The 143175-nt window shown below is 51.6% G+C and overlaps 1 protein-coding gene across 1 annotated transcript; it reads left to right on the top strand.

Moving 5' to 3' along the window:
• The first annotated feature begins 26779 nt into the window (after positions 1–26779).
• Ajap1 (adherens junctions associated protein 1) lies at positions 26780–141921 on the top strand. Its single transcript, XM_028883063.2, has 6 exons — positions 26780–27431; positions 78092–78891; positions 128205–128292; positions 130353–130595; positions 132396–132526; positions 140841–141921. Exons 1-5 carry the CDS (start codon positions 27403–27405, stop codon positions 132466–132468), a joined length of 1233 nt encoding a protein of 410 aa, XP_028738896.1. The 5' UTR covers positions 26780–27402; the 3' UTR covers positions 132469–132526; positions 140841–141921.
• The last annotated feature ends 1254 nt before the right edge of the window (positions 141922–143175 follow it).

Raw genomic sequence — 143175 nt, 5'->3', positions numbered from 1 at the left:
CCTGGTGTAGAGCAGGTAGAGGAGTAAAGTTGTTCACCTCATGGGGGGAACCTCATACCTCTTTCAATGATGACCTATTTCTTCTCACAAGAAACCACCTTAAGAAGGTTCTAGACCCTCTTTCCCAATAGTGCCACAGGTTGGCAATGGAGTCTTCAGACACAAGCCTTTTAGGGCACATTCCTCACCCAGCTATAGTCCCCATCTTGTTCAGATCCTTATCTCAGCCTCATCTTATGGTGGAGAACTTGCCATTTATATAATCAGGGGTCCAGTACACACATGGTCTATTTTTGAAACACTCTGTATTGCAAGGCTCTTAAAAAAGCTTTGTTTCCAATGTGTCCTTGCCTCCTTGTTCTTGCCAAGAGCACTGCCTCTCCAACAAGCTGGTCAAAACCATCCACACAAGCAGCATGACATTTGAGGTGGCTTTTCTGCTTTCTGTGGGAATATTCTCAATATAGAAAGATAAGACTCTGGTGTGGAAGGAAAGGCATATGCCTTTCAGGGAAGGCTGGTAGCTCTTTGCTAGATCAAGGATAAAGGTCCAGCTTGTAGGCTTCACACCCAAAGCACCTGGAGAGAAATCAGGAGGTGCTCTCCTGACACAAACCCAGTTCAGGTCCTCTTTTTCCCATCCTCAGAGTGGCTTCACTGGCTGTCTACTCCCTGTCTCTATATGTGGCCAATATCCGTATGCCTCTCACTGACCTCTCAGTTAACCCCCAGGGAAGACAGGCGATGGCTGCCCTGCCATCAGCTCCCTGTTGCTCTTGACTTTCCCCTGACAGATGTTCCCAGTGAGGGACTCAGGGTGACCCCTTTTCAATCAGATATCCCTTTATTCCCACTTCCTTTTCTATGATAGACCAGCCAGGGTATGCAAGGATTATAAGGACTACAGACACCATAGACCAGTTCTCCATAGAGTAGGAAGGACCAGAACCCAGTATCCCCAGTCCATGCCCACTTAAATCCCTTTTGTACCTCAAAATTGGGACAAAATGAAGCACACTTCATTTTTCTTGCTAGAAAAGCAAAATGCAAATAACTGCTCTGGGATGGCTTCTAAGAGTTAGGTCATTGTGTTCGATGTTCCTGGATGTGTTTGCTAGTTTTTTGTCAACTTGTCACCTGGGAAGGGAGAAACATCAATTGAGGAGTTGCCTCTGTAAGACTGGCCTGTAGGGAAGTCTGTGGAGCATTTTCTTGATTGATGATTGATTTAGAATGGCCTGGCCCATCAGAGGTGTTGCCATCCCTGGGCAGCTGGTCTTGGGTTAAGAAAGCAGGCTAAGCAAGCCATGAAGAACAAACTAGTACACAGAACTCCTCCATGGCCTCTGCTTCAGTTCCTGCTTCCAGGTTCCTGTCTTCAGGTCTTATTCTGGCTTTTCTCAGTGATGACTATGGTTGTAAGAAGAAATAAACCATTTTCTCCCCAACTTGCTTCCGGTCATGTGGTTTATCACAGCAAGAGAAACTTCACTAGGATGCTAGAACACTTCAGACCCTTAGGAGAGCAGGGATGTTCATGGCCAGCTAGGATTGTCTGAGAGTCTGTGGATTTCCCTTTGGTTCTTCCCCTGGCCATCTCTGTGGCCTCAGGCCAGGCCAAGTCATGAAGGCTCCTTCCCTCTAAAACCTACAGAAATGAAGCTGGTAGGAAAAAATATCAAGCATAAGTTTTAGAATCAGACAGAATGGTGTCAAATACCACCAGTTGTATGGTTTAGGGAAACGTACTTAACTACACTAAATTGAGTTCCTGAGACGAACTAGACACATAAGCTGCTTCTTGTCAAGTTGTTAGAAAAATTGAATCAGAAAACACAGCCCATCATCTAGCACACCAACACCAAAAATCATGATCCCTTCTCTTTTCCTGACTGGAACCAAGAATTATGTGACTGGGTGGAGAGGCTGTCCTCACTCCCATCCTCACCTCCATCCACATCCCATCCTCAACTCCATCCTCAGCCGCGACCTCACCCCTGCCTTCACCTGCCCTCACCCCTGTCCTCACTCTGCCCTCACCCCTGTCTTCAGTCCTGTCCCATCCTCACCTCCATCCTCATCCCATCCTCACCTCCATCTTCATCCCATCCTCATCCCATCCTCATCCCATCCTCATCCCATCCTCACCTCCATCCTCAGCCCCGTCCTCACCCCTGCCCTCACCCCTGTCCTCACTCTGTCCTCACCCCTGTCTTTGGTGTTCCATCCTCACCTCCATCCTCACCCCCATCCTTAGTCCCATCCTCATGGCACCCCCTCCCAGTCCTCAGCCTGGTCCCTAGCCCCATCCTCAGAGACACATCCTGAGCATTTCCTGGCAAGAGATAAACACTTTTTTTGCTTGTCAATAGGAAGTTAACCACTCAATCAGTGATTGGTTAGTACATGACAATGCTTCCCAGACCTGGAGGAGTGAGGCAGTAAGAGGTCATGTTTAAAATGCTGCTTTCTAACCCTGATGATCAGGAGTCCAGCCAGGGTCCCACCATCCATTGATTCCTACAGGACTTTCACGTATTGGATAGTGTTGTAGGTATGAGACGTGTCTGTTTCTGTGTCTACATCGTAGGACTCAGAGTGGAAGGCTCTTATTTGGTCGTTTCAGTTGTGGGGGGGCCGAGGAAGGAGCTAGGGCACACTAGCTCACGTTGAGTGAGTGGCCATAGCACACGTTTCTTTGTGTAGGTTCCCGTGTTCCTTGTTCCTGCCCAGCAGGCTGTGTGTGTCTCTAACTTTCTTTGAGTAAAGGAGGAAAAGACACACACTCCCTATATATACATGTAACGCAACCAAATCACTAACGTGTATTGCAATAGCCTAATAACCATCCTTGCCCAAAAACCGTAGGACTAAGGAGGAATAGAGTGAGTTAAAGTTTTACTTAAGTGTGCTGAGTTCTGGAGGCTTGTTAGAGCCCTTTCCTCTTATCTTGGAAAAACAAAGAATTGCAAGAAACAGCCTTAAGGAATGATTACCATGGCTGTCTGGTCGACCACAGACCCTGATTGCTAAGGAGGGGTGTTTTATCTTTTACCTACAATGTTTGCTCCTGTAACCATGCTTAACTGGGGTGGAAAATTCCCTGGGTGGGCATGGGGCTCAGATCCCACCCCCAGATGGTCATGTAGACAGGATATCAGCACTGTTATCCAACCTACAAATGCTGTAAGAAACTGTGTGTCATTGCTGGTCTTTTGTAAGCACAAGTCTGTTTGGATAAGGCTGAGTGGTTTCCCCATTGCCCTATCACCTGCTTGGATTTCCACTGATCAGTATTTCCATAACATCTGCCTTTTCTGAATCACCAAGACTGACTCTGTTTCCTACTGGCTGAGGCAAAATCAAGTATTAAGGAATCCACCTCAGCACACCACACCCTGCAGTCTGCTTCTGGGATCCGGAAAACCAAGAGTAGCGGCCCAGATATAGACTGTCAAGTCCAAAAGAAACTTAGGACTTGGTACTTATTAGCATAGCACAGTGTCTGCTGGCCTGCAGGCTCACTCTGAACCTGTGGCTCCTCTCAGTTCTCACCCTGCCCTCTACCCTCAACTTCTCCAGCTCATGGGCCTCCCTTCCCCCAGTGTCTCATTCCTATATAACCCTGCCATTTGGGCCATGCACTCTCCTGGTCCCCTCTCTTGTTTGCCCCTCTCTTTGCTCTCTCTCTCTCTTTCCCTCCTCTCTTTCTCTTCCTATCCTTTCTCACTCCCCCACCCCCTTACTCATGGCTCAGTTCAGTCTGCTAGCCACATTTAGACTACTGCTTTCTGTCTCTGCTCTGGACTCTTCCAGATGCCTCTGTCTGCTCTCTCCTTCATAGCTACAATAAAAACCTCCCCCTCAACCATACCTTGGAGCAGTCATGTCCTCACTTTCTACATCTGGTGCCGAAACCCCCACTTTATACATAGATGAGATGAGCTTCTTCCACACTGTGGCAAAGCACCTCAAATCACATGGTCAAAAACAACAGGCATTGCTGTTCTTTGGCTCTGGAGAGCACAGGTCTGGACTCTAGGTGGCACGTGGGGTCACCAGCAGGGCATTGTTCCCTCTGAGAGATCCAGATAAGATGCCCCCGACTTAGCTGCTCCAGATGCTCCAGCCTTCTAGTTGTGGCTCCGCCTCTGCATAGCTTCTCTTATGTCTGCACGTATTCTCCACTCTCCGCAAGTCACAGTGAACTCCACCCCACTGTCGATGAGGCCTTGCCTTAGCTAGTTCTGTCTCCCATGGCCTCATATCCCAGGCTCTTGGTTGCACAAAGATGATGGGCACAACCCTGATATCTTCCAAGCTGGGTTTCACTGGAGGCTGGCTGCCCCTTCATCCTTTCTGATGACTGTCAGTCCACCATGCTGTACAGTGCTGGAAGCCTCGTGTGCCCAAACCACTCCAGGAAATGGTAGAACAAAGGGATGGCCCGGACCAAGAGCCCCAAAGGAATGAATGGATTGGGCTGGTTTTGGATTTTGCCGAACCTTTGATCTTCAGTTGGTTGGATCATGTCGCCAGGGCCGTGAGAACTGCTGGTGGTGGCCCAGGGTTCCTAGAGCCACCAGGAAGAGATAGGGCAGGGTGACTAAAGGAAATACATTTCCTTTTCCTATTTGCAGGTGGATGTGACTCCCTTGTAGAGATAGAGAAAGGCACCATCAGAGATAAAGAAGGTAGGGACATAAATCTGGCTTCCGCTGCCACCCAGGCAAAGCAAGGCCATCACAGCTCAACAAGAGCCCACATCAAAAGGTGCTCAAGCATGATAAATCATTCACAAGGTAATTCCAAGGAGCTGCAGTGAGATAATACAGTGTCCTCCAGGCCCACCCACGCCTTGCCTTCAGAGGCCACTGCTGCCTCTGCTGTATCTTTCAAGAGCTGGAGGTGGGATCATGATCTCAAATGCTCTCCTTGGTTTTCAAGATAAAATAAGAGGCAAGAGATCTGTCATTTTACCCGTCATTAGAAAGGACAAGGTGATGGAGGGAATGGGTGACTTTCTTGATGGCACCTAGCTAGGACAGGCAGTTAGTGAGAATGTGTCCCAACCCTCTGGAATGGGCCACGATTGTTTTCAGTGAGGACAGGGCAAGAGGCAGAGAGGTCCTCTCAGGGTGGGCTAAACAGAGACTTAATGAGAACTAATAGTAATAATAAGACTTGGGGTGTGGGCAGTCTAGGACCAAGGCCTGAAGTTCTGTGGCCTGAGCATTGGCAGGACACTGTCCTTCCCAGCCTTTCCTCTCTCCTTTTCTCCTTCCCTCCCTTCCAGCTCCTTCCTGCTAATCTGTTTGAAGGATCGGCACACCATGACAGCTGTCTTGACAGCCAAGGTCAGAATCTTCCCTCCACACAGCTGGTGTCCCTGGGCTCTCCTTGGCTACCAGTTGGGTGTGTTTGGCAGAAAGACCATCAGAAACACCCAGAAAGCTGTGTCTAGAAGCCCACTGCTGCGAGGTTTCCCTGAGAACAGGATGCTCCCAGACATTTGCCTTGGGATTTGCAACTCCGTTGATCCCATCTTTCTGCAGGATCAGAGGGATCTCCTTTTAGGAGAGTGCATCCTGGTCCGGGCCTCTCCCTGTTCTTATTCCACTCCAGCCCAGGATCAGGCAGACCCGGGGCTGGGCTGCTATACTCCTTCCCTGCACCGCGATGTCCTCCAAGGATAAATGGAAAGCTACGTTAACTGGACCCTCGGGTAAGTGGGGTTGGCACAGGGGCACTGAGTGGCTAAATGGAAGCTCACACATTGTCAGGCGTCCAAGTGGAGGTAGTCAATTAGCAGCTCCTCTGTAAATCAGGGTTATGGTTCACACTTTATATGTAATTGTTAAATTGCTAAAAATAAGTCACTGATTAAATGGATAATGATCCAGTTTGCCTCAGCCGGTTCGAGCCCGAGTTGACACAGCTCTGTCCAGCTCATGCTCACCGTTTGGCGGCAGCAGAGAAATGGACTTTATTTGGCAGAGTTTAGGATCCACTTAAACCAGAGTACCCCTGGACTGCACAGTCCGCTGGGACTCTGGTGCAGCCCAGTTCTGCTGGACTAACCACTCCCTGTTGCTCGCCCAGGCTTGCTCTGTTCACCCTAAACGGGAACCTGGTAGAGGCAGCAAGGTATCAGGGTAGCGGAGGAAACCCAGATCTAACAGCTCACTGAGCATTTTAAAGTACATGTCCCTCCAGCCCTCGAGGGGGCTTGCCTGCTGGACCCTGTTACCTCAGCCTCTGTTCGGTGTTTCCACCCTTAATGTCTTCACCATGGCTCCTGGGGGTGGAGCAGTGGCAGGTGTGGGTCCTGGAGCCATCAAGACAGCCTAGGCAAGGCCCAGCGCACACGAGGCCAGGTGCACCCAGTCACTAATGAGGCTACCACGAGAGCCAGACTTCCTGATTTTGACTTTCCAGGTCATCATCACGCTTCCTGTGTCACCCTAACTCCCAGCCTGCCTCGAGGGACTTAGGCACTTGATTACAGGTAGCTGATGAACACCTGGTCCCTGGCCTGTCTCTGTGAGTTCATAGACAGGTGGCCCCGGGAGAGAGCCGCAGCCAGTCAGAAAGTGCAAAGACAGGGCCCCGAATTCCATGTGCACATGGGGAGAATGGAGAGTACAGGTTGGCTGCCCCTGCACAGTAAAGCAGGAGAAAGGCAACCCTTGAGGAGCTGGTCTCAGAGTTGTAACCAAAGATGACCAGGATCTAGACAAGGCCCAGGCCTGGAGTGAGGACACTAGGGACAGACAGACTGACAGAGAAATGGAAGGTTATCCCATGTAATTTAAAAGGACCTAGGCTTCTATTGTCCAAACACTGGGAACCATGGAGAAGACAGACAGACAGAAACACACACACACACACACACACACACACACACACACACACACACACGAGAGAGAGAGAGAGAGAGAGAGAGAGAGAGAGAAAGAAGGATAAGGGGATAAGGGCAGGCAAGACTAGGTGAGCCCTGAACAGAGAAGAGGATAGTAACAATATGCAGGACTAGGTAAAGGATATACAAAGTGGGTCACTGGAAACCATAGGTGGGTGTTAGACCTACAATGCACCCCCAAGTCTCCTGTGTTGAAGAGTTGGACCACAGCGGACTGCATTATTAGGAAGTGGTGGCAGTGGCTGTTAGTGGTGTGTCTTTCCTGAAGGTCATGCCTTACACAGCATGCATTATCCCCAGGCCTTTCCCCCCACTTCACTTCCTGTCCTCACATAGTGGGCAGATCTGCTCCGCCATGCTTCCTTCATGATGCTTGTCCATCACTGTGGCTGAGAGACAGCAGAAGCAGTGACCATGAACTGAAGTCCTCTGGAACTGTGAGCCAAGGTGAATCCTTTTCTGCTTCAGGTTGACACACGCAGGGACTTGGTCACAACGAGGACAAATAGCACACCTGGGAAGAGGAGGTCATTGTAGAGAGCATGTGATAAACACACCATGCAATAATCTATCCTGCATGCAGGGAGCATCTGGAACCCAGTCCCGGGGACCTTTCTCCATGAGCACACACAGTTCGGGTACTCCAGAAGTGAAGGTATGTCCCTGGGACCCCATGTCCCCATTCCAGCAGACCCTATTCACAGAACACACACGACGTTCTGGTCTCAGCCCACATGGCTCTGTAGGCAGGTTTGCAAATAGGCTGACTGCCCAAGGGGACATTGTTTGAGACGAATCTAGGAGGAGTGGGCAGCAGGGCTAGACACGGAGATCTGGATGCTCCTGGCAGAGTGATGGACAGCGTGTGGGAACATTCTGTGAGATGGGGGCCAGATGGGCACAGTCTACATTATCTGGTCTGGGAAGTGGGTGCTGGGGTGTGCTGACGGAAGGATCCTGGAGGGCTGGCCTCAGGTGTCTGGCTAGGTGGTTACTACAGACACAGCTTAGCTCGTTTTAGAGGTGATGGTGCCCGCCCCTGCCCTGCTCTGCCCGCCGTACCCAGGCTCCCCAAACATGGTGTCCAGGGAACAGGACAGTGGAAGGGGCTGAGGATGAATCTGAAGAAGGGTCCATGTCACCAAATCTCATCTCAGAAACAAACCAGGAGCGGGCTGGGTGCTCCACTCTGCCGGAGCCACACCGCACACCTGTCTCCACAGGAAGCCATTAGCAGCTGCTTTGATTGGCTCATTTCAGTGGGGCTCATTATTTTTACAGGGAACAATTTCCAGCCACTTTCCTTGTCACTCAGGGCCATTGCTGTGAGCTGAGTTCTTCAGGCCATTATAAATACAGGAGCAGACACGTTCAACCAGGGCTTGCAGGTAAAAATAATCCCCGTGGTATTTGCATGGTGGAGCACAGGTGTGCGGCCTCATCATGTCCCTGGATTCCGGGCCCCCAAGAGGCCAAGGTCTGTGACAGAGCGAGAATTCAGCATTCTGTTCCTTCTGGAACCACCTTGAGTTCCCGATTCTCTCCCACTTCACCTGAGAGTTCTGAGTCAGAACTAAATGGATAGCTTTTTTTACTGTGTTCCCAGACAAACCACAGGTACACAAAGGCAGGTTTCTACCCCTCTTCAGAAGGCAGACCACCCAAAAGAGCTAATGTCTGAAACACTGTGTGGGCAAAGTTAATATTATGTACAATAACTTTCCAATCTGTCATGCAAATTGAGGAGAATCTTTAAATAAAGGAGCATATAAAATAAATATATACTTTTCATATATTATTATAAACAAAAATGAAAACCATTAGAATATATTTACACATTAAATATTTAATAGACAGAAATGCATAACTATATAATCATTTAAACATTTAAAATTTTATTTTTATTTTGTGTGCATGAGTGTTTGTCTGTCTATATGTATACATACCACCTGTATATAATGCCCTGTGAGGCCTCAAGAGGGCGCTGAATCCCCATGAACTGGAGGTGTAGATGTTTATAAGCTACCACTTGGGTGCTGGGAACTGAGCCTGGACCAACTGGGAGGGTGTTAGGTGCTTTTAACCACTGAGCCATCTCACCAGCCCCTATTCATTTGTTTATCATTTATTTATTTTGACTGTTTTTTAGTTTTAATACAATGAAGAATCCATTGGAATTTTTCTGGACAGTTTTTTTCCCCAACGGACTCTTAACATTATTTCTTCATAAAATTGCTGTGCTCTTCTGAAAAGTTGCATTTCTCCTCCCTTTTTTTTTTTTTTTTTTGGTTAATAAATTTGAAATGGCCAACACCTTCCAGGGACTCCTCTCTGTTAGACCGTGACATTTTTAATTGAGACAATTTTCTCTCCACGGGTGCTCAGGTACCTGGTAAGCTCAAAGTAAATTCTGCTCACTGCTGTTTTTTTTTTTTTTTTTTTTTTTTCCCCCATACTGAAGTATGTAGCTATTTCGGCCATAGCCACTACTGGCTTCCTGCTTCTACTCAGATACTTTTACAAGAATGCACAGCCTCGTAGGCTCCGTCACGGGAGGTCGTTCCCTGAGTAAGCTGCTTCTGCATGTTCTCTTGATGCTTCTCAGAGTTTAGATTCAGCAGACTTGTAGATCTTTTAATGTTGTTCCCTTCTGGTCCTGGAATAATTAAAAGCGGGGTTTCATTGCAGGATGCCTCCTGTGAAGTGTGGTTATATAATTCCACAATTAAGTCTTACGTGTGTGAGGACTCTTATTGTTGAAAGTGTCTCATACATACACTCTTGGCTTGAATCAAGACAGACCGGATGTCTTCCGGTTGGCAAGCTTTGTCACTAATAATTGTGTTTTTCTTTGAGCGTTAAAAGCTGTTTTTCCTTATTGCTGTTCTATTCATCGGGTTCATTGAATTATTTGATGTCACTCAAATTGAGACAATTTGTTTACAAGCAGGTTCTGGGGCAGTAGAGGACTCTCAGCCCGACTCCCACAGCAGCCCTCCAACAGATCCCACATTCATAGAATCTCGTTCTCTGAGCAGGTAGTCCCCCATGCTGGATGAAAGCTTTGTAGAGATTGGATCCAGCTTTGTTAGGAAACCTTGTCATCAGGTTGCTGGTAACTTCATCCCAGAAATACTCACAAACTTTGCAAAATATGGCTTGATTGTTGGGATGTCCCAACTGAGGCAAGGTTTTGGATGACACAGGCCTGGAGGCCCTTTCTTAGCTGACAGTCGCGACTCGTTTCTTCTGGAAGTCTGTCAGGGCGCACACAGCATGACATAGGAGGGCAGCTGTATCTTCGTGTGGGACCTGGTGACTTTGTAATGACCTTGGCAAGAGGCTCGAGACTGACCAAATCAGAAGCCCGAAGCTGTAGCCTTCGTTCACAGTCGGGCTGCAGGATGTGGGCCAGCCTTGAAATCCATGTTCCTATGTAACATAAAGAAGCTGCGGAGTCAGAGCTCTCTCCCTAGGGAGGTTCATCCAGGCCACATGCAACTTCCAGGTTGAGTTTTGAGCTGATGAAGATTCTCAGACCCCACCATGTTCTTACTCCAGGATAAAGGAGGAGGGGCAGGAGGAAGAAGGAAGGGGAAGAGAAAGGCACCAAGCCGAGCAGTGGGAAGTGGGCTCTCCTCAGCCTGTTACGTAACATCTGTCACCCAGCTGGAGCGGGAGCTGAGACCTCACCCTCTGTCTCGACAGGAAAGGTCCTCCTGTGCTCCTCTGATTTCCACACAGGCGCCTTCTGCCCGGCTTTCCATGTGGGACACATTTGCATTTTTAATCTTTGGGCTGCACGAACTGCTGTAATCACAGTCGGCCACCGCAATTGATTTCCCAAGTTCTCTTTGTTTGAAAAAACTCAAAGCCACAAGGACCCACAGCAGAGTGCCTTAAACACAGCACAGCTCTGAAGATGGGAGCTGAAGGTGGCAAGACAGTTGACCTGGGGCTGCAGTGCCTGATGGGCCTGTTGTTAAGGGGTCTCCCTCCGGGCAGGATGATACTTTTCCACACCGGGGGCTCCCAGTGCACTGCAAAGGTTCCTGGACTCTGGGCTCCATAGGACTGTTTACAGTTCTGTACCCAAACGCAAGTCCAGAACCCCAAACTCCCTCAGGTTTGGTCATTCTCTAGAAAGCCTCCTAGTGGGTGCTGGGGTCCGACACTATAGGTGATTACAGAACAGGACGCTGAGAACGGCAGGAGGAGGAAAGACTGCAGAGAACTCTACCCTCAGCTTTCTTCACTCTCTCTCTGAGGGTCAGGGTGCCTCATGCTTCATCTCTGTACTGACCATTCCTGGCCAGCCAGACATCCCAGGCCTCAGCTAGATTAAGGATCTATCCTAGGTATGTGACATATGGCTAGGTGGTTGGTGGCTGGTGGCTAGATGAATGGATGGATGATGGGTGGGAGGGTGGATGTATGTATGTAAGGTGGTTGGATTAATGGACTGATAAGTGAGTAGACAATGAAGTTTTCCTGTGTCCCGCCTGATCTGCGGTCAGGACAAATCTTTCTTACCTGTTGATTCTGCAGATGCTTAAACCCAAGTAAACACACAGAGGTTTATATTATTTACAAACTGTATGGCCATTAGCTGAAGCTTATTACTGACCAGCTCTTTCACTTAAATTAACCCATAATTCTTATTTATGTTTAGCCACATGGCTTGGTACCTTTTCTCAGTTCTGCCTTTACATCTTGCTTCCTCGGTGTCTGGCTGGTGACTCCTGACTCAGCCTTCCTCTTCCTAGAATTCTCCTTGTCTGCTTATCCTGCCTATACTTCCTGCCTGGCTACTGGCCAATCAGCATTTTATTTATCAACCAATCAGAGCAACACATATTCACAGCATACAGAGCAATATCACCCATAAATGGACAGATGGATGGATGGTGGGTGGGTGCCATGTTGCCATCTATCCACCCATCCCCACCCACTGGATGGATAGATGGCAACATGGGTTGGACAGTGTGTGGATGGATGGATGGGTGGAAAGATAGATATGATGTTGGTGGATGAATGGACTGATAAGTGAATAGATGATGGATGGATGGATGGATGAATGGGTGGATGGATGGATGGATGGATGGGTGGATGGATGGATAGATGACTGAACTTAGTCTGATCTTAGTCTGTTGGTAGCCCATAGTTTCAGTTTCTCTGGAACAGCCTACGTTCCCTTAGTATGACAAAGTTCTTCCCACAGGTGCTAGGGTGAGGACCAACTTCTCCTTGGGTAACAAGACCCAGGGTACTCCATTGTATCCAGTGTTGGGCAACTGTTCCACATTATGACAAATACCTGGCAAGCTATGAGGGAGAGAGAGAGAGAGAGAGAGAGAGAGAGAGAGAGAGAGAGAGAGAGAGAGAGAGTTGGCTCACAGATTTGCAGGTTCAAATCATTATCCAGCTCCATCATCTTAGGTCTGTGCTGAGAAAGCAGACCACAGTGAGGGTGCATAGCAGAACACAATTACTCACCTGATGGTCTGGGACCCACAGTTCCTCTCGATCGCCCTAATGACCTAAGACTTTTTTTTTTTTTATTAAGACAAACAGCTTAAAGGTTCCAATGGTGTCTCTCAATGGTGTCATAGGCTGGGACTAAACTCTATTTCATGAGTCTTTTACTCCAGTCATTCGTCCCTAAGACGAGATGAGATGACTAAGGCTCCCAGCCCAGGTGGATGAGCAGCAGAACCAAACGTGGATCTGCGTGGTACCCGGTGTGGCTGGGCTGGATGAGCAGCAGAACCAAACGTGGATCTGTGTGGTACCTGGTGTGGCTGGGCTGGATAAGCAGCAGAACCAAACGTGGATCTGCGTGGTACCCAGTGTGGCTGGGCTGGATGAGCAGCAGAACCAAACGTGGATCTGTGTGGTACCTGATGTGGCTGGGCTGGATGAGCAGCAGAACCAAACGTGGATCTGTGTGGTACCCGATGTGGGTCTTGGTGTCAGCAGCCAGAAGGACAAAAGCCCATGGACCAGTGCAGTGGGTAGAGATGGACACTTTGGTGGTGACCTGGAGCCTTACACCAGCTGCCTGTCCTCCTGGCTCCAGTTGCATCCCTTTGGGGGTCTCCTTTTGACTTCCATTGTACCAGGCCAGCTCCACCTCACCCGCCATCCTACTGGGTTAGAGTGGTGGGGGGGCAAAGGTGATTTGATTTTCTCATCCAAGCTGATGAGGAAGCACATAGATGACTCTGACTGGGAACGGGGTTCTTGAGCGGACTGGAGTCTGGTCAAGTGGATCCTGTCTCAGGAGGCCCTGCTACAGAGAGTGCAGGGCATCTCCCTGTTGCCATTGAACTGCTTGTCCAGGGTCTGTCCCTACTGAGCCATGCTTCACTCCAGATTTCCTCTCATCCTAACACCATTCTAATGCAATGTGACCCACAGAGAGCAACACAAAGATCAACAGGCCCCATGGGACCCAATAGCTGGGATTTGGGGTGCCCAGCCCACCTCAGGGCTACCTCACAGGAGGGAGGCCAAGCAGACATGGGTTTCCATACTCTTCCACTCAGTGGGCAGCCACATAATGATCTCAGCCCCATCTCAGTATGGGGGTGGGCGCTGCTTCTTGCTCATTGCACTCATGTGGCCTTGAGTAAGGATGACCAAGGACATTAGTAGGTGAGGTCTTGCCCAAGACAAATAGCTGTTTTACCCACCCTCCACAGTGGAGTGGATCTACTCCCAGATCTTCATCTCTGTCTCCCCATTCTCCCCATTCTTGGAACGTGGCTTCACTCTGCTGGGCATGAGTCAGACCTCCTGAACTGCTGAGCATTGCCTTTTATCTGTTTTCATGCATCTGCAGAGCCCCAGGTGGCACAGTCTCCCTTTGTATAATTCAGTGGCCCAAGATCTGTCACTGCAAGTCTGACTTCAGGAGAGGCAGAATGATGGGGGATACTATCTGCCAGCAAGGATCATTTCTCACCTGGTCAGACCTACAGCATGGCCACAGACATGGACCCCAGTGAACAAGACAGGAGAAAACTAAGTCCCAGGAGGCAGAACATCTCTGGTTTGCAGACCTCAAATGGCCAACGTGCTTGGTGGAACTAGATGAGATTTACTGAGTTCTTGGTCTGATTGCCCAGTGCTTGGCATGGCCATGGTCACCGTCCTGCTTAATGAGTGCTTTGGACTTGTTCACTGAGAAATGATCTGGATGCAGATTTGTAGGACTGGGTTATGGCCACTCAGTGGTCAGACTTAGATGCTCTGTGACCCATTTCTCTGTGCCTTGATGTCTCTACATAGGACTCTCTAACCTGTAAATAGACTGTGGAGTTAGGCAGTCTTTAGAGGGTCTGCCAGTCCTGGGCTGTGAATCTTCTAGAACACACACACACACACACACACACACACACACACACACATTTCTTCTGTTATTCTGTTTGTTTCTGTACAACTAGGCAGCACCCCCTCCCCAAGCTGATGTTCAATGATTTTTATTAAATGCATCAATTACCATTCCAGCTAGGAGCCTTGTAGCATGAAGAATAAGAACCCTTTACCTTTTGATTTTGGTGGCCTGCACCAGCACACAGCCTTGACCCAACCTGTTCCCAGCCTGGCTATCCCAAACGACCTGAGGCCTCTCGAAGTTTATGTGCAAAAGAGTTCCTGAATGAACTTGCCCTAGCTGCACTCAACAACACTGAAGGGAACTGTCCACTCACAGCAGATCAGCAAGGTCACCAGGTGTCCGTTCCTCTCTGTGCTTGGGGGATGCTTTGCAGCCCCTGTGGGAGCCAGGCTGTGGCTCCACTAACTCTCTCTGCTTTTCCTCGAAACACCCAGAAAAGGGAGTGTCTCCAAGGGACATGGTCATCGCTGTGTCCACAGACAACTGACTCTGGGATCTAGGGCTCTGCAGAGAAGGGCTTCTGGAGGAACTTGGGCATCAGCAGAGTGGCCAGGTCAAAGTTCTGCCCTGGAGAAGAAAGAGTGCTCTGTGAAGATCCAGAAGGGAGGAAGGAGGATATGACAGAGGAAACCCTGCCATGGACTGAGGACTGAGTGGCAAGGACACAGAGAATTCAAGCAGGATGTCTTTGTTTTTCCCAGGGGAGGTGACACTGGCCTGAGTCCCAAAGACCTTATCAAGATGGTCAAAGGACATGAGAATAAGGAAGTGAGCTTTCTGAAGTCCCTGGCTCATGGGAGTCTGGGCCAAGTGAAGATGAGGGCTAGATTGCGGCTAAGCCCTGGGAGAGTGCAGGGCCTGTGGCACGCACAGAGGTCACAGGAGGGCCTGGCCCCATGACCCTTGGGTGCTGCATCAGTCTATGCCCAGTTTTCAGCCAGGACATGACCTCAGCCTGGCCTTGTCCCAGTCTTCACAATTTACCAAGTGCTCATATGCGCCAAGCACAGTCCAGGCTGGACCTCCAAGAATTCATGTAATGAGACCCCAGAGGGCTAGAAACTGTTGTTGACCTCATTTTATGGAAGGGGCAATTACAGCCCAGAAGGGTTAAATGGCTTTTCTAGGGACACACAGCCAGAATTTCTAGGAATGTGGCAGGACCTGGCCTCTGCCATGTGGCTTGGTTACAACCAAGCTCCAGCTTCCTGGGGGCTGCAATGGACTCTGCTGTCCTGAGGTGGACATGGGAGGGGAGTATGCTGCAGCCACCTAAGGCCTTGCTCCCTGCAGTGTCAGGGGCAGGGGATGTGGTTCCCACTGCTGTGTCTCTCTCCCTTAACAGACAGTCTATCTTGAAGCCAGTCTTTTCCTGTTAGTCATGCTGGCAGAAAGGAATTGGAGAGCTCACTTTCAAAGGCTACTTCTTGGGCCTCAAGTGAGTTGCTGTCCCATTATAGCATGGCTGGCCTGCTTTGAAATCCAGATGAAAGGACCAGTGCTGGGTGACCAGCCCCATGGGAGTAATGGCCCAGTAATCAGGACCTCTCTCTAAGCAATGGCTTCATTCCAGAGTTAGGGGAGGCTAATTAGTGTACGCTGGCGGCACACTCACAGTGGAGCCCCATCTCCCTAGAAGCAGACACCACCAGGCCAGGACTGGGTCATGGGGAACAGACTGATTGTACTGTGTCTTTGCTTCCTACCCAGGGACGTCTTCAGGTCTGGCAAGAACTGCAGGTTTGCCCAGGGGTAGACCCCGGTTGGGCCTGGCCCCATGTCCATGAGCACCGTGGAGCCTAGTAACATTTCCTCTTCCCCAAGTACATAGTCTCTTCTTTAGGAACAGGCTAGCAAAAGACACTGAGACAACTTCCTAGTCTCCTCTGCCAATTTTCTTGGAGGCATAGGCTCTACTGACCCTACACAGCCCAGGGTAGACCCTATATCTAATTCTGGTCTTCCATAAATTCTTATGGGATGAGTTGCTGCTCCCAGGGATGTAACAGAGGGGCTTCTACCTTCCCGTGCTGTTATTTTGCTTATCTGCATCTAGTATTGAGATCCCAGAACTCCCAGTGATCTAGAGATGCATTTTGTGCCAGTGGGTGAGAAGGGCTAAGGGTTGTGCTGTGTGGATCTCCAGCTCCTGAGAACACAGGAGAACCTAGCGTGTGATGTGGGGCTGGATGGCATAAAAGAAAATTGGAAATGACCTTGGGGACAGTTATGTGGATGGTGGATTCTGATCAGTATTGCTAAAGTTCACCTGCACGTGGGGCCAGCCACCAGAGACCCTTGTGGCAAGAGACACACATTAGCAGATCAGTTGACATCCACAGATCTGCTTCTCTGCCACTGGCCTGTGCTAATAATGATAGTTGTCTGAGAGTGTCCCATATGACAAGAGAGGCCCACAGGGCACCTATGCTTGGCCCTTCATGTCTGAGAATTCCACGTGCTTGCATTCAGGCTGAAAATATTTGAGAAAATGTGAATATAAATGTGTGGACATTTGCCATTATTCCTTACATGATGTGGGATGACAATGGTCTGAATTGTAGTAAGAGTCTCAAGTCACCAGAGGAAAAAGGCACAGGAGAGGTCACGCTCCCAGCACATGCTAACTTCACACCACTTTATAAGAGGAGGTAGGGCACCTGTGGGTCCTGAAGGGCTCCTGGACTGGATCACCTGTTGGCACTGATGGACAACAACAGTTCAATCCCCTTCTCCTCCTGTTCTCTGAATGTTGAGAATGGCACTTAGCAGAGCCATGCAGCTGACTGGAGATCACACCTGGGAATCTGCTGCATAGGCCTTGAAGTTATTTGTTTTATCCTAAGCAGCAACAATAAGAGGAGAGCAGAGGAGATTTTTTGTGATCTGCTCTCCTGCTTGGTACCAGCAACCCTGCTGATACCCCCTCCCACCTCTGCTGCCCAGCAAAGGGGCATGGCAAGGGGAAGTGCCCTCCTGATGTTCCCCCTCCTCTGAGCATGTCCTGATTGTTCCTGTTGCTTTATATAGCTTGGAATAAAGAGACTCTGCAAGTTCATCCGGGAAACTGCGGCCTGATGCAGCTTTGAAACACCTGCGCGGTGCTCACAGCTCCCTGTGGCCTTCTCCAAAACGCCTGCCAGCCCTGTAACAAAGCAGCCTCCCCAGCTTCAGGCATCCACCTGGAGTCCTGTCACAGTCCCCAGGGACCTCGTATTTAATCTCTTTGCTTGATGAAATTTCCAGGAATTTGGGGACAAAGGAACAAGGAATTGGGGTGGGGGCTCTCTACCCCCATTATGATAAGGATCAAAGCCAGAAATGTGACAGGGAGATCTGAGGAAATGGCCTTGATCACACAGGAAGTAGATAACATGGGAAAATTCTTCTTGGGCCAGGCCAGGTGGCACATGGCTGCTGTCTCAGACACTCAGGAGGCTCAGACAGGAGGATTACAAGTTCAAAGTAAGGCTGGACAACTTACTGAGACTGAACCAAAATATAATAAGACAGTGGTACAATGCTTACTAAACATGTGCAAGGCCTGGGGCTCAATCCCCAGTAGTAAATGTATGTGTGTGTGACACAGCGCAGTGAGATCACATCATCCTCTTTATGATTCTAATACCACATTGTTCTCTATATTTATTTTTGGAGATGGCCAGTGGCTAAGGGCACTGGCTGCTTTTCCAGAGGACCTGGGTTTGATTACCAGCACCATGGGTCAGCTCACAAGCTTCTGTATGTAACTCTAGTCCCAGGGAATCCGGTGCCCTCTTCTGGCCTCCTTTCTTACCAGGCACACAAATGGTGCACAGACATACATGCAGATAAAATACCACACACACACACACACACACACACACACACACACACTGCCACATACATACACACTGTCACACACACTAGTTAAAATGAATAAATGAGTATACAGAGTATGTGACTGCAGAGGAATGATCCTCTTGTTCACTGTAAAGATTTGATACTCAAACTGATTTAATAAAACACTGATTGGCCAGCAGCCAGGCAGGAAGCATAGGCAGGATGACCAAACTAAGGATGATGGGAAGAAGGGCAGAGAGAGGAGTTGCCAGCCAAACACAGAGGGAGCAGGAGATGAACGTGCCTTGCTAATAATAGAGGTACCACCATGTGGCAAAGCTTAAATAGAAATATGGGTTAATTTAAACATAAGAGTTAGCTAATAACAAGCCTTAGCTATTGGCCAATCATTTATAATTCATATTCAGCCTCTGAGTCAGTTCTTTGGAACCTGGAGGTCATGGCAGAAAATGTCCATTTACAATGTGACTTTCCCACCAGGAAGGTTTGGAACCTTGAGGCATGAAAGTCTGTGTCTGTTCCTTAACAATTGCAGGGAAACACTGGCCAGCCCTAACACATTTGCACTGTATTAGGCCCAAAGCCATAGAAGACAGACTCAAGTGTAGCTTGAACTCAGAAAGCACTTATTTTCACAAGCTCTACCAGAGATTATGTCATGTAGCTTCTTACATTGCACCATGTTGTGGTATTGTGTTCCCCAAAATATTGTGTACTCTAATAAACTTATCTGGGGCCAGAGAACAGAACAGCCACAATATTAAACATAGAGGTCAGGCAGTGGTAGCACACGCCTTTAATCCTATCACTTGGGAGGCAGAGATCCATTAGGATCTCTGTGAGTTTAAAGCCACACTGGAAACAGCTAGGCATGGTGACTCACACCTTTAATCCCAAGAAGGGATGCAGAAAGCAGAAAGGTATATAAGGCATGAACTAGAGCTGGTTAAGCTTTTAGGATTTTGAGCAGCAGTTCACTTGAGAATCATTCTGGATGAGAACTCAGAAGATCCCAGTCTGAAGAAATAGGATCAGCTGAGAAACTGTCAAGGTGTTCTGTTTCTCTGATCTTCCAGCATTTACCCCAATACCTGGCCTCAGGTTTGTTTTTATTAATAACACCTTTTAAGATTCATAGTACAGCACCAGCCAGAATTTAGTACAAGGCAGACAAGGCGTAGGGAAGGCTTGAAAATAGAAACTTTCAGGTGGGCAGTTTATCTGTTTCCATTGGTCTACCATCACCATAGTTTTGCTACTAAAGAAGAAAAAGAGACTATGCCTGTGCCTGAATGATCAGATGACTGAATGATCAGCTTGTCCTATACTTACTCAAGATCCACAAACATGTGCCACCAAGGCACAAACAAACACATGGCTCTCATAGGAGCCCAGCACCATGAGTGAAGTATGGGCCCATGTCTCTGCAGGGACGGCAGTACTGCACATAAGAAAGCAATGCAACAGTCCTGGCAACGGCTGGGAGAGAGCCAAGCTCCTGTCGTGGCATGTGCTGCTGGCCTGGGTTTTTGCCTAATGGCACAGTCCGAGAGGGGAGTGGAGTAGGTCAGACCAGCCTCTCCTACTGTCCTCTACATGGGAATTTCAGAGCTCAGAACTGGATCACAGGGGCTGTTTCATTGACACGGATTCCAGAGAGACCCAAACCACATGTGCCTTTCATGCATCTGCATGTGGTCATCCAGCCATGTGCAACATTGGGGTACAGCCTTCAATCTTAGCCCATGCTGGCCATCCAGCCATGCTCAACACTGGGGTGCCTTCAGTCTTAGTCCATGCTTCCCAACACTGCCTCTGATTATAACAGCTCCTTGGCCAGATGTCTGCAGCTGTCAGTCTGAGAAGAAGTGGTAGACCTGATGATTCATGTTTGGACAATTAGGCTGGTCATCCCTTGGACTGTTGTGAGGTTGAGATTGTAAGTGTATAAGGCCTATCAAGAGAGTTGAGCTGACAGATTTAAGTGAACTTTAGGACCACTGGGATAAACTTCCTGGGTATACATCCTTTCTAGGGCTGCCTGCAAGTGATTGCTCTCCTTTCAAGCATGTTCCGGAAACTGCTCCGCATCAAAGAACAGAGGCTCTGAAAAGGCGGTGCTCAAGGAAGTGGCTTTTCTGCTGAATTACTTTCTAGATTGGCAGAGAACAGCCCAAATGCCACTTGAGGCACTGCGTGGGAAGACAGACTCCAGCAATTACTGGTCAAGAAAGGGGCTGCAGAAGGGTTAGCTGCTCTTGGATGTGCCGAGAGCAGTTCTTGGCATGGTCTGAGCACCCACCAAATAGCAAAAATTGATGATGATGATGGTGGTGGTGGTGGAGATGGTGATGATGGACACAATGATAATTATGGCAGAGATGATGGCAATGTTCATGTTGACATTAATGAAGATGAAGGTTATGATGTTGATGGAAATGATATTGATCCTGATGAGTGTGGTTATAGTGATGATGGTAATGATGGTTATGATGATTTAACAATAATACTGATGTCAGTGAGGATGATGATGATAAATGATGATCATGATAATGGTATTGAAGGTTGTGGTAGTGATGATGATGGTGGTGGTGGTGATGGCCATGATGGACTTAAAGATGATGATGATGATGATGGTGACAGTGAAGGTGTTGATTTCTATTGACTGATCACAATGTTCTCTTCCAGGTAGAGGCACAATTCCCAAAGATGCATCTTCTGGTCATCTTAGAGTCATATATGAACCACTCACCCCACAGATTAGCAGATGACTCTGTTTGCCAGTGGTATAGTTGGGGACTTGCACTTAGGGCAGGTGCTATGGTCAATCTGAATGGTTCTAGGGTTGAGATTCAAGGCTCTTTAGCCACAGCTGGAGAGGAAGAAGGTGAGCACACATACAAGAAACAGTTGTCTTCCTTCTCACACTCTGTCGAGTTCAGGGGCTGAGTTCAGGGGCTGAGAAGGTGCAAATTCTCTTCTTGAAGGGTTGACACTGAGGAGTGTGGGAGTATTGGGTGTCTGTCTGAAGAATTTCTGGCTCATCCTTTGTGAAGTTCATGTTTTCATGCCTCATTGGCATATCAGTGCCCTGGTGGCATCAGTCTGGCCATGTGATTTGCCTCAGCCAATGAAATGTGAACAGAAGTGATCTTATCCATTCCCAGAAGACACTGTAGGACTATGGTTTGCTGTGGGATGGTCTCTATGTCAAATTGCTCTGATTGGTCAATAAATAAAACACTGATTGCCCAGTGACCAGGCAGGAAGTAAGTGGGACAAGGAGAGAGGAGAATTCTGGGAAGCGAAAGGCTGAGGCAGAGAGACACTGCCAGCCGCCGCCATGACCAGCAGCATGTGAAGACGCCGGTAAGCCACCAGCCACGTGGCAAGGTATAGATTTATGAAAATGGATTAATTTAAGCTATAAGAACTTAGCAAGTTAGAAAGAAGCCTGCCACGGCCATACAGTTTGTATGCAATATAAGTCTCTGTGTTTACTTGGTTGGGTCTGAGCGGCTGTGGGACTGGTGGGTGACAGAGATTTGTCCTAACTGTGGGCAAGGCAGAAAAACTCTAGCTACAATGGTTGGGCTCTGTTGATGTCTCTCATCATTTTCTGTCTATCTGGAGATGTTCATCAAAGGTCAGCTCCCGGGTCAGATCTTAGATGAATATGGCATGGAGCAGGGCTGTGTTGAATATTGACACCTGTGACCACAAGCAGGAACTCAGACCTGGTTGGCGCCATTACTGAATTCTGGGGGTGTTTTTTGATATAAGGAAATCCAGTCTGAGCTGGCTGGTGTGGTTTATGAGCTGACTCAAGAGAGACATAGGCAGTACAAACTCAAAGCTGGGGTCACACTCTGCTGCCCCTGCCTGGAGCCAGAAGTCTTAGAGCCTCATGGGCTGCAACCAGATCTCATCCTCACCCCACACCTTGGTACTGGAGGAGCTTCTCTAACTGGGCCATGTTTGTTTCCAGAGAGCCTTACTCCACGGTCTTGTCTCCACACCTCAGGCTCCACAAACCCCTTGAGTACATGTTCCCTTCCCAGTTAGTGTGAATGCCACCGATGAGACACTGGCCACACAGAATCTCTCCTGCCAAGCCCTTTCTGCTCTGCTCAAGTGTAGTCAGGTGTCTTGTCCCTCACACCCTAGGTTGTCCATCCCTTCCTTCTTAATGGCTCAGTTAATGCCTGTCCTGAGAACCTGGTGAAGGGTGGCATCCATTCCAGGACCTTCTCTAAGGCTCAGAGCATTCTGGGAAACTGGGGAGGGAGGAGCTTTTCCTCTAGTTTCTACCTCAGGTGGTCTCTGTGTCCTAATTATTGTTTGTGGTTCTCTCCACTGTGGTTGTCTCCCTCCTGGCTGGTCTGTGGTAGAGACGCCTGTCTCCAATCCATACTGCTTTATACTGATGCTGAGACACCCGGAAGCCTGGTGGAACAGACAGAACTGCAACACAGGACAGAAACCTTAGATTTAGGGACTTGTGACAGTTGGGAAAAGCAAGAATTATCTGGGCACTGGAGCATCTCCCCAGGGGCTTCCTCGCTCCCCAGATGGGGCTCCCCAGCCTGTGTCTGCCCAAGCCTGCGTCTGCCCCACCCTTTGTCTGCCCACCTAGGAACCACCCACTTTCTCTTCTCTCCAGCATCAGGCTACTATCCCTCCCAACCTGGTAGTGCGAGGGAAATGCTTTCTGATTGTGCCGCTTTGCAAGGCAGATGGGCCCTCTTTTCTGTCATCCTTTCCCATCTAAATAGAAAAGACACAGCTGTTGCCCAGAGATGCCTGAAAGCTGTACAACCAGGGGCATGTTCCTGCTGGGACAGACTGGGCATCCCCCTTTCCTCCTGCAGCAGGACTCAGAGCGCTGGGGGCTCCATCTTCTGCTTAGCTCCCATCGAGGGCATCTTTTCCCATCTCTGCATGCAGCACATTGTGTCCGACAGGGCAGTAGAGCCCCTGCATTTCCTTTGCTGGCCCTGAGCTGCAAGCTGCCTGTCCTGTGAGCCATTTTGCTAGTGGAGATGTCTGTCATATTCACTCCCACCTCTGACAGGCTAGCCTGGCTCCTGCCTGAGCTCAGCAGCAGGCAGCCTCATTGGAGACAGCTGGGATGACAGGAGCGATTCCCAAAGCCCCCAGCACTGAACCTCTCTGAGAAGGCAAGGTGACTTTTGGCGCGGGGGGGGGGGGGTTGCAAGGCAGAGAAGGTGGGGAAGACACCTGTATGAACACTTTGCGGAAACTTATAATGATTTTAATCAGCATTTTCCCTTCCATTTGAAACCCCAAACTTAGCTACTTAATCAAATGTCATGCTTAAGACACATTTACCTCCTTGGGAGAAAAATGAACAACGGCAGCTCAATTTGGCTTTGGATGGGTTTTAAAAATAGTCAAGTCTGGGAAGGCCATTAGGTAAATGGCCTCAGAGAGCTTCAAGGAGGACCTCCTGTGGGGCTGTGGCTCCTTTGTTGAGAAACTGGGAAAGGGAGAGGTGAGGAGATGCTTAGCGGTTCCAGGCCCAGATGTCTGCCAGGCAGAAGGGAAACTGGCAGAAGCCACAGGAGGACCTGCACTTTGCACAGAGAGCCCCAGTAAGGGGTCCTGTCTGCTCACTGAGGCTGGCAAATGTGTGCCTATGTGTGGATGCGTGGATGCATGCATGTGTTTGCATTCATGTGCGTACATGTATATGTCTGTGCATTAGGTGGAGTGACAAACCCCGCCCCCTAGACAGCTCTTAAGGCAAGAAAAATAAACCAGCTAGCTACAAGACAGCCTTGAATTCTAGGGAACAGGTCACATGGTGAGATGGAAGTTTTAATGTTTTCCCATCTGTAAAATAATCAGGGATTTTTTTTAAATCAAGAGATAAAGAAAAACAAAGAAATAATGCACAAGGGTTTGTCTTGGGGAGGTTTGGATGTGCATTACCCTAGGGAAAGCTGAAGTTTTGTGGCCAGGTTCTGGGTTCTAAATGTTATATTAAGTCTTGATGGGGGCTGAGGGTCCCCTCCCTTGCCTAAATAGAGAGGCCCTGTTTTGTGTTGCTGTGGTCGGTCCTTTTTCTTTTCCTGGAGAATTGTGCCATTTAATGGGCCCATCCTTGCTTGCAGAAAACGCTTCTAGCCATCGTCTTTTTTAGTCCAGCCTCTCCCTGTCAGGATAGTACCCATCAGGTCTGGAAACATGGGCAAGGGAATGTGATCTTGGCTTCGTTAATGCTCATGGAAGTTGAGAATTTCCTTGAGTCATGACTGTAGGTGGCGGACTGAGGGCTGAGTGGTACCTGTGCCATCAAACAGAAGCTAAAGGCATTTTGTAGGTAACTGAGGTTGCAAGCATCTCAGAGTGCATCTGGCTGTCAGTTTTATTGGCAATTGGTAGTTGCTTATTTAATGTGTGAACAAGAACATGCATGTTTAAGTCACACGCTGGCTTCATTAATCTGTTTTTGTGCATGTGCTGGGGATTGAACCCAGGGTCTCACCCAGGCTAAGCTGTACAGGCTCTTCATCTAGCTGCATCCCAACCCTGATTCATTAACCACTGAAAATACACTTCACTAACACCATAAGCTTAATGGGGATGCACTTACCACATTCTCAGAGGGCAGTGAATCTTGTAAGGGTCTGTAAGAAGAAACCAGGTCAGAACCCCGCTCCACTCCCACCCCTCCCCCCAGCCACCTGGCTGTTAAGATGCCACCGGAAGGACTCCTCCGGCTGCTGGAAGGTCCTCCTTTGCAGCACTCCAGCTTTTCCCGCTAGGTGGCAGCAGTGCGGGCATCTCCTTCCTGGCTGGCAACTGGGTCCAGCTTGTTCTGCTAGGACCTCCCTGCCTCCTGGCTTTGTAACATCATCTCTCCACAACCCTTCAGGACCAGGATGGGAAGATGACCCCAAAGTGGCCAAACAATCCAAGTGCTGAGTCACCTGGGTATCTCTGGACTACAGACTGGCACACAGCTAGTAACAGTTGCAGGTGTGCCCGGCCAACTCATTTAGTTCTAATTAAAACCTCCAGAGGGAAGCGACAGGAAACGGGTCTTATAGATGAGAAGACCACGAGTCAGAGAGGCTGCATAATACCCCCAGGGCCCCAGGGCAGTGGCACCTGGCACCCATGTCCAGGCTCTTGCTACCATGTTGCTCTTTCCTTAGGTCCTGAGAGGGAAAACAGAACCACCCTGTCCTGTCCAGCCTGGGTGAGGGGAATCTCTGGCTGCCAAATATCTTGGGCTGGAGGCTGGGGGATGGGCCTGCCTGGGGCTCACTGTGAGTCCCAGCCAGACTCTGTTGGCTCCTCCTCCACCAGCAGCAGCAGCAGCAGCAGCAGCAGCAGCAGCAGCAGCAGCAGCAGCAACCCTCCTAGGGAGGCCTCACCCTCTCAGAGGGGGGCAACTTCTGGGCTGAAACCACTGCACACAGCACTCTGCCAAGTCCGGGCTAGCTTCTCTTTACCCTCCTGATTTGGGCTCTCCTGTCCATTCAGGAAGGCCGCTGGCTGCAGCTCATTTCTAAGGCTCTTGACTTTGCACTTCTCCGCCCCGGTGTGTGGAGTTCAAAGTTGGGTTTTGTCCCTACAATTCCTCAGGGACTCAGCAGCTCCGGCCTCCATGGGAGCCTCTGCCTCGGTGTCACGTCTGTCAGAGAAAGAGGACCTCAGAGTGCCTATCTTTCAATAACCGGCCATGCCGATACGACTAACCAGGTAAGGCACCGGGAAGTGCTGGATCGGGGAGTGGACAAGATTTCTGAGAGTCTGGGAGACCCAGGTTCCGAACTCTCTGGCTCTGAGAAGGCAGCAGTTGCCATAAAACTAGGAGGGAGAAGGACACTGGGCTGGAGACTAAATAACCGGGCGGGAACACGCTCCAACCGAACGCTAAAACTTCATCCGCCTGGACGGAGGCCAGGCCCAGGTAGTGGGGAGGACTCCCCAGAGGGGAGGACCCTCCCCAGCCTCCCACAGCTTCTCGCGTCACCAGCGGCTTGCAGCTCCGCGGGAGGAAACTTTTCGTACAGCCCTAGCTCCCTAAGCCCCACAAGAACGTCCCCTCCCCAAATCAGCCCTCCGCGTCCATTGGGCGTACTTAGAACCGGGTCCGAACCTCTTAACTGCTTCGCATGCCATCCGGTTACCGTGGCAACACCATCCGGCGGGGCCCGGCGGTCCAATCGGAGCCTGCGGCCTCTTTCGAGCCTTTCCCAAGGTGGAGACCGGGACGCCGCTAGGGATGGGGAAGGGGCGGGCCAGAATCCTGTCTCCGGCACCGCCCAGGCCACTCAAAGCCCAGGTCGCCAGTCCAGCTCCAGCGAGGTGGGCTGGCGAGCCTAGCCGGCCGGCGGGATTGGGAGCTCCGACTCCAGGTTGAGGGGCGGGGAAGGAGGGTGACGTGAGCCGGGCCGGGCGGGCGGAGTTGGGACCCGCTCGCGGAGGCGGGGGCAAGCGCCCGGAGGCAGCCGCGCAGAGGGAGGCGGCCAAGCGGCGCGGGCGGCTCTGCGGAGGGCGCGGTGGGCGCGGGCGGCGGGGCCCGGGATCCCAGCGCGCCTCCTCCGCGCGGCGCCGCCGCCGCGCGTCCCCACGCCCCGCGCTCCACGCGCCCTCGCCCCGCGCCTCCTCTGCCCGCCTCCTGCCAGCCTCCCGGCCTCAGCCGTCTGCAGAGCGAGCGCTCAGACGGAGCTCTCCGGCAACTTGATCGGTGCGGAACCCGCGACGGAGCCCCCACTAGGATCTGGCGGCGCGTGGAGGCCAGAGGGGTGATCCTCTAAAGCCTCTCGGCCACGCCGATCACAGCCTCGCAGGTCCTTGCACGGTGCGTCGCGCCACCGGCTACGCTGCCTGCCGCCCCGGAGGGCGAAGCCGCGCTCCTCGGACCCTCGAGGCCGGTGACATCTCCGGAGAGTGCCCGCATCGCCGCCGTTCGCGCCGTGTGACCTGCGGAGGGGGCCCTGAGACCCGGCGGGAGGATGTGCGCCCCCGCGGGCCGGCCCGCCTGAGCCATGCGCCCCCTCGGCGGCGGCGCGCCGGCCGGCATGGAGCCCCGCGCGGCCGCGCTCTGACTCGCTGTGCGCCCCGCGGCCGGCGGGCGGCGGGTGGCGGCGGCCCGAAGCCGGAGAGCGGCGCCACGGGACGGGAGCGAGCGGGCGCGGGCGCCGCGCAGATGGCCGGGGCAAGCAAGGTCTGAGTCTCGGCTCCCCGAAACGTGACCATGTGGATCCAACAGCTTTTAGGACTCAGGTGAGCGACCCGTCAGGAGGTAGGGTGCGTGGGGGTGCGTGGGTGCTGGGCTGGGCTGCTGCTCACTGTTGCAAACGAAGGCACCGCTTCTTGCCTCCCTGAGGCGGCTCGTGTGGTGCACCGGGAGCCGCGCAGCGCGGCCGCCTGCTGTTGGTTCCTGCGGCCGGGCAAGGAGCTCCGCGAGTCTGGGGTCGCTTGCCCCAGTGACCTGGAAGCCAGGTGCGCCCTCAGCTCGGGACGCCAGCAGCGCAGTGTCCTGGCCGGTGGCCCCGGCGCGCCTCCTCTCGGGAGCCCGGCGCGAGTTGCGGGCCGTTGGGCGCGGCGGACTCGGGGGCCGGGCTGACGCCGGAGCCGCTGGGGAAAGCCACCAGCCCTCCTAGTTCCCGAGAGCCAGCTTTGCTACGGAGTTGGAGGAGACCAGAACCCCACAGCTGCTCCGCCAGCCCTTCTATTTGTCTCTCGGGGCCCTGGGGGCCCTGAACAGGAGTGTAGTAGGAGCCCAGCTGCCGACCCAGCTGCTTTGGGGGTGACCTCCGGGCAGAAGGTCGCACGCAACTGAGGGACAGCTGGGTCTAGAGAGCTTGGATTCTGGGGAGCGATAACAGGCAACCACCCCCGAACCACCTTTCACAGACACACGGGCACACAGGGCTTGTCTGTGTCTGGGACGTTAGGGCCAGCAGGAACTCAAGCCCAGCTCGGTTAAGGGGCCGGCCAGAAAGACCCTTCTCTGCAAACTTTGCCCACCCACTGAGTCACTCTGTCCTCTGGATTCTGTCCTGGGCAGCCTAGAGGTCTCTAGGATGCAGTTGCCCCATTCGCAGGGCGGGGTGCCTACTACCCTTGCCCTCAAGTAAGGGGTCTTTGGCCAGAGCTGGTGCTCCTGGGTCGGGGGGTGGGACTTAGGCTGAAACGACGCAGATGGAAGCAGAGAAAGGCTACTTGCGCTTCTCGTGTTTGTCCACTGGGATGCACTGCGCTCCCGTGTTGAGTCTACAAGGGGTCGGTGGCTGCTGGAGCAGGCTGCCTCGGCAACCCCCACCAGCATGAAGCTGGGGAGAAAGTGGGGCCAAAGGAGGGAGGAACATGTGTGCGACCTGATTTTGAGAAGTCTGAAGGAGACTGGCATGCGAGTGTTTTCTAGCTGTCCTTGATTTTCGAGTGGATTTGGTGCCTAGGAATAGATGCTGGTCGGCATCTAGTGAAGATTGTCCCTCGTCATTACTGGCGTTCCTTTTCCTGAGGGCTGGGTTTGTTTGCGCTGTAGGTTTTAAGAGGTTAATCATCAGGCTGATCGGCTGAGTGTGGGGCGCTGGCTGGACCTCAGCCCATTAGTGGACTGTGGTGAGATAAGTCTTAGACTCCCGCAGTTCTGGGGTGTGGACCAAAGAAAACAAGAACCGCTCTTCTGGCATGACCCCGATCTAGATGCCCCATCTGTCTGTCTGTCTGTCTGTCTGTCTGCCCTCCCTTCTGGTCCGAACTGTTCCAGTGCTCAGCTAGATCCCAGGGCTTCGAGGGCAACCCAGCGGATTCCCTCCCTGCCCAGAGGCAGCTTGAGCTCCTAGCTGCTTTGGGAGCTGCAGTCTGTCGCTCGCTTGCTTCCTGGTGGCAACTTACCTGCACAAGTTGTTAGATCGAAAGGCTAGTACGTTTGATAAGGGGGAGAGAACAAACACCAGCAAAGAAACCTCCTTTGGGGCTCAAAATTCACTTAAACAGTTTCCATAGCACCCCAGTCACTGTGCCAGGTTTTCAGAAATGCTTCTGTTGGCGATTTTGAAGTTTGACCTTTTAGGGTCCCTCCCCACCAGATGTTAGCATGCAAGGTTTTCTACACATGCATCTCCCTTCCGCACCCCAGGAGAGGCTGCTACCTTTCAGCAATCCTGATAGAGCTAGCTGAGTGTTTGTGGCGGGGGTCTAGGTGATTTTGGTTCCCTCTGGGCAGCCACACCGAGCCTGAGCCAGGAGTTGCACTTGTGCTTTGCAGCCCTTCATCCTCTCTTGCTAACTACTTCCCATGGCTCTCTAGGTGAGCACTGGATGTCTTGCTGCCAAGCTGGGAGCCTGGTTGGGCCCAGGTGGCAGAGCAGCATTCATTCTTCCTGGGAAAAGGTGGTTCCCTGCAAGCCGAGGGAGGGGCTTCCTAGCTCCCACCCAGAGTCAGGGTTGGTTACTTCTGTGATGAAGCCAAGCTGTACATGGAGCCTTGATCCTTTAGGAGGCAGAAGCAGATGGAGTTGGATTTTTCTGCTTTTATGTCTATATGTATTTATTTGTTTGTGGGAGTTATGTCAGGGCTTTCTTGGGTCCAGAGAAAGGCAATCCTTGAAGGAGACTTGGGGTTTGCTGTCCAGTCCCTGAGCAGCTCAGAGGATATGCTTTCTCAGGAGGCAGCCCAAGTCCCCAGGTCTGGCGCTGGTGACTGGTTGCCTCTGAGGCTATGACTTGAGGAGACTTGGAGTAGCTGGGAGCAAGCACCCACAATGTTTGCTGGGTTGTGTTCAGGACCAGGCAGACAGTCATAGATTCCACCCTGTCCATGTTCCTCAGCATCATTCCTGTCTCCCAAGCCTGGACTTTCAGCATCCTTTCTGCTCGGAAGGCCCTGAGTACGCGTTCAGAACACAATTCACAGTTTTCTCAAGGCCTCCCAATGTGTGCTGTGTTGTGTCTGGGCTTCCCGGCAGGAATCCACAGGGCTGGCTGTCACAGCCCCAGCACGAAGTCCCCCAGCAGCTGGGACTGTGCAGCCAGGCTTTAGTGGATGGAGTCAATGCTTTGCCTGCAAACACTGGGCACAGGGTGAATGCTGGCTCACTCTCATTTCCAGCTGCTGCTACTGAATTGATTGCAACTGGAATCCATCTAGGGTCAGAGGCCATGACACTCATCTGGATAATAACACTGGAATAAATGGTAAATTTAGGAGATAGTGGAGAGCTTCCAGCAACATCAGCACACCCCGACCCCTCTCACTCATCCTTGGGCCAAGTGGAGGAGCTGGTAGTAGACATCCCTTCCGGGTCTGTCTCCATTTATTTCCCCCCCCCCCCCCCCATTCCTTCTCTTCTCTGCCTTGGGGAAAGGCGCAGGGCACACGGCCCATGAGCAGCTCTACACCTCCCTGCTTATCCCTCTGTGTGCCTGCATTCTCCTAGCTGGACCACTTTGGGGCTAGCTGCCTCCCACCCAGCCTCGAAGCCTCAGTGCCATCTCTGACCCTGACAAAAGCAGGGCGTTTGTCATGGCCCTGAGCATTCTTTGGGAAAAACAGGAATGCCCAGAGCATGTCGTGGAAGCCTGGGATCTTCCAGAGCCTATGGAGTTGCAACCCCAAGCTGTGGGTCTCCTGAACTTGGGGCTTTTCTCTAGGGGTTACGTGGGAGTCACGTGGTTTTAATACACCGTTGCTAGGTTTGCTTCAAAGGGTTACAAGTCAGTAGAGACCAAACTGATGTAAAGATTAGCTGAGAAAGCCAAATATATCCCTGATCTAGATTCCTGTGTTTGAAGTCTGGCTGGAGAGGGTTTTGCTTGCCTCCTTTCCGGCAGACTGAGGGGGAGACAGGCTGGGGGCTTGTGGGTCTAGAGCAGTCGAGTGGAAGTCAGGCTTTTCCTCCTCTGAGACCCCTTCCAGGAATTCAAAGGGGCTGGTGACTCATGAAGTGTTGGTGGGGAGCTGCGGTTACATAACTCAGATAAACTCAGCTAAGCTGCCTGGAATAGAGTCAGGCCGGAGTGTGCCCCTGTCAGAGCCCAAGCTGGTGGCCCCTAGGTCCCCTGACTGGCACCCATATCAGAGGGAGGGTCAGACTAGCTATAAGGATTGACCTAGTTACTGAGGACCCTCATAGGGTAGTAACTTGCACCCCAGCCATCATCACCCAGGAGTATGGAGTGCTTGCTTCTTCAGGGTAAGCCGTAAGGGCCTACGAGGACAGTCCCCTGCTTCCAGTAGGGCAGTGTGGTAGCTTCTGAGCTGTGGGCAGATGGCCTGGGTTAAGTGGGACAGGCAGGTGCAGGGAGGTGGCTAGAAGGCTATGCTGGTTCCTCACTCCTCTCCCTGCAAAAAGTTCCAAGGATGGAAGTAGCCGTAAATCCACCATGGGGCTATGGGACCCCCAAAATTCTTCACCAGAGTGAAGGAGAGTGTCCAAAATTGTAATTTGTAGGAGTTAGACCTCCTGTGCCCCCTCCCACCCTTTCCCCTCATCTCGCTTGTATCCTCCCTGGGAGAGAGGAGCATGCCTGCACCTTGCAGAAGTCCACTTCTTCCACTTCCATCCCTTTGGTTCCATGAAAAAGTTGGGGTGCAGAGCTGGGATTCATCTGCTTCAATAATTCCTGTCAGCATGACATTTATTCATGTCGCCTCCAACCTTCTTGGTTGTGCTCATTGTCACACTTTCCCTCCAGGACCGACCTGCACCCACTGGCTCCCCTCCCCCTTCCTGACCCCAGTCTTGCCTTCGGTTGCTTGGGCATGAGTCAGTCTTGGGGTGTCACCTCCGCTGTTTTGTCTTGCTTGCATTTGGCCGCAGGAGCCGCTGGAAGGGGGCAGCAGCAGTGGTGGGGACGTGTACCTTGCTGTGGGGACTGGGCACAGTGGGGAGGAATGCCATGTAAAGAGGCTCAGTGACATGCACATGAGCATCCTGGGTTGTGCCGGATGGGATGCCCAGGGTCCATGGGCTGACGGTGTGCCTCATTCCTCATCGCTTCCCAGGAAGATCGCCTGACAAGTGGTAGATGCACGGGAAATGCCTGTACAAGCTTAAATGTGTCAGCATGGCACAGTGCCCCTATTTTATCAAGTCCCACTTTTGTGCTTCTCGCTGGATCGCTGCTGAAATCCAGGAGAGAGTTTCCAGCCTTAGGCTTAGACGTCCTCCTGCTCCAAATAGATACCGCTTCTTCAACCTGGCTTATTGGGGGTGAATCACATTATTGGGTTTTTACCATTAGAGCTGCACTCTTTTGGCTGGAAGATTTTTTTCCACAATTAGAATACAGACATGCTTGACAAAACAATCCCTTCCAGCCCTTTCAGTCATTATCAGTTCAGTACGAGAGACAGTATCAGACTTTTAACTATTTGGGAGAAAGGGTGCTTGTGGGTGAGAAGAAGGCATGGAGGTGGTGTCTGTGGAGCTGGGGAGGAAGGAGGGGAGAGCCCTGAGGGGCAAGGTGGGCAAAAGTGCATCTGACTTTGCAGTTTGCTGGTGCCTCTTGTCTCTCCCTGTCTGCAGCTTAGGCCAGTTTTTTCCTGCCTTTTAGGATGGCAGATCCTTGTCTGCTCATTCTGAAGATGTGTGTGTGTGTGTGTGTGTGTGTGTGTGTGTGTGTGTGTGTGTGCAGGGGAGGCTACAGGAGGAGTCGGTTAATGAGTTGTGGCCAGTACACACCCAAGGAGGCGCCTGCTTGCTGGGCCAAGCATGTGTAGTAGGACCATATTGCCCACTGCTCTCAATGCCTTCCGTGGGAGAAATACCCAGCTCTGCCCTCATCTGCCCACCCCATTCATGGAGAGCATATTCCTGATGTGTGCAGTGAGACCAGATACTCACAGATGACTTCCCCAACCCACACACCAGCCCAGCCCTCAGAGGTGTAGCTGACCAATGAGGGGGTCAGGACACATGGAATATAGGCTGAACAGAGACTTTGAAATTTCCGCTCACCACATTAAAACAAGTGGAAGCCACTCAGAATCCATTTTGTCTTGTCTAGACAAATAGCAATGTGCCATTGCAAGTCAGCATAAAATCAAGTTGTGACTTGTACAAATTTCAAGTCAGGTGTCTCTGCCCTTCTTAGGATACAAGTGCTCAATTCCAATTGCCCAGTGGCCACCTGGGACCAGTGACCATTATGCTGAATGTTGGCTCACTGAGCATATTTCCTGCAGAAGCACAGGAGGGAAGTTGAGGCCTGTCCCCTCTGCCCTCAAGTCTGCCCCTAGGATAGCACTGACTGAACATAGGTTCCGTGGCCAGTCCTGGCTATGGCCCTCTTCAGCACTGAGGGGCCCTTGCTCTGTGAAGGCTGAACCTGTGTCTGAATGTCCTGCAGCCCAGAGAGTGGAGCCTCTGACCGAGCTGAGCTGGCTGGGCCCCTGGGCACCTCTGCACCATTTTAATCGGCTGTCTGACTCTGGGGACCTAAGGGCGGTCGGTCCCCTTGTCCACTCACTGTCACAGAGGCCCCCTGAAGTCAGGATGGGGAGGTGACTGCTGGGGGTAAGAGCAGCATATGAAGGGGATAGGTTACCCAGGAAAGACCAAATTGGCCTGTGTGGTTGACATCTCCAGCATCCTCCTCCTGTGAAGTGCCCAGACAGCACTGGGGTGGACCGTGTATCTGCGGAAGTGATTTACATGGCACGAGGCACAGGCACCCCAGCCTGCCCCTCAAGAGCTGTAAGAGAGAAACATGTCAGTAGAAGTGTGTGTGTGTGTGTGTGTGTGTGTGTGTGTGTGTGTGTGTGTGTGAGAGAGAGAGAGAGAGAGAGAGAGAGAGAGAGAGAGAGAGAGTTTGGAGATGAGTGTGTATCAGAGCGCTTGTCATTAGCGGCTCTCTTACTGAGAGAAGAACCAGCTTTCAGGCCCTTCCCACGGAAGAAGGAGACTTGAGTGGTCCCAGGATGAAGTCTGAATGAGATGCTGTGGTGTAAGCTATGGTTGCCCCCTGGCTGCTGCTGCTGCTGCTGACAGAGAGGCAAGGGTCTCCATGGGGATGACAAGCTTACTTCTGGTACTGGGCAGATAGCCAGGCCTAGCTTCTGGAAGATGGAGCTTAACTTGCATAATGAGATGAGCAGAGAAGAACATACCCAGGTGTCTGAATACTGAAGGGGTCACTAGTGGGCATCTCTCTTCAAGTATTCAAATAAAGAATTTAGGTTGCATGACAGTTTGAAGTTATGTCTAAACCAGACAGGAAACCAAGTTCTGATAAGTAACATTGGTGTGGCTTAAATTACTTTGCATTTATTGGCTTAGTTAGCAGGGCAGATTCTTTTGAAGACCCCTAAACTCAAACTTTGTGAAACTAAAACATCTCAGAGGAGCAGATCATGTGGCTTTGCTATGGCCGGATCCAAGGCTACTGGCTCTTTCCTCTGACATATGGACTTCCTCCGCGGTCCATGCTAGATTCTGTTAAAGAAAGCAGATGGCTCCCAGATGCCTCGGGCTGCAGGAGCAGAGTGTCACTGGAGGAGAAGGGACTTAGTATTGACTGGTGAGCCACAGTATAGTTGGACTGTGGAGGCCATTTTCATGCTATCTCCGGCAACGTCTGTTTTAGAAAAAGTGTGTGCTAAAAAAGCGCCCGCGGTCCTCACAGAGGCAGCCCAGCATCAGTTAAAGGATGCTCAGAAATGAATGTTTTTAATTCAACTTATGAATCATTTTTAGATTGAACAAAGCTTTCTCTCTCTCACACACACACATCCCTACAGACTAATAATATCCATGAAAATGCACAAAATATTCTTTTAAAAAACGTGTGTAGGAGTGTGCACCACATGCATGCAGTATCCAAGGAGGCCAGAGGGTGCATCAGATCCACTGGAACTGGAGTTATGGATGGTTGCAAGTTGCCATGTGGGTGCTGGGAACTGAATCCGGGTTCTCTGCAAGAGCAGCAAATACTATTAACTGCTGAGCCATTTCTTTCCACAAAAATATTCTTAGATAATAGTAAATATCAACAGTATGTTAAAAAATGTTCACAAAAGAAGTGAGGCATATTCTGTGACTACAAGGATGGTTGTCACCTAGTGTGATCTGCCATATTAAACAGCTAAAGGAAAAAGCCATACAATCATCTCAACAAATACAGAAAGTGAATCTGATAAAATTCAACCTATTCTCATGCCAGCTCTCAGAACAGGAACAGGTTTTTGCTGTTTTTTCCTTAGCTTGATAATGGACATCTGTATTGACCTGTGACTAACATCATTCTTAACACTGAAAAAACAACAACAACAACAAAAAAACTGGCTTCATTTCTTCTGAGACAGGGAACAAGTGAACAGTGTACGTGGTCATCACGCTTATTCCACAGCAGGAACGTAGCCACTTCAGTACAGGATGACAAAGAAATAAAAGGCAGACAGACAAGGGGAAAATGATCCTTTTTGTAATGTTCTGATTGTCCACATAGAACATAATACATAAATTATTGAAAAGCAGCTTCTTGGAACTTCTAAATGTGTTCCATAAGGTCTCAGAAAACAAGATAAACATACAAAGTAAATTGTTTTTCTATCTTTTGGTAATAAACATGTGGAGAACCAAGTAAGAAACATGATACTGTGTGTTTCAATTTGCTTTCTCTTGCTGTGATGAACTTGGCCAAAAGCAACTTTGAGGAATGGATTTATTTCATCTTGCAGGCTGCAGGTTACCATTGAGGGAAATTGGGGATTAGCAGGATCTGAGTCAGAAACCATGGCTGAAGACTGCTGACTGGCTTGCTCTCAGCTCATGTTCAGCTACATTCTTATACAGCTAAGACCCATCTGCCTGTGGATGGCACTGTGCATAGTGGGCTGTGTCACCCTACCTCAATTACCAATCAGGAAAATGCCCCACAGACACACCCACAGGCTACTCTGATGGAGGCAATTCTTCAAGTGAGGTTCGCACTTAGAATTCTGGGCTATGTCAAGTTGACAGCTGACACTAACTAGAAGAAGGTGGATCATCCTAAAAGAATGGAAGACTTATTTTAGTTCATAGTTTCATAACTTTCAAACCACATCACTCAGTTTTGTTGCTTTGAGTGCATGTGGCGGCAGGCGCTGCCCACCTCATGGTAGCTGGGAAGGCCTGGGCTCCTAATATCTGTTCTCTTCCAGTGCACACTCCCAGTGACCTAATGTCTTTCCACTGCTCCCACCCTCAAGGGCCCACCACTTAACCAATAGCATCCTGGAATGACAGCCACACCTTTGACACATCTTGGGGATACATTCCAGTGGCTCAGAATGAAACAATTGTGGACATGTCTAAGAAAGAAATAAACTTGACTCTGTGTGCTGAAAACTATACAGTACCGATAAAAGATGTCAGAGAAACCATAAGTGGATGGAGAGACATACCATGTTCATGAATCAGACATTAGTTCTCTTCAGCTTGATAAACCTTCCTGAACACTACTCTCATCCAAAGAGCAACAAATAACGTGTGTTGTGAAGTTTTTATGCGAAGCCAGAGGAACTAGTCTACCTGATGGTAAGATCCACTGTGTGACACCAGTGGTGTCTGTGAACATGGAGACATTTGGTCAGGGACAGAACGTGCTCAGGAGTGGCGCCCAGGCCCACACAGTGGCAGGAAGATTGCTTTTTCCCAATTGGGGCTGGTGCGACCACATACCAGTGCCACAAAAGAAAAATGAACCCCAATTCTCGTGCCCCAGTAACAGATATGCTCAGAATGGTTCACAGAATTAGGTGTCAAATGCAGAACTGTAAACTTTTAGGAAACAAATTCTTCTGGAAATGTCTTTAGACTTGGCATTGAAAACATGACTCCTACAAGGAAAAAAAATATGATACATTGGACTTTATCAGAATTCTAAAGTTTGGGAGCTGAGGAAGTGGTCCAGGAGGTAAAGTCCTCCCTGCTTGGCATGAGGACCTGAATTTGGATCCCCAGAATCCATGTAAAAATTGCAGGGTAGGAGTGTGACCCTGTATACCTTGTCCATTGAGAAGCAAAGGCAGATGGATTCCTGGAGTTCCCTGGAGAGCAAGCCCAGCCGACCAGCAAACTCCAGGTCCAGTGAGAGACTCTGTTTCAGAAGCTAAGACAGGGAAGGATTGAAGAAGACACTGATGTAGACTTCCGGTTTCCATGTGTATTCACACATGTGTATGTGCACTCACACCTGTATGCATGTGCGTCCACACATGAAAACACAAGACACAAAGTGGGAGGTGGTATTTGTCCAGGGTCACTCTTCTTAACACAGAAAGTGCCCTTAGTAGAACTGTGCTAGCAAAACCAGGCAGAGGGCCCGCTCATGGGCAAAAATGTTTACATGACCGCCCCCCAAACCCAAGATAATCCACACGAGAAGCTGTGAGGAAAATATTCATGGAACACCAGCAAGACACACTGCTTGCCTGCCCATCAGAATGGCTGGGATAAAAAACAAAGTTGGTTCCACCAAACACCAGCAGGGATATGGAGAAACTGGGCCACTCCTTCAGCATGGGTGGGAGGGGAAATGTCACGGCTGTGCTGAGAGGATCTTGGCAGGGTCTTCTGAGTGAGACACCGGCACCTGTCATGCACTGAGCCTCGCTTTTCTTCTCATGGGTGAGAGAAATCTGCATGCGAGGGTTTGTAGCTTGTCTGTGTGCGGTTGGAGCAGGGCTTTCCAGTGGATGACCAGCCGTACAAGCAGGCCAGCCCCGCGCAGAACGGAGGCAGACATAGGGTTACATCAGCAGCCTGCAGGGACCTCCAGTGAATGACCCCGGGGAACCACTTCCAGAGGGATGCACACAGTGAGAGTCCCAGGCCAGCCTGGCAAAGCTCTAGATGGCTGGAGTCCTGGTTTCTGGGGGCAGAAGAGAGTGAAGAGGGGGCAAAGAGGTTGTCATGAAGGGCAGAAGGAGGGGTTTTGGAGGTGATGGTGGGCATGATTTACCTCTGCCAGTGCCAATAACCCGATTGCATTATTTATTCAATTGTAGTTTCTCAAGATGTCACCATGAGGGAGAACTGAGTGAGTAAAGAGTGCAGAGGAGGTCACCATACTTCGTGTGACCATGGATGTGAATGTACGATGAACTTAGAAGCAAGCATTTAATTAAGGAAAGCAAGCTGACGTCGTTTACTCATGTGTGGGAGACTTGCACCTGGTGATGGCGTGCGCCTGCGTGCTGGGCTCCTCGAGGACACAGATCTGGATGCTGTGGCAGGGGTGACTTGGAGGTGGGGGATGCTCCTTTACAAAGCTGGCTGTGGATGTGAGCCCTGGAGTGGGCCCTGTGTGTGGCTGCTTAGGGCCTCTGAGTGTAAGCGTGTGAGCCTTGCTGGCTTTGAGATCCACTGTCAGTGGAGGTAACAAGTGACCTGCTGCATAATTACAGGATCAGACGAGCTGTCCAGATCCTTACATAAACCAGGTCAGCTCCGGAAATAGAGCAGCCATTTTGGGGTCAGTCCTGCCATCCTACATTGGCTCCAGTGTTCTGAGACCAGACTCGGGGATTTGAAGTTAGATGGGAAAACAATCAGTGTCTTGCTTCTGGTTCAGTAGGTAGGCTGAGGTGGAGGCCAGGTGGTCCTGGTCCTCACACTCTGGTTCTGATAAGAAAGAACTGGGTCAGGGCAGGGAGCCCCTCAGCACGAGCTGATTGAAGGCAGAAGCATGGAGGAAGCTCCACCTTAGACTTGGCCGCAGGCTCCGGTGACCTCATCTGCACCTCATTAAGGTGCTCAGACTCTGGCTTTCCGCATGGCTTCCCTCCACCCTGGTGTTGCGCCCAGCCTCAGTGAGCCAGACACTTGATCTGCCCCATCTTAGCCCTTCCTCCTGGCGCCCAAGTGAAAACAGGAATGGCTGCCCTCATTCCTCTCCTGGACGAAAATGAAGCAGAAAGGAACAGATCCACTCACCTAACACCACACAGCTGCAAAGTGGAGGAGCTTGGGTTTGAACCCAGGTTTCAAGAACTCCAGGGTTCACCGTTCCGCATTGCACAACTCCCTGTAGCTTTTGTGTTTCATGTAAAATGTTTCTCCTTCCCTTTCTTAAGTTACTTATTGGCTTTTAGGAAAAAAAGAAAACAAAAACAAACAAACAAACAAACAAATAAATAAAATCCAGAGGTTCCAGCTGTGGTGACAAATTCAACACTGTGATTTAGACCCACGTGCAGTTGACTCTAAAATCACATCTCTCTGGCACCCACAGTCTTCAGGAAAATGTTCTCAGATTATTTTGAATCCTCTGTGTTGTGCATGCATGTGTATGTCTGGCGTGTCATGTGTGTATGTGTGTGTGTGTGTGTGTGTGTGTGTGTGTGTGTGCATGTTGATGTGTGTCTATGTGTACATTTCTATGACACAGACATTGATGTCCAATATTTATTTGGTAAATAGAAATAATTATCAGCACATCCTGGAGGTCTGGCTGGAGGGTACTCACTCACGACATGGTGTATGTGATATAGAGAGTGTTCAGGAGAGCACTAAGCTGTGAGCTTTGCACTCCCTGCATGGGTGGGAAGGCTGGCAATTCCAGGTGTCTGTGAGTTTGAAGAACAATGTACACAGTGTGAAACCCCAAGCCAACAGTTCAAAGATCTGTCAGCTCTCTCCTGTCTCCACAGCCTAGTGTAGCAAAGTTCGAGCCCTGGTGAGCTCCCTCTCTCTGTGCCTGGTGAATCTGGGTTTTGGATATTCCCTGACATCCTCTGACCTAGCTCTGTCTCTCTGGATTCTGCTGTCCTGAGATATCCTGCAGGTGGAATCCTCCACATGTGGTTTTTATGTTCAGCTTGCTTTGTTCAGCCTCCAGGTCTCAGGGTTTGCACACATGAAAGTGCGCTGCCTTCACTCTTTTTCATTGTTGAGTAGTATTCCACTTTTCTAGACATGCCACAGTGTGTGTTTATTGCATGGTCATATGCATGCCTGTGTGACCATTGCCCTCACTGCCTTTGCCTCCATTGTTCTTCTCTTTTAATTTGTATGTGGATGCACACACATGGACACACGCACATGAACGTGTGCATGCCCGCACGCGTGCGCACACACACACACACACACACACACACACACACACACACACACACACACACACATTTGCGCCATGGTTGCCTGCACAGGTCAGAGAATAATCTCCGGTGTTGGTTTGTATCTGTCTTGTTTACCACTGTGTACCAGGCTGCCTGGCTGCAAGCTTGTGGGGATTCTGTCTCCACCCCTACCCCCACCCCTGCATTGGTATGTGAGGTTGACAGTAATTCGCAGCCGTGTCCACTTCTGTGTGAGGTCCGGGAACCTGAACTCCAGTCCTCATGCTTGTGTGGTTAGTGCCCTAACCACTGAGCTGTTTCCCGGGCCATTCCATTTTGTAACAGCAGGTGTGGATACCACAGCATCCCAGGAAGCTCTCCGTGTGCTCAGACTGATGGGAAATGCATGGCCAGCCTTCTGGTGTTCACTCCTGGCTGGAATCTGCTCCTTCCTGGTCTCTGAGGAGACATGTTCCCTGCAGAGACTATTGTTCAGTTGTTCATTTCTCCTTCCAGAAGCATTTGTTATGTGTCCTCGGTGTGCCTCCACAGTGCTGTGTGTCGGTGTGCTTAGTCAAGAACAGAATTTTCCATTCTCCTCGGTAAAGAGAGGCTGTGGACCAGGATATTTTAGCTCTTTAGAGGATGGGATCTTGGCCAGTGCAATGCATAGAGTTGGAGAGGACATGCCATCAGGGTCCCATAAGGGGTCCAATATGCTCCTCCCTGTGAATGAGGGTGGCATGGCTCATGGGAATGGAGAAATAATGTTGTAGATCATGTGCCTCCTTCGAGAGCCTCTGCGGCCATCTGTCTTATGGAGCATTCTGTGGCCAGGGTCATTATTTAGGTACACAGAGCCCGAAAAGCACAGACAAGCTCCAGGCAAGTCCTGGGGGGAAGCACAGGCCTCTGCTCTGCCCTGTGTCTCTCTACAGAAGGACATGGAATCCCAGACAGGATTGTCCCTGTGGGAGCCAGGAGCTGAGGGGACAGTCACTTTCCTGGCAGGACAGACCAGTCCCCTGGGCACCGTTCACTCCTTCTGGGGCTGTGGGATGCCAAGAGCACAGGCCGCAGTGGCCTTCCCAGACTTAGTCCTCTGTGCAAACCTGGGCCAGCCCCACTGGCCAGCACAGTCTCTTAGACTCCGTCCTCCTCTGAGTTCTGTGGCTCAGAGGGGAAGGTGCTGTTGACCGTTGTCACTCTGCGGGAGGGCACGGGGTGTAAGTATGATGACCTGAGCAGTTTTGTCTCCCTGGAAGGATGGTGCAGTGTCCATTGCAGTCCTGAGCCAATGCCCTTAGTGACATCTGTAGGTCCTGCTGGTGAGTGTGGGCTGTGAGGTAAGCGGCCACATTCTCAGTCCTCATCTTCAACACCTGACACTCTGCCTGCTGCATTGCATGCCTGCAGCACTTGAATTACTTCCTTTTTCAGGGAAAACCAGCGACGTTCCAGGATGGGACTCAGTGACAGGCAGTGCGTTCTGGTCCCTGTACTCTGCTGTGGCATCTTGTCTGTCCACACTAACAGACTCTCTGTTGAATATTAATGCATTTATAGAACACGGTGTTCAGCGGATGGAGGCAGGCAGACCAGGATCCAGAGATAACATTTTGTAAGTTCTGTGCTAAACACACATGGACCTCCGGGATGTGGAGGTGAAGGGAAGGGTCTCTTGAGCCTGGTAGGGAAGATAGTTGGTAGTGGAGAACTCTTGCGGTCAGTCACAAAGGTGGTCCATGTCCCCAGCCAGGCCTGATGTGGGGACCAGCTCCTGTGTACGCCAGCAGGAAGGGAGGCCCCATCAGCTCTCCCGTATGCTTGGCCGCACCTTCCTTGGGACTGCTGTGGGGTGGGTTTGGAATGAATGCCCTCCCTGTCCAGGTCAGAATAGCCCAGAGGTAGAATGGGTGATTCTGTAGATGGACAGAGTCAGCTAGGCCTGCCTCAGTTTCCCAGGTCCCACTCTTTGGTGACTTTCCTCTTGGCTCCCAGTTGTTACCACTGCAGTATTGGGATGGTTCCACTCACCTTGTGTAGCAGTGAATGCCCCATTTCATGCTCACCATGACAGCTGCCACCATGAACCAGCATGAGGACTGCCGGGAGCCTCCAGGATTTTATTTATTATTGTTTTGGATAGGGTAGTCTCTCATCTGATGTGTAACTGAGTATGGTCTTGACCTTCTGATTCTTCTGCCTTATGTCTGAGTGCCAGGACTGCAGGCGTATGGCACCACACCTAGTTTACATGGTGCTGGGGATGGAGTCCTGGGTGTTCCTGCATGCTAGGCAAACACTTTACCAACTGATTACATTAAAGCCCAACTACTCCATATTTTAAACAGCCTTTTCGTGCGTATGGATGTTTTGCCTGCCTGTCTGTCTGTGCACCATGTGTGTGCAGTACCCACAGAGGCCAGAAGAGGGCATTTGCTCCCTTAGAATGGGAGTTACAGAGGGTTGTGAGCTGACATGGGTGCTGGGGATCAAATGTGAGTCCTCTGCCAGAGCACCCAGTACTCTTAACCACTGAGACATCTCTCCAACTCTACAACCGGATATTTATTTAACTTAAATTTTTAAAAGAGATTTGTTTATTTTTTATGTGTATGAGTGTCTTGCCTGTATGTATGTATGTATGTATGTACACAACCACATGCATGCCTGGTACCTGTGGAAATCAGAAGAGGGTGGTTGGATTCACTGGAACTGGGGTTACTGACAGTTGTGAGCCACCATGTGGATGATGAGAATTGAACTCAGGTCCTCTGCAAGAGCTCCTGTGCTCATAACTACTGAGCTATCCCACCAGCTTTACAACTAGCTATTTTCAAATGGATATTTTAGAGAATTTCCAGGCCGGTCTCTGCATCTGTGTATGCAAAGGACTTCCCCAAATTTGGAGGTAATCTTTGAGAGGCCTCTGTTTCAGGATAGGCAAGGGCCAAGCTCTCTCACAGGATTGTTACCTGGATGGCAAATGCCCTGTCTCCGGCCAGTGTTCAGTCCCTGCCCCCTCTCCCCACCTCACCCCCTCTTCTGTAAAGAGAAAGTTCTAGGCTGTGCTTCCTGCTGTGGGATGCGGTGGATCCTTTAGGGAGCCAATTACACAAGAAGAGAGCAAGCATGTTTATTTTTACGACACTGTTTCAAACCCCCAGAAATTGATGATGGAATGGCCCTGTTAGGTCCCCGAAGCTGTGGCATTATGCCCACAGGCTTCCTGGGCCTTTGCCTGGCTCCCAGTGCCGGGCCTGGGCTGGTGGGCTGATTAGCTCAGATCCCACCCATGAGGTCACTTCAAGCCCCTGCTAAGGGCTCTGCTCCCCGCATTCAGTACTTTCCAGCTCTGTCTGTTTCTCTCCGTGGAGGCCAAAAGTCACACAGATGGGGAGGCAGACCAGAGCTGAGTCTGTACTAGGGTGGGCTAGCCTCAGGCCGGGCAGCCCATGGCTCCAGCTAGGTAGAGTTGGGGAGCTGTCTTGTGTGTGCTGAAGGGCACATGAGCACAGGAGGAGGCAATCCAGACCCATTCCCAGACATTCAGGAGATTGGAAGGCTGGAGTGGGGTCAGGTGGGACATGACGAAGCAGGACCCTGCCTTGGAACAGTGAGGAGAAGAAATGTCAAATGGAGTCTTGTGAGCCCATGAGGGCTGAGAGAGGAGGAGAGCAAGAGAAGAGACAGATGAGGGGGAAGGGGTTTCAGGCAGAGGGGGCAGGGAGAGGGGGGGTTTGATTCTTATTCCTGCTTACTTGGGAAGGTGTATCAGGGACTCACTGATCCTGGCCTTCCCTGGTTCCCCCAAGGTGAAATATGGGTTCTGGGAAGGGAAATAGGTCCATCTGTCCCCTAGGGGCTTGTAGGAGGGGCTGCCGAGACAGTGTGGCCCTCCAGCTTGGAGCAGTGGAATATTCTGGACAAACACTTTTGACTTACATGTTCATGGAGGAGGAGAGATAGACCACAGGAAGGACACCCCATGGCAGCTATATGTAGAGTCCAGTGTCTTGGGGAAGTCTGCTCAAACCCAGAGAGACACAGGGAGAATCTTGGAGGAGGCCCTGGAATCCAGAGGACAACAGCCTGGCCAGGCCCTTGCAGTCCTCCCCTCATCCACATTCTCAGGATGTTAGCCAAGCCCCAGCTCAGCCAGCTCTGCTGCCTCCCACTCTGGTCCCCAACTGCGCCTCCCACCCTTAGATGACACCTGGGTATTGGTGAAATTATTATGGCCACTCCACATAGTTAAAAGGGAGGTTTAATACTCTGGTTTCTCTTCAGATCGTATAAAAGGGAGGTTTATTTTGTGGGGTAACTTACAAGTGAAGGGATAGTTTACAGGGTCCGGGAAAGGTGTAGTGTAGTCCGGCGGTGTTCTCTGGAGAACTCTGCTTAGTCTACCTCCAGCGTCCAGGGTCCAGGAACCAAGAGAGCCCACACATCTGGATTTCGAGTCTTCAGCATCCTCTCTCAGCCCTTGTAGGCGTGACCATTACCGAAGCCTCAATGGGGGTTGGAACTTCCAGGTCAAAGCTGGAATGGCTGCCCACTACACAGGGCCCTGAGCTCTCGTCCATCACCCATCCCTCTCAGGGCCATCACCAAGCCACTACCATGAACTCGGGCGATCGTAGTGCCAACGCTTGTGCATGTGAAATGCGGCTGAGCTCCTGAGGTGTGAGGTGGTGACCCACCAGTGGGAGTCAGTGGGAGTTCCCCGTGGAGCTGGGCTTGCAGCTTCCACTGTCTCTTTGTGGGGCTGACCCCATGCAGTGGTGAGTGGCTCTCAAGGCAAGTGGGACGAACAGCATGGGAGAGTGTTTCTGTGCCTAGGAGTGTGTTAGGTGCCTGAGTTCATGTGCGTGCATGTGTGCCTCTGTGTGTGTGTGTGTGTGTGTGCCTGTGTGTGTGTGGTGTGTGCAAATGTGTGTGTGTCTTGATGTGCATGTGTGTGTATATGTGGTTTGTGTTGGTGTGTGTGGTGTGTATATCTTGTTGTGTGTGCATGCATGTCTTGTTGTGTGTGCATGTCTTGGTGTGTGTGTGTGTTGATATGTGTGTATATGTGGTGTGTGTTTTTATGTGTGTGGTGTGCATATGTGTGTGTGTCTTGGTATGTGTGAGTGGTGTGTGTGTGTGTGTGTGTGTGTGTGTGTTTTGGGGTGGTGTGTGTCTGATGAGTGTGTCTCTGTGTGGGGCTGTAAAGGGTGTAGGTTGTGAAGCACCAGTGAATGTGAAAACCACTAGTTCCTCTGCGTCTGCCCTCTCTGTCTACAGCCAACCAGAAGTTCAAATACTTTAATTAACAGACCTCTCAGCAGTCTGCTGAGGTCAGGGAATATCATTAGCCTTACTTCACAGATGGGTAAACTGAGGCGGAGCAGGGCTAAGCAATTCTCTGAGGTCTTGCAGAGTCAGCAGAGCAGTGCCCGAGGATACCAGCTGAATTCACCTAACATCTAACCCGAGTCCATCCACCACAGCCTATGGGGGACCAAGGCTGCTCTGTGCTTCTGCAGGCCCAAGGGCCGAGCCTGCCCTGGCTGGGTGCTGTTGTTACTCTCATTTATGTGGTGAGAGAGTGGTGTTCATGCAGTCTCCAGGGTTATGGGAAATGGGGGCTCATGCCTGCCTCCTCCATCATCCCATTGTCCCTTCTACTGTTCCAAGCCATCCTGGGTCGGAACGCCAGGCAACATTTATGTCCATGGTAACAGGCATGTTTGGGTTTCCAGAAAGGACTCAGAATCATAAAGAGGGACTTGGACTCAGCCAAAAGGAATGGGAACTCAGCTCAACTAATAGGAAGGACCTAAACTCGACCAACCGCCCGTCTATGGCCATATTTACAGTGCATACCCCGGGGACGTTCAGCTGACCCCAGTCACCACGACACTCCAGTTCTAAACCTTCCTTCGCCATCCCATGGGCAGCTTTGCACCATTGCGCATCCACAGCTCATCCTGCTGGTGACAGTCCAGCTTAGCTGCTTTCTGTGGATCGGTTAGTTCTAGACGTTTTATATAAATCCTGGGCGACATTTTCAGCCTGGTTTCTTTCATTCGGCATGGTGCTTCTGAGGGTCACTCACACTAGTAGCAGGAACCAGGGACTGAATGGGGGTCGTGCCTGCCTCTGTGGCAGTCTGTGACCCCCCCCCCAGTGTTGTTTCATAGGCTCCATTGTTGGTGGGCGTCCAGCGATGCTGTCTCCGGCTGTTTTGAGTGGTGCTACAGTGGACATGTGTATGCAAATGCGATTCTCTGTTCGCAGTTCTTCGAGGTACACACTGCTTTTCTTGTTGCTCTGACCAACTACTTGACAGAAACATCTTAAGGGAGACGTTCACTTTGTTTATGGTTTGGGAGAGTGTCATCCACTGAGGAGGGGACCCTGGAGGAGCAGGCAGAAAATGGGGTACATGGAACCAGGACACTATAAACTGCCTCTAGAGGCCTTTTGCCAGCCAGGCCACACTTCCTAAAGGCCCTACAGCCTTCAGAATAGTGCCATAGGCTGGAGGCTGAATTCAGAACATGAGCCTTTGGGGGCATTTCAGAGCCACAGCAGGGCAGGGTCACACTTGACTTTTGTCTTAGATGGGGATTGGATCTTGCAGGCCAGGCCACTGCCTGGGTTACTACTTGATCCTTGTGTGTTTCCAGGGTCCCTCTGAGCTCTGCAAATGAAGCTTCCATCACTCACTGGAAAAGATGGAAGGGACTGGAGTTTTTGAAGTATATGGTTCTGATCAGTGACAGTTCTAGCCAGGCCAGGTCCCTGGACTATCCCACTGCAGACAAGCCCTAACTCCTGAGCATCTGCGTTGGTGCACAGGCTCAGAGTGGCCTTCCTCTCCATTTTCTTACCTAACCAGTCCCCTGGGAGGGAAAAGGCATTTTATAAGCTCTCTGCTAAGCAGGGATTAGGAGCCATTTGGGGAGTGGATTAGTACAATTGCCCCTGGGATGAGTCCTACTCTTCATGACTTTTGCTTTTTCCTCATCCTGGACTTTAGCGCTGAGCCACGTGGTCTATTGAAAGCGTGTAAGCTGACACTGATCCTTTTGCTCAACACCAGCCTGGACCCAGGGTAACAGGGAACCTGTGACCCAGCCTCCATGGCGAGCCCGCTGCCTCCCTGGGGATACACTGGCTTGGGAGCCTGCCTGTCACTTTCTGTTTAAAGCAGCTCTCTAACTGACCGCTCTGCACCGCTCGGTTCTCTGTGGGCTCTCCACAAACGGCCGGCCACGGCATCTGCATCTGAGTCTATCCCAGGTCTGGGACAGGGGTCTTCACTCCCAGCCTTGAACATCTGTAGGTTCTGACTCCAAGAACCTGCTGGAAGATCTCCTCAGGAAAAGCACATGAAAGAAAGAACAAGCCCCAGTTAACTAGAACAGGCTTTCACAGTGTGTTCTGGGGTGTTCCAAAATGTTCTGGATGTTTTGTCTTTTCCCTTCCAGAGAAGCAGGGAAGAGAATGAGAAAAAAAAAAAGTAGATGTTTTGGGCTGAAGTTTTCCCAAAATGTTTCTCAGGGAGTCCCAGCATGCAAAGTATTCCAGCCAGTGTCTTGAAGCCCTTTCCTCTGCCTGAGGGGTACTCATGGTCCCTTGGCTGGAGCTCACGCCTTCCCGAGACAGTTCCGTTGTTCTTCACAGTGGATAGAGCTGAGTCGGGCTGTGCCTCCTACAGAAGAAGCAGAACGGAGGCACAAAGAACGGCAGCAGCACCCGCATCACATGATGACGTTAACAACTCGGCAGCGGCAGCGCTGGGGCTCAGTGGGGGGTCAGATCTCACGTCTCACCACACGCACATCCTCTCGCGGGGTCCTCACCCCCTTCCCAGGCCTTCGGTGCCTTCAGAACCCAGCTCTTCCCCAATGCTGAACCCACCTTGGTCCCTCAGTTCTTCCCCAGCATGCTTCCTAATTCTGAGTCCGTGGCATCCCTGTCCATCCAAGAATGTTGGTGTGGAGACCAGGAAGTCAGGACACCCCTGAGCTCTAATTCTGAAAGCTGTTAGCCTACCACTTGTCGTCGATTTTGCAAGTCGAAGCAAACATGGAATTCCTGGGTATTCAGGAGGGTGATTAATGGGAATGTAGTATTTGGGGGGAAAGTTGATGAGGCCCGATTGTACGGTAGTGGTCCTATCCACAGGCTGCAGACTGCTCCATCCTGCTCTCCCAGGAGCTGCTGAGAACAGACTTGGAAGCCAGTGCTCTATCACCACAGTGTCAAGGCTCCTGTCACCTGGGTGCAGTCGCTTCTGAGACTCAGAACTGCTGGGAACCCTGTAACCACGTGTGTACTGAGTGGCCTGAGTGGCCTGCCGTTGCAGTCTGTGTTGTGTGTGGTGATAGGGGGCCCTCAAACTGGCTTGGAGTAGACTGAGCACTTCCAGTCACACTGGCCTCCACAGTGGACTTTATTTCAACTAGTTTCCTCTGGGACTGTTGGACCCTACCTAACTCATCCCAGCAAGAATGGGACTAAGGATTGCAGCAGCAAAGTCTACCAGCCACAGCTGCCTCAGCCCAAAGGCCACAGGCACACACAGTGAGTCTAGACGGAGCTGGTCTCCCAGCCTCAGTGCAGGGCAGTAGACGGACACCTTCTTCTCACAGAGGCCCACACAGAGGTGGATGGTTTGTTTTTCTGTATTTGTTTCAAGCGCATGCCCCTGACCTGGAGCCACAGGAGAGATTGCCAGATAGATACCTGAGAATCCAGGGCAGAGGCGCTTCCATGGAGGACACGGCCATCTGGGGCTGGGACAGGCATCTACAGGAGTGTGGCTGGCTCCCTGGTGTGTGCCCCTGTCATGGAGATGATGCAGGAGAACTTCAGGTCCCACTGAGACACTTCACCGCCTTGGAGCTGCAAGTCTAATCGGAAGCCAATACTTACTGTTTCCTCTCGCGTCATTGGGAGCCTGATGCCCAGAGTGAACCTGGGCAGCTTTGGCTCAGGTTCCCACCTGCAGGGCTCAGGGTCCTTCCCAGGCTCAGGGTCAAGGAGACACTGAAGTATCTATGCCAGGAGGATACAGGACATGGTGTGCAGGCCATGACTTCCTCTCTCTCCGCCCATGGTTTTGGATCTCTGGCAGAAAGTTTGGTGCAAAAGAAAGCCTTGCTTCGTCTCCGTCTCCACGGGCCTATTTCTGTCGCGCTGTCTGCCTCTGCTCTCCCTTTTTTGACATTCAGCATTTTCAAACACAGATTTTGCACAGATCCAGTGTGAGTCACAGGGCTGTGTGGCCACATGGAGAATTCTGGAGTGCAGGCTCTAGAGGTCTCTCTGCATGCAGACTGGAGAGCACCGCCCCTTTGATGGGGGACAGGGACAGGAGAGTCGTGGGACTGTTATCACTCTGTCCCTCCTCACTGTTCTGAGCCAGCACTGGGAGCACCCATGCTAATCCCCTCACTCTGACAGTCACTGCAGCTCCTGGGGTCTGGGACCCTCAGGCTTCATTACAGCAAGACAAGCGGGGGCCAATAATGTCACACTGAGAGCTATGGTGGTCACAGAAAAGGAACATGGACCCATGTCCACTGGAAGAAGAGTCTTGTGGGGCAGTGGCCAGGGTTCCAGAGAGTTTAGCGGCCCTGTTTGCGTAGTCGAGATGTACCACTTTCCTGCCATGTCCTGTGGGTGACAGCACGTGGGTCTATAAGGCTCGCAACATAGACAAGGCTGAATGCTGCATGGCCAACTTCTGTCTCAATCCTCTGGTGGTTGAGGGACTAGTGTGTGACAGAGACATTTACCTTGGGCAGGACAGCCCAGGGACTTGAGCCTCCCGGGAGCTGAGGGAAAAGACCTCTTTGGGCCAGTGTGCCTCGTGCCAGAGAGCAGATGCTTCAGAACCCCACAGTCCACAGTGGGCAGTGGAAGGCAGCTGTGTTGCCGGCAGACAACCTGGGGAGAAGCCACCAGGGCTGCATCATCGCAGTAGGACAGGCTGAAAACAGCGTCCTTTCGGGTCAGATGCCTGCATCCAGGGGAAAGCCTTGCCGTGTCCCTTACAGAGACAGCCAGCCCGAGGGTCACTCGCTGGCCATTTCACACCTCCTCCTTGGCTTCCCAGACACTGACACCCTGTACAGGGAGCTGCTTTCCTTTGACTTCTAATTGCCATGGAGACAGAGGCGGGCCTCATCTCCTTGTTTCATTTCCGGTGCCACGGTCTTAGTCACGCTCCTCCAACTTCCTCATCTCCCATACACTTGCTCGTTTGATTTATAAAAAAAAAAAAAAAAAAAAAAAAAAAAAAAAAAAAAAAGAGTTCCAAAAAAAGACGATTTGTGTGAAGGGAGTGAAAATTGAGTTTATTTATGACAAATCAGTAGAATCCAAACTTTGGCAAAGAACTCCAGAAGAGGTCTCTGACAGCCGAGGCATGCATGTTGTGTCATGGAGTGTGATGTTTCTGGTCCAGCTTGCTTGAGGAGGCTCTGACCTGGCCCTGGCCTCTTAGGGCTGGACGCCTACTTGGGCAGCATCTCTCCTCATAGATGTAAAGTTGCCACCATTGAAGGGACTCTGCAGAGCCACCCACCAGCTCCAGAGCAAGGACGGGAGGGAAGACCTAGTCCCCTGGGGCACTCAGAAAGTGCTGGGCTTGGGGATGTGGGAATGAGGGCCTCAGGGTGAATAGGTGGCCCACTCGCTTGTCCTCTGATTTGGGCACAGCACACCCTCAGACAGGTCGTCTCCAGGTCAGTCTGCTGGAGAAGCCAGGAATCAGGACACACAGGGAGCACTGTGAGCTGGAGCTCATAGGGGAAAGTGTTATTGAATTTGCCCTAAGTCGGGAGGACAGTTGCAATGGTTTTAGCTCCAGAAGTTAGAAAGAGAAGAACCAAAATCCGTGGTCAGAAGGGCCACTGATGCTCTGTGTCGCTTTCCCAAGGCGAGCAGGGAACAATCTGGCCACAAGGCTTTCCAGAGTACAACACTGGCTTGTGACTGGATTTCTGAGCTGAAGAGGACCTGGCCAGGCAGAGTCCTGGCTGCCTCGGCTGACCTTCACCCCGCGTCTACCCTCCCAGCCTCCAGGGCCAGGCGGCTCCATCTTTGCCCAGGGTAGAGCAGCCATGCCTCATGTCTTGCCCACATTTGTGAGGTACTGACTTTGCAGGACATCTCCTGGAGAAGATCCTGGAGTCCCTGACCCGTACCTCCTACACACCTTTCTGTTTCTTGGCAGAGGCAGCTAGACCAGCAAGTTATTCCAAAAATCATGGAGAAAACATTCTAGAAGCAAGAATAGCTCCCCGGAGGGCTGGCTGCCTGGCACTTTTCTTGGCTTGCTAGTTCCTGCCTTGCAGGTTCCAGTTCCAATGGGTTGTCTCTGGCTATCCTGCCCATGGGCCTGCCATGTTCTCAACTTACCCTCCTTGTCTGTGGGGTGCTTAGTTCACCTCTGGTGACTTACCCTGTTCCTCCCACAATGACAGGAACTCTGGAGTATGTATAGCTTTGTTGGTCTGCTTTTCTTGGTCCTGGTGCCAGGCTCATATGCCCTGCTTGACCCTAGTGATGCTCAAACATGGCATGCTGGTCACATGGGTGGAGAATGGAAGGCAGAGAAGAACCTGTGAACGTGTATTCATCCAAGATGGGAGGCAGCTTGGGAAAGTGGAGGGTGGGGAGGTCAAGGCCATGAAAGCTGGTGGGAGGGCTGGATGAATGTGTGTGCAGACCCCAGGCTAGCAAGGGAAGCATAAGCAGGGTCACACAGAAAGCTGGGGCAGTTCAGAGTCAACAGTGATGCCATTGTAGGATAGGTCTGTCGAGGAAATGAGATGCTCATGGTGAGGATGAATTCCTCAGAGGAGGTGAGTAAGTCCACGGCTGGCGTGTGGCAGGGACAATGTGCATGCTGTCTACCTGGGCTGTGACCTTGTGCAGGATTTTTCCTTTGTAGGAACCCAAAGGCAGAGGGTTCCAACCTCACACCCAGCTTCCACCATGCCCATTTGTAGTAAGGGGAGCCTTCATGTGAAAGAAGGGAGCCTCCATAATGCTTAGATGGTGGCCTCCTGTTCCCTTTCCTAGAAGGGATTCCACTCTGCCTTTACTTGCCCTGCTGGTTAAGCCAAGATGACAGTTGAAGGGGGGAGGGAAGGAGAAGGGGAACATTATAAATCTCTGAGGTCTGACACCAGAACTCACCATGCTGGGCATGCAAATGGCCTTAGCACGTGGGGTAGCTCATCTTCCTGGGATGGGCAGAAAGGTGATGGGGCAGTGAACAGGGAACAGCATGTAAGCATCCAGGCCATAAGCAGCCAAGACTGAGCTGGTACCCAAATTGATGATGGATAGTTCCTTCTGTAGCCACACTGCTCTAGTTGGGTCCAAGTCCACACATCTGAATACACAAGGCACATGGTGGGCAGTGCTCCTTGTTTGAGTGGGATGAAGGTTTTCCTGGTGGCTGCATGAGGTGACTTGGACTTAGCAGCCCCCAAGCAGCTGATTGACACTTAACCCCCATCCAGCAGGAAGAGCCTCCAGCAAAGTCTGCAAGGTGGTTCCCCTTTTCCAGTGAGGGGGGTCTGGTTGACTTGCTCACTGAGTTTGTGAGATTTCTTAGAGCAGATGAGGAAGGATGAAATCCTAGGGCAGTCTGTAGAATACGTTAGAGATAAGTACCCAGGCAGCTTGTACCATGAATCTCTGCCCTTCTGGACCAGGATTGTGCTCTATCAGCCCATCTGTTGCTACCTGGAGAACTACCACAACTGGGATGTCTTGATAGAACAGACATTAAACATGTGACATGTTATCCAGGTCAGGTGTCTGGGCGTGGCTCATCTGGGTGCTGTGTGGGGCTGAGGTCAATGTTTGGGGCCAGGGGCATAGCTCAGCTGAGTACTGTGGAAGGCTAAGGTCAATGGCTGGAGTCAGAACATTGGCAAGGCTCAGCTGGGCACTGTGTAGGGATCCATGATAAATGGGGCTGTGGTCTCAAGTGCAGTTTGGCAGATAAGGGTGGTAGCCAGGCTGATGGTGTTGGTAGTGAGTAGGATCTTGAAGGCTGGCTGGCTCTGTTTTATGAAAGCTATAAGCTCCTCTTATGGCCCCTGATACTGGGCTCTTCCACCAGCCACTGTTGCCTTACAGTCAACAGGGAATTCAGCTGCAGCAAGATGGACTCTGCCGTCACTGCCATGACCACAATTCTGCTGTAATCTATCTGTTCATTGTGAGCAAGGCATGGGTCCTGCCTCTTCCACAGGAGGCGGTCTGTGTAACATGTGAACCAGGAGGTAGAGACCCCTGGTGACTCCATGCATCCTCACCACCTCCAGCAGTTTGGGAGGGGTCAAGCTTATCCTCAGCGGTGACTGAATGTGCAGCCCCAGGTCGGGTGCACCAGCACAGGGATCCTTGTGTTTTCTGACTGGGCTAGCTGTTGCCCTTGCTCCGTTTCACAGCCTAGGGATCCGACTCACAGGCAGGCTTAGCAAATACCCAAACCCTGCACTTGGGTGTGCCTCGCCTCCTCGAGTCCTATAGAATTCCTCCTATGTCAACCACCTCCCTTGATATCCCGATTCTTGGCAGAGTCTTGGTCTTCAGGGTTGGCATGCTCTCGGGGCCTCAGCCCTCCTTTCTTACCTAGCTGCGTCTGCTGCCTCGTGCTCTCTGGGGTGGTGAGTTGTACTCCCAGCTCCCACCACAAAGACCCCTAAATGCCAGGCACTAAGTAAACAGATGACAGGAAAATGAGTGAACAGAGTAGCCGTATATCCTCAGCTTTGCCAGGGCGCCTGTCGCAGTTGCTTCTGTGGCTGTGATAAGACGCCATGACCAAAGCGACTTGTAAAAGAAAGAGCTTATTTGGGGCTTACAGTTTCAGAGGGCCAGAGTCCATGATCATGGGGAGGGGAGCATGGCAGCAGGTAGCAGGCATGGTGCCGGAGCAGTGGCTGAGAGCTCACGTCATCTTGATCCATAAGCATGAGGGTGAGAGGACTAACAGGAATGGGGAGAGTCTCTTGAAACCCCACAGCCCACCCCCAGGGACACATTCCACCACCAAGGCCACACCTACTAATCCTTCCCTAACAATTCCACCGTCTGGGGACCAAGTATTCAAGCCTGTGAGCCTATGAGGCCATTCTTATTCAAACCACTCCAGCCCCAGTGGTCCCAAACTGCTGGGGCTGCCATCAGGAAGAGCTGCTCACTGTCTGTCTGTTCCTCCTGCAGCTCTCTGGGCCAGATGCCAAAATCGAGCTGAGGCAGGCATTCCTTCTGAAGATGCTGGGGAAAATCTTCCTGCCTCCGCCATTCGTGGTGGACACTGGCATCCTGGGCACTCCCTGTCATGTGGCCTCATGTCTCAACCTCTGCTTGTCTTCAGAAGGCTTTCTCCTATTCTTGTGTATTCTGTTTTCTCTGTAAAGATGCACATTGTCTTAAAACCACAGTGTGTGTGTGTGTGTGTGTGTGTGTGTGTGTGTGTGTGTGTGTGTGTGTCCATGGAGAGTTTCTGACTAATAATGGCTCAGCTTACAGGTTTTTTTTTTCACTTTTTGATGGACTGAAAGTTGTCCACTTACAGTAGAAACTGTTTATTGGATTTTGAGTTTGACGCTTGGACTGGTGACAGGTCTTTCTGGAGACGCTCGGCGGTCGCAGCCACTCAACAGGGTGCTGTGTTATGTCACTCCACTGACAGAGTGTCTTCAAATGTATTAAAATTATATTTATTTATTGTGGGGGGCACTGCTGGTGTGTGTGTGTGTGTGTGTGTGTGTGTGTGTGTGTGTGTGTCTGTGTGTCTATGTACAGGGAATTGGGTAGGGAAGAGAGAGATGTATAAGGGCTCAGTTGTTTTAGGAGAGCAGAGGCTGAAAAGTCCCAAGATTTTCAACCCAGCAGCTGGAAAAAGACTGGAGCTGCCTGTGCGACTCCTGTCTGCTGGCAGGGAAGTCCGTCATCTTGGCTGGAAGCGAGCCCTCCATGCCACACCTTCTGTTCTTGCAGGTTCTGCATCAATTGGACAAGCCTACTCTGCCCTCACTGGAGAGGCATCAGCTTTACACATCTGTGAACTCAGAGATTCCTCACAGAACATCCAGAGTGATGTGTGACCAAAAGTCTAGGCACCTGCCTCCCAGTTGCAAGACACACCTTATCCTTGGCACCACTGGGCCCAGGGCCTCCTCGATAGGACGTGGCTTCATCTTCTCTTAGGCACGTTTTGGAAGATGCTGTTTCCAAACGCAGCCACAATCTGAGGCTCAGAGAGACATGATGTGATGGTGATACTGTTGGGCACAGTGCACAGCTGCAGGAGGAGGTAGTGGCTGAGCAGGTTTTGGGGTACATCCCTGACCTGTATTTTCTTCCCACTCTGTGTCAGGAATTTAGCAAAAGAATGATTCTAGCAGAGCCACTGGTTCCACCATTAGCCGTCATCTCCACCACTAATGTCTGTCTTCTGTGGCTTGGGAAGCTACCTTTGAGTCTGATACTGATGCTGGGTGTTGGCGCCTTCCTGGGAGAGGAAGATTAACAGCCGTATTTGCAGGCACACTGGCGTTTTTATACAGACATAAAATCTGTTTCCATCCCAGTTAAATGGTGAAGTTCAATGTCGCGTGGCTCCTTGGGCTCCTTGACTCCGTCGTGGGTGTCTCTTCGACAGTGTTTTTATACGGACTTTTGGCTGAAGGGAGTGTAAATGGCCCATTTCTCTTCAGGATTACACTTTACTGTCTTATAACCTGTGCAATATATGAGCTAAATAATGGGTCTTTGGCATCAGAATCTTGGTGGATTTGGAAATATAACAAAGATAGACTTCTAAGTAGGTTCTGTTTGAAATAGAGTGTTCGCCAGCACCCAATATTGGCTTAAAATCCTGGGGGGAAGAGTTAAATAAATCAAAGAGACAGGTGCAGTTTTTAGATTAAAGAGCCAAACTCATACAAAATCCCTTTGTCTAGACTGGACAAACACGGAGTGTTATTGGAGACTCTGATCAAATGTCCCACTGTTAACCCACAGCCCGCTAAATGCCCACAGTGTTTGGGAAAGCCCGTGTTTGGGGCACCTCGGACAGTGTGCAAAATTGCCACAGACTGTGACAGGGAGGAATGCCAAGTGGGCCACACTCAGCATCCCTGTCACCAATCCCCAGCCAAGGAAAGGAGGCAGAGTGGCAGACACACCGGCACAGAATGCAGGCGTCTGGGGAGGCTAAGGAGGTAGCCAGAGGGTCTGGGGAGAGGCCCAGTGGGCAGTTTTCCTGCCTCAGGGGCATCGGGAACTGAGCCTGCAGAAAGGCTAGATCTTGTCTGTGGTCCAGGGACCTCTTCCTGCCACACCTAGATAGATGAGCCCAGCAGGTGCATTAGCATAAGCTTATAAGCTGTGCTGGGAGAGAATGCTTCTCCTTCTGCCAAAGTTCTGCTCACATCCCTAGTTTGTGCACCTCAGAGATCTATGAACAGGAAGCTGCACACCTGGGCTCATGTAAATAGAGAGAGGAAGCCAGCAGCTGGTGGTCCCAAACACCCCCCACCCTTGTGATCTCTGTGCTGGCCTAGGCACCCAGAGATGCCTATGCCTTCAGAGTCCAGCACCAGCTGCATCTGTACCGACTGCTGGAGACAGAACTCTCTAAAAGGAAAGCAACAAGGAGCCAAGGTTAAGTGTCGCCTGCTGTGTGACCATGGGCGCCTGGCCTATGACTTTGGTCCTTGTTAGGTGCACCAGGTAGACTGACTTGTGTCAAGTGCAGAGCATTTGCCTTGGCAAGGATGGACCAAGGCTTTCCTTTTGCCCACAGAGTTCAGAAGTATGATTGCAAAGCCCACATTTGACTGGGCCCAGTCTATCACATCAGAGTCACGGGTACAAGTGGTACTGATAAAGTGATTTTCCCATCAGGCCTTGAGTGATACTGGCACTGCTGAGTTGGGAACCCCATTCTTGAAGGTCCCTGAGACAGGCCCTCAGTGCCCATGGGTTTGTGAGATAAGAGGTGCTTTAAGGATAGGTGTGACTCCCACTGCCCCGGAGAGCAAGCTGACAGGGCTGCTTTTCCATGTAGTTCAGGGAAAACAGGGGTTGTGTTTTCTCCATTATATTCTCCACATACGTGGCGGCTTTCCTGAGACTAATCTGACTGACAGTGGGTCTCCATTCTTTCCCGTATTCATTCCATACATCTGAGGGAACTGGGACACCTGCTGGGACCTGGACAGGGCAATGTGAGAATATCAAGGTCTCTGGCTACACAGACCTGGGAGTGCGACAGAAACCAGGTCTAGGGGGAAGAGTAGCAGCAAGGACTGGAGCCTGGCTACCCAGGGACTGACTCGGGTGAGCTTCTGCCTTAGGTAGGGCCCAGGGTGAGAACATGGCTAATCTTGGTTGTTTTGAGGGCACTGTGAGCAAAGTGTGGTTCTTCACTGAATGAACTGCTCCAATGAGCTCTTGGCTCAGCTCATTCCCAGGTCAAGAGTTAGGACAGATGCAAAGGAGCAGGCCAGTGCTAGGGACTCATGCTGCCTTTGTAGGTGGGCTTGGGAACATCTGGTTAGCAAGCTGTTGGAGAGGTCAGGCTGCCGCTGGAATGCTGCTGAGGTCAGAACTCACAGGCGCACTCACACGTTCCCACTGTCCTGCACCCAGGAGCTTCTCCACTGCTTTGAGTGCTTCCCCTGAAGCCCTTCCAGGATGATGCAGAGCCTCTGGCTGGGGCCTCAGAGCAGCTGAGCCTTAACCTTCCAGATAGACAGGCCTGTCTCTGTCTCTTGGAGGTGAACACCAAGGCTTAGAGATGTCCAGGCAGATAACTGAGACTGGACAACAAAGACTCACTTGGCATAGGCCTGCTGGCTAAGCCTTGCCTTCTCCACCTGGGACTGTTGAAGAGGCTGCCAAGGTGGCAAGGGAAGAATAGAGGCCCTATTCCCTTGAACAGCAGGGTACAATGGTGGACTTGGTGAATGGATTTACAGACCGCATCGCAGACCATTGTCTTTTCTGCCTTTGCTGCTTAAGTCGCTGTGGCCAGAGTAAAAACGGTGGAACACCAAAGTCAACTGGGCTTTCAGCTCCCTCTCTGGTAGAACTTCCCTGGAGAGGTTGAGAACAGTGTCCTGGCCCCTGGCCCTTCTATCCTGCGTGCAGAGCTGTGATAGCCAGCCTTCCTGGGTACATTGCTAGTGTGATTGTGTCCAGCACCAGGGGCTGCCAAACCCTCCAAGTTCATAAATCATAGGAAACAAGGACACAACCTTGATTCTCTGTGCTGCCAGTACATTCCTAATCCAATCGTGAGACGGAAGAGAAGCTCCATTTGTATAATTTCCTATGAAAAACAGCAGATCTTTGCATTTTAAATGCTGCCTGTGCAGCCTCTCCATGGGGACGGCCATGGCCTCCTTTTGATGGAACAAGTGTTGAACAGAAATGATATAAACAAGGCCTGATGTGGCTACCTTCCTGGGGACATTTATGTGGGGATCTTCTAATGCCTCCCTGTGATGATTTCTTTGAAAATGGTATGCTAGATGTCAACATGAGCGTTTCATGATTTGTTGGTGTTGGGAACAGCCATAGTGCAAACTAGAGAGGCTGAGCTATCTTTACACTGGCTGACAGCAGCGCCCCTTCTTGGGCCTGTATTACCAGGACTCCATTCCTCCTGCTGCCTCTGCCCAGGTGGGACAGACAGACCCAATGAAGAACACATGCTAGTAGTATATTAGTTTTTACTGTGGGAGCATCTAGTCTACCCCTCTCAGGCACAGATACCCTTCATGGCTCTTAATCAGCCATCTGGTCAACCCGAGACAAACCTGAGAGACAGATGTGTTGGGTTAGTTGTTGCAAGCTTGTGTTTCAGGAAACACTTGAAAACAAGTGTCAGTTACATCAAAGGGCCCAGGCAGCCACAGGAACACGTGCCAAGTCTGAGAAGACCCTCTTCTTTTAGGGCTGACTTCTGTGTCCTCTGGGTCCAGCTTAAATGTGTGTTGGTGGCAAATGTCCATCTCTGAGGAGTCAGCAAGTGCCATGCAGAGGCAGCTGACAGCTGATGGCTGCCAAGAGTGTGGAAGAGCTGGTCTCCCTCAGACTTGTTCATCAAAGTCCTCAGGGGCCACTCTGTGGTGTCTCTGTCACGCCACCACAACTGACTTAGTGTACTGGACTGCACAAGTCCCACAAATCAAGTGTCTGATGCCAGCCAGAGTTCTTTCCATGTTGCACTGGAGGTCTTGAGTCCAGAACAAGATGTCCTCGGAGCAACACACCCTTCAGGGCTCTGGGGCGTGGGGCTCCTTCCTGTCTCTGCCAGTACTTGGTGGGTTTTGGCCAGCAGCCCGGCTCCCACCTTCAGCTGTCCTGTGTCCTGGATGTCTGCCTTTATCTTTCAAGGACACATGAATTTCAGGCCTCCTTGCACTGAGAGCAGAGATCTTCCTTCTGAGCCACATCTCATTTGCAGGTTCAGGGGTTTACGAAAGGTGTGTATTTTCCTGTGACAGTCAACATGCTACAGTGACATCATCATGCGGGGTCCTTGCTCTGTTCATCCCTTTTGTTACTCTCTAACCCCCATGGGCATCTGTATTCTCCAGCGATGACCCAGGAAGTCACAGGTGTGAATGCCTTCTCGGACGTCGAGCAGCAGGGGAGCCGGGGTTGAGCTGAGCTGCAGATCATCACAGTTCAAGGGCAGATTCCCTCTGCCCGCCCTGGCTTCCTCCCCGAAGTTTGTCTGACTCAAGGGAGCTGCATCCGGTGCAGACAGAACCCTAACACCATGTCCAAGTTGCATCCTCCCTCTATATAAACATACAAATGCATACAGTGCACACATATGCATATAATACATACATGAATAAAACACATATATGCATATACACACATATGCATACATAGATATATACATGTATATACACACATATTTGTTCATACATATTGCATGTAGACATATATGCACACTCACACAAACACCCATACACATACACGAATAACCATATAATCACTCATTGACATATGAATGCATATATATACATAATCATGCACATGTGTACACTTATACTCACATATAAATTTATTACATACACTCATACATGTACATGCAAGATAAACATAATACATAAACACATAATATACATACACATATACACTTGCACATGTAAATATATACGTGAGCATATATATACATTCACACATAAAAACACACATGTACTAATTTACACAGTTGCAATATACATGCAAATGTGCATACACATATACTCACATATAAACAAATGCATACATACACACATATAAACATACATTGGACATATGCACCTGTTCACATATAGACACACATGTATGTAAACACACGTGCTCACATGAATAGACATACTCTCACACATGTAAACAAACACATTCATATAGAGCAGATGGACCAGCCCAGGCCTCTCCAGCTCTCTCAGTTGTTATACATTAGGAATTTATCTTCTTTCCCAGGCCCATGATCTCAGCACGCTGCCGTGGACTAGGCAAGGATAGTGTGAAGTTTACATAGATGCTGGGATTCTAGAATGTTCCCAACTGTCCGGCTGTGGTCAGGATGTAGGCCTGGCCTCAGTGCTGCTTTGGGGCAGGAGACGTGTTTTTCATCTTTTCCCTCTGAAAATATGACAGGTCCACGTCAGTCTCTATGACCTGGAATCGACTCGGTTTAGGGTGTCACTCTCCACATGGGACACCCCCAGAAGGCCCAAGTCACTGGTTTGGGCTGGTGTCCTGTGCTTATCTCCCTGTCCTCAGATCCCGTCCCCAGGTCCCATCCCCAGATCCCCAGATCCCCAGGTCCCCATTAGTCACTGAGCACAGCCAGCCCCACTGGACAGATGGAGCCGGGAACAGAGCTGATCCCTGCATCGGGACTTCCCTGGCCATGGCGTCTTGAGGACCCCATGCCTCTGTCTCCGTCTTTCTTCTGGTCTCCACAGATTATTCCAGACATGTGGAGAATTATTCAATGTTTGGAACCAAGATCACGGCAGGAGTGTCAGTTCAAGGGCCCGAGACTCCTTGAAACCTGTCACCAGCACCTGCCACTCAGCAGCAATGTAGGAGCGTTTATTTTAGGAATCCAGGGATGATTTTGCTACGTCCTGCAACGATCTGTGCATCTCAGCTGATATTTGGAGATGAGTGGCCCTTAAGTTACCAGGCACGGGAGGTACAGGAGCTGCCTCCCGAATCACTGCAGTGTACTGATTCCATGTGATCCCGGGGCAGGGAGCGATGGGGTGGGGAGCAGTGATGGGGTGGGGAGCGGTGATGGGGTGGGAGCGGTGGGGTGGGGAGCGGTGGGGTGGGGAGCGGTGGTGGGGTGGGGAGTGTGGTGGGGTGGGAAGCAGTGATGGGGTGGGGAGCGGTGGTGGGGTGGGGAGCGGTGGGTGGGGAGGGTGGTGGGGTGGGGAGCGGTGGTGGGGTGGGGAGCGGTGGGTGGGGAGCGGTGGTGGGGTGGGAGCGGTGGGGGGGGAGCGGTGATGGGGTGGGGAGCGGTGATGGGGTGGGGAGTGGTGATGGGTGGGGAGTGGTGATGGGTGGGGAGTGGTGATGGGTGGGGAGTGGGTGGGGAGGGTGATGGGGTGGGGAGCGGTGATGGGGTGGGGAGCGGTGATGGGGTGGGGAGCGGTGATGGGGTGGGGAGCGTGATGGGGTGGGGAGTGGTGATGGGGTGGGGAGCGGTGATGGGGTGGGGAGCGGTGATGGGGTGGGGAGCGGTGTGGGGTGGGGAGCGGGTGGGGTGGGGAGCGGTGATGGGGTGGGGAGCGGTGGATGGGGTGGGGAGCGGTGATGGGGTGGGGAGCGGTGATGGGGTGGGGAGCGATGATGGGGTGGGGAGCGGTGGTGGAGGTGATGGGGGGAGCGGTGGGGTGGGGAGCGGTGGGTGGGAAGCGGTGGGGTGGGAGCGGTGGGTGGGGAGCGGTGATGGGGTGGGGAGCGTGATGGGGTGGGAGCGTGATGGGGTGGGGAGCGGTGATGGGGTGGGGAGTGGTGATGGGGTGGGGAGCGGTGATGGGGTGGGGGAGACTATGGGACGGACAGGACAGCACTGTGGGGGGCCTGGTAGGCAACATCAGCCCATAGCAGGGAATGGGGCACTCGTGTGTTCCACATGTGCAGACATCCTGATGGCTCAGCCCACAGTGTGGCAGAGGATGGGCCAAGAGCTTTGAACAGTTTGAATCTTCAAAAGCAGAACATCCTCATCTAGATTAGGTCTCTGGGGGCAACAGCTGAACAGCGCTGGTGTACCAAGAGCTCATGGTTGCTCCTGGGAAAAGACGGGAGCCCCGTGTAGGCCTGGTACAGGGGAGTTCTGTAGCAGAGAGAGCACAGCCCTGCTCACTCTTCATTCATTCATTCATTCATTCATTCATTCATTCATTCATTCATTTATCAGCCTGCTCGTTCCCAGAGCACTGCGTGTGGGTGCTATGGGCACAGGTGAATGGAGACCCTAAGCCTTGATGAAGGTGACAGCTAGCTAACCACAGAGAGCTTCTAATCAAGAGTTCCAGTGTCTTTTCTGAGCCGTTTTGGACCACAGAAGGGTATCAGGGTATGAATGACCCCTGGGCCAGAGGGTGGAGAAGCAGGCATCAGACAGGGGCAGGTTATGCCCTACTGGATGACTCTATCCACAGGGTCCCTGTCCCCCCCCGCCTTAGCCTTCAGAGGGCAGAGAGACAGGAGGCAGATGTGTGGAGGGTGTCAGGTGGAGAGGGGACTCTGGGTGTGGAGTCATGGTCTCTATGGACATCTGGTATCAGGGCCACTGCCTGGCTGAGGCTGGCTCTTTCAATGTAACATCTGGCTGCAGGTTGTCTTCCCAGGGTTTCACAGCCTGCATTCCGAGCTCTTGGGACTCTTACCTGCCCCCCCTCACCCTAAGGGCGGGTTTGCATCTTGTCTCATGCTCAGAGCCTGGAGCAAGGCCCACACAGAGAGTACGTCTGATCTCTGTGTGCTGACCAAAGGCGGGCTGAGAGGCAGAGCAGGAAAGGGAGGGGGGTTGACAGTGCAGGTGACTGATGGGGTGGGGTGGGTGGAGCTGAGGGCCTCCAGTGGAATGACAGCCGGGAGAAGCACAAACACCACCATTCTCAGTCCCGTTCGGGGGGAAAAACTATAAACAAGCCAGTGGTTGGTTACCTTTGGGGAGAAGAGGCCTCCCTTTGCTATTTCTCTTCATGTTTTATTCCTCTTCATGTTATTATTCTTCTAATGATCAGATGCATCTCAAGAACTTCTCATTGGCTCCATTCTCTGAGGTACATAATATGAATCGCTGCTGAGTGGGAAGGGGATCAACTGAAGTGATTCTCAGAATCACCCATTATGCTTCCCACCCCAGCCTTGCCATTTGGTGGGAGTCCCCACTCACTGCCCATCGTGGGAATAAGGACTTAGGCTGGGGGTCTGAGAGTCCCCCGCCCCATCTCTCATTCAAGAGTGACCAGGGAAGCTTGTACAGAAGGGCTGTGGTCCACAGTGCGTTTCCTTCCCTAGGGAAAATCCCCAAGATCTTGTGGAGGGAACTGAGCATCCAGACCCATCTCTGACAGCAAAGGTGTAGAAACACAGAGAATTCCCTAATCTGAAAAAGGTTTCGGAGACAATTACCAATAAATCAGAGGCCATGCCGGTGGGAAGTCAGCTGATAAAAGTGGTTAAATTGTTTTTCCCTTGCCAAAGGATTGCCCGTATTAACCACTGAATAAGCAATTTGTTGCAACTGAAAATACCTATTTCGTGATTTAATATCAAAGGGAGGAGGGGAGTCTTGTGTAGTCCTGCCCATGGGTGGACAATAGGCAGGCTTACAAGGACTGGGAAGTCAGAGAGAAGGCTGTCCTGGAGGGCAGGACTCTGCACAGTTCAGGAAAAGCATGTGTGCTGGGACCCTATGCTACCTGCATCTTGGAATCCAGACGAACACTGGTGCAAGGTGACAGAGAAACGAGACACAATGGGGGCTTCAGAGCTAGGCTTGGCCTCCAATCTTCGTGTGGGGACAGGGGTGCACCCGTCACTGGACTTGAGTCTCTGTTTCCTCAACCTGGGGATGAGGGCAGACAGCTGACCTTGTCCCAGGGGCCACAGTATCTGGCATGACTAAGAACTTGGAGTGAGAAACGAGTGTCCTCTCTGTTGTAAATAAGTCACAGAAGCCATTCTGGCCCTGCTCTCAGTCCTGACCACCTCCCAGGAGCAGGGCTTCCCCTTATCATCCATACAGGAACATGCTGGCTCTGGCATGTGGATTTGTGAGGACACATTTTAGAGGACACATGTGATAGAACCATAGGCAGAGGCTGCCACAGGGTCTGGCAGAGAGGGTGGAGCCCGAGAGAGGGTCACATTACTAGATCCCGCTTGTCCCTACTTCTCTACTGGATGGCGTTAGGCTCCCACCTTGACCTAGAAAACTGCGGCTTCCATCTGCTTGTTGAGCCCTCAAGTCCTGGGCCTGGGGGGACCTTCATTCGACCCCATCCTTGATGCCAGGTCCATTTTCCAGATGTGGACACTGAGGGGTTAAATGGCTGTGAACCACATGGTCCACAAGCAGGGTGTGACTTCCCTAGACCATCTCAATGCTTGTGTTACCATGTGTGGTGGAAAGGAGCCTGAATATGGAAACTGCATATAGGGGCATCTTTGTTTATGTTGGCACAATTCTTCACCGAAGGAACCAGGACCATGGGGCAGCTACTGTGCTCCGAGCTGTTGACTAGAGCTGGCTTCCATCTCATACAGAAGGACCAAGTTTGTTCACTATGCCGTCCAGTATGCCATGCTTGTAGCTGGCCCCAAAAGCATCTAAAGGCACCCTGTGGGTGATAACAAGAGGCCATGGTCAGATAGCCTTCACATGGACAGTAGCAGCTTGAAGTCCAGGGCACAGTTCTGAGGCCTGTGTGTGTGCTAGGAATGGGAAAGGGGTGGGGGAGTTCTGTCCCAGCACGAGGAGTGTGAGGTTGACAGTGCTGTGACTCCTAGTTATAAAAATGACTGAGCTAAGACCAGGAGCAAGGCACCCACAGGCCCACATCAGGCCTTCCAGGCAGAGGATTCCACATGGAACTGCAGTGTCCAGTCACTCCAGAGCAGTCTCTTCCTTAGCCTGGTATGAGGCCAACGCGATCTACAGTGGGGTCTTTGGATGCTGTGCACAAGGCAGTTAGCAGGGCCAGTATTTACATGAGCTGATGCCCCTGCCTCTTAGTCCTCTATTATCCACTGTCCCTGGAGTGCTGAGCACACAGGGGTCCAGGAAATTACTGCACACTTGTCCAGACAATATCCTGCAGTGCTAGGTCTGCGGGTTCATCTTGACCATGAAAGGTGTTGGACAAGAATCCAGGAGGCAACTGACAGCACTTAGGAGATGCCCCTACAGGCACCAGCACTTGGCATTGCAAGGCAAAAGCAGCCAACTGCCCAGGGTTGAGTGCGGGGTCCCCCACTTCTCACTTCCTGGGCAACCTTCCATCCCAAGTGGACCCCACAGATCAAGCCTCAGCCTTCCTTCCGTTCTCCCCAGTAGATCCCCACTTGGTCTTTGAGACATCTCACCTCCACCAAGAGCCAGGCTTACCAGGAAGAGCTGAATTCACTCCAGCATGCTGACTGGATTCTCTTAGATCCTGAAAGCTGAAACATCCATCTTCTCAGTGGGGCCTATAAGTCCCCGATCTACCCACCCATTCATCTGCTTATCTATCTACTCATCCATCCATTCACTCTTCCACTCATCCATCCACTAATTGTCCATCCATCCATTCATCCATCTATGCATTCGTACATCAATCCATCCACCTATCCATCCCACTTATCCATCCATGTATCCATCCTTCCATCACACCAATCTACCCATCCCTCTCTTCACCCACCTACACATCTGTTCCTCCATCCATGCACTAATTTATACACCCATCTACTCATACATGCATGTACTCATCCATCCATGCATTCACCCATCCATCTATTCATCTATTCCTGCATACACCCATCCACTCACCCATCCACCTGTCCATCTATTCCTCCATCCCTCCATCCACCTACACACCTGTCCACTGTGAGCCATGTGGTAGGGAAGAGAGGAGAGGACATGACCACTCAGCTCCAGAACATGCCTCACCACAGCAGGTACTTCTTAGGTGGCTGCTAAGTAACTGCATCAACTGAAAACGAATAAGCACAATTAGCATTCCTATTAAAGCATAATTAATATTAAACAAGAATCAAGGTTTCTGAGCTTTGTGCTTTACTATCCTGTGTAAGCTGCCTGTCTTGGCTCCTCATAGGTCCCCATACTCTCCAAGACTGTGAAGGATGACAAGGCCACAGGCTCAGGAGACAGCTACATACTAGGTCACTGACCAGCAGTCATGGATTCGGGGGCACATGTGGTGCCTTGGGCAGGAAGAGCCTCCTAGTCAGCAGTGGGGTGGCCCATGCCTTGCTCAGAGGCACCAGAATCCAAGTCCAGTTACCTGCAGGGTGATCCTTTCTCCCCAAAGAGGCTGTTCATAACACTGGGCTCCAGGGGACCGATTCACGTGTGGGAACCTGGTTTCTGGGGGGCAGGTTAAGCCACGTTGCGCGTTCATGTTAGGGAGCATGCTCCACTTGCTCAGTATTCTTCCTTCCCGCTCCTTTCTATTAAGTGCCCGTCTTTAAACAGAGGTACATCCTGGTTTGTCTGGGTCAGGATCTCACCTGTCAACTTGGGAGGAAAACAGTTTACCCATGACAGGATATCCTGAGGAAGGCTGGATGACCTGTGGGGAAATCCCCTGGTGAGAAGGCGAAAGTCAAGACAGCCATGACTTGGAGCGAAAGCAGAGGTCTCCCTCTCTGTGGTCATTGTCACAGAGCAATGAGTGAGAGGAAGATCAGAACATTCTGGAATAGACCGAGGGCTCCAGCAAGGGTCCTTCAGGGAAGAACTTATCTCGTGTCCCAGTGGCAAAGACAATGCCCAGTCTTTGTGCTTAGGTTCCAGGAGGTTTTCTTTGGGCTCCCCCTCAGGAATTTGACCCTGTTCTCTGCCTCATACCTCGAAAGTATGCAGTGCCACCAGGAGCCACCTGACCTTCCCTGTTGTCCTTGGAAACAGTCTGACCAGTGTGCTTTGGAGGAGACCTTCGTCACTTCCCCTGTCAAAGGGCCCCTTTAGAGCCAGGAGCCTTGTAGTGTGACAGTGTTAGAGCTCAGGGTTGTGGTGACATGCAGAGCTGGGTGTGACATGGGGCCACCATGGTGATGGCCCCTGTGGCTCTGGCTGTACAGTCCAGCCTGATGGAGGATCGTACATCTGCAGAATGGTCTCCCCGTCATCTACAGGTGAGATGTGCTGTCTCACCTGCTCAAAAGACAGAACATTCCTGATCATGATGTCACACCCTTTCTGGAAAAACTCACAGTGAAAGAAGCTAGAGGTGGCCAAGGAGGGGCTCAGGACCAGCAGGGGCTGGAAGCTTGCCCATACTGATGCCAGAAACTTGAGGTGTGCCGGTGTAGGTCAGGGGCATCTCCAGCCCCATCCACTCTGGCCTCTGGTCAGCCAGACCTAGTGTTTCCTCTGCTGCACATCTCAGTCCAGAAACCCGGGCCTTCCAGGAAATCTGTTGGGTTTCCAGGCTTCCAGAAAGAGTCCTGTGACACCTACATCCCAGGAACACAAGACAGCGTCACTAGGAACCTGGCAGTTCCGATCCCAGGGGAACCGCTCCTGGGCTGCACAGCTGGCTCAGCTCCACTCTGCTCTCTGGAGGAGTAATTACCCAATGACTACATCTTGTCCCCATGCCAGCCAACTTCTGTCACAGCAGCTCTATGCCATGGTGCATTTCTGCTGGGTTCTGGGTGCTCCTCAGGGAGACCTCTGCAGACAGTGTGCTGCAGGGAGGTGACCAAGAGGGATGCTGTAACGGCTGAGGCTCCTGAGATAAGGGGGTGATGAGAAAGGATAAGGTGTGCACAGGCTAGTGGTGCTGTGTGTTATGTGAGCACTATGTGCAAGTATATGTGCATGTGTATGAGCCTGTGTTTGCATATATTTCCTATGCAGAGATGGTATGCCTGTGCATGCATGTGTGGTATGAGCATGTGTGTGGATGTGTGTCTGTATCTTGTATGTTCCCGCTGCCTGTGTCTGGCCCTGTGGCTGCAGGTCTTCATGTATATGTGCATCCAAGTTCTGTGTCCAGAGTGGCAATGTTGGGTCACATATGAACTGAAGGTGAGAATAGAACATAAGAGTGAAGTAGACCTGGGACCCCAGGGGACAGAAATATCCAGTGGGTATTGACAGCCTCATGAGAAGACTTTTCTAATGCTTGCTGTCCTCATTCCATGTTCTTTGAAAGAAGTGGGATCTCCATCAGCCTCTCAGTTCAGACAGCAACCAGGAAACCACTCTCTATAGTCCATTCCACCCCTGGGAGTTGGACTGGCCTCCTAGACCTTTGCACTGACCCTGCTGTTGCCTCTGCAGTGTGCTACCACCTCTGCACTGTCTCCACTGTCTCCCCTGCCTCTGCACTGTCTCCCCTGACTCTGCACTGTCTCCCTGCCTCTGCACTGTCTCCCTGACTTTGCACTGTCTCCACTGTCTCCCCTGCCTCTGCACTGTCTCCCCTGCCTCTGCACTGTCTCCCTGACTCTGCACTGTCTCCCCTGACTCTGCACTGTCTCCCCTGACTCTGCACCATCTCTCCTGACTCTGCACCATCTCCACTGACTCTGCACTGTCTCCACTGACTCTGCACTGTCTCCACTGACTCTGCACTGTCTCCTCTGACTCTGCAGTGTCCTCTCTCCTGACTCTGCACGTGTCTCTCCTGACTCTGCAGTGTCTCCCCTGACTCTGCACTGTCTCCCCCTGCACTCTGCACTGTCTCCTCCCTGACTCTGCACTGTCTCCCTGCCTCTGCACTGTCTCCTACTGACTCTGCACTGTCTCCCCTGCCTCTGCACTGTCTCCCCTGCCTCTGCACCTGTCTCCCCTGCCTCTGACACTGTCTCCCTGCCCCTGCCTCTGCACCGTCTCCCCTGCCTCTGCACTGTCTCCCTGACTCTACACCATCTCCACTGACTCTGCACTGTCTCCCCTGACTCTCCACTGTCTCTCCTGACTCTGCACTGTCTCCACTGTCTCTGCACTGTCTCCCTGACTCTGCTACTGTCTCCCCTGACTCTGCACTGTCTCCACTGACTCTGCACTGTCTCCCCTGACTCTGCACTGTCTCCACTGTCTCCACTGACTTCTGCACTGTCTCCACTGTCTCCACTGACTCTGCACTGTCTCTACTGACTCTGCACTGTGTCCACTGACTCTGCACTGTGTCCACTGACTCTGCACTGTCTCCCCTGCCTCTGCACTGTCTCCCCTGACTCTGCACTGTCTCCCTGACTCTGCACTGTCTCCCCTGACTCTGCACTGTCTCCCTGACTCTGCACCATCTCTCCTGACTCTGCACTGTCTCCCCTGCCTCTGCACTGTGTCCACTGACTCTGCACTGTCTCCCTGCCTCTGCACTGTCTCCACTGACTCTGCACTGTCTCCCCTGACTCTCCACTGTCTCTCCTGACTCTGCAGTGTCTCCCCGACTATGCTCTGCCTCCCCTGAATCTTTAGTGTCTCTCTGCCTCTGTAGTGTCTCCCCTGTTTCTGCACTCTCTCCCCTGCTTCCACACCCTATCCTGTCCCTCTGCACCCCTTTCCTCACCTCTACATTTCCTATCCTGCCTCTGTACTGTGTCTCCACATGAAACTTTTTATGCAGTAACCTCAGAGGCTATTTACTCAGCTTCTTCTGGTGGGTGACACAGAGTTCTGTGCTTGCAGTGTGGATAGGTGTGGCCTAGAGACCAGGAGAAGACTGTGGGGTGCCTGGCCGCTCCTACCACCTGCCCACTTGGTCATCCCTTCTCACCACTGCCTTGACTGGCTGTCTTTCAGTGCTGGGCACAGCTGCTCTGGGACCATGGGGTGATATGGTGAGATTCAGGATCCCCTTCCCACTTCCATCTGGTGCAGCTAGGCCCTCCAAAGGAGCTCTGCCACCACTGTCACATCTGCAGGTGCTAGGAGAGACCCATAGACTCACCCTGGCCTTTTGCCTTGGGAACTCACTGTGGCATATCTGTCAGCTTACAGATACCTAACCTCTCTATATTATCCACAGCCATTTGTCCTTGGGGCCCCTGGCGGGCCCTCCGCCTATCAGTATTCCTCTTCCTGTCTCTGTAGGTTCTGGGAGTCTAGGGACGGAGACCAATTGTCTGTGCACTCCACCTTTTTCTTTGCCAGTTTACCAAGTTCCCAGCTGCCTTGGTGGTCTTTGCAGAGAACAGTGTGACAGTTGTAACCAAGCCAAATTAGAAATTTCCTGAGATGATATGGAGAGGCCAATGTGTGCTTTAGGTGCTGGTGACAAGTGGGCATTATTAATAATGAGCTACCATGCTGTCCCAGGAGCATGGACAGCTGAGAGGATTCTGTAGTTTTCAGTCCAACAGGGATCTCCAAGAAGCCCAAGCCTCTCTCCGGACAGACTGCTTACTTCTCTACACACCACTTCGTTTAGTTTGTATTTTAAGATACATCCCTGGGGAGAGGCCCAGCTACTATTTTTTGCCATTTTCCCCCTGCAAGATGAGAGTAACGGCACTTCCTCTTCTCGGTTACCAAAGCACGAGATGAACGGTGAGAGAGACGCAGAGCTCTGTGCCTGGCACGCCGCTATTGCTCAGTCTCCGTACCAGCTATTTTAGGATCCCACCGTCTTTTCTCCCCGCTCACAGCCCTCTGCTGTTTGGCTTGCTGTCGTTAGATACACATGGTGCTGTGGCTCCCGTGTTTTGCATGATGGCCTAGAACCTTCCCTAAGTATCTTCCCAGCCAGATATTCCGTCTGAGAGATGGTCCGCCGCCATGCTCAGAACTGCTCTGTGATTTGCCCATGTGCCTGCCTGTACCCATGTTCTCCTAGAGGGTCTGCCCTGTCACCTGGCTCTGCTGCTGTCTCCTGATGCTATTCCCTGCCCCCATGCTGTATCTTTAATTGAGAATAGATTTAAAATAAGATTAAAATGAGGTCCTCGGGTGAGTGTGGGACCTGACATAGCAATCCCATGAAGATGCCCAAGAGGGCTTTTTAGGGCCTGTAACTCTGCCATGGTAGCATGCAGAGTGGTCTCTGCCCCCCGGCCTCCTGAGATTCCTGGTGATGTGATTGCTGAACTGCAGGCCTGATCCAGCACATCTGTGTCTGGCTGTGCCATGTCTGTTTGGAGCCTCCAGGGAGATGGAGAGGGCAAGGGACTTAACCCTGCATGTGAGTCAGCTCATCCTGGGGACCTGACTTAGACCTTTGTCCCCATCTATAGAGGAAGGCTCAAGGCATGTGATAAGGTGGCTGGTAGATGAGCAGCCTACTACTCAGAAAGAGTTCAGCTGTGACAGGGGAACATGTGACATCAGCTGAGCCAAGGTGTCCAGCAGAGCTACGGGCATTTCAGAAGGTAGCAGGTCCTGTGTCCCATTGGGGCATTTCTGTAAGGGAGACACAGCAGCCAGGGACCAGCCATAGACACAGAAGGAGACTCCCTGCTGCTGGGACTGAGAACATTACCACCCACTGTCCTGCCCACCCACAGCTCCTCACCACTTCACTCCTCCAGAATGCTTGCGGGCACGTTGCCCAGGCAACCAGAACGCCAGTGTGTTGCTACCCTTCCATCTCCTCCAAGCACCTGTGAAGGCTGTGGAGCCTCATCCCCCTGGCCCCAAAGTCACTGTGTACTCCCAGAAAGGAGCAGGGGGCCTGGGCTTGCTTGGCTCCAGGAGAACAGTCCAGAAATCTTAGGGCCCCAGGGCACCTACAGAGCGTGGCCAGCATTACTTGCCACAGTACCCCAGTGCACCTTTCAAAGTGCTTCCTGAGTTTACCCTGCTCTGTAGTCAGGGAAACTGAGGCACAGAGCAGTTAGGTAAATTGTCCATGCTCACATAGTAGCATGCAATGCCAAGGCATAGACCACCCTCTGAGACTGTCTTCACTCTTGCCAAGATTCTCTACTGCAATAAGAACAGTGCTTCCCCTTAGTGGTCCTCCTTTCCAAATCCACAATCCCAGTGTTCACAAACTATCAGAGCCAGACTGAGGGACATCTATAACACCCCACTGGCCTGAAGACCAAACTCATCAAAATCCAGAAACACTGTCACAGTGAAAAGTAGCCTCAGGTAGTCAGAGGCTCCACACAAAGTTAGGTGGGGTCTTGGGCGGATCCTAAACCAAAACAAGCAAGATTGGAATATAGCATGGAGCCAGCAGCTGTGAGGTGGTGACAAGGGGACTCTGTGATGTGCCGTGTCATATCAGGGGAAGCTGGGAGGAGCGTCCCTGGAACGCACCATTCTTCTGCAACTTCTGTGTAAATCTCAAGTATTCTAGGGTGAACAGTGTTCTTAGCAAGTTCACAGAGGAGGGGAACAGCCAGGAAGTGTCTGGGTATGGGATCACGGTTCTGCTGTCCCCATCCCAGGTGAGCCCAGTGAAGGGGCATCCTGATCAAGCATGAGCAAGGACAGGCCCACCCAAGGCTGGCCAGACAGCTGTGTCTTCCTGCAGTTGTCTCTGTAGCTACCCGTCTCCTGCAGATCGTTCCCAGCCTTGCTGAGACGTTGCCGAACACGGAAGGTGGAGTCTTGTTTGAAGGGAAGGAGACCTCAGACTCCACACTCTAGCTATCTTGTTGGTGGTGGGAATACGGGGCCTCACAGAAGAGAATCAAGAAGCTTGGACTCTGGCTAAAGTCCACGGCAAACTTCAAGGTGAAGAGCTGGGATAACACAGCGGGTGCAGACTCTACAGTGCGCTCTGAGGCAGAAGCAGCCTGGACCCCCCACCTCTGGACAGCTCGGGCAGCTTTGGCTTCTAATACTACCCTCCGTGTCTGAGGTGGCCCTGGCCGCACAACACCAGGGCCTCACCCTTCCAACTCCCCTTGACTCTTGCCCCATCGAGAGGAAACCACGGTTCCAGGAGCACATGCCGCCATATCTGGGCCCCCCGGGAGTGTATGACTGGGTGAAGAGATGTCTTTGTCTCCCTTAATTGACAGTGATTTTCGTCCGTGGAGAAACTATACAGAAGGGAGTGAATTGAGCCTCAATCCACTGAATCTTATTAAACCGTTCTTGGGGAAAAGTGATTTCAATAAAAATTTAAGAGGAAGAGGAGCAAGAAACTGCAAACCAGAAAATAAAGGCAGATGGAGGCAAACAGGGGTGCGCAGCTTGCGGCTTGGCTTTTCCTTTGCACAGTGTCCTTGGAGATGAACGAGAGGTGACAGTCATGAGGCTTATCCTCAAAGGTGTGAGCGTAGGTCTCCGTGTTCAGGCAAGGAGGGACCCTAAATCCTAGGACTCCTACCGAGCCCACTACATACAGACTGAGTCTCCAGAGCACTCACACGCCTCTCCTGTGACTCAGAAGGCTGGCTCAGGCCTTCTGGTTTGCAGCCAGCGTCCAGGATTAGGAGGTCATGGAGAGAATCCACGTCAGTCCCTAGTACACTTACACATACTCCCTTCTGGGTTCTGTTCCCTTTTTATTGTTATTGAGATATAATCTACATGCCATTAACTTCACTGCTCCTGAGTGCATGGTTCAATGGTTTTGTGTATTCGTAGGGTGTGTAACCACCACTGCAATGAATTCCAGGACATTCCGTTACCCCCAAAAGGACCCCCCAGGAGGCAATCACTCCCAGTCTTCCCTGGACTCCCCAGTAGCCACCAGTCTCCCTGCAATGTCTGGGAATCTCCTGTCTGTGACTAAGACTGGGGGATCATGCCCCGAGTCTTCCATCTATGTGTGGCTCTACTCCTGGATCCTTCACTTGTGGATGGTACTTTCTACCTTTTGAGAGTCCAATGCTACTCTGTGTGTGGATGTGTCCCATGTGCCTGTCCACTGCAGGGATGCTTGGGGTGTTTGCAGTCTGAGCCACTATGAGACGCTGCAGTAGACACGTGAGTGTACAGTGTACTTTAAGGACTATAATTGCCACATCAGTGGTAGCTCTAATTTTCCAAGGGTCACCAAACCATTTTCTCCAGCAGGCAGGACAGTTCCCACCCCACCATGAGAGTGTGAATCCTAGTCTCCCAGCAGCAGTTGCACTTGGTGTGTTCCGTCTTTATTGCTCTTTGATGACTTTGAGGAGTGGAGTGGGTGACATGTTCTGGAGGGTAACACGTTCTGAAGGGGCCGGTTTAATGTCCCCAAGTTTCGGGGAAATGGTACTATCTCTGCCTGGCCTCCCAGGTGAGCATGTGGCCCAGTGGCTCTGAGAGTTAATGGTAGGTTAGGCCACCATGTTGCAAAGCCTCCACCTGTCATCTGGGTAGACACCTTGGGGCCCTCCTGAGGTGGGGCCCTCCAAGAACAGCTTCATTTTGTATCTGAGCATGTCCGAGGATCCCTGAGTCTACACTGAACACCCAGGGTTCTGCAGAAGGCATGAGGAGAGGAGGACCTTATATGTTTACCAGGGTCCCCGCAGGTCAGCCCAGGTGTGTCCCCTGCAGACCACACCCACTGCCATGAGGATCAGGCCTCCTGCAGAGCCTAGCACTCTACTGTCCAGTGGGGCAAGCCCTTGTCCCAGCTGACAACACCTCCCCCGCACTGCCCTCTATTTCCCCTCTGAGCAAATGCATCCCTTTAAACGGGATCTGCTGGGCTGAGGAGGGGCAGGGCATCCGCCTCCCCAGCCCCATTGCCATGGTTGGTTTTTCTGCATAACAGCTGGGTGTCTTGGAAATGAGAAGGTTTCTATGGTAACCAATTACAGCCCATGATTGGTGAAAAATCACAGAAATATCCTGTGTGTGAAGTTATGCTGGGGAGGCAGGCCCAGGCTTAGGTACTGTGGTTTTAATTTCCTGGGGCAATATTTCTCGGGTACTGATAGCAGGCAGCTCTGCTTTCGAACTTCCTAGTCAGCCTGCCCAGTGGGGCTACAGGATATCTAGAGGGACGTGAGGGGGTCTGATGGCATCTGGCAGGATTTGAAGGGACCTACTGAGTTGTGGTGGGGTGTAATGGAGCCTGGGGAAGCCAGCATAGACCTAGGGAAACTAGAAGGACCCAGCATAGGGCCTGGTAGAAGTCTGACCAGAACTGCTGGGGGGTCTGGATGGGTCTGGGTCTCTAGGGCAGCTGGATGAGGGCACAGGTGCTAATGGGGCCAGAAGAGGCTTGGAAGGACCAAATGGAGCCTTTGGGGATCCAGTGGGGCTTGCTGGGGTCTGGTGGAGTCTAGTAGGGCTGAATGGAGCCCAGAAGGATACGGTGAGACTTGGTGGGTTGGGTTGAAACCTGGAGGGTAATGGAGTGTTCCAGTAGAATCTGGAAGGGTCTAATGAGTCCTGGAGGGGCCCAGGGACCCTCATGAAGTCGGGAGGAAACCAGTGGGATCCAGTGGGGTCTAGTAGGGCCCTGAGGGCCTGATAAGATTTGCTAGAGACTAGTAGAGTGTGGTGGAGTTTGGTTGCTGGTGCCATGAAAAGCTGGCAAGGCTTGATAAAGCCTGGAAAACATGACAGGGCCTAGTGAGGCCTCACACCTACCCAGAGCATCTTATTCACAGGGAGACAGACACCTATCCAGATATGTAGGCCGGGAATGACCAGGTTCTCACCATTGCACCCCCACAGGGTCACCTGCAGCTCTGAGGAGAGGCCCTTCCAAGTATGCAGGGGAGTCTCACACTGACCTAGATTTCTCCTCACAGTGATGACAACCCTGTCCCTATTGGAGCTTGGCTGCTCGTGCAGAGTCACAACACAAAGGTAGAACCAGCCCAGAGGCATCAGCCTAATGAGCTCTTCCTCCTTCCTACAGCAAAGTGCTTTCATTCTGATTAAAAAGCCAGGCCCTATTATTTGGGGACCAGTCTTTTTTGCTAATTAGTCCCAGTGAACTCAAGTTTCTTTCTCAGGGACCAACTCTTTCCCAAGCATCAGTGGGTGCCAGCTTCAGGCACACGGGGTTCAACCCGGGCTGAGAAAGAACACACACACCCTTGAATAAACACAGTTACATACACTGAAGGGCAAACAAGGACATGCTTGCACGCTCACACCGACACAGACCCACACTTGAGCATAGAGATGTATAGACCCACAGAGAGATATAGATAAAGGTACACTCACCAAGACACATGGATGCACATGAAACTAATCACACAGATGGACATAGTGGTGCCTTCTTGCACACTGACTCTCACACCCAGGGAAACACTCGCAGATACATCAGCACGCCCACACATGCTCAGTCTCATGCTGGCAAATACACTCACAAATTGACTCCCTCAGACTCCCAAGCACAAGCAGTCACATCCGGCACTCATGCACACCCACCTGGATGTGCTCCACCCCCTGCCAGCACACATCCATGTGGGCTTCACAGGTATATACAGTGGCACATCCTGACAACATGCAGTCACTTTAAAAAAAAAAATCACATGTGACACCTTATAAAGAAAAACAAGCCCATGTGTGTTTGTGGGCCTGGCAGGCCCAGCTGTGGAGGCTGGTTGTTCAGGGTACCTGACATCCTGTACCCTCTCTCCCCAGCAGCCTCTGGGGAACTTTTAGATTCCTTCTAACTTTCAGATGTGAATTTGGTTGATGATGAGAGCTGACTTTGAGTGGCACCTATAATCAGCGTTCAATTACCTATGCTGGGGGAGGAAGGAGCGGGGGCTGCATCCTCCGTACCGAGCTGTGTGGGTCGGGGCGCTGTTCTGCATTTTCGTGTGACGTTTCCATGGGTCTAGAGGGGACCTGTGCTCAGCAAGTGGAGCTGCCCGTGAACTCTGGGTGGGGACTGTCCCAACAGGCCCCGGACAAGCCATTATCATTCTTCCCACCTGCTCCCAGCATCAGTCTCACCTCCTGATTGGCTATGCTCAGTCTGGTCTTTCTCTACCCAGCCCCAGCTGAAGATGAGAAGTTTCCAAAGGGCATCTATATGGGAGATAAACAGGGGGAGTGGAAATGTCAACAGAGCAAACGCCGAGTGCTAAAGCTTCTCGCTTTCCTTGAGCAGCAATCGGTTCCCAGAGTGACACCCAGGGAAGGCCAGACAAAAGGAGATTTGCTTGGCTGTGTCCAGGTGGAGAGCAAGCAGGTGTATGTTCAACTCTGGAGGACTAGAGGATCGCGGTATTTGGGAAGGGCAGGGCAGACCCCGCACTCTAGGGGAAGACCCTCTCTTCTGCCGTATGTAGCCTCCCAGAGCTGAGGCCTCTTTGATTCACAGGCCTCGGGAGTCAGCTGACCACCTGGATTTGAGTCAGTTCTAATGTGGACAGGCCCAGATCTGGGAGCAGATGTTTGCATCACCTTTTGTACCTTTTGTGTTCTTGGAGTCTCAGCTTCATTATGGGCAAGTCTTCAAGGGCATTTTGCAAGATGGGGTGGTGGTGGTGCTGGTGGCTGGGTCTCTTGCCATAAAAGGGGGCTCTTAGGTTACCATCCAGGAGGTGCCTGAGCTAGAAGCAGCCATCTCCGACGCATAGTGGGCACTGTCCTTCTGGAATGTAGGTAAACAGTGCGCTTGAGCTGGCCCAGAAGGCTTCTGGGGTCCTTTCCAGATTCAGATGAACTCTTCACAACCAAAGGTTGTCCCCATCCAGTGGGGACAGAGGTGGCCGTGGGCAGAGCCCTCTTGCTGCCCCCCTGTCCGCTGACTGCTCTGCTCTCTCTCCTCAGCTCCATGTCCATCCGCTGGCCCGGCCGCTCTCTCGGAAGCCATGCCTGGATACTTATAGCCATGCTGCAGCTTGCAGTCGACTTCCCGTCCTGTGACTCATTAGGCTCAGGGCCTGAGTTCCGGCTCCTGTCTCGTCCACAGAGGCCCCAGCGGCTGTGGAGTCTGCGAAGCGGACCCCCAACAAGGCTACCAACACCAGCCTGGAGCCCCCGTGCTGCCCGGGCTGAACGTGCCCATGGGCCCATACAGATGCAGACTCCCCGTGCTCGGAGGGCCCACAGGCCCAGGGACCAGGTGGCCACCCTCGGACCCAAAGGGGCACTCACCAAGACCCCCGCTGCCACGGGATCCAGTCCTTCCCTCGCCTCTGCGTCGGCCTCATCCTCCATGGTGGCTGCTGGCACTGCAGAGCATCAGAGCCTCTTAAGGCGGGGTAGGAGGCACACGCATGATGCAGAGTTCAATGATTTCGACTTTCGTGGTGGCAGGCCCACGACAGAGACAGAATTTATAGCCTGGGGGCCCACGGGGGACGAGGAAGCCCTAGAATCCAACACTTTCCCTGGTGGGTTCGGCCCCACCACGGTCTCCATCTTGCAAACACGGAAGTCAACTGTGGCCACCACCACCACGACGGCCAGCACGGCTACCGCCATGACACTGCAGACTAAGGGGGTCACCGAGTCCCTAGATCCCTGGAAAAGGACCCCTGTTGGGGTTAGCACAACAGAGCCTTCCACCAGTCCCAGCAACAATGGGAAAGACATCCAGCCCCCAAGGATCTTGGGGGAGACCTCAGGTAGGAGACCTCTTTGTATTTCTGCTCTGGCTTGAGGAGAGGCAGGATGCAGGGTGGTTTGGAACAGGGAGATGCTGAAATGTTCCCAGGCGTGTAGTATAAACACTGGCAGAAGGAGGAGAACTGAGCTTGGACTCTGAGGAGAGATAGGGTGCCATGTGGAACACAATGACTTTGGTGTCTACCTACATGCTTATATCCAGGCTACAGTCTCCAGGGCACATCACATGCCAATGTTAAGGGACCATGTGATCTTCAAAACCCTCAGGGTGTTAGCCCTTTGAGGCTGGTTCAGTACTAGATGGAACTGGGCCGGAGGTTAGGAATGACCTTGAATAGCAGGACAGACTAAGGGCAGATAAAGGGAAGAACTGCCTGTGTTGCTAACTGAAGCTCTGCAGATGGGTTGTCTCTTCCCTCAGGGAGGAGCTGGGGGAGGACATCTGGAGGTGGGGACAAGATCCATGGCTTCGACTCTCTGGCCTTGCAGTCTTCTTCTCAGGCTGTGTGGACAGTCGCAGCTCCTTGGCTTGAGACATCTCCTTCTGTGCGGCTCATTCTCTAATATCTGCAACAGGAGTAGCCCTGGCCATGTCCCAGGCCAGGATTTGTCCCTATGCCAGCAGCATGGGAGAGGGAGCTGGCAGCTAGTCCCCTCCCACCACCCCCAGCATGGCCCACGGTGACATGGAAGTTCACAAAGGCGTGTGGGCAGCACCCCCCACAAACGGCAGCCCTGGCTGATGCCCTCGAGTCGGGAGAAGCTCCGCAGGCGTCAGTAAGAATGGCTGGTGGTGAGCAGTGGCCTCTTCAAGACTCAAGCCTCAGACTGATGGGCAGGAGGAGGGGCGGCTCCTGAGGTCCACTTTGGGGCAGTTGGTACAGCATCCCTGCACCTGGTTATGTCCTGGCTGTGCTTCCTCCGACCTTGGGCAGTGGACATGGGCTAGCAGTTGAACAGGTTTTCATGGGGTACATGCCCTTTGTCCTTGAGTCACCAACAACATCCTTCCTGCCCCGAAGGGCAGAACCCACTGGTTTTGTCCTGCAGCATCTTGGTCCTCATGGGTAGTTCACCTCTGAAAACAGAGCTAGTCTTATACCATGCCAACGCCAAGGGCAGCACTACGCTTGGGAAGGAGACCGAGGGCTGCCTAGGCGTCTGTCCCACAGCCTCCCTGGGGAATCCACAGTGTTGAAGTGGGGACAGGGACGTGGAGGAGGGGTGCATGGCTGCTCATCCCAGGGCCAGACGCCTGCAAGCAATTCCCATAGCATCTGTTTTAGCTTCTACCAGACTCATCAGCCATAATCGTAATGGAATTTGGCGCTCCTCTCACTGACTGTCACCTCCCCTGAATACGTCACTTACTGTATAGACACGGATGAGGAAACAAGTTCCCATTTGTCCCAAATTACATCTGCTATTACGAACGCTAAACGCCTGGGACAGCACTGTGAGCCTTAGCAAATTAACTCACGGTACATCGGCTGTTGCTAATCCAACCCGACAGATGCTTATCTCCGAAAAGATTTATGGTTCTTCATAATATAATCTGCTGCTAGATTAATTTGTTTAGCAAAACAGATTTAGAAGAGGGAAAATATGTGTGTTTGCTTCGAATGCAGAGAAATGTAAATTCTGGCAATGATGCCAGCCTGCAGGAGAGGGAGGGCCTCTGAGCTGGCCTGCCTGGGGGCTGGACAGTGGTGGCTCAGTGAGAGAAGAGAGGCTTGAGAGGGCATCCATAACCAGACTCCCTGCAGCCCTGCCCCCAGCAGAAGCAGTTCATGTTAGACCCTGGGGAGAGCTGGCCATTGGGATATTTTCTTGCACGACTGAGGGAAAGCCGTATAGTCTCCTAGCCCTTAGTTACAATATCATATGGAATCTGAGGCAGTAGGGGTGTTGTAGATAAAAAAGTGGAGTCCTACTTGACTGCGGACAGGAGCGTGTGGTGAGGGCTGCCTGTCTGCCTGATTCTGCCCTCTGTTTTATATGGCTGTGACTCCCTGGGCAAGGTCTCTTCTCACAGAGTCATCTTTTTCATCTGAAAACTTGAAGCTGGAAACTTGTCCTGTGTACCTGCTGTGCAGGTTGCATGATCAGTGCTGAGAGCAGGGTCTAGCTCTGGCAAAGAGAGCTCCATGCCTACCTGCTGTTTTTATACCCAGCTAGAGTAGCCAGAGGATGTGTTTGACCATGTCCGAGGCAGGATAGCTCAGCAGAGACTGGAGAGTCTGGTCATCTTACCCAGCTCCTATTGGCAGCATCCTGAAACCTAGAACTGGGCTTCCATGAAGTCAGTTCTGTTCTTCACAGATCTTTGGAATTCAGGGTTTTGGTTTGGTTGCTTCTGTGTGGAACAATTTAGTAAGGATAGGTTACATTTTTCTGTGTGTCTGTCTGAGGTCCAGGCACTTCTATTGGTAATGTGGGGGGAGGGCTCTGGAGTTACTCAGGATCTGGGATTACAAAGAGTAGCTGCTGGAATTTCCAGAGAGCTCCAGAGAGTCAGATTACAGGTAAAATGACTAGGAAGTATCCCTGGATTTTAGAGTAATGAGCCTGGGCAACATGTTCATCCTCTCCATGCCTCCATGGAAACTTACGTTGTAAGATTAAAGTACACAGTTCCCCTTCATGAGCTTAGGGTCTGGCACCTCATAGCTGTTTAGTATGTGTTTGTCGATGTTAATGTAAGTATGAGGAAGATGATGGTGATGGTGATAATGCAGAAGATGGAGATGACAGTAATGGCGGCAATGATAGTATCCATGGTGATGATGATGATGATGATGATGAGATGATGAGGTGGCACAGATAGTGATGGGGAGATGATGATGATGATGATAAGATGGTGAGGTGATAGTGGTGGTACAGATAGTGATGGGGAGATGATGATGATGATGTAGACACTGGTAATTCTGGTCACACTGGGGATGGTCATTCCAGTGAACTTAGTGATCCTGGTAATGGTGGTACTAATAATATTGGTTGTGATGATGCTGAAAAAACTGGTGATGTTGGTGATGGTACTGATGAGATGGTAATGGTAGTAGTGCTGCTGCTGCTGGTGGAGATGGTGGTGATGGTAATGATTGTGGTGATGATGATAATGGTGGTGATAGTGATGATAGTTTGGTGGTAGTGGTGTTGGTGATGATGTTATTGATGGTGATGACAGGATGATGATGGTGTTAGTAGTGATGGTGATATAAAGTTGAGGATAGTGATGGAGTTGGTGATGGAATTGATGGCAATGATGGTGGGGATGATTGATGGTGATGAAGTTGATGATAACAGTTATGGTGATGGTAAAGGGGATGATAGTTGTAGAGTTGGTCATGGTGGAGGTGGTGACAGAGGTGGTGTGATGGTAATGATGGTGATGGTATCAATGTTATGAGTGGTGATGGTGGTGGTGGTGCTGCTGCTGCTGCTGATGAGGTGGGAACAGGAATATAAATGACAACAATAACTTCATCTCACATCCTTGTGTTGATTGGCTGCTACCAGCTTTGAGGAATCCTGTAATGAAGTCCCTTGTCTCTGACCTTGATGCTGTCTGGAGAGGTGTTGATGACTCTAGCCTGGAACTGCTTGGGATGGAAAATCACCTGGTACATAGCACAGAGGTGACAAGCTGCAGCCTTCAGAGAGTACTGGCAGCAGAGGGACAAGTCATGTGGGTCAGCAGTTTGCCTGAGGTTGAAAGAGGAGGGATCCCTGCAGGGTGGCTTGGTCTGCCTCTCAGCCCTCTCACTGGTCACATTCCAAATCAGAAGCCGGAGTCTCCCAGGAGAAACAAAGTCCTTCCATGAGTTTTCATCTTAAACTCCTAAAGGAGTCCACAAGGAGCTCAAGCCAACAGATTTCTAGCTGCTGGACATGTTCATTTTAGGAATGCTTGGGGGGGGGGGCGTTTGACCAGTTGTGAAATTCAGATCTCTCAGGAGGTGAGCCATCCAGAAGGGCAGCCAGGCCCGGAAGTCCCTATGTTCATTGACGGCCTATCTCCCCCAATTCTCCGCTTCCTGTGACTCCAGCCCCCTGAGGATCTGATGGCTTAGATGTCACTGGAGTACTTGTCTCATCATTTTTGTGTTGCAATCCACTCATGTGTTTCCAGGGATCACCTCCAAGTTGCTTCATGCTTCTTACCGTTGGGGCCTTCAGTGCCTTCTAGCTGTGTCTTCCGTAAGCACCGGAGGTGGAGTAGTGTTGTTTTCTCTGTGCCTCATTGGCCAACTGGCCTGAGCAGGGGAATGGACCGGCTGGTCCTGGGATAATGTCTAGTGACAGTGAGATATTCTCTAAATACTGGAGTTGGAGTGGGAGAAAACCAGAAGCACTTACAGCCTGTGAGAGGCCAGCTCTTTCTGTTGAGAGCCACTGTGGCGATTTAAACAGTGAGCCCCTTTTAATTAAGTTGCTGGGTGTTTGCTACTGGGAAGTGGATTCGTCCTTAATTTAATGACATCTGAAGCAAATGGCTCATGAACTTCAAAAGTTTCGAGTGGCTTCATTGGGATAAAAGCACCAAAAGAACAAAAGTGTGTGAAGCTTCTCAACATCTTAAACTGTAGACCGAAGCTTCCAGAGCCTCTGTCTGGACTGTCCCAGTCAACAAGGCCCCGAAACATGCAAATGCCTGTGGGGTTGGAAGACACTGTGCATAGTGTTTATGGTCATAAATGAGGGTGAGGAATGACCCTCAGGGTCTGTGGGAACAAGACCCCCTTCTGCTTTTGCTGAGCAGAGCCCTGCTCACACCCAGGCGGAGGGAAACTCGTCTCAGCTCTCCTCTCCTGGGGAGGGCTCGCTTGGCCTTCTTTCATTTCCCGTAAGTGTGCTGCAGCCTTGCTTTGCTGCATTCAGTGCCTCTTCAGCTCCTTTTGACCCCCAGGGCCTTGTTCTCCTTCTGAGGGCACATCAGGAGCGGGAGGCTCTCAGAGACTGGCCGCACCCACTGCCCATCCTGAGCATAGAAACCTGGGAGCTGCCGAGTCCGACTCTCCCCAGCATTTCCCCTCCTGGGGCCTGGAGAGCTGTCTCTGCTTATCGTCCTGCAGAGCGGTGGATGTGCGGCAGTGAAGGACCCGGCAGTTTCCTCTCTGAGAGTGAGGCTGCTGGCTAAATGGGTTTGGGGGTGTCCAGTCACACAAGTGCACCCCAATGGATACGTCTACATTGCACATGTCACCATGTGCTGCACTGGTGACAACTCTGTGTAACACACGTGTGACTGAACGTATGTACGCATGGCTGTTACCTGTGCCTGGGGGAGCCATCCTGAGCACCGAGCTTGGATGTCAGACAGAATGCCATGTTTAGCATCATCATTCCTGGTGTAAGAAGGCCAGCTTCAGAGTCACTGGCTTCTTGGTCACTCAGGCATCAAGCCGCCATCTACTCTTTTTAGTTGATGTAAGGCTTTATCTCGATAGGAGTGGGTTAGGGGCAGGAAAGCCTAGCCTTTTGCGCTCTTTCCAAGGGATTTGAAGATCCATTTGGAGAGTGAGACAGGTCGGGACACACCCCTACATAAGGACAGCAGAGTTGTCACAAGCCCCAACTCCATGAGTGACACTGGCAGCGCTGGGGCCAGAGGACAAGGGGACCACTGAGGTGGGAGGGGCCGGGCTGGGTTGTGGGAAGGGGGCACTGGTTGATGAGTGGAGTGGATAGAGCCTCCACACCTAGAGTCCTTGCTGGAAGTTAATTCTGAAGACCACTGGCCTCCGCTGCTCCTCCACTGCCCTCCACTGCCCCCACTGCCCCTCCACTGCCCTCCACTGCCCCTCCACTGCCCTCCACTGCCCCCCACTGCCCCTCCACTGCCCCTCCACTGCCCCCCACTGCCCTCCACTGCCCTCCACTGCCCCTCCACTGCCCTCCACTGCCCTCCACTGCCCCTCACTGCCTCCCTGCTCCTCCACTGCCCTCCACTGCCCCCACTGCCCTCCACTGCCCCCACTGCCCTCCACTGCCCCCACTGCCCCTCCACTGCCCCCACTGCCCCTCCACTGTCCTCCACTGCCCCTCCACCCCTCCACTGCCCTCCACTGTCCCTCCACTGCCCCTCCACTGCCCCTCCACTGCCCTCCACTGCCCTCCACTGCCCCTCCACTGCCCCTCCACTGCCCTCCACTGCCCTCCACTGCCCTCCACTGCCCCCACTGCCCTCCACTGCCCCTCCACTGCCCCCACTGCCCCTCCCTGCCCCCCCCCCCCCCCCCCCCCCCCCCCCCCCCCTCCACCCCCCCCCCCTCCACTGCCCTCCACTCCCCCCCCTCCACTGCCCTCCCCCCCCCCCCCCCCCCCCCCCCCCCCCCCCCCCCGCCCCCCTGCCCCCCCCCCCCCCCCCCCCCCCCCCCCCCCTCCACTGCCCCCACTGCCCCACTGCCCCTCCCCTCCCTCCCCTGCCCTCCACTGCCCCCCCCCCCCCCCCCCCCCCTCCCCCCCCCCCCCCACCCCCTCCACTGCCCTCCACTGCCCCCACTGCCCCTCTGCTGCCCCTACTGCCCCTCCACTGCCCTCCACTGCCCTCCACTGTCCTCACTGCCCACTGCCCTCCACTGCCCTCCACTGCCCTCCACTGCCCCTCACTGCCCCCACTGCCCCTCCACTGCCCCTCCACTGCCCCCACTGCCCCCCACTGCCCCTCCACTGCCCCCACTGCCCCCTCCCTCCACTGCCCCCCACTGCCCCCCCCACTGCCCCCCTCCACTGCCCCTCCACTGCCCCCCACTGCCCCCCACTGCCCCCCACTGCCCCTCCACTGCCCCTCCACTGCCCCTCCACTGCCCCTCCGCTGCCCCTCCACTGCCCTCCCTGCCCTCCGCTGCCCTCCACTGCCCTCAATTGCCCTCCACTGCCCTCCACTGCCCCTCCACTGCTGCCCCATGCTCCTCCATTGCTCCTCCTTTGAACTTACTCCCACCTACCCCCCTCCAAACCCCAGTGTACATCAGTTGTCGTAGTGAGCAGGATTGAGTGCTTGGCCATTGTGGAGAATGTTCTAGAGCTTTCAATTTTGAGTACCAAGCATCTTCTCTCCTGGTGAACTCTTCTCTGCCCTTGAGCAAGAGGGTCCTGCCTCGAGGATGTCAGATACCAAGTTTGAAAGGGGCTCCCTGGTAGAACTTATGTGATGTGCAGGCATAAGTTTGTCACTCCCACCTTTACGGGAGGTAAGTTCCCAATGACGCTCCAGGGCTCCCAGCTTCTGAAGATTCTAGAGAGTCAGCCAAAATTGCAGCGGCTAAACTCCTGGAGGATGTGCCAGATGGTCGGATGCAGAGATGAGGCTGCATGCTTCTGCTCAGATGTGGATCAGCGAGTTCTGAAACCCAACACCTTGCATTCTGTTGTAGCGTGCAGCAGTCAGCTGTAATGGAGGAAGGAAGGTTCCTTTCCAGAAGTTTCTTACAGCAGTGAGAGACAAGTTTGCCATGGGGGAGGTGTCTGGAGGGCAAGCTGAGGAGATCAAGCCAATACTGGCAGGAGGAGAGCCTGCAGGTGAAGACTCAGCTGGGCGTCTGTCCATAGTGGCATCCCTATGTGTCCTTGGCCACACTGTGTGACCTTGCTGGTCTGGTGGCTTCCTTGCTTGCACAATTGAAAAGTAACTTTCCTCTCCCAAGGTTGCTCTGGGACTGGGCTGCGTCGGTTGTGTGGACACTAGCACTGTGGCCAGTGGCCAGGCATGCATGATGGATGCATCCACGGCTACCTCCCTGGGCTGCCCTGGGGTGTCTCAGTGTTGGAGGCTCAAAGTGGTACCAGCTCTGCCTTCTTCATGACTCTCTCCAAAACCAACATTATGGATGACTGTCTGTCTAAGGCTGTTCTGTCCCTCTGTTTTCTGTGGGGGTCCTCCAGACTCCAGGACCCATCACCCTGGGTAACAGGCCCACCAATCCCCCCATGGTTTGTGAGAGCAGGCAGACCTAAGATTTGCATGTCAAACTCATGTCCTGTGGGGTAGGAAATGTCCCTGTCCTTCATATTGAAAGTTAGTCATGTAATGAACAGGTGTCTTTTGTTCATCAGCACCATTGTCCAGTCCTAAGGTCCAGAGGCAGTGTTTCTGTCACCCAGCCTCTGTGTGTGTGTGTGTGTGTGTGTGTGTGTGTGTGTGTGTGTGTGTGTGTGTGTTGGAGCTGACCCGACTCATCACTACTTTCTGGTGCTATGGACCAGTGTGTTCTCTTAAGCCCTGGAGGCTGGGGCCCTGATGATGGCTGAAGGAGGGCCATACTGTTTCTGATGGCCCCAGGGAGGATCTTCTGTGTCTCTGAGTTCCTGCAGTTACAGGCCATTCTTGGATTGTGACTGTGTTGCTGACTCCCACCTCCATCTTCCTAGGGTTATCATTTGTATACTCTTCTGACTATCTTGTAAGGCCACCTGTCTTGAATTTATGTCCACTTGGATAACCATCACACTCTCACGGCCAGCCACTTGACCACATTGCTTCTGCAGGGCCCTTTGTCTACATGAGGTCACACCCAGAGGTTCTAAATGGTAATTCATAGACAGAGAGAAAAGGCCCTGTCTGGCTGAACTGTTCAGATCCTATGGTTTGGGAGCGTCAGAGTTTCTCTGCAGAGGTTATCTCCACACCATACCCTGCTCCAAATCCATCTGTGCTGGAGAGGACAGTGGGACCAAGGGGACATTGTGGGCTCCCCAGAGTTCCCTGAGACTAGAGTGCATGCCCTCTTGGGAGATGAGGCTTGGGAAGGCAGGGTCTAGAGAAGATGAGGCCTGAAGAAGATTGGACCAGGCAGAGTCTGCCCTGGCATTGTCATGCAAAGCTGGGCAAGCTCAATGTCCAGGAAGCATCTCATCCCATGGGTCCCTGCCCTCATGAACCTATCCTCCACCCATGCAGGGGCTCATCTCTTGACGGAGTTCTCTGGGCACCTGCAGACTTGTGTGCATTGTGGTTATAGCAGATGCCAGTGATGCAGAGCCCCTGACCCCCGCATCTTCCCACCTAAAGCAGCAGGCATAAGAAATCTCCTGCTCTGCTTGTCAAGTGGGAGGAGAGGTAATGTGGGAAGGGAGAACGATGCCTCAGAGATGCTTCTTTCTGAGCTAGCCATGCAGATGGACATGAAAGCTGCGGAGGAGGCCACAGTGATACAGGGGCCAGGAGAGAAAGAACAGCACAGGAGAAGGAAAAGCACCCCAGTGGCAGAGGAGGCACCCCAGGCGTGGGAAGCAAGGAGTGGACAGGGCAGAGACTGCAAAGGTGCCCAGTAGTTGACATGAGAGCATAGGAATACAGTCAATAAGATGGGGTTGGCCTACGGTGATGGCTGAGTAGGTCGGACACTATGGAACAACCCCAAGGACCCCTGTTCAAGTCCCCAGGACCCATGTAAAGCTGTGCTTGTTGCATGTGTCTATAATGTCATAATCCTACAGCAAGATGGGAGGCAGCAACAGACGAATTCCTGGAGGCTCCTAGGCCAGCTAGCCTGGTGTACGCAGCAGTCGGCAAGAGACTCTGTCTCAAATATGATGGAAGGACCAATACACTTGTCCCCTGACCACAGCAAGTGTGCTGTGGCCTGCAAGCACTTGTACTCACACTTCAGACATGCACACTGAAGCCACACATGCACTCACACACATAAAGTAAGTCTGACGGGGTCACAGGGTGATTGACAGCAGCTCTGGGAGTACCTTGGTGTTCTATGGACAGTCGCAGAAGAACGATGGGGCAGTGACTGGAGCCAGAGGGAGGTGGTGGCCAGAATCCAGGCAGAAGATGCTGGCAGCCATCTTGCAGAGATGAGGCTGCATTGGCACATTTCCGTTCCAAGGCCTTGTGGATGACTCCAATGTGGGTGGTTGGGAAAAGATCAGTCTAGAACGTTTCCCAACTCTGAAGTCTAAGGAACTCTTGTCTTCCGTGGGATGGAGTATCTTTAACTAGCTAAACAAAGCATGATGGACTGCGGCCTGGAGCAGACAGTCAGCCATGCCTTTCTAGGGTTACATTAAGCAGCTTTATTAGAACTGTGTATTGGCCAGCTTCCGGTCCCTGTAACAAATGCCTGAGGTAGTTCAACTTAAGAAGACAAAAGGTTTTTTTGAAGGCGTCATTCCATGGCTGGTTGTTGATTTGGCCCTGTGGCAGCTTGGCACATTTGTGTGAAGCATGGGTGGAGGAGGACCGTTCATTGTGTGTCTTGGCGTGACACACAAGAAGCAGAGAGCAGGGTCCTATTGGCTCCTTTAGGGACCCCTCCCCGCAATGACCTCAAAGTGCTCACTGGATCTTGCCTCTGACTGGCCCCACCACTTTCCAGTGGCACCTAGGCAGTGTCAAGCCTTCAACATATAGGTCTCAGGGGACTTTTAAGGCTCACACAGAACAATGCGCTAGGGAAGAGGCCTGGTGAGGCTGCCCCAGGGGTGACTGGGAACCTGAGTGGAGCTCAAAAGACGTCCATGAATGCGTAGCTGGCTTCACCATTGCAGAAATGGTGGTCTGCCTGGGCAGAGTGCGGACAGCCTGAGAGGAGGAGAGGGGGTGGGGGTGGGGGGTAAGTGTGCCTTTCAAACAGGGAAAAGTTGGCCCTGGCTAGGGAGTTGGCAGACCTGCTTTCTAGAGCTATGAGCTGCTAGCGTGACAAGTTTGGGAGCCTGGGGTGGATTCCCATGCCTCTGAGCTGAAGGAAGTGGCCAGCTGTCCCAGCACAGCTGGAAGTTAGCCCCCCGTACTGTACTGACCATCGGGGAGCCCCTGCTGCCCTGCTCCACGCAAGGCTGGTCCCTCGTCTCTAGAATCCCTGGTTCACACAGGAGCCAGGGACGCTGTATTCAGAAACCCCATCTAACCGCTCTGCAAAGAGCAGCAGCAGCAGGGTGCCCAGCGCCACTGCAGGCCACCCCCACCTTACTTTAAAGAGTTATCTTTATGATTTGAAACCATATGATGTGTCAGTGTGTGTGAGTCCGAGTGCCGGAGGGTCCCTGGGTCCTCTTGGAGCTGGAGTTACAGGTGGCTGTGAGCTGCCTGTCATGGGTACTGGAAGCCAAATTCAGGTCCTCTGGAAGAGTGTAAGCACTCTTAAGCACTAAGCCACCTCTCCGGCTCCCTCCCACCTCTTGAAATAGACCTTAAGACATTGACGGAAGGCCATGCCCCAAAGAGATGCCCCACCCTCTTCCCTGTGGCCTCTTCTGGGTGTGCGTCTCTACAGAAGGCCTAGCCCCACCCCTCTGCAGAGTACTACCTGTGCAGCTGTTCGCTTTGTGGTGTGGGTGACATCTGTTCCTCCCTGAGTCATCAGCTCAAAGCTCTCCACACTCCAGGTGCCCTTTCCCAGGCTCAGGCGGGTAAATACCAGGAGGTGACAAAACCGTCACATCGCTCAGCTCTGGAGGAAAGACAGCATGTGGGGCCTTGGGAAGTGTGCTCACGTCTCCCCTTTCCTCTCTGGAACCCAGAGGCAGGCTGACAGCGGCTGATCTCCTTCCTGTCAGAGTGCCAGCACATCCTCGGTCCCCATTCCTTACTTTTCCCATGGTGATGCTGGAACTCTTGATCCCTGCAGGTGGTGTTTACAGCCCCTTTGCGCATCTCACCCTGGCATCTGCACCATTGTGTTACTGCTATCGTGGACCTTAATGTTATGTATGTAACCACATGCTTACCGTTGAGAAGCAGGACTGTACTGTCCATGTGTATCCCCTGCTCTGGCCCAGACCTTGGTGCCTAGCACACTCTATTCTTGAGTGTTTCCCGCTTTTCCTCCTGCCTGTGTGGACCCCCCCCCCACAGTGTGGGCAGAGCTCCTCCTGCAACTGGTGGGATTTGACTAGGAGAGGGGATTTCATCCAAAACTGTTTCAGGCATTGGAGTCTGTGCTGTTGGTGCACTCACTGGGAGGCCCACGTTGCTGGTCTCATGGATATGGCAGAGCTCTGTGAAGGGGCCAGTGAGGGGCCTGTGTGGTAGGTATCTGAATGCAGGGCTTTCTGCCTCCATCAGGAGGAAACAGATTTTGACAGCACTTGGGATGTCCTGCCCGGGCTGTTGGGACCTAGACCAGCCTCACAACATTGGAACTCTGACCTCTCTCCATATCTGTGAACCCCAGAATGGGGCCCAAGCCTCAGACCCAGACCCTGCAAGATTCCTGACCCGTGTCTATGTGTCTGTCCTGTTCTCTGCTGTCTGGTTGAAAGAGCCTCGTCCGGGTGGGGGGATGGGTCTGAGAGCAGAATGAATGAAGCCCAGGGTGGCAGGATGGGTGACTTTTGGGTGTGGTGGCTGGGCTTGGCTGCTCCACTCAGCTCCTACCATTGCCTGTTCCGTGATGCAGTGCCAAGACTCAAGGGACTTCAGCCACACAGCAAACCTTTCTCTAAGACATAAGAGATGGCTTTACCAGGTCTGCTTTCCAGTGTTCCCTGCATGGTTGGAGGCCCCTCTTCATTGGGGCACAAAGAAGCCAGTGCCACCCACACTGCCCCGGAGGGCCTCCAATATTCCAGGCTCTTACGACTACTGGGGACCTGACTAGTGGATGGGGGTGTGCAGTGTGGTCAGGGTCAGCCACCCACAACCTTCCAGCATGGTCCAGAAGGTGCGGAAAGCAAGCAGGTGCCTGGTGCTGAACCCAGGGCATCCCTGTGCTGTACCGGAACTTCAGTCTTCAGCGGCAGATGGCTGTGTGCCGGCACCCCAGAGCAGAGCAGGGTGTACTTAGTAGAGTTCCTGGCATTTCCCTAGCTAGACCCAGGGCTCTTTGCTTCTGACATGCTGTCAGGCTCTGTCCTCGGCTTCCAGGAGCTGGCAGGAACTGTGGACACACGGCTCTCTGGGTGTCCATTGGCACTGGCCTTGACTGTAGACCCTGAATCCACTTTCCTCTCATGCACGCTCAGGGTGAATCTTATGCCGGTACCCACAAGGAGACTTACTCATTGTGCCTATGTTCCCGTCAGCCCTGGGTTGTGGGGTGCTTACTGGTATGTGACAGCCTGGGGAAAACGTCATTGAGGTAGATTATACTACAATTCCCAGAAATGGTTCATTCATTAATGAACACCCTCCTGGACTTCCTCTGTGAGCAGCATCTACAATAAACAGATAAGCAGCCCAACTTCTCAGATCAGGACATGGGGCGCTGTCTTATTGGCAGAGGCAGGCCAGGTCGGAGGGGCAGGGTTGCTGCATAGGGGTCCGCATCCTCTGAGGACCACTGATGTGCACACCTCTGTACTGAGGCTCTTCTGGTGAGGCAGTCTGCATCCTCTGAGGACCACTGATGTGCACACTTCTGTACTGAGGCTCTTCTGGTGAGGCAGTCTGCATCCTCTGAGGACCACTGATGTGCACACCTCTGTACTGAGGCTCTTCTGGTGAGGCAGTCCGCATCTTCTGAGGACCACTGATGTGCACACTTCTGTACTGAGGCTCTTCTGGTGAGGCAGTCCGCATCCTCTGAGGACCACTGATGTGCACACTTCTGTACTGAGGCTCTTCTTGTCCAGCTACAGTGTTGAGTTCCCCACCAGGATGATCCTCTTGACCTGTGTGGGTTCTGACTAGCTGTCCACTGGACATGGTTGCACAGTGGTCATGTGAAGGTCTTCAGGAGGCTAGGGGGGGGGAAGTCGCTGCAGTGGGCCGCCAGCAGCTGCTCCAGCTGAGTGTGGGCAGGGCTGGTTCCTTCTGAGGCTGAGGGGGACTCATTTTCTCCTCCCTTCCCACTTCTGGTGGCTTCAGGTTATTCCTTGCCTTGTGGACAAGGCACCTCTTCCTTTGTTATGTGCTTCTGCCCAGAACTGCCTGTCTTCCCATGGACCCCAGCTGTTACTGCCCTTAATGACCTCATGGTAACTTGATGAACTCAATGTAGTAAGACCACATTCACAGGTGGTGGGGGTTAAGACTCAAGCCTATGGACTTGGAGTTGGGGTGAAGTTCCGTGCAGTGGATTTAGGGATCATCTGGCAATCTAGAAAGACCCCATCTCAAACATCCTGATGTCATTCCATCCACAGAGACTGGCCTTCCACATAAAGTTCCATCCATAGGTGCCAGGGTTAGGACTTCAGTGTTTCTGGCTGCCAAGTTTAGTCTATGTGGTACCCTCCCTTCACTCTGCACCTGTTGCTTAGCAACAGAGTGCTTCTCAGAGCCATGGCCCGGTGTGACTCAATCAGGGTGAAGCTTGAGATGGGATGTGAGGAGATGGGGTGAAGAGGGGAGGGGAGTTCTGTTAGAGGTCTGTACTGCGTAGGCACCTGCAAACCTTTCACCCCAAGGGAAGATGGAAGAACTGGCAGAGTGGCCAGGCCTGGAGTCTAGGGAGTCCAGTGTCAGAGGAGCTCACCCAGCTAGGCCCTGGAGAGGGCCCGCCATCTTGATCTCTCTGCCCTCCAAACCTCCATCACCACAAAGCAGGAGCTACCATTTCTCCCACCAAACTTGCCCTGCTGCCCATCGCTGCCTGGAAGGTGCACCATGTTCCTGTTACCAAGCAGCAGAAGCTCTGTGTCTGTCTGTCAGTCAGTCAGCCCTTTGTCAGTCAGTCTGATAGACCTCAGACCCAGGGTACTATCTTCTAGAGTGGGCGCCCCAAGAACCCAGACTCCAGTCCAGTTGATGCAATAGCAAGAGGTTTTATTTTTGAAACTTCTGTACAGAAGGGCAAACTCTGCTCCCAAGAGCAAGAGCCACATCTTACTGCAGCCCCATGGGGGCTTTTAAAGGAAAAACCCACAAAAGCCATTAAGATTACAATTCCCATACAGTTTCGTTTCACAAGATCATGGTCTGATCACAGAGTGGGTACAGTTACGTCAACAGGTACATTCTTCCTGAAACCTCAAGGGGGGTATCAGGGAGGGAGTGGAGTTTACACAAAGGTCACAGTGGTCCTTCCTGGAACACCTGCAACTATCCCAGTCAGAGTTGAGCACATCTCTTAACAGAAATCTTTTTACATTGTTACATTTTGGCAGGGGTGGTTGAACAATGGCTGAGTCAGCTTGCCCTTGGAACTAGATTTTTAGTTTCTCATTTCCTGGGGCTTGGGGAGGTGTGTAAGCCTGAAGGATTAGGGTCTTTCAAGTCAGCCCTGTGTCTGTCAGTCAGTCATCCTTGTGTCAGTCAGTCAGTCAGCCCTGTGTCTGTCTGTCATTCAGTCAGCTCTGTGTCTATCAATCAGCCCTGTGTCTGTCAGTCAGCCCTGTATCTGTCAGTCAGTCAGCCCTGTGTCTGTCAGTCAGTCAGCCCTGTCTGTAAATCATTCCTATTCCCAGCAATCTTGCCAGAGCAGCCATCTTCCCCAAAGGAGAAGGCCAGTTGTTGATACAGGTGAGCAGCCTGCTGGAGTGAAGGATAGCCCATCCTCCCACAGAGAGCAGTCAGTCCACCCTGGAATACCTGCCAGGGGCACAGGGAGCTGGGTACCCAAAACAGGAAGGCAGATGCTCAGAGTGACGCTCCGCCTAGCCTCTTTCCACACTCTGTGATGGACAGTCTCACCCCTGCCGACCGGATCGAATGTCCCCTGACACCTTCGGTGCCCACTGGGTCTGTTGCTCCCTCTTCGCTGTCTCCTCTTGGTCTAACTCTGTAGACTTGATACAAGCTTTCCAGAATGTTCATCCTGTTGTCTCATGGAAATTAAGGGGGCTTGAGTATCCTCAGCCAACAGTCCTGTCACCTCAGAGTTACAGGGACAGCCCGAGAAGTGGGAAGGAAGCTCCAGTGTCTGCAGTCCCAAGATGCACTGATGGCCCTGGGGCTGTTTGTGAGCAGCAGGGCTCTCCACTGGCCTGAGAGGAGCTAGGAATGCAAGCGTGCATCCCCCACCCGGTGTTGGAAGAGTGGGCTCCTGAGGAACACTGACAGCTGCCCTCTGCACCTCCCCCCCCCCCCCCGCACCCTCTGGTCCTGCAAGGCGGGGCTTGCCAGCAATGTCCCTGCAGATCTATACCTCTCCATGATCAGTGGCATCCTGTGGACTGTGGCTGTAAAGTAAGCCAACACTGCCCTGGTATTTGTCAGCCTGCTTCCCAGGGCAGATGGATGTGTACTGGGAAACACACGTCTGTGGATGAGACAACCCCATCTCCCTTTCCTTCCCCGGGACAGCCTGAGAAAATGCAGGCTGGTGGCTGATGACTCCTCAGGTCTGACTTGAGCAAACAGTGCCTGTTTGGGGGACATCCTCCCCCATTCTCTGATTGTCACAGGAACTTGTACTGTTTGATGTGTATTTCTCTTTGTATGTGTGTATGTGTTGGGAGGTGGGTAGTGTTCCTGTGGCACCCAGGACAAGGTTGCCCCCTGGGGGAAGAAGAAGATATTGTCTGAGTCCTGGAGTGTTTGTTCATGCTGACTTGCTCCATAGCCCTGCCCAGGTCTCTCCTTTCCTCTCAGGGCTTATCAGCAGTCCCCAAATCTGAGTTCTGAGGCCCAGGAACTCGGGCCTCTCAGTAAGGATTCCAGATCTGCACCGCGGTGGCAACTCTCTCTGTCCTCAGTGTCGCCCCCTCCTGAAAGCTCCACTCACGGTATTGTCGGTGGCCAGCACAGAGCTGCATGGCAGGCTCCTCCTGGGGGGGCCTGGGTGAGTTAGGGCATGTGCCTGGCACAGATGGGGAGGTGAACAGCCACAGAGTGGCACCTGCCTGTCCCATGAGACCATGAGATAGATCCCTCTGGGCTGACAATAGAGCAGGCACCCTCCCCTAGATCTGTGTGGCCACAGGGCAAAGCCTGAGGCTGGGACTCTGCACCTTTCAGAAACCACACATCAGAGGGAAGCTGGTTTGCTCTTGGCCCAGGCCCCCAGCCTCTGCTGTCTGCAAACCCTGGGTGCACAGCCCAGAGGGGCAGCCTAACGGGGTCCACTCTCAGCAGGAGGAGCGGCCCACAGGTCACTCACTCACTTCTCTGTGTTTCAGTCACTCTACGCAGCCCACCAGAACACATCTCTTACCTACGCCACACACCTACTGTATGTGAGGAGCCTGGACCCCAAGGGGCAGCACCAAGCCTGGGTGACCACTCCGCTCCATCCCCTCTGTGTCAGGGCCAGAGGAAGGCCGCCGTGACGCTTGCTGTTTCCCATAGACCAGCAAATGCTGGCCTTGGGATCTGCCCACACGCCGTGGTCTGTTAGACCAGAAATAGAACGGGAAGCGTTTCGCTCTGATTTCTGTGCTCATAATTCTAGGGCAAGATGCCCTTATGAGATGTAGATCAAAGGGGGGGGTCATGTGACTGGCGTGCATGGCTGCATGTCCTTGACAGAGCTCCAGTTAGCGGCTCTCCTAAGTGGTCACGTTTGAGCATTGACTAGTGTCAGCCTAGAGAGAGTGAGAGAGCAGGAGCATTTTCAAAGCTTCCCATCACGACAATTAAAATACAAATTCAGACAGATGGGCGAAGGCCTTGAACCCTGGGCTCTTGTTCTAAAGCAGAGACACCCGCCCAGACTCCGGACTCTTGCAGATGAAAGCAGCAGTGGCATGGGTCTCGCTGGTACCTCCTGCCATGACACCATCACTTATCACAGCTTCCTGCAGCCTTCTGGAGAGCATATGCTAATGGTTCATCTTGAATTAAATCTAGAAATGTGTGCAAATGATTCAGGAGGTAGACACGCCCCTGATCCCCAGTCAGCCAAGGGTGGTAACAGAGGCTCAGAGAGATTAAATGGCTTGCCCTAGGTCACACAGCCTGGCAGGGCAGAGTCAGGATTCAAACTCCAGCTTGAAGGATGTGACTGTGATCACACGTCAGCCTTGTCCTGTTTCATTCAGTTTTCTCATCACCCCTGAGGGGTGGATGGTATTTTAAAAAACCATTTTACAATTAGGAAGTTCAAAGAGTCTGTCACCTGTCCATTACTGCCATGTGACCACAGACACATTGAGTGGAGTGACTGTGGGCATTCCGAATGTGATCTGTGAACAGTCTTTGTGGGGCTTGTGGAGGGAGTGAGGGAAGGAGAGGGTGGGCCCCCAGGAGGAGCCATGGGGTGTGCAGGATGATGGGGAGGGGAGTGCTGCATCCCCAGGCCTGGGCACAGTTTCTGAGGCCAGAAGCATCCTTGAGTTCTTATGGGGAGTGCTGCACCCCTCCCATGCCTGTGAGCCTTTGGCTTGCCTTCAGTCTCCTAACTTACCTTTCTGCTTCTCAAGCTGCCCCCCACAGCACCCTCCCCGACCCCCCACACAGACACCTGCCCTGTCTGAGCTGGGTCACAGTGCTGGTTGGATTTTTGTCAACTTGACACAAACCTAGACATATCTGGGAAGAGGGACTCTCAACCGAGAACATACCTCCATAAGATTGGCCTGTGTGCAGGTCTGTGGGGAATTTTCTTGATCCGTGATTGATGTGGGAGGGCCCAGCCCACTGGGGGTGGTGCCACCGCTAGGCAGGTGGGTTGTAGAAGAAAGCAGGCTGAGCAAGCCATGGCAACAAGCCAGTAAGCAGCATTCCTCCATGGTTTCTATATCAGTTCCTGCCTCCTGCCCAGACTTTCCTCAGTGATAGACTGTAATCTGTGAGATGAAATAAATCCTTTTCTCCCTAAGGTTTTTTTGTTTTGTTTTGGATAGGCAGGGTGTTTATCACAGTAATGGAAATGAAACTAAGACAGTGATGTAGGTTGGCTGCAGCCTTCTCTGAGACACCATGCTGGAACTGGAGGGACTCTCTTGGTGACCCTGGCCAGTGATGCTATTGTGACTGATGGACAACAGGAAGGGGCGCTTGTGGAGTCTTCAGGCAGCCTGTTCTTAGGGTCCACACTCCTCCTCCCTGAGAAGAAGAGCAAAGGAGAGAAGCTTCCAGTTACAGGTTCTTCCCCAAACAGCTCAGCATCTCTCCTGCTGGGGCTCCATTCAGGTTGGAGGGAAAAAAGAGAACAAAAGTAATTTCTATGGCATGGATGTGATGTCTGGCTGAGGGAGGAGAACGTGGCTGCAAGACCCACTCCATGCAGAGTTCAGCCTCTCTGGTTGAATGTCGAGCCCACAGTGATGGTGACATTTACACACCCCTGGCAGGGTGAATGTGGGGAAGTGTGGCTCCTGACTCAGTCCATCTGAGAGTGGCTATGGAAGACTTAGCTGTGTCAATAAGGCCTGCTCTCCCCACAGGATAGGCATCGTTTCCTGCTGGCATCCACGTTGGAACCAGAAGCTGGAGGGAGGCCTGCCCTGCCTCTCCCCTTGTCTTTCGGGGGAGGGATAACTACCCTCTCTTCCTCTCTGTCTTCCTGAGTGGGGCCATCCTTTCTTTCTTGCCTGAACCTCAGAGCCCTGGATTGTCAGGCTCTTGCCCCTGCAACCCCCAGGTTCTCAGGTCTTGGGTCTGGGACTGAGTGGTACCCTGAGATGCCCTGGCTCTGGGGCTAGACCACTGCAGCTTCACTGGGGCTCGGGCTTCAGCGAGCCCACGGTCGGTCCACTCAGCCTCCATGACTCAAGCAGATTCTCCTCTTGGGTCTCAAGCACTCACATCCTTGCTTACAGGGTCTGAATCTGGACTTTCCTGCTGTGCAGCCTTTCACACAAACCCATCCAGTACTTTTCACATGAGCTGTGTTTGGAACGCTGAGTTTGGGGCTCTCTTGGGCCAGTACTGTGAGGTGTGAGCCTCTCCTTCGGCATTGGGCTGGCAGCTCTGGCGGCGGCAGGATCCCAGGAGAATGGCTTGCTCCCTACACTGTCCTGTGAGCCTGAGACAGGCTGAGTGTGTCAGGCAATGGAGGCAACACCTATTTATCCAACTTGTGCTGACATCAGCGTGGGGGTTTGCTAGGGACAGCCTGGTCTATCTGAAACCAAGAATGCCTGTGTCCCTGTCTACGCCTCGTTATCCTGGCTTCTCAGAGGGTCCCTGGCAAATACAACCACCAAAGTTCTGGACAAACTGCCCAACAGAAAAATGGGATGGAGGGTTTGAAGGCAGATGGACACAGTCACTGACCACACTGGAAGGTGTCAGAGTCACAGCTGGGTCCGGGCAGGCTCCCCTGTGAGGACTGGGAGTGGGGTGGAGGACAGGTCAGGGCACCTTTTCTCTTCCCCCAGGAGGCTGGATTCTCCATTGATTGGTAACCGGCAGAGACTGTAGGTACCTGAAGCTAAATGTCAAGGAGACCGAGCCACCTTAGAACACATGTCCCAGCCTCAGGGTTTCTAGCTGTGGAGAGCTGCCTCCCACCCAGGCACCAATGGCTGCCTGCTGCCCACACCCATTCCTGATGACAAGCCCTTAGGACCATGCTGGAAGTGCGGCCCCCATGTGATGCTGACCAGCCCCTGGCCTACACTTCCTATACACAGTGTTAACTGCAGGGCTCCTTGTGGCCTCTGGAGCTTTCTGGGGGAAATAAGTCACAAAGTTAATTTGATTTCGAACAGATTCTTAAACTGGTTCCCAGAGGCCTTGATCAATTTGCATTCTGTGTTCCATCATTTCCGTCATCCTCTGCCCTTGTGGCGGGGCAGGGGCAACGTTGGTAGCTTTCAGGCTCTCTTGCCCACAGAAGTGACCTTCAAAGCATGGCGTTTGAAGTCACCGCCAATCAAAGACAGGAACTGCAGACAGAGTTCTCCGCATTCTCCTTATTTTCTTTTGTGCTTCATATGTCTGTTCCTTGTGCCAAGTCCCGGCCGTGTGGCTCTTGAGACTGACATGGAACTGTGTTTCATCAAACACCTGTTTTACTTCCTGTTTCTCTGCGAGAGTTCACGTTTCCTTCGTTTACTCCTGAAACAGCTATAGGCCCTCAGCACTCACCTGAGTGGGTTTCTCCACACACTCTTGACAGGAACAAAGGATCTCCAGGGTTTGTACCCCAAATGATTGAACGCAGAGTGACCCTTGTGTTCACAGTGACGTTATCAGCAGGAGTTAAGTAGTGCTCATTGGCAGATGCGTGGGGTGCTATGCGGCCTTAGAATGGGAGGGGATTGTATCTGCAATATGGATGGGCCAGGGGCACTGAGCTCAAGCATGTAAGAGGCCAGGTACTGCTCCATGTACGTGACAGTCCTTGCGTGATCTGATTTGTGGAGAGACAATAAGACCAAAGTGTCAACCACAAGCTGTGAAGAGGTTCTGGGAACTTGGGTTTTGTGGGGACAAGGTCTCAGGTTGGAGCTGTGAGACAGTTCAGGGGATTGACAATAGTGATATTTGCACAACATGAGTGAGTTGGGTGCTTCAGGGTGGACACTTAGAAGTGTCCACCTGGCCAGGCAGTAGTGGCCTTTAACCCTAGTGCTTGGGCGGCAGAGACAGGCAGATGCCTGTGAGTTTGAGGCCAGCTTGGTCTACAGATGGAGTTCCAGGACTGCCAGGAATAAACACAGAGAAACCCTGTCTCAAAAAAACAAGATGGGTGGGGGAGAGGGCTACCTGTGTCACACATACCTTATCAAAGTGTAAAGTATGTACAGGAGGACTGTCCTGAAAAGTGGGGACCAGATTCTATCCTGGGCAGTATCTGACTCCATTATTACCCTCAGGTCCCTGCACAGTACCTTGGTTAGAGATGGGGTGGACTGTGTCATCCATGGGGACATCCAGCTGGGACATGGAGGTCAAGGGCATCGAATAGGCAGTGAGACAGGTTTCCTGCATGGAGGGGCATATCTAGATGGAGGCAGGTGTCCAGCTGCAAGAAGCCTGCCATGCCGAACAGGGTCAAGCCAGTGTGTGAACCTCCTTGACTGCTGTGTGGGAGCTGGTGGACAAGGGGACTGGAAAGGCAAAAATGTGTTTCCTCACAGTTCTTCAGGCTGGAAGTCTAAATGCTGGTTGTTTTTTTTTTTTTTTTTTTTTTTTTTTTGAAGGAACACGTTCCTTCCATGTTCCATCATTGCATGGTGTCTCGTGGGTTGCAGCCACATCGTTCCCATGTCCTCTTTGATCTCTCAGGGCTTCCCCCTGAACATCTCTGTGTCTTGTCTGCAATCATCATAGACACAGTGTACATGGAGTCAATACCTTTGAAGGCCTGTTCCCCAAAGAGCTGCACTCTAAGACCTAGTGGATGTGAGTTTTCAACCCAATATAGAGGTGCTAGCTCCAGGCATGTTCCTGAGGACACCCCTGGCTCTCCACCCACAAGTGCCCTGCACTCAGACTTCTATTTCCTGCATTTTTCATGGAAGGAACCCAGGCTCCATAATACGTTTCCCAGGCTAAGTGTTAAAGAGCACTTGTTGCTCTTGCAGAGGATGGAGTTCAGTTCCCAGTACTCCTGTGGTGGCTCACAGCCATCTATAACTCCAGCTCCAATGGATCCAACAGCCGCTGGCCTCCCCAGGCACTGCGTTCATGTGCAGATACCCCATACAGACATGCATGCACATATCGAATTTAAAACAAATTCAATCATAAGAAAAGGGTGTTCTTTGTCACTGCAGGATGTCAGATGGCCTCTGCAGGGGAGCTCAGCCCTTCCACTGTCCCAATCAGATCAGGGAGGAATCAACCTGGCTGTGCTCAGACAAAAACCGCATCAGTGATTCTACTCAAGAGTCAGCTTCAGGGGGGCGGTCTTAAAACCGTCAAGGTCACAAAAGCCTAAAAGTTGGTGACAGGAGACATAGAAGCTGTAAGTCACTCAGGGCCACTCTCCTTGGAAGGAGGCATAGCACCCTGGGATGAGGATGCTGGTGAAGGGTCCTGGGATCACTGCCTCTTCTTTCCAAGCTTCCAAGACTGAAATTGTTTCAAAATATAAACCAAATAAATCAAGTCAGTAAATCAATCACATTCGGTAACAATCATAAAAGGTGACAATCATTGTTACTTTTTTTCAGTTAGTGGCTTCTTATACAAGGGCCACCTCTCCTCAGGGAGAAGTTTCTTGCCTGTGAATGCAGGCAACTTCCTGTGGGGACCAAATCCTCCCCCTACCCGACACACACACATACACACACTACAGAATGTGTCTTTCCTGAAAGTCATGACAGGGTTGATATACAGTGTGTACAAGTGTGAAGGAACCCGCAGAGATTGGAAGAGGGTGTCATAGTCCCTGGAATTGGAGTTACAGGTGGTGTGAGCCTCCCCATGTGTGTGCTGGGAACCAAACCCTGATCCTCTGCAAGAGAAACAGGCGCTCTTACCCACTGAGCATCTCTCCAGCTCTTGTGTTTTCATTGGTCACTGCATTCAGTTCAGACTTGTGGCCATGACGGTGATGATGGCCAAAGCAGCCAGCCAGTGTGCTAGGCTGGGGTTCAGGCTCCAGCTACCAGGAGGGCAAGTAGCAGGTGTGCTAGGATGATCTGGAAAATGCCCTGTCAACCCCCTGTGGGTTCAGTTACACTGCAGAGTGTAATTGGGATCCCAGAACCTGCCTGTGGTAGCCCTCGCCACCCCACTGTTATGGAACTCTGTTCTCTGAGCTTGACTTGGCTGTTCCAGTGGCAGAGGAGCAGCTGTGATCACCTGCTGAGACCCTCCACCGTCAGACCTGCTGCTCTTCCTTGATAGCAGGCGGTGGGAAGGGTCAGCACGCTGTCTGTCATCTGAGATGCCAGATGGTAAAACGCATAGATTGGCTGAAGCAGACGGCTCCACCTTGGCAGCATGAGGAGGCTGTCACCCGTTTGGGATGGGATTTTTCAGTGATATAGTTGTTCTGGACTCATCTACAGTACTCCTGTAAATGATCCCCCATGCCTCATGACCCCCTATGCCCCGTGACCCCCATGCTCCGTGACCCCCCATGCTCCTGTGACCCCCCCATGCTCCGTGACCTCCCTATGCCCTGTGACCCCTCCCTATGCTCCTGTGACCCCTCCCCCATGTTCCTGTGGCCCCTCCCCCATGTTCCTGTGACCCCTCCCCCATGTTCCTGTGACCCCTCCCCCATGTTCCTGTGACCCCTCCCCCATGTTCCTGTGACCCCTCCCCCATGTTCCTGTGACCCCTCCCCCATGATCCTGTGACCCCTCCCCATGTTCCTGTGACCCCTCCCCATGCTCCTGTGACATCCTCCCCATGTTCCTGTGAACCCTCCCCCATGCTCCTGTGACCCCTCACCCATGCTCCAGTGACCCCCCCATGTTCCTGTGGCCCCTCCCCCAGTTTCTGTGACTCCCTCCCCATGTTCTCACAGCTCTGCTCAGTGAACTCATTCCTTCACCAAGCTTGACTTGAGTGGAATGATTTCTTTCATCTGTCTTCTGTCTGTTCACAATTCCCAATGAAAATTGTTCCACACCCATGGTCATCACAGCACTGACTTTGTCCCATCTGCTCCTGCCCTCAAGGCTTGGAAACAGAGCCCTGTTCTTTACTTGGGACCCACAGAGTCATTTGGTTCTTTGTTGTCTGGTCCTGAGGGGACAGGATGTGTGGCAGGGGCTGTGAGACAGGGGTCTGTCTGTGTTAGGGGTGTGGCCAGGGTGGGAACCATGAGGACTGCGAGTTCAGTGAAGGGGCAGGAGACACACATCATGCAAAGCCAAGAGTGTGAGAGACAGGCAAGTGTGGAACACTGTGGAAAGATGAGCAACACAAACCAGAGATGCTGCATACATCACCTGCCTCCTGCCCTGTGCACTCATTCACAGAGGTCTGCGATCTTTCCTGCATTCTGTCATGCATGCATGCATGCATTCATTCACAGTAGGCCAGTGGGTGGATGCTGAGACTTAGTAGGAGATCCAGGACTTTCTGATTCCCCTCCCACTCATTGTGGATTAGTATCTCAACTTAAACTGTTGGGTGCTTTGTGCAGCTAGGCAGGGTTGCAACTGAAGGTCAGGCTAGCTCAACCCCATCTTAAGGAGGTATCCAGGAGAACAATGTCTGCCTTGCCTGCTAGAGATTGATCAGAGAGTAATTGGCCTCCTAACTTCAATGATCTGCATGCTGATTCTGTCTTGATGATATAATTATGGGGGGAGGTAGGGCTACAGTAAGCCTAGAATGAACCCAGTTGGGGCTCTGGCTCTGCTACACACCACAGAACATGGGGCAACAGGAAGGCAAAGGGATTTATTTAGGGAGAGCTTAGATCCATGTATTCAGGGCCTAAGGGTTAGATGTCCTGGTCCCAGAAAGACAGCAGACAGGACACAGAGGCAGGCTGGATTCTGTCAATGCTATGGAGAACTCTGGGGACCTGAGAGTGAGGTCCGGTTGGCTGTGGAGGGTCTGAGTCATTATATCAATCACCATGGCTACTTACATGTGGGGTTGGGGTCAGAAGGTGCCATAGCTTCCTGTGCTGACCCTTGAAGTTCCCTCACATGCTGCTCACAGCCGTTCCCCCAACAGGAGCTGCATGCAAAAGCCTGTCTGCACAGCGCTCTGTGGTTGTTAAGGACTTGCACCTATTGGTCCTCTGGCAGATGAGTAGGCTGAGAACATAAGTGATTTGTTCAAGGTCAATGAGTCAATCAGCAGAGCAATTATTGAACTCTATTAGAGAGCTCATTGCAGCGGCCTCAGGGAGATGCTGGTCGGGAAGGACACAGACCTGGTTGGGCTCTGCAGTGGGGGGGAAGGTTGGGTGTAGACAGAGACACACCCAGGGCACTCTCCAGCAAGTACATTCATTCACATATGCACAGACATTATGTCCTTTGGACAGATGCATGTATGCGCACAGGACATATGCATACTCATACACATGCCTTCATGCCCAGCCAGGTCATAGAGCATGCATACCCACATGTGCAGAAGCACATGTACCAAACTACATGCACAGACACCATGGAAATACAAAGATAATCTCTGGAGTAAGGTCAAGCCTTGTGTGTGGATGGCTATCACCCACAGATATGACAGGCAAGCCGAGGAAGCAGCTTCCTTGGATTGTGAGCTTCCGACCTGACAGAGCCCAGTGGCTGACTGAGCGGCTTGTGAGGAGCTAAGTGTCTCCTTGGTCTCAGCTACCACACCCATAATCTCCTAGGATAGAGTGAGTGAGCCCAGGCAGGCGCTTCTTGCGGCAGCTCCCTCCGCAGCTGGAAAGGAAATAATCAAAATAATCGGTGCAATCATGCTAAATAACACAGAGTAACGATAACAAATGGTCTTCGGAGACACCCTTGGAGGCCCTGAGTATGCTGAAGAGAGCACCATGACAATTTCCTAAATTAATTGTTTTAGGCCCCGCAGCCACATGCAGCCTGTGCCAAGGCGCAATAGCTTAAGGCCACCTGTACTGAGTATGGCTCCATCTTCTCTGGTCCGCTTCTGCCCAGGGAAGACACAGTGTCCCGGGCTTAGCTCCTTCTCCCATGAGAGCCTGGGCTTTCCTAAGCTCATTTGGTGGTGTTGCTGCCCACCTTCCATCCTCTCTGGAAAGCCCTGCTCTGCAGGGTCTGGACTGTGAAGCTGGCCTCCATCATCACCTCAGGCCTCCTTACCTCATCAGTAGTGACTTCTGTGCTTACTGGCTCATGGAACTAAATTATGTGTGCCTTGGAGTTCTAGAGTGCCTGATGGGACCCTGAGGACCAAAGATGAGAGGGCTCTTCCAGAAAGTGTGGCCTCACTGTATGCCCTTGGCTCCAAGTGCTGAGCGGGCAGGTCTGAGATGGAGGAGTGGATGGGCCCCGCACTCTTGGTACTCTCTCTCTGGAGGCTCCACGAGGATCCTCCTGTCTCCCCCAGCTCCTGGGGGCATGGGCAAGCCTCGGCTTGTGGTGCATCCCTCCAGTTCCCTCCTCCATCCTCATGGGACCAACTCAAATGCTGTGTGCCTCTATCTCCCAGAGGCTTCAGGGTCTTCGCTGTAGAAAGATATCTGATATTTCCAGTTGGTACTCAGGTTTGCACACCAGAACCTTCCTCTGCCTGAATCATTCACTAGCACTTCCTAATCTTTGCCTCCGTTCTGCTGACTTACAAATCTCCACTTTGGATGAGTGGGGCAATCCTGCCAGCTCGTGTCTTCAGACCAGCAGGGCAGACGCTCGCAGCCAGTCTGAGTCCAAGTCACGAGCACTGGCTTCAGCTGGAAGCTCACTTCCTCTCTCTGCTGCCCAGGTCTAGCTCAGGTGCACACTGACCTTCCTGGCACCTGGATATCATCAGTACCCACCCTATATGGTGCAGACACTCACGGAGGAGAGCTTCCCCAGCCTTTGCTTTGTGTTGGCAGCACCTGCTGTTAGGTGTGTGATCTCATTGGCCTTTTGTGTCTTCCCCTTGTTCTGTGAAGGCTACACAGGTGCTAGGCTCTGCTTCCCTCAGAGCTTGTACGGAGTGAACAGGCTTCTGCCTACATAAGGTCTTCATGATGCATGGACATCTTCCAAAAGAGATGCAGTGAGCCTATGCTGCTAAGAGGATACAGTAACATGCAGCCATCTTGGAAAGAGTGGGTTCTCACCAGACAGATACTGCTGGCCTTGACCTTGAACACCCAGCCTTAGGAACCATGGACTCCCTGCGGAGCTGGACTGTTACAGCCACACCAAAGGACGACAGTGGGGCTTCGTCCATCTTCACTGGTGGACAGGATTCCACTGATAGCACAGTTCCCAAAGACCATCACATCCCAGATCCAGCCCTCCCCCTCCTCCCTGCCCCAGTCCCAGTCCAGCTCTTCAGGGCCTGTGTTCAGTCTTATTAATAATTATTTCTCTCTGGTCTATAAAGCACCCTCAGTGATTTTAAACAGCTGGTAAGACCTATCCCGGGTCTCAAGGGAATTGCAGACATCTCTTGGGAGACTCAGCACCCAGGCGAAAGGACAGTCCCACATGCAGAGTCAGCACTACCTTCAAGCCATGCTTCACTCTGAGCCAGCCACTGTCCTGCTGAAGTCACCTTATCCTGGAAGCTCAGTGTCCCTGTCTGTAAAGCAGAGATAACGTCTGACTCACCACTGGCCAGTGTTTCTACAAAGAGCAGAAGATAGGAAATGTTAACATCCCAGAGCTGCAGGTTTTGCCTGCCGTATCTACCATTCCCATCAGCATCCCCAAGGAAGACAGGCCTGCCTTACACACACACACACACACACACACACACACACACACACACGGGGATTGGTGCAACGCTTTTGTGTACATGGAGGAGGATTAGGACAAGCAGATAAAAGTCTAGAAGTCCTGGTACATTCCACATCCAGTCAGCAGACACAGCAACCCAGTTACCTGATGTGTAGCAGATTTGTGTGCCAATGCTAGGGTCTCCACATCAGAGAGGGTCATAGGAAGGGTGTGTGTATGTTCATGCATACCGATGTGTGTGCATTTTATGTCCATATATGTGTGTCTGTGTCCAGTGCTTACGTGTCTGTTTATTCATGCCTGTGTGTTTGTGGTCACAGCTGTGCCTATTTATAGGTCTGTGCATGTATGTTTATGTATGCACATGTGTATTAGTGTGTGCACACATGTATAGTGAAGGAGACACTGGAAATGTGAAAAGATTTCTCCTTTGAGGCAGGAGTCTGGCCACCCCACATTGCCTAGCTAGAGCTGTGGCCATGGGGCCTTTAAGTTGTTTTGAAAATCAGTTTCCAGCCTTGAGAGAAAAGTACACATAGTGACTGCCTTGATAGACAGAGCTCTCCTGCCCGCCAGGCCAGGGTGAACCACGGAAGGAGTAAGAACTGCAGGACTCAAGGAAGCCCCTTATTGCCATCGCCATGTGAGGACGCCATGGAAGAGCAGGTGGTCCCACCATGGGACTAGGTAAGAAGGGACTTCCCCTTCAGCAAGAGAGAATAGTGTGGCCACTCTATCCCACAGCACACCTTTGTCCCAGAGAGTAAAGAACACATCAGATGGGGCTGCCAGGAAGCTGGGCCAAGACCCACACCCTCCTGGCCCAGAGAAATGGTGAATTGAGGAGCTTGGAGAGCTTACCTGGATCTACAGCTGAGTGGTCACATGACCTCTTTGGTCAGGTCACTGAGCTGGCAGTAGTGAGGTCACAGCTGGAACATCCAGGCCTTCGAGGCTAATGTTCCTCTCTCCCTGTATTCCTCATACCAAAGGCCATCGGTGAGCTTGCTCCACAGGCACACACCCTAGTCACCATCTGAGGTGACAGCAGCTTTATGCAGAATGTCCCCAGCACTTGCAGGTTGGCATACACAAGCACCTTGAGTCCTCTCAGCACCAGAACTCAAGAGTGCGGTGGACATGCTCGCTGGCTCCCAGACTTGCTGCAGGAGCTGGGGGAGGCCTGGCCCCCAGTCAGGCTGTGCCTCAGGGGAGCTAAGAGCAGTGCCGGGAACACGATCAGAGGCTGTGACCTACTCCACACAGTCGGGTGCCAAATATTTACTCTGTGGCTGTGCTCTGCAGACTTGGAGACAAGAGAGATGTGGAACTTCATCCTAGGAGCTCACAGTCCAAGCAACTCATCCCACAGCCATGTGAGTTCTGCCTAGGATTACAGTTCCCACACTTTTATCCAGAAACTGGCCAAGTGATCTGAGAACAGAGAGACTTGGTGGGCAGGCAGGATGCCAGTGCTCTGTCCAGGAGTAGAAATCACGGTGCCACAGAAGCCAAGCTGAGGGAGACCCCATTGTCTGTGCAGTGTTATTACATAAGACAGAACCGTGGGCAGAAGGCCCCCTAAATGTCCTCAAGGACGTGGAACAGAACAGCTGGATAGGACACAGCTGGATAGCCTCAGCCACGTGCTTGTCCTGGCCTAATGCAGCCTCTGCACGCCAGCTCCTGTCTCTCTGGATGGTGGTACTGTTGGCCCAAAGGAGGCAGAGTTTGATTGGGGTTAGGTTGGCCAGGAAAGCCACAGGCCAACCAGAGCTCTCAGGTGAAGAAAGCTCCATCCTACATGTGCAACACAAAAAGGTGGTAACAGGACACCCTGAAAGATGCTGACAGAAAGGGGGAGGAGAAGGGGAGGACAGGGAAGGGAGAGGGAGCAGGATCAGGAGGGGAGGAGGGCAAAAGGAAGAGGAGAGGACCGGAGAGCTGGCAGAAGGAGGGATGCTGAAGGAGGGGAAGATGCTGTGATAGCCACGGAGATGATGAAGCAGAGGGCAAGCGGTTTGCTATAAGAGCCTCAGGTTGCTCCCAGGGAACTGTCGGCACAGTACGGAGGAGAGGGGTTGGGTTAGAAGGATGTACTAGTGCGGCCAGGGCAGAGGTCATAACTGCAGGCCTGTGAGATGGCTGGATGGCCCATGCAACCTCTGAGCTCCATGCTACCCTACTTGCAAGAGCTAGGAGACTGATTGGTCCACCTGGCACACAATGAGTCCTAGGCAAACATCAAGCGGGAAGGACCTGGGCCTGCGAGTGTCGGCAGGAATGTGTTGTAGGAGCTGGTGTTCTTCTGCATCAGTTTCTGGTATCATTGCTCTGACAAAATGCCTCAGAAAAGCACTTTCAGTAAAGGTTCGTTTCGGGTCACAGTCTGTCATGGTGGGAAGGTGGACAGGGAGAGCAGGAAGCAGTTGTCTACTGTGGCCACACTCGGGAAGCAGAGATGAATGTTCATTTTGCTTTCTCCTCTTCGTTCAGTCTGGCTCCATCCCACCCCGCATTCAGGATGGTTCTTCCTGCCTCAATTAACCTAATCTAGATAATCCCTCATAGGCATGCCCTGCACTTTGTTTCCATGGTGACTTTAAATCCCATCAATGTGGCAAGCCAGATTAGCCATGACGCCATCCCCTTCTCTTCCTGATGCCCTCACTAGTGTCAAGGCCAGGAGCACCCTTCCTTCTGAGCCCCTCTGTCAGCAGGAAGCGCTCTGGTCACTTGTGTTCACTCCCACCCTGACCCCATGATGCTGCCTCATGATAACTGACTCTGCTGAGCAGCTTCTCAAAAGAAAGGACAAATGAAATGACTTGGAGGCGGGAGGCAGAGGCTGGGCTCTGAGGGTAGACCTCAGAGAGCACCTGGCTCTGCTCAGGCCTTCCCATGTTCTTTGAAGACTTCCACCAAACTAAGACCCCTGGCCCATGGCCCTCTTCTCATCATCTCCTAAGAGGCTGTGTGGAGCCCATGTAGCTGGTAAGGTTCCTGGCTCAGGCGCCTTGTGCGATGATTTTCAAAGTTCTTTTCAGCTAAACCTTTCTGGTGTGTGTGTAAAACAGGTTCAAGGGAAGCAGACTGTGTGCAGAGTAAGAACCCAGGAATTGCCTTCTTGGTCCCATTCAGGCCCCAGCAGTTGCAGTCTTAAAACTCAAGAGAGAACTTGAAGGCAGGCCAAAGACCCAAAACCCATTCCTCTTTGCATACAGAGGAAAATCACACCCACAAAAGGAAGCGAACATTGCTCACGACCAATAACAGAGGGATTAACAGGAATAAACTCCACTCTCCTCAAACAGTTCACATGTATTATTCATATATGAATTATTCATACACATTATTTACATATACAATATTAGCATTATCTGTGTCCCAATTCTCTCTTGGAATCCTCCATCCTCCCATATCTTTTAATGTTTATTAATCACTGTTATTTCAGAGCTGCGTCTGATAACTCCAGGGTACATTTAGTTATTCCCTGCAATGATTTCTTGGGTCTTTTCTGTTTTCTTTCCTTGGTTTTTGTTCTTCAGCCCTGTCCTCTGGCATGTGTGGTAATCTTGTGTTGAACGTTGGCCATTGTGTGTACAGAACTACAAAGAGAATGTGAGGCTGTCTACCAGAGTTTGGCAAATGACAGCCCATGGTCTAAGTTCAGCCTGTTTCCTGTATGTGTGCACTCTGGGAGCTAGAGATGGCTTTTGTGCATTTAAAAGGTGTGCTCTTTCACAGCACATGGAAATGGCTTGAAATTTGAATTTCATCGTCCACATGCAACATCACATGGGTGCTTAGCCACGGCCGTCCACTTGTATTTGTCCTTGGCAGAGTGAGTGGTTGCTACAGAGGTAGTGTGTGATTCCCAGAGCCATCGTTCTCTGCCAACTCCTCTGAGGCCAACCTCCGATGTAGGGTAGACCCCTTTCTCTGCCAACAAGCAGCCAGCCTTCTGTGGTCTAAGAACTGGGCTTCCCTCTTTCTCTGCATTTTGCCCTTCTTGAGCATTTTTACACCCCCCCCCACACACACACCTTCTTTTCTCCTGTGGATGCTTCTGTGGCCTCCATTGTGAGGTGAGGGAGGGAGGACAATGTGCTGTCTGCATCCTTACACTCTCAGGGTCATCCTGGCTTCTGATGTTCCAGGCTAACTTGGATGGCTTGGGCATGTTTCTATTGTTCTCACTGGTGTCATGGTCTTGCGCCTTGGAAAGGCTCCTGGAAAAAGCAGGTTAGGATGTCATGGGTACCAAGCACAGAGCAAAGAGCAATGGCTTCCAGCTGGCTGCTCTCTTCCTACAGGAGCCTCTGAGCTCTGGGCTTCAGACTCCTTCGCCTCCCTCCAGTCTGTCCTCTTCAGCTGAGGTCAGGTGTGGTAGGGGCAGTGCCTGAAGCGGACACTATCAGGTTGTTCATGTCTAACTTACAGCAACCCCAGTGGGTAAATTTCAGGGCACCTGCCCTGCTTGGTTGTGACCATGCCCTGCTGGCATTAAAGCTGGGAGGTGGGGTCTGGTAATTCTCAGTCCCTGTTCTGATCTGCAGGCTCCTGTCTCTGCCCACTGCCATCAGAGAAGGGGTTTGTGGGAGTGCAGAAGGGATAGGAGCCTTTCAAATGGATCTGCTCACATCTTTACTGATGGCATAATGGCGAGGGCTGCCACTGAATTTAGTTAGTCCCTAGGGGATACGTTAGCACTGGAGAAGCTCTGGGGAGTTAGGCCTGCCCTCACAGTGACCCCTTCTAGACTGTACCCTAACTTCAGATTCCCTTGCAGTTGCTCAGCCACCTGGCTGGAGCTCCCTAGGGTGACTGAGATGACCACGCCTTCAAAGGCTCTGAGAATGGCACCGTGGGTAGATGCAAAGCTGAGCCTCCACTACCAACCACATCTGGGTCTGTGGCAGCGGTGGGTCTTGCTCCAGGGTGATTATGCAAGGCCTTCCCTGCCTCTGGACTCAATCTAAGCATGGAAGTATGGCTCAGAAATCTTGGGAAGGTCTGAGTCTGGGTTCAGGAAGACATTTGTCAGGAAACTGCTAGATCACTGGGTGGAAGACTGCCTGGAGCCGGGGGATGGGTGGGTATCTATCTGCCTCCCCATTTCATGATTCTGCTGTGGGGGCGGGGGGGGGTCACAGCAGGGCAGGTGGGGACCAGCTTGGAGTAGGGCCAAGGTGGGCAAATAACTAAGGAAATCTCAGTGGGAAAGGGATCTCGGTAGACAGACAGACTGGAATTTTGCTGAAGGCAGGCCAGGGTCTCTGAGGAGTCTGGGGTGGAGGATGGAACCCTGGTTAGATGTGGAGGGTGGAGGTTCGAGCTAAACTGATTGGTGGTGTACTAGGTAAGTGTGGGTTTACAAGACAGTGCACATAGGCCTTGGGGAAGGGCTGGGAGCCACCTTGAGTCTGGTCAAGCAGACACCATCACTCATATGTTTAGCTCCATCAGGGCTAGTGTCTCTCAACGTGGCAACAGTAGTATGGTCTCAGTTCCTCCCAGGGCCGCATTTCAGCCAGAAGCCACCAGCCCTGCAAGGGTGTCCCCATTGCGGGTTGTAACCCTGTGAGGGCTGAGACATGGATGACTATCCACGCAGTGGCTTCTCTTGGCTTGGGGCTGCTGGCCAGGTCAGAGCTCATGGGTGCTCCAGTGCTTTCACGTGCACAGTGATCGTGTCTTCTGTGACTAGCAAGAACCAGCTTGTACCAAGGTGCCTCACCAAGTACTGGGCCTCCTAGGCTGGCATTTCCCGAGTCACCTCTGCCTTCCTGCCTGATGTTTATGGGGAGTCTGGGCAACTAGAAAAGAGGGCCCACAGGACAAACACCACAGTAAGACTCTCACACCTATCCTAAACAGCTCCTCCTGTGTTCATGCCCGTGGGTTTTGTGGTTCTGACTTAGTCCATGAGAAGAGTACAGAGCCCAGGAAATGCAGACTAAACAGATCAAGTCAGGTCTGCTTTATGGAATTTCTCAGCTCTGTCATCTGACTTTCAGAGTACACAGCATGCCCTCTGCCCAGCTGAGTACTGGTGCTCAGTTTTGGCTTGGGAAGGACCTGAGAATGGTCTTAAAGAAGGTAAGAGGCCACAGCTCCCATGGCCTCCCAGTTGGAGCATAGAGACTGTCCACAGCCCTCCCTGTATCCCCATTTCATCTACAAAGTCAAGTTCATGCCTCTGACCTTGTCTAGTCTCCTGTGTGACAAAGACCCCGGGAAGGGTGTGGTGGGCTCATAGTGAGACTGGTGGAGGATGTAGCTGCAGATGGCTCCTCCTCTCAGACCATGGAACGGTGGCCTTTTTCTTGGGGCCCATTGATACCCTAATGCATTAGTGGCATCACCTGTCCTGAAGCTGCCTAGGTGACCCACTTCCGCTCTCCCAGGCAATCCTTTCCCATCTGCTGCCCCATCCCTTCTTCCCTCAGCTTTAGCTTTGGCCTTCAGCTCATCAATGAACTGCCAGGCTCACTGTGTACGAGACTACGCTGTTATCTGACTTCCATCCTCCTCCACTGTGGTGATGGCTGCTGCTTCTCGCTCTTCTCCATGAGCCACCACTCACCCTACAGCTGGCCCAAATACTTCCTCGATGGATCATAAGCTTGAGAACAGCCAGTTCAATCCCCCACCCACAGTCTCTGCCCCCCACAGTGACAGTGGCCGGAGCTACAGGAGCAGAGCTGGAGAGACCATGGGGGAAGGCCTCCTGAATTGGCTGTTATAGTCACACATGGTACCTATAGCCTTTGAAGTCTCTGGGATGGATACCAATGCCCATGTTTGAGGTCTGTTAGTGAGGAGCTGCCTTTTAGATGGCACTGCTCCTGTGGAAACTCTGTCTAGCTTTCCTCATCTCTGTATTCTTAGAGATAGTAATACCAGCACACAGTAGGACCTCAGCAAACAGTCACCCAATGAGCTGGTGAGTGACAGAGGCCCGTGCCTTTCCATCTGGGGCATCACTCCCCAATCATGTCTCCCTGGAGGATCCTTGGACCCGAGGAGGAAAATCTGAGGGTGACATTGAATGGAGACACATCCTTGCCCGAGATCCTCTCATTAAAAAGGCATTTTTACATGTCACCTATCACAAGGGTGCTCAGTGATGGACCATTCTCATGAATGACCTATGTCTACAGGATACAGTGAACAGCATCTATCTGAAGACAAGCTCTCTGTGAAGGTCCCTGAACCATCTCTTCTCTCCCTAATCTAGAACAGACAGTGCAGCTGCCCCGAACCAAATGCTGGCCTGCAAGCTTTGTGTGTATTACCTCTGAGCTTCAGCTGATGGACTCAGTGTGAGTCAAATCCACTACAAAGCTGGTCAAGTTCACAACTCTATCCATCTTTGTCTTGATCTATTTTCTGCTGCCCCAGGCCAGGAAGTTTATAAAGTAGAGGCATTTGTTTGGTTTACAGTCCTGGAGACTGGGAAGTCCAGGAGCATGGGATGGCATCTGGCAAGAGCCTTCTGGCTGCGTCGTAACATGACAGAGGGCCTGGTGATGCAAGGTAGAGCGAATGTGCCATCTCAGATCAAGCCACTGGCACCACTATGGGTGCCCGACCCACGTGACCTCATCTAACCTTGGTGACCTCCCAAGGCCCTGCCTTCAAGTGTCATCAACATAGGAAATTGGGGATCATATCTCCAACACGTTCAAACCATGGCTATCATGGACCCATGACTGCCTTTAGCTGTGACCACCAAGAGACCTCTGTCATAGAAAACACAGTAGAGCAGAGCTGCTCCTTCACGGGGATCAGGAAGCAAAGACTGACCGGAAAGGGGTAGCCAAATGATTCTCTTCAAAGCTATATCCTTAGTGACCTAATTCCCCCAACAAGACACACCTCCAACCATCCACAGCCATGCCATCAATCAGAAATCCACCAGTGGATTCATCTACAGAAGTAGGCAGCACCCCCATGACCCACCTCTCAGTGGTTGTCTCCATTAGCACCACACCTTCAACATGTGATGCTTTCAGGGGTTAATTCATACCTGTGATGTGAAATGAGCAACTGCAGCTTTCAGATGGCCATGGTGTGGGTCCTGTTGGTTTGGACCCAATCTCTACAGAGGGTCTCTGAATGTTTTGCACTAAGCCAGGCATGTCCCATCCCTGACCCTGTGTGTGGTATCTGCCAAAGTCACACCCAGAGTGAGTGGTCACCCTCCTTTGAGAATCTGCTGTGTGCCAGCAGGCTCCTGTATGGGTAACATCCTTCGAGTAACTTTACTCCCCTCCCTTCCCTGGGCACTGAACCATTCACAGAACACTGTCTTCCTGACAGGTCATTGTAGACAGAGGTGTGCTGACTTTGAAAGGAGCTGCCTTCCCTGACAAGACTGGCCCATTTGCCTAAAGGGTTAGAGGCAGCCAGTGCTGGGAGGACTGCTGGTACCTCCCGGATGGGGTGCTGGTGCCTCTGGGATGGGGTGCTGGTTGCTGTTGGGATGGATGCCGGGTCTCAAAGTGGCAGTTCAGAACTCACAAGTGACTTGTGGAGGCTGGGACCTGGCCCTGGAAAATGTCTGCCTTGTCCCCGACTATCCCTCTGCTTCCCACACTGAAGAGAGCCGTTTCGTGTCTGCTCTGCATAGTGTCCCCTCCCGTCCTTGGAATGGCCCCTCCTAATCTCTTCTTAGCACCTAGCGAGGCCAGCTTGCCCGCACCAGCCTCTGGAGCCCGCTTCTTTGTAGGAGATTCAAACACTGCCTGAGTTCAGAGAGAGAGAGAAGTGGGTCATTTCCATATCTGCTCTGGAGCTGACTCGGAGCTACCAGTCAGCTGCCTGTGTCCTCCAGCGAGATGAGCGGTTCAGGACATGCTGCCCGAGTGAGCTTGAGATTGGAAATGCTGGAAATTTCTAGTACAGCCCTCTCTCTCGGCAAGCTCTGAATGTCCCTGGTGACTGGCCTTCCTGCTGGGGAAGATGCTGTCTGTCAAGTAACCAACCTTATTCCCCCAAGTTTAAGCAGCCAGAAAAACCAAGTCTCCTCCACCCCAGCCCAGCCCTGATCCCTATTCATCTGCCAGGCTGTGGCCTGTTCGGTCTGAGTGGCAGATGGATGAGCCGGCTTGTCGGTGTAACCCATTTCCAGAGCCAATGCACTGGATCTGAAGGCGACAGCCTCCCCTGGTTTTCAGAGTGGTTGAAGCTGTGCCAGCTCGCACTGACTGGGCTGGTCATGCAGTAGGAGGTGGATGGAGAAGATGCTACCCATCCCTCAACCCCTGCCTCACCACAGTGTCCACCCTAGAACTCTAGGGTCCTCTTGGGCAGCAGCCACAGATGACTTCTTTAACGTGTGTGTGTGTGTGTGTGTGTGTGTGTGTGTGTGTGTGTGTATGCTTGTTGGCATGTTCATATGCACATGTATACACATCCATATAGAGGCCAGAAAACATCCTTGAGTGTTATCATTAGAAGTGGTCCACCTCCATTGAGACAGGGTCTCTCATTGGGCTGGAGCTCACTAATTGGTTTAGAATGGCTGACCAGTGCATTCTAGAGATCCTCCTGTCCCTGCTTCTCCTAGCTGGGGTTGCAAGCATGTGCCATCTTGCCTGACATTGTTATGGGATATTCTGGGGAATGAGCATAGGTCGTTATTATCAAAAGACAAGCAATTTATTAACTGACTTTCCTTCCCAGTCTACGGACATTTTCTTAAATGGCCAAATGAATGCAGTCCACCAGGGAGGATATAGAAATGAGCCAGGAAAGCACTACAGAATCTGCCAGCAGCCCCCCTCCTCACTGTTCCCTTCAGTCTGTTTCTGGGCTGGAAGTGTGGGGTCCACATCCTCGGGGCGAGGTCAGGTCAGTAGACCAGTGACATCAAGGTCTGCAGTGATCCTCCCTGGAGGTCCCAGATGCAGTGATCCTCCCAGGAGGTCTCAGATGCAGTGATCCTCCCTGGAGGTCCCAGATGCAGTGATCCTCCCTGGAGGTCTCAGATGCAGTGATCCTCCCTGGAGGTCTCAGATGCAGTGATCCTCCTGGAGTCTCAGATGCAGTGATCCTCCCTGGAGGTCTCAGATGCAGTGATCCTCCCTGGAGGTCTCAGATGCAGTGATCCTCCCTGGAGGTCCCAGATGCAGTGATGCTCCCTGGAGGTCCCAGATGTGTGAGCAGAAGCAGATTCATAGGCCTGTGTATGGAAGTGGCTGCTCACGAGGACCTGTGCACTGGATGTGGCTGGGAGTCCATGTCTGTTCTCTTCATGGACCTTCCCACCGTTAGTTCCCAAGTAAGAACACCCACTCTGCACAGTGTGTGGCTTCACGGGTTTGCCCTGGGAAGTAGGTGTTAACAGGCACTGGAGGCTGAAGTCCGACATCCTGCTGGGGTCCACTCTGGAAGCCCTTCCTTCTCTGTCTGGTGGGTCTCAACATTCCTTGGCTTGTGGCCACATCACTCTAACCTTTGGCTCCACCTTGACATGGACTCTTTCTCTGTGCCTCTCCTCTCTTGCCTCTTAAGAGGACAATAGCCATGGATTTGGGGCTTACTCAGAATCTGGGTTGATTTTGTCTTGAGTTCCACAGGGAATCATGTCTACTGAGACATTGTGGAAATGAGGTACATTTTGATGGCTATGTAGGAAGCCTGGCTTCTGGAGGGACACCTTCCAACCTGTCACAGAAGGCTAAGCCACCTGCCCAGGGGCTGGAAGCCCAGGCCTCCATGTCTACCATCTCTTCTGAGGAGCCAGGCTCCTCAGGAGTGTTATGGTGTTATAAGCAGGGTAAGACCACCTAAAAGATGCCCTCAGCCCTGGTTTGCTTTTCGGTTGTAGAAGGAAGCAACTGAAAAGCAAAAACAACTTGGGGAAAAAGGGATTTATTTAACTTACAATCCCAATCCCTCACTGAGGGAAGTCAGGGCAGGAACTCAAGCAGGAACCTGGAGAAGGGAACTGAAGCCCACGGAGGAGGCCGTGCCCACGGAGGAGGAGGCCGTGCCCACAGAGGAGGCCACTTGCTTCCTGGCTTGCCCCCTATGGCTTTCTCTGTAGCTTTACCTTCTTTTGGGGACACCACCAGCCCCAAATAACGACACAGAGATGTCTTATTAATTTTGAAAGTTTGGCCATTAACTTAGGCTTGTCCCGCTAGCTCTTATAACTTAAATTAACCTGTTTTTATTAACCTACATTCAGTCACATAACCCAGTTACCTCTGCTCTTTACCATATGTCCAACCTCTTCAGTGTCTCCCTGGTATCTCCTGTGCACCTAGATTCTAACCCCCTGGAAATCCTGCCTATTCTCTCCTGCCTACCTCTTGGCCATTCAGCTCTTTACTGAAACAATCACAGTAACACATCTTCATACAGTATAAGCAAATATTTATAACATTTTTCAACCTGCTTTATTATACAACCCAGGACCACTTGCCTTACTCATGGTGAGCTGGGCCCTCCCTCACCAATCACTGTTCAAAAAAACACACCACAGGCTTGTCTCGAAGCAGCTGGATGGAGGTATTTTCTCAACGGAGGTTTCCTCTGCCCAGATGAATATACCCTGTGTCAAGTTGACAAAAATACTAGCCAGCACACCCTCCAAAAGACTTCCAACTGCAAAGACAAACCCAACCGCAGCCAGTAAGTTCTGAGGGCCCTTCTGCCTTCTAGGTGTGTCCAGTCAAAAGGCAAAGCTAGCCCCTCAGGGTCAGCAGCAAGAATGGCCTAAACGTGGCTAGGATGGTGGCTCTGAGAAGCTTCTTGGGGTTAGGAGCTGGTTGTGTGTGGTTATTCTGGTCAGGTGAGTCCCCATCTCTGGCACTTCCTGTCTGTGGTACTAGCTTTTCTCAAGTTAAAAGGAAATGCCAATATAAATTCTGTTGTATCCAGAGGAACTTACTCACTGATGTGGCCCATGCAGAGTTAACCCTGCCCAATGTCAGGACCCTGAGAGAAACCTCGGGTCCCTATTGAATCCCCAATCAACACAAAGTTTTTGGTGATCTGCAAGTGTCACTTGGTCGTAGCATTATGGCCAGAGTTGGTCCCCTTGTAGAGAAGAGACAGCCCTTCCTCAAGGGCTTGAGATGTAGTGTAGAGGGCATCGGTTCTGGAATGAACCTGCTCGAGTCTGTCTCTCTGTCTTAGCTGTGTGTACAGTATGGGTTAGTCCCACCCTAAGAAATGTCCTTGTTCTAAGTTCCTAAGGTGACCTCTAAGCCTAGGATGTCCTGCCTGAGATGATTGTATTCATTTGTTTGGGGGCTTGGCCCACATGGTACCTGTTGCATCTTTGGAGGGGCTGGAGACTGAGATCTGCTAAGCAGGCAGTCAGCCACGTGATGGACATTGAGCTAAGAGGAGCATCTGTCATGGCTACTCCGCACATCACCCATGGCTTCTGGAAGCAGTTAGTGCTCCTCACCTTCTTGTGCTTGGCAGGGCCATCTGGATATTCACACCTGCTCTCGCCTCAGGCCGTTCTGATCTTTCTCTTTCTTATCGTGAATGGCGTCCTAATACCCATCCGCCACTACCCACCGACTCTCCCAGTGCCACCACCATGTCTTCCTTCTCATTTCAAGCCCTCTCTTTTCTTGCTATTTGTAATACTTTGAGTCCAGTCAGGACTCACATGGGTGTAGGGCCGTCCACTGGGGCACAGACAACCTTCCATCGTTCATGTCCAATGTCCTAAGAAGACTGACTCTTGCCAAGAGTGGCACACACCTTTAATCCCAGCACTTGGGAGGCAGAGCCAGGTGGATGTCTGTGAGTTCGAGGCCAGCCTGATCTACAGAGCGAGATCCAGGACAGGCCCCAAAACTACACAGAGAAACCCTGTCTCGAAAAACAAAACCAAAGAAGAAGAAGAAGAAGAAGAAGAAGAAGAAGAAGAAGAAGAAGAAGAAGAAGAAGAAGAAGAAGAAGAAGAAGAAGAAGAAAAAGAAGAAGAAGAAGAAGAGGAGTGACTCTTCCTCCCTCTAAGCCACAAACTGCCAGTAGTTCTTCACAAAAAACCATCCCTAGCAGAAAAGTTATATTTTTAAATAAAATTTATGTAGTGTTATAGCACTACCTGGCTTCAAACTTGCTATACAACCAAGGATGGCTTTGAACTCCTGATCCCCTTGCTTCTACTGTATTCCATGCATGCACCACCCTGCCTGCTTTATGTGATGCTAGGGATCAAACCCAGGGTTTTATCATGCTAGCCAAGCCCTCTGCCCAGCCCTGTGATCAGCTGTGATTAAATATGTAAGATCTTTCTGAGTGCCATGAGTCTCCCTAGCTAATTCCTTAATTTGAAGGCGGTCATGAGCAGCCCCCCCCAAATTTCATGATACAGACTTAATATCCTTGAATTCTACCCAACCCCCTTGGTACTGTAGCAAGCTGAGTATGAATTAACTGCCCTGGAACAACGATTAGCTCTGTCACCACCATGTGAATGTCATCTCTTGTCTACCCCCAGGCCACCGTGTCACCAGTAGGCAGAGCCTGGGGGGAGGATTATAAATGTGACCAGAGAGATCACATTTTGAGTCCATAACCTGTGGTTAAAGGACATTGCTACCATCCAACCCATGTCTTCTCGGCCTTGGAACTCCAGTCCTGTCAGGCCGGTCCCCTCTTCCTTAAGCAGTGAACTTGTATACTGTGAGATGGTCACCAGTCTCTCTGGCTTCTGTTACTGTGCCCCAATGGAACCACCACCCTCTGCCCCAGTTGTCACCATGAAAAGTGTATCAAGATACCAATAAATGTTGTCTATCAGTCTCTGCACCATATGGAGCTGAGATCCTTTGGGGTGGCTCTCAGAGGACCCCCTTTTCACTGAGCTGATGTGATGAAGCTGAAACCAGTGAGGTATCAGAGTCCTTCCCTTGGTGGGTTCTGTCTCTCGAGTGTGACACTGTCCTAAGCTGAAGACCCTTCTTATGAATGGAGCCTACTTACATCTTCTTGACTTGAAGCACTTTGAACCAGATTGTCACTTAAAGTGATGGTGAATTCTGTGTGTCAACTTGGCCAGGGGAAGTGTGCATCAATATTTCTGGTTAGTTCTGGAAAACATCAGTGTTCATATCAGTAGAGAGAGCCCAAATCTTCTTTCACCATTGTGTACAGCCATCTGCTAATCAGCTGAGAGTGCTGATGGACCAGAAAGGCTGGGGAAGAGCAGAATCCATCTCCTTCTGCCCTTGTATGTTAGAGTTCTACGTCCTTGGACCTTTGGACTCTGGTGCTGACACCCATTCATCCAAGTCTGATACTCAGACTTTGGGTCTTAAGCTGAGGTTCTCATCATGAGTTCCACTTTTAGGCCTTTGGCCTAGGACAGAACAACACAATGGATGTGCTGGTTCCCCTGCTTACTATTGGCAGATGGTGGGATTTCTTTGCCCCAATAACCTCATGAGCCAATTCCCTCACATCTCTCCCCAAGAATCTCTCTGCATACATGCTGTTTGCTGTGTTTGTCAGAATGACCCAGATGGACACACCCACCCCTCATAAGGCTTCACAGAGTTGCTCTCTGTGTTTCTACTGTCAAAGACAGTGGTCTTGTTTTCCTGTGAACACCCAAGAACTGGCACATTTGGATTTCCCATGTAACCTTCTACCTGTCAAACTGGCCCCGGCAAGACAGCCTTGCTTGCTCCCAGTGGCCACTGGGCCTTTGCTCACACAGCATGGACACACAAGGCCCCTGCACTGTCAAATGAGCTACTCTAAACACAGAAATGTCATCCATTTGCCTTGGCAAATTCCAAGGCCTTCACTCTTGTCTTCATCCAAGCTTGACAGCCAAATGCACTGCTCACCCCTCCCATGCTAGAAGAGAAGCCATGATGAGTTTGTTTTTGCCACGGACAATGGCCCGTGCTTGATTCGGCTTCTTTTAATAAGACCTCGTTCAGACCCAGAGATGGATTACCAACTTCCCCATCAATCTTCAGGGCCAGATCTTATTACAAACCACCACAAATATAACCATAAAAGCCCTATTGATTGATGTGGAGCTTGGTAATCCATCTGTCCCCATCCATTATTCTGGGTATAATTTTTCATTATCTGCATGGCAGCTGATTCCTAGCACATTAGTACACAGTGGCAATTACCAGGAGCAGAAAGAGCCCCTAAATTAGCAGGGACAATAACACCTGTCAGGACAGGGAAGCATGCATTCCCACACTGCATGCTTCCAGACTCCAGGGCCACATCCGAATTCAAAGAGTTACAAGACACAACTCAATATTGACCTTGAAAGTGGAGGAAAGTTCATAGCTTTTTAAAACTTCATCTGGGGAATGCATATTTCTTTGAGGGAACGTTATTGTCAAGCTGATCACAGCCCGCCTGACAGCTGGAGTGGGGACAGCTCAAGGATTGCCTTGTACAGGGTCAGTGGGTTTATGGGGCAGATGTCCCTGCACTTGTTATTTAAGGGCCACCAGAGACTTAGCCAGAGGGAACTGATTCAAGGTAGGAGTGCTGAGAGACACTGGTAAGAAAAGGGGACAGGGTTGGGGGATTTCTACCTGAGAATTTGACATCCACACAGCAGGCAGATTCCTTTCCAGAGACCAATGTGACACGTTCCTAAAAGACCTGGGTAGTCTCCTTTAAGGTTTTTAATGTTCATTTTTTATTTATAGACGTGTATGCACTTGTGTATTCACATGAATGCCTAGATGGATATGGATATGGAAGACAGGGCAAGCTTGGGGGTCATCCTCAGGAATGCCATCCACCTCCTTTGAGACAGCTCTCTCACTGTCTTGGAGCTCACTGATCAGGCTGTAATGGTGGCCAGCAAGGCTTAAGGATCCTCTGGTTTCTGCTTTCCCTGCACTGGGAATACACCAGGCTGCACCAGGCCCGGCCTTTGCATGTGGATTCTAGGTCCTCATGCTTGCAAAGCGAGTTCTGTGGTGATGGAGCTGTGCCATCCCTGTGATCTGGTCATCCTCATCCACAAGATGTGGCTTCTTTTCAATGTGAATGGAGACAATTGAGACAGACAGACGCACGACTGAAATATTTCTGAGTGTCATTGAAGGGATTAAACCAGTCAATTTCTCTGTGAGCTTTGATTTTCAAAAATCAAGAATCCCATCAAATTGAGTTCTCTAGAGACCCATCATGCAAAGTGGCCCACTGTCAAACTGCTGCACAGGGGGCAGACCCAATCCAGCGTAGTGAGTACTGCTGCTGGGCAGAGGACCGTGGCTGTCTGTAAATCATCTAGACAGTGGCCAATGAAAATCTGTGATGACAATGACCCTTTGGTGAGGGAAAGGGACGATTCTAGTCTTTTGAACCCCAGGTTTACAGTGGGAGCCTCAGCTTTAGTCAATCATTCAAAACAGAAAAATACTTTCATTGAGGCTACAAATAAAACCCCCTTTGGCTACTTACCTCAGTGAGAATTCTGAAAAATGTCATCTATGGTCTGAATATGGCAGCTGTTTGTTTTTATAAATAAAATTTTATAAACAGTTACAGCTATTTTTTGTACCTCATCTATGTGGTGGGTTTTGTACCTTGGTGGCAGAGCCAGGTACAGAGGCTGATATATTTGGGGTGTAGCCTAAGTGGCTGCAAGAGTCCGTTGCAACTGGAAACTTGATCCCAGCATGATGGAATGTAAAGTGCTGGGGCCTTCAAGAACTGAGGTCCAAGGGGAGGTGCTTGGAATACTGGCTACATGCCCTCAGGTGGAACTGTGAGATCCAAGAGTCTGCATACTTCTCACTCTCTCTTCACCCTGCTCTCTGTAACTATGTGACTCATGTATATTCTCCAACTATTACTATCCATCATAATGTGATGGAGCTGTTACCAGAACTAGGTTGATTCGGGTACCACATCCTTGAACCTCCAAAACTGTGAACTGAAGAAACCTTTTCTCTTTATAAAGTTGGCTACCTCCAATATTTTATTGCAGTGATGCAAGCTGACTGCACATGACTGTGCATAATAATAAACCAATAAATACTAAATAATATTAATAATGTTATTATAATGTAATAAAATAATGATAATATACTAATATATAATACAAGCTGACTATACATACTACACTTTCTACAAAGCCTAAAGTATTTCTTAATTTTATCTTTTGAACAAAGATTCGCCTACATTAGCTTCATCTGAAAATGAGTAGCTTCAGAAGATGAGTGAACAACTCCTCCTGGCATCTGAAGAAGATCAGGTCAAAAACGACAGATTTTGTAAACATCATATAACTTCCATGTGGCTCTACTCTCTTCTTGGTAGACAGTCTCCCAATGGCAGGAAAGAGTGAGGCATGCATACAGATATCCCATAATCCTAACTGCATCCCACAAATATTATTTGGACCAGTCTCTGTTCAGCCTCATCACTGTGGGGTCTATTGGCTCTTCTCATAGCTCTTGCTTCTGAAGCAGGAGGCCAGGAGCGAGACAGTGTCTTCTGGACATCACAGAGAAGTTACACCCATGTAGTCTCAGCAGTATGGATGCCAGCATGATGACCTCCTCAGTCAACAGGCCGAGGTGTTAGGCAGAATTTCACAAGGCCTCACCCCTAGATTAAGAACTACAGGTAATCAGTGGCTGCTGAGAGAGGGATAGTCAGGCTTCTCCAGGGACAGTGTCCCCTCCCCCAATAGGTCATCCAATCCCAAGTGGTCAGCTCAAAACACATGTACATATGAGACATACTGAAATGGCTCAGTAGGCTGGTTTGCTGATATGTGTCTATAATAATAATATTAGAAGAAGTCATGAATTTGAGGAGAAAGGGGAACTTGGGACTTGGGGAAGAGGGAGAGGTGGAAGTTATGTAAATAAAGAACACGTGTGAAATTCTCCAAAAAAAATTTTTTTAATGTGCACTACTAGGCTTTGACCCTTGTCTTAGTTTGGGTTTCTATTGCTGTGACAAAACACCATGACCAAAAGCAACTTGGAGAGGAAAGTATTTCATCAAAACAGCTTGTAGCCCATCATGAAGGGAAGTCAAGGCAGGAACTCAAACAGAGGTCATGAAGGAACACTGCTTACTAGTTTGCTCCCTGTGGCTTGCTCACTTTGCTTTCTTATATACCCAGAGCCACTTGGCCAAGCATGGTTATTAATCAAGAAAATGAACCCCCAGACTTGCCCACAGGCCAGTTCAATGGAGGCAATTCCTCAGCTAAGGTTTCTCATCCCAAGTGACTCTAGTTTATGTCAAGTTGATAAAAACCGAACCAGTGCACCTTTGTTCCTATTTTCCTCATTTATTACTTCTTAGTAATAAATATAGCAATATGACATCTAACTACTATTGTAAGGTTCTGGGCAAGGTTGTGTGTGTGCATGGGGTAGACACAGATGCTCAGATGGTGATGATTTGAGGCCTTTTGAAAGGGTTCAAAGACTTAAAGGACCATAGCCAAAGGTTGGTATTCTTCATTCAAAGTCATCACTGAGGAGAGTCCCCTCTCTAGGCCTCTATTTCTTTCCCCTATCAGAAGAGTAGACTTGGTAGTTTTCCATTCTCACCTGCAGGGAAGGTGGTGAGGAATTCAATATGGACAATGCCTCTGTTCATGCACCCCTTCTCCTCTGTGAACTCAGGCACCTGCAGATAGCTCAGTGAAAAGATTCTCTCAGGAATAAGAGAAGAGGTCAGAGTTGAGGAACACACAGTGTCTCCTCTGATTCTGCAGATAGTTGAAAGTGAACAGCAGAGTCTGTTTCATGTGAGTGATTCCCTTTGCCCCTGGAGGGCCCCGGTGAGCCAGCCCTGCTGCTGCTGCTGCTGCTGCTGCTGCTGCTGCTGCTGCTGCTGCTGCTGCTGTCACTCACCTCTGCTTGCTACCCCTTTCTAAATCTGCCGTACATCCAGCCACTGAGTTCTCCAGCCTTGACCTAGAATGTGACACATTCACCACAAGGAGCAATATAGCTTTTGAGGTAGCTTTTGACATGGGATTTGGGATGTGGCATGTCAAGAAGTGGCTGGAAGGCCCGTGGTGTTGGCCTGTTTTCTCCCAGGCTTTCAATTGGAGAGGAGCTGGCCTCTGACACAGAAGCAGGGAGGAAGTAGATCAAGACAATACTTAGGTTAACCAAGGCTGCCCAGGGTTGTGCAGTACGATTGGTGTTGGAGCCAGCGGGTCCCGCATGATCTGAGGAAAATTCTCTGGGTGATTTTCCCTTCTGTAACCAGGAACTGTAGAGTCTACTACTCTTAGCTACCATTAAGAGGTGCTGCCAGGACTACATGGGAGAACAGCGCACTGCTACTTGTTGAGTGTGTGTCTGTGATCATCTCTGTCACCATCATGGTCAGCACCATCCTCTTCATGTCACCATTGTCACTGTGATAAGAGCGGCAGTGATGATCATGATGTTGATGACAGTGAGAGGATGGTGCTGATAATGATGGTAATGAATGGAATTCGAGTCACGCCAATGACGGTTGTGACCGTCATCACCATCACCAAAATCTAAATGTATATCATCATCAACATCACACTAGCATCATCATCATGCTAGGGGAATCTGTGGATACAGCACGACAGGATACTGAGCAAGCACCATGCTTTCTATCGTTCTCCATTAAACTGCCCACCCTTTCCAACGTTTCTCCTGCTTGCCAGATCTTTGGTGTTTCTTAGACCCCAGTGAGCAGAGACTCCTGTTGGTCAGCTTGAAGATGGCTTCTGCAGGATATCTTGGCTTTAACCCCGCTGGCAAGCTGAATAGTGGTCTTGGAGGAGTCGGATATTCACCCAGAGGTCTAAAGCAAGTGCCCCAAACTGAGCACAGGTGCATGGGAAGCCACAGGCCAAAATGAGCAGTGAAAGCTACAACGTCAGAGCAAGTGGTGTTGAAATGCTGTTTCCTGAGGGCAGCCATGATGGCTAAGATGGCCGCCCCCAGCCCCGTGCATCACAGAGGGAAAAACACCCCACAGTGGCTCCTGAGTCAACAGATAAAAGGAGGGTGGCCGTCACACTCTGTGTCAGCTCCACTGCTTCTTAGTGATGCTCTTCCTGTGGACTGGAATGGGAACCCTTCGTGAAAATGGCACCTCGCCACAGAAGATGGAGGCGGGGGGAGTCGGGACATGTGTTCTGGCCTTGCCAACTTGGAGTCATTCATGAAATAGTCTCCTTTGATGATCACATTTAGCAGCGAAGGAACATCTGCTTGTGCGATGGTCTCTGGGAGGCTGCCAGCAACCTCTGAACACTGCAGCCTGCCACACGGGAACATATGCCCTAACACCCCAGACATCAGATGTGCCGAGCTGGAGTCCGGAGAGTGGGTGTTAGAATTGGGTGCCGAGTTCCCAGTTGGTACAGGACAGGGCCTGGATGTCCCAAAGACATCATCCCTTAGAGGACGATGCTTTCTCCTTTAGGTTCCCCAAGCTGCTTGGTCTTCTTTTCAGGTCCCATGTTTGCCAACACTGGGGGCTGTGTACCTTGCAGACCACTCTGGCTGGCCAGTAGAGTTAGCTGGGGACACTCTTTGTTTCCATGTCCCAGGAAGACTGTGACAGATGAGGTCCAGAAGGAATGTGGCCTAGGGTGGAACCAGAGGTGGGAGCTATTACTGGTTGGGAGCACTGGAGGGGGATGACAGAGAAATCCTAACCTTGGACATCTGCAGTGCCAGCAAATGACTGTTTGGCTCTGGCTATCCTGCTGCAGAAGTGGCCCTGCCCGTCTATCCCCATTCTGTCAACACCATGGTGCTGTCCACTGTCATTCTTCACTGGGGAGAGGGACAGGGTTACAAGGCCAGGTGACAGAAGCCGCACCCTTCCATGCCCTTGGTCTCTCAGTGGTAGGAACTAACTTTGCAGGCAGTGAATGATGGAGAGGGTTCTAGAGACAAGAGACACCCCGGGGGAGAGTGCCTTCGGGGTCTGCAGTTGGGGGACCTATCTTCTTCCAGAAGTCCTAGGTGGGCTGGGCCAGTCCCTCTCCGATGCTCATGTCTCCAAAATGGAGACACAGACCATTTGTACCAGGCAAGGACAAGGGGGTGGTGGTTGGGAGTCTCAGCAGAGTTACCTGAATTCAGACAAAAGCAGCAGGTTGAGGGCACAGCTGCCCATGGGACGCTGAGAGTGGGAAAGAAGAGATCAGGGCTGGAGACTCCCTTTCTGGACCCAGGCGATAACAGCCTTGGTGCTTCAAACCTAAGCACCCGTCTGCCCCTCGCCCCTCATTCTGCCCCTGCCAGCTCCAGTCCAGGCCCCTCCCACGCGCTGACCTTGGCCTCTGTCTCCTTCCCTGCAGGTCTGGCTGTGCATCAGATCATCACCATCACCGTCTCCCTCATCATGGTCATCGCTGCACTCATCACAACTCTTGTCTTAAAAAATTGGTAAGGCCTGGGATTGGTGGGCTTTGGGGTACTCAGGGAGGTCTGCATAGAGAGCCCCAACTTTTTAAGACCGTGCCTAGGAGCTGGAATCGAACACTGCTGGCAGAATGTTTGCCCAGCTTGAGTAAAACCCTGGCTTCCATCCCAGCTCTTCATATACTGAGTGTGCTGGCCTGTGCCTCTAACTCCAGCACTCAGGAAATGGAGGCAAGAGGATCAGAAGTTCAAGGTCATCCTCAGCTACACAGCCTGTGATACAGAAGACCCATTCTGAATGGCAGCCTACAGGCTTCACTCCCACTGAAGTAGGAGGTCCCAGGTGACTACAGGCACTTTGGCCACCGCTGGCTTCAGCTGGGTCCACTTTCTAGCGTAGCCCTCAGCATGGCTCCTGTGCAAGAGGTGGTAAGCTTGGCCAACATTCATGACACAGTGTCCCAGGATCCATGTTTCTCTGGTCACCCAGCTCTGTCTGGCCCTGTATGTATCTGTGTATGTTGCCCACCGGGGTGCAGTCCGTGTCATACCTCTGAAAGGCAGAAACAGCAGCAGCGTCCTCAGACTCCTCCTGGACCGCTGCCCTCCTCTGGGGTCCAGGCACCTCACCAGCCAGCCTCCTCATCTCCGTCCCCTTGAGCAGCCATTCTCTGCTGTCACACCAGGTTGTTGCCTTGCTGCAGGTGGCTTCCTTTCCCTGTCCCCTCCTGTAAAGTGGCCTGCTTTGAGGCTAGCCTTGTTGGGCGTGTACATCCGACATAGCCCAAGAAACTGAGGGCGCTGCTAGGGTTCCTTGCTGCCCACGGCACCCGAAATGCAGATCTACCTGAAGCTGCTTGAAAGGTGTCTGTTGCTTGTGAGCATCAAGGAAGGCTCAAGTTTGCCGGTGGAGCAGTGTGCCCCATGATTCCCAGATAGATGTGAATGACAAGTAGGGTCCCAGCAACAGGACAAACCCAGAAATGGGAGAGCCAAAGGTAGGTAGCAAGGTGGGAGACACAGCCCAAGACAAACCCCATTCTACAAGCCTCACACCTGATAGGTGGGTGGGTCTCTGGTGGATCCAGGACACATGCATAGTAAAGTAGCTCCTGCCAAGCTTCTAGAGCAGAAGGTGGAGGGTGCAGGGGTCACAGGTCCACATGTGTGTGGGGAAGTTCAGCCTCGTGACCATCTCAGGAGGAGAAGAAGACTTGTGACCCCCTTCTGTGACAGGCCACCTCTCCCTCTGGGAGAGCAGCCAAGGGTGGATAAGGAGGGTCAGCAGGGCTCAGCATCTTCTGCTGAGGGACCTTCTGCCTCATGCTCACTTTCAGTAGCCGTGAGACCCCCCACACACACTCCCCACCCCCACCTTGGGGAAGAGGTAAGGAGTAAAGTGAGATCCACAGAAAACAGGACACCTTGTTTTAATGATGCCCTGCATTCCACTTGACATTCCTTCACAGAGGAGAGTGGGGTCCCCAGTTCATCTTCCATGGCCATAGGAAGCCCTCACAGACAGAGCAGTGGGGAGTGCGGAGGAAACACACGGGGCATGAGAACATTTCTTTGTCAGACCCTGGCAAGGATGAACTCAAGTCAGTTTCCAGTTGTGGATGTGTTCTGAATGAGGTGACTGCCAGGGGCTCCCTCTCAACAGCTCATCCCACAGCAAGACAACCTTCCACCGCAGGCTATCCACAGAGGACCCCTCCTGCCTCCCCAGGCCCTCTTGCAGTGAACACTATCAACCTTTGCATCCCATTAAGGCATTGGAGGGAAACTGAGTCAGCCCCCTCAGTCTAGCTGACATTCTTCAGGCAAACAAGGTCCCATAGCCTCACTACTCACCTCCAAGCTCTCTTGTGATAATGGCCACATTTAAAATTCAGATTTTATATTTGAAAAAAAAAGGGAGCTGATTACTTGATTGTGGTTGATCTTTCTGAAGAGGCCGAGAATTACTATGTAATATAAATGATGCCTAGCAGTGAAGGCTTCGCAGTGGGTGTGTGGGAGAGGTCTGCACATTGCTCCAGTACCTGCCCACCCCTACTCAGACCTCTCTGTCTCTCTGCTAGCTGTGCCCCAAGTGGGCACACTCGGAGGAACAGCCACCAGCGGAAGATGAACCAGCAGGAGGAAAGCTGCCAGAACTTAACAGACTTCACCCCGGCCCGGGTGCCCAGCAGCGTGGACATCTTCACGGCCTATAACGAGACGCTGCAGTGTTCCCATGAGTGTGTCAGGGCATCCGTGCCCGTGTACGCCGATGAGACACTGCATTCGACAGGGGAATACAAGTCCACGTTCAATGGAAACCGGTGAGCTCTGTGTGACCCGGTCTCCAAGACTCTGTGTGGTTGAACCAGGCACCGACCTCTTGTCTGGTCACTCTGTAGATCTTTCAGGGGCCCAGCACATGAAGACAGCTGATTTGTCAAAACAAAAGCAGGAAGAAGAACCAATAGGTATTAGTCAGCCCGGGAGGCACAACAGCAGCCATGGGAAAAAACGTGTCCCAGACCACAAGACGGTGACCAAGACGCATTCCCAGACCTTCACTACTACAGCTGGAGGCTGAATGTCTGCTCCCCCAACCCCCCAGTCTCAGGGTTCAAAGCTAGCCAAGTACTCACTGCCCTCTGGAGCATCAGCAAATTATGACAGGTTCCTCCCACAGTCAGTGTCTCTTGGACTCTGTCAATAAATGTCAGCAGCCAGCTCAGAAAAATAGCAAATACCAAGCAGACTCCAGGCCGCAGTCCCTTATTAAATGCTCTTTTATTATTCATGGGTGATCCCTCAAAGAAGACACACTTCTCTAGCCATCCCTGGGAATGGTTAAGAAACTCCTGAGTCAGCTGCACAAGGTTTGTCCAGCATTAAATTAAAATATCAATAAGCTATTTTTTAAGTGACTATGCACCCATGCATCATTTGTGAATTAGAGAAAAAAAAAAAAAACGAGAAGAATGAAATGAGGCAGTTAGCAGGCTGCTCATATGCCTTGAAGGCCCCTCCCCCTCTCAGTCAGCAGCTGAGATAGGAGGGTCCCCTGGGACCGTGGCTGGGAGGTCAGCTCTGGGTCACCCTGTGCCTTCCATCCTGTTTGCTGCTTTACCTGTAAGCAGAAGTGGGCTCGGAGTTCCAGCTCTTCTGGCCACCAGAGTAACCACAGTCCATATGCTCCTGTGCCGCCGCTGGCTACAGTGAGCAGGTGTGCCATGCCCATGCCCAGCTGTAGAGGGTGGAGTAGCTGCTACTCTCATATCCTAATATGGAGCCAGGAAGGATAACACTCTGGTGTCTGCCACTGGGCCTGGGGAGTGGTAGTTGCCGGCTTCATTTCTGTTGCTGTAATAAAATACCTTGACAAAACACAGTTTGGAGTAGAGAGGAGTTTATTCAGCTTGTGATTCCAGGTTTCAGTCCATCATAGAAGGGAATTCACAGCAGCAGGAGCTTCAAGCAGCCAGTCTAGGGCAGAGAGAAGTAAATACATGCACACCTGCTTGCTTGTTTCCTTCATTTCTATACAGTTCAGGATCCCCTGCCTAGGGAATGGTGCCACTCAGGGTGGTCTCAATCCCCCCCATCAATTAACAATCAAGATACTACACACACACACACACACACACACACACACACAGCCTCACAGGCCAACCTGGTCTATACAATCCCTCAGTGAGACTCTCTTCCCGGGTGATTCTAGGCTGTCAAATTGGTAGTTAAAGCTAACCATCACAGTAACCTGGCTTCAATGACAAAATGTGAAGGGGACATTTTAGGAGATGGGCTTTGTCCTTTCTATCACGTGCAATACTGTGCATCCAGTCTCATCCATGGAAGCCCAGACCCTGGCTCTGGGCTCATCCCAAAGTCAGCATCTGCAAATGGCACACGAGTGAGGGATGACCAGCCTTCCCACTGAGTCCCTCAACCCTGCATCCATCAGCCTCTCTGCTGGTGGGCCTTAGAGACAGTGGTGGTCTCTCCTATCTAGAGGTTGGTAAAGACCCATCTCAGAGAACACACTTCCCCTGCAGGCTGACCAGCTTGCCTGCCATGTGCAGGCTCACACAGCTCACATGGCTCAAAGCCTTCTTCTCTGCTTTCCACAGATCCTCATCTGCAGATCGGCATCTCATCCCTGTGGCCTTTGTGTCTGAGAAATGGTTTGAAATCTCCTGCTGACTGGCCGAAGGCTTTTTACCTCCTGGGGGCGGGGCAGACGCCATGTGTCTGTTTCATGGTATGTATCTCCCTGAGGCAGCCTGCCCTCTGCCCTCTTTATCTCCCTCCCCCCATCTCCCCTTACCTCTGCTTTGGGATGATCAGGAGCCCCTCTCTAAAGCAGTGGGTTTCTCAATACATGCCCTGTGTGGATACTGGACCATGGGTCTCTCGGCACATCTATTAGACAAACAGTTAGGACTTCTCAGGGAGGGAGGCACTCCCAGGATCTCCTTGCAACAGCAACAGCACCATCTCAGGGCTATGCCCTCCCTGTGCAGAACTGTGAGCTGAAATTACCTTCAGAAACAAGCTCTGGATACAACATTCCCTTCCCTCAGCAGGAAGCCACCAGGGCAGCAGCTAAGCAGACAGGGATCACACCCTCAGCACACAATCATGCCGGGAGGGAGTGGGGCAGGAGCGGAATTAAAATGCAGTCTTGAAATATGAAAATAAGAGATAAGAAATAACATGATAAAGAAAGAAAGTGAAGAGTTGAGACATCTACTAATTTGAAGCTGGAGACTGGCACCCAAACAGGATGAATTCTTCACGCTCTGCTGCCTGGGAACATTCGGCTTGCTTTGGATGGTATTAACTCTGATGCTAACATTAAATGGCTTCTGTACTGAGTCTATGAACAGTGGCCTAAGGGGTGGGGAGTGAGTGCTTCTCACAGGAGCAGCGCAGCCCACACGCCCCGCTTACACGTGCTGCAGGCACAGCCCATGGGTGGTGTGGGCTTGACATCCTTTCCTTTGTGATTCCAGGCTTGCTGGGGACCTTCCTTTTGCCCAGTGTCACAGCAGAGTGAGCCAGTCTACATCACCCTTACAAAAGGCACCCAATCATTTTCCATGAGATGGCAACCCTGTTTCTTAGATAGGACACAGTATCCGCAAATATTTTCCTCTTACTCATTGCTCACTTTCTGCATGGGGATTAAGTAAAAAGGGCAGAAGGCTGAAAACTGGACATGGCTCCAGGGTTCCATACCCAGCCCTTTCCAGCAGGAAGCAAGGAGCAAGCTGAGGCCAGCATGGGAACGAATCGGTCAGTTCTTAATCCCAGCACTAATGAATCGCAAGACTGGTCCAAATCAAATCTCCAGCCCTCAGTCTCTGTCCCAAAGCCAACATGTTCCGCCAACGGGCAAGAAAAAGTAATTAGATTAAACTGGAAACGAGCCTCCTGCAGAGGCTTTCACGGAGCCCGCGTGGCAAGCACAGCCTTCTAGCAGGCAGGACACAGAGCCTGGCACATCCTCAGAGCACGGAGCCGCGGCCTGCCAATGCAGCTCATTCCATTAAGGCTGTGGACATCCCTCTTGGATGTGCCAGCTCAGCTAGTGTTGGGGAGCAGTAGAGGTCCCAGTTGCCTGGTAAAGCTTGGCAAGCCCCAGGGTAGGATAGACACCACATCTCTGTTACAGCTTTAGAAGTTCGTTAAAGGTGGGCATGATGGCTAATGCCTGTAATTAATGCCAAGCAGTCAGGAGTCTGAGGCAGGGGAGTCACTGAGAGTGTGAAGAAAAACTCAGAGTCAGATCCTGTATCAATTAAAAAACAAAACAAAACGAGAAAAAAATGTGTTAAGCCATAGTTCATTGACATGGAGATGATGAACCGGCCAACTTGGCTGACAGTTCCCAGAAGAGCTAAAGGACCATAGGCTGTGTGTCTTCTGCTCTTGGGGCAACTTTGTCGTATAGATGGCCACTTTTTACACACAGCAGTGCATTCACTCCCCCAGCAAGCCCGTCTACAAAGAGGGAAACTGAGGCTGAGGAAAGGCAGACAACTTGACCAAGATGCTCTAGGTTGTCAGTGGTGAAGCTAATCATCCGAGGTTGTCTGGTTCCAGGGTATCACATTACCTACTCTACAGATGGTTCTGCTTTGAAAACCCCTTGCAGGGTCTGAGACCATGCCTTTCTCTATGCCAAGTGCCTCTGCTCACCTGAGGCCAGCCCCAAGCTGTAGGCAGGCCGAGGGTAGAGTGGAGCTGCAGGAGGACCAGTCCCAAGTGCTCAAGGATCTGAGCTCTGCAGCCTTCTGCAGGGAGCTGAAGCATGGACATTTACAAGAACACAGAGCTTAGGTGGCAGGATACATGGTTTTACTTGTTCCTCGGTTCCAAAAATCCCTCTTGTCTTTCCTACAGCATTCTCTTCTCCCTGGAGCAATCAAGTTCCCACTGTTTTGATTAGGTATCCCAGCACACTGATCTTGGGTGGGGTATAAGATGTAGGTGCCCCCGGAGCTACTTGAGAGTCACCCCTATCTACATGAGTCTACCTGTTTCCAGACCACTACTGCCCCCCCCCCATGTGCATCCTGGGGACCCTCTGGATTGAGTCAAACTAGGCGTTGCTTCTCCTTGCAAAACGAATGAACTCTGCCACCATGGCTGCCGTGCATCACCTCCAGTGACTTTCAGTAGACCAGAACCAGTAGAGCTGTGCAAAGAGTCTCATTAGTCTCTGATAAATGCTTAAAGATCCCATCGCCCTGTGCCGGGCGAGCTATTCATCACTCACTGGGATGAAAGCCTTCGGATTCTGAGCATCGCCTGGGTCTTGTAATTAACGCCTGGGCACGATCAGCAAGCAGAGACCGGCTGGAGAGATCTCTCAGATTTACACGGGTACTTGTTGTCCCTTAAATAAATAGTAATTAATAGAAAAATATTTAATTAAGGTTTAATAGTCAATGGAGATATTTATCTCTTGTAGAGCCTTTAAGACTTTTAGATAGCTTTTTATTGGTGATGTAACAATTTCTTTAAAAGAATTTGTTTTATCTGTGTGTGTCAGTGTGTGTGTGTGTGTGTGTGTGTGTGTGTGTGTGATGCATGGGCATGAATATAGTGCACAGTTGGATATCAAAACAACTTCCCAGTTGTTTCTCTCTTTCCACGGTGTGTTTTGGGGATTGAACTCAGGTCCTTGGCTTTTGAGGCAAGCTCTTTTATCCTCTGAGTCGTCTTGCTGGTCCCAATGCAGCAGTCCTTACCCCCACATAATCTTGTCCCCTTACAGGAATAGGTGTGCACAAGTGGCCCCTAACTGTGGCCACGTCTCTTCCCGGCAGCTGGGCTCCTGGGGAAACCTGGGGCTCACGGCAGACAAGTGCCTGCTCCCCTTCTTTGGCCAGTCCTTGTCGCATCCCACCTTGTGGTGGGCACAGACAGCTCAGGGTGAAACCAGATGATGCTGGCTTCCTGTACTCTGGCTCCCACAGAGGGGACTTCAGAGACTCACCTGCCATTGACTCATGGCTCATTTCCTGTCGTATTTTTCCCCACAGAGGATGGCCGAACTTCAGAGAACCCCGTTAGATGTAGTTAGGTTTGTCCTACTTGCCAAAACTGCTTCCTTCTGAAGCATGCCTCACAAACCATAAAAACTATCGCATCTGGAGCAAATAAGAGATACATCACTATTAATATTCTCAAACCAATTAAATCACATGATCGATAAAAAATGGGAAGTGCTGAGTCCTCCCACAAAACAAAATGAAACACATCTCAGGGGCTGGGGAGATAGCTGGTTGGGTAAACTGCTTTCCCATCCCTGACACACACAAAAAGCCAGACACGGCCGGGCGGCGGTGGTGGCGCACGCCTTTAACCCCAGCACTCGGGAGGCAGAGCCAGGCGGATCTCTGTGAGTTCGAGGCCAGCTTGGTCTACAGAGCTAGATCCAGGACAGGCACCAAAACTACACAGAGAAACCCTGTCTCAAAAAACCAAAAAACCAAAACCAAAACCAAAAGAGCCAGACACAGCCAAGCAGTCTGTGAGCACTGGGTTCCTTGAGACACCTTGTCTCAAGACGGAAGGCGATTGAAAACAGCACTTGATGTCAATCCCTGGCATCTACATGCCTGTGCACAAGCTGGAACATGTACACACACACACACACACACACACACACACACACACACATACACACACCATACTCAGAATACAAAGCTCTCATAACTCAAAGGAAGCACAGAGAACCTTCTAGAAGCTGTGCTTGCTGATATCCAGCACAAAGAAAACATGGGGGCACAGGGGCCCTTTCAGACTGTGGTGACTCTGACTAGTTAGCAGCTGTGGCACCAGGACTAGCCTGCCCTGCTGTCTCTGTTTTCAAAGCAGAGTCTTATTTATTTAGCATCAAGTCCATGAGCCCAGGATACCCGCTGCCCAATCTCCTTCCAGGCAGCAGGGGGCAGAATGTACCCCAGAATTTATCTGCAAGATTGCCTTGCAGCACCCAGCTTTCCTGTCTCTCCCTGTTCCCTGTGAGGTCCAGTCCCACCTCCTGCTGGGTGGTGGCCTTCCCCATGGTTTGGGCTCCTGGTCGTTCTCCAGCTCAGGACCAAGAGCCTCCTGCACTGAGCCTCTGCAACTGGAGGTCCTGGTCCTCACTACAGGCCAGAACTAGAGAGCAGCAGAACTGAGCGCGCAGGCAGGCCTGCAGGGAGGTGGCAGCCTTCCATCCCTGTCTTCCCTGGCCTGAGGCTAGGATGGCACCCTGCCCTTGCCCTTGCCTGGAACCTCTTCTGCTCTGCAAGAATCCAGTACTGCTGTTACAAGGGCAAACTCAGTTGGAGTCATCATTGGCTCGGTCTCTCTCTTTTCTACCAGCAGACAAGTGTCCAGAGGCTTGCCACAGATTCCTCCTTCCGTGGCTCCACATTCCTCCCTGTGTGGCTCCACAGGATCACTTTCCGGGGGACAGTCTCTGTCACCAGCTGTCCTGAGAGTGGGTTTTAAGTCAAGAAAGACCCATGTTAGTGACCCAGAATGGGCTACTGAGCCTTGTCTGCCTCTTAGCTTTCTTCAGAATTGGGTACCAGTCCATGTAGATGCAGAGTAGGAATCTAAGGGAGGCTGAAGTGGCCCTCACTGAAGACCTGTAGTCAGGGAATGTCCTGTTGCCTGGGACATGCCATGCTTGCTGGACTGAAAATCCCCGGAGACTCTCTTATACCTGGGGAGCAAGACAGATAGAAATTGAGGGCATGTCTGAATAGAGGAGAGAGGCCAACTGAGATTAGCAATTTGAGATCTGTGTACCACTGTGAATTTGAGAGGAGAGAGGGATGTGGTGGAGGGAGGAGCAACTGAGTCAGGGAAGGTGGGAGGAGCTAGCATGGAAAGCAAAGATAAGGTTCCTCTTGGGAGTGTCTGGGGGAAAGGCTGGCAGGGAGGGGGGGCTGCCCCTCCAGCCTTGCTTTTTCGGTTTAAGCCCAGGGTCAGGGACCAGAACCCCACCTCCACAGGAGCCTTTCTCATGAAGTTGGGGCAGCCCTGTGGCTTACAACCACCTTTAGATGGAAGCCAATAACTAGTCACCAGAAGCCAGCTTTGTTAGTGCGACCCGGAATCCCAGCACTCAGGACGCGAGGCAGGAAGATTGAAGCAGACTAGGCTATATAGAGAGACCCTGTCTCAAATAAGCAAATAAACAAGTAATCAACAATCAGAATAGGGACAGAAATCTCACTCACCCACATTACACTGACCTAGGCCACTACTGCCAAGTGTGAGGTCACCAAGCCCTGCCGTTAGTGAGCCCATTAAAAATTACATTTAATTGCAGAAAATAGAACTAATAAATAGCATTTTAACCTTTCTGTTTCTCTATCTTTCTCTGTTCTCTGTCTCTCTGTTTCTGTCTCTCTCTGTGTGTCTCTTTGTGTATGAGTGCTTGCCCGTGTGAGTGTATGTGTGTGTGTGTGTGTGTGTGTGTGTGTGTGTGTGTGTGTGTTATTATTGGCTATGTGTTCCTGTGGGTATGTGCTTATGTGTGGAGGCCAGAGGTCAATGTTGGGTATCTTCCTCTACCAATATCTGCCATGTTTTTTGAGACAGAATCTCTCACTGACCCCAAAGCTCACCAATTCTGCTAGGCTGGCTGGCCAGTAAGACCCAGGGATCCTCCTGTCTCTGTGTCCCCAGCACGGGGTAGGGGTGGGGTGCGGACCCACACTACCATGCCTAGTTTATATGTGGATGCTGTGGATCTATGCCCAGGTCTTCACATAAGCACAGCAGGCCCTCCACTCCCCCAGCTGTGTCCCCAGCCCCTTAACTTTTCTTCAGTGTGTGGTTCGGTGGCATTTGCTGTGTCACTGTCCCCACTAAAATGTCCCTCTGAACATTGCATCCCTAATGTGCACAAATGCACACACACTAGCCACACCCATACTCTGCCTTTTCAAATGCATGTCCTGGGTCACTCGTGTTAGTGATTTCACACAGCACTATTTTTTAACTTCAAAGATGTTCAAATGAAAACAGGTGCACAAGCTGGCTCTTTCTCTCTGCATTAAAGTGCATGTCTTTGTTTGAAATGCTTGATCCCAGAGCATGGGGCTTGGGTAGGGACACAGCTTGAGGAGGGCCCACAAAAAGGAGCCTAGTGCTGGTCTGACTTGTCCCATTCCTTTAATGCAAGATCACCTGAGGTCCACAGTAGGTGGACATCCCCTCAGAGGCACAGTGGATTCTTCAACTTAGGCCTCATAGAGATGCCAAACGGGGGTTTGTTTGAATACCTCTCCAACAGAAGGCAAGTTGGAGGGGTATTCAGGGAGCCTCTGTTGTCCATTCTGGGCCACAGGGAAGGAGCTGTGCCTTCAATTCTCTTTTCCACCTCACTGGAGAGACAAGTCGAGGCTCTGGGCACAAACATGGGCCCTGAACTGAGCAGGAGCAGGCCTTCCAGCCCTGCCCATCGCTCCAAGACAAAACCTGCATGTGCCTCCTGGAAATCTCAGCGTTCAAAGTCCACCACCACTGAGATGGAAGGAAGGATGTCACACTGGGGCCCTCTGGGGGAGCTGGGTCCCATCACCACCCTGGCTGCAACTGTGGGGGACTCTTTAAAACCAGCTTGCAGGCCCTAGCCAGACAACTTGCTTCCAGGTCTCCAGAGAAGGCACAGGGCCGAATGTTTCCAGAAGGTTCTGAACACACTGTGATGGATCTCTAATCTGGCCATTTGCTGGGCCTGCTGACTGTGGGGCAACACCAGCATTCAAGTCTTACCCTTCTGCCAACTTCGTCTTTGTCTGAGGATCGCTGGGGCCCTTGCTTCTTGACTTGTGCCATCCACAGGTGTGGAGGAACTTCCCTCCCTGCTTGAGGGTCTACATGGCCTCAGTTGTGGAGTGTTTCCACTGAGAGCATTGAGGGCAGTGGAGACCCTCACACATCACCCCATAACTCATACAGCGCCAAGCAGGATCGCCCATGGCTGTGACATGATGCATCCTCATGCCCAGGGGCATGCCCATCACTGGACTCTCTCTTGCTGGAAGACTGGGCTTCCACTTGCCAGGTCCGGGTGTCCTTTCGTGGCCAGGCTGCTGGAGAACGTTGCAGCCGCTGGCTTTCCCAGATTCCCTTTCTTTCTCTCTTGGGGAGACTCAGGTTGGCTTGGCTGCTCGATCCCGAAGTCTGTCCTGGGTCTTGGTCCCAGTGAGCCTCCAGCTGGTAGTGGATGCAAAGGGAGCCCATGGGTTCCTCCCTGCATTGCGGGTGTAGCAAGCAAAGCTCCTCCCTCTATGGGTTGGAGAGGGAGAGAGGAAGAATACAGGTCAGCATACTAGCCAATGACATGCCTGGTTGGGATGCTGGGTTCCATGTGAGTTAATGGAGGAGATGGACCTCTCAGAGGTCAGGGGACAGCTCCACATCGCCACCCTCGGCAGCTTGAGCACTTCTGAGCTCAACCCAGACCGAAGCAGAATTTATGGCTTTAACACTGAAAAGAATTTCAGGACTGGCTGGTGTCCTAAGCTGACTTGGGAGTTTTGTTAAAGATGTTTGAATATAGGCTTAAGACTGAGGGTTGACAGTGAAAGAGTGCTCAGAAGACGTTAGGACCCCCGCAGGAGCATGGGTGTGGGCCTCTCAGACAAAGAGCCGGATTTCAGAGAGGGGTGGCTGGCTGTAGGTTGGTGTTCAGGAACTTTTGTTTTCTTAGACCCCACCCATTCTCTGCATCCGTTTCCTTCTTTGATAGTGGGGTGACAGATTGGCCCCAGAGGAAATGGGGAAGGCCCTAACAGTTGCTAATTTCCAGGCTTCACTCAGCTGTCTGGGGGAGGGGCTCTTTTCCCTGCTCATGCCTCCCCAGATTTCCTGTGTCCTTCTGTCCCGTCTCAGGCCCAGCCCTTCCTGGGAGGCTCCGAACCCATGAGCCCTTCCTCATGGCCCCACCAATCCTTGGTGACCAGAGTGGATGTGTGTGGGCTTTGTGTGGGCAGGAAGCCTCCTCGTGCCCTAGGGCCTGCTACCATTAAATCTCTTCTCTCCTTCCTCCACAGGATGCCGTTGGTGAACTTGTACAAACAAAACAACAAAACAAAAAATTATAAAACCTAAAACTAAACTATCTAAGGAGAGGGTCCCGCACCTGCCGCTTCTGTTGCCCGCGGGAAACTCAGCAGAGCAGGACACCCAAGGCCAAATCTATTTTTGTAAAACTGCTCGTGCCTAGGGGCGCTCCCTTCTCCCAGAGTTTTCTTCGGAGAGCAGAAAGAAGAAATGCAAGAAGCGACTAGAGACAGCGGAGAAAGCAAGCAGAAGGACAGGAGACAGCTCCCGACGCCTGGGACTCGCACCACGATTCTGAACCTGTGCCAATAATACCACTATGTGCCATGTAATGACCCGGAAGCTCGGCCGGAGCCGAGCCCAGCGAACCACACGGAGAAATCTTACAGAGGACAGGGGTGGGGGATCACTTCCGGTAGAGTCACTATTTCTGGTTAATATACATATATAAATATATAAATACCAACACACAGACACACACACCTTTTTTGTACTGTAGCAATTTTTGAAGATCTTCAATGTTCCTTTTTAAAAAAAAAATGTGTTATAGTTACAAAATTTGATTTATTTAACATGCTTAGTATGAACAGAATAAACTCGTGTTTTGTACTTGGGCAACTCACACCACACACTGCACACACACACGCACACACACAAACACACAAGCATTTATACGCATATATTGGAGAAGCAGTTCCACAGGTGACCTGGTATTTCATCGCCATTCATCCAGGGAGACAGTCTCAACCCAGATGAGGAGGTCCTTAAATGACGTCCTTCATCTGTCAGATACCTGCCGAATGGCACTCAGTGTGTGGCTTATCACCTTGGGCCAGAATTAAGAATGCTGGGGTTTTCTCTATATGTATTCACACACATGATCAGTGCTATATTTCTTCATTTAACTGTCTGAAGATGCTAACAGCCACATGCGTTCACGTAGCTGACTGCCAACGAGTGAGCCTGAGCACCAGGTTGGGTGGGTGGTGGATTCTCGAACATTTGTGTTATACAAGCATAGACTGAATTAAAGAAATTTTCCAGTTCCATAATTAAAGGAATATATCCATATCCGGTGTGTGCTTATGTGAGGACAGCACTCAGGAGCCCAGGAGGGATCAAAACCCCATGGTTCTGTGTGTGCCCAGCCCAGGTGATCCCTGTTGGCTATGTTCTGGTACAGGCTGTGTCCTTCCCACAGTGGTACTGTGGTTTTCCTCAGGTCCAGGTGTGACCAGGAAGGTAGGGGAAACTGAGGTCCCAGTGATGTGTTTTCTTATGAAGATGTTACTTTGGGACTTCTGTTGGGTCCTACACTGAAGCCTCATAGTAAATCCTCAGGGTACTCCCTTGTTTGGAATAACTGCCATCTCCACTGTAGGCAGCTCAGCTAATCTCCCTGCTCCCTAGACTCTCTATCAGTAGCAGGTGCTGGGAGGAGTCTGTGAACCTGCTCCACACTCTTCGCACGTAGGGGTGTCTTGCTTGTATAAGTGTAACATATGCATGCAGTGGCCATGGATGTCAGGCTGCTAGACCCCCTGGAATTGGAGTTCATATGGTTGTGAGCTTCCCCGAGGATGGTGGGAACCAAAGCTGCTCCTCTGGAGGAGCAGCCAGTGCCCTGAACAGCTAAACCATCTCACAGCCCCACATCTGATGTTCCTGTGGCACACCTAGCAGAAGCTTGGTCAGGTGTTGGGGAATCTCCTGAGGATATGTCCGCTCTGCATGGCTCCACATCACCAGCAGGAGAATGAGTGAAAAAATGGAGAGAGAGTCTACAGACAAGGCTGAAAGGTTGAAGGCCAGACAGACAGCCTCTCTTGCCCTTGCTTATGTCTAAGTGGCCAAAGTTTTGCTTCTTTCCAGGGACTCTGCCCTCTGGGAACAACCTGACATAACATGAGTTTGATGAAGTTAGTTTCCATATCCCCCCTGAGCACGTGAAAGCTGAGTCTGATGGTGAAGGGGGATGATGCTCTTATAGTTCAGACATTTTGAGAGCTCTATCTAAGACGTTGCTCAAAAATGTGGAAGGTGGTTCTTCTGGATTTTGTTTCTGTTTTGGTACCCATGTCCCTAAACAAGACAATGTTCCCAAGACAATGCAAACATATGCCATTGTGACTTTGCCATGTTAGAGCTCCAGGTTCCCAGGATTCTCCTCCATGCCTCTGAGACATGCATCTTTCTCTGCACCTCCTATTGTCCTCTAGCTCTCTCATCAGAGGTGGGCTCTGCAGTTTCCTTGGCCCTGGGTGAACAAGGTAAGATGAGGGATGGCAGCATCACTTCATAGTGGGGCCTGGTGGTCAAGTGTGA

Source organism: Peromyscus leucopus, chromosome 2, assembly GCF_004664715.2.
Source record: "Peromyscus leucopus breed LL Stock chromosome 2, UCI_PerLeu_2.1, whole genome shotgun sequence".
In the NCBI taxonomy this organism is placed as follows: domain Eukaryota; kingdom Metazoa; phylum Chordata; class Mammalia; order Rodentia; family Cricetidae; genus Peromyscus; species Peromyscus leucopus.
Note: the sequence above shows the minus strand (reverse complement) of the source record. Positions and strands in the feature narration are given on the sequence as shown.

Excerpts from the sequence above, each read along its gene's own strand:
- Ajap1 (XM_028883063.2), top strand. The coding sequence starts at position 27,403 with ATGTGGATCCAACAGCTTTTAGGACTCAG. Across the intron at positions 27,432-78,091 it reads CAACAGCTTTTAGGACTCAG|CTCCATGTCCATCCGCTGGC; the intron begins GTGAGCGACCCG and ends CTCTCTCCTCAG. Across the intron at positions 130,596-132,395 it reads TCCACGTTCAATGGAAACCG|ATCCTCATCTGCAGATCGGC; the intron begins GTGAGCTCTGTG and ends TGCTTTCCACAG.